This window comes from Trichosurus vulpecula, chromosome 5, assembly GCF_011100635.1.
Source record: "Trichosurus vulpecula isolate mTriVul1 chromosome 5, mTriVul1.pri, whole genome shotgun sequence".
NCBI lineage: Eukaryota > Metazoa > Chordata > Mammalia > Diprotodontia > Phalangeridae > Trichosurus > Trichosurus vulpecula.
Window position 1 is genome coordinate 194,777,738 of NC_050577.1, and position 101,021 is coordinate 194,878,758.

Here is a 101,021-nt window from a genome sequence, read left to right on the forward strand (position 1 = left end):
ATGCTTCTTTTCTGGAAGTTTTAAAAATAGGAGTTGGACAGATACTGATCCTAAACGATTTAGGAATAATCCTGTGGGGCAGCAAATCAGTGACTGTTCCGATTTCTCAATGTCCATTATCATATTTCCCTCTCCCTCCCACCCTTCTCCCTGCTTCTATAGGTCAGTGCAACAACCTAGGGTGTGTGTTTGTTGTTCACATTTATCAGTCCAGGCACCTAATAGATGCTTGTCAGTTGATTGAAAACTTGAGTTCCCTTTCTCTCTCCCCCTCCCCCCATGGTCCCTGGAACAAAAGCACCCGCAAAACAAGCGCGGTGAAATGGAGAACTTCCTTCTCAGCTCCCTGTTTACGTGGGGGTCAGGTCAGGGAGGTCAGAAATCAATATGCCCTTCTAAGACGCCGGCCAGGCCAGGGAGTGGTCTGTTTTAGGGGCCACGTCAGGACCCCTCCCCTTAGTAAGACAGGGTTAATTAACAGAGGAGAGCCAGGGAGGGGCTGAAAGGGAACTCCTCAAACTGTTGCCACAGAGGGAGGCTCCGGAGACATCAAAGCGGAGCAGAGAGGAGCCAGCCCCAACGCAGCAATGACCCGCTTCGGCTGCTTCGGGCTGCTCCAGCTGTGGCAGCTGCAGGCGCTGCTCCTGCTAACTTTCTCCGCTCCAGTGACCCGAGCAGGTGAGAGAGCGCCCGTGCCCCGGGGGAGCCTGGGGGGGCTGCGGGGAGGCGAGCAAAAGGTGGGAGAAAGGGCAAGCCCAGGCCTGGAAGAAAGAGAGCAGCAGATTTTCTGCTTCTGGCCCAGGGGGTAAGGGGGCTGACCCATGCCCCAGCAGCGGCTCTTGATTCTGTCTCCCAGGTGATGGAGGGTCTGGGCTCGGGGGAGGACAGCGGGCAGCTCGAACCCCTTCGCCCTCTGGGCTCCACGTTGCGCACTCTCGGCTCCGCGCCTTGCTGCCAGGCTGCAACCAGTGGCACAAAGTTTATTTCTAGCTCTTGTTGCTTTGGGTGAATGCCAAGAAACGGGCTTCTTTCTGCGGAGAAACTGAGCTCTCCTCAAGAGGCACCTTCAGCTGTCCCATTCTTCTAACCCAGCCTTTTTTTATAAGAAGCTCTGTGTATCTAGCACCCTGAAAAGTTTGGCCAGAAGTCGTGGTACTTAGTAAGTTGCCAAGTTTTCCTGATCGAAACATTACCTAGCCCGTGCAGCTTGGGTTAGCTGTACAACCTCCAAGGGCATCTGAAGAGCTTTGCCATGTTAGCCAATAGAGAAATCCAGTTTGTGCGGAACTGGAATGACCTTTCGATGACCACTCGGAATTCAGGCAGGCTCTGCTGCTAAAAGGGTTAGAACTTAAGACACCTCTCCCTCCTTCCCCCACCCCCACCCCCGCTCCCCAGTGTATTTGAGGGGTTTGTAGTTCCTGTTCCCAATGGAAACGATCAACAGGGATGAACCACTGTGGAGAGGTGGACGGCTTTGGGACGGATTCTTTTTGATTTATTTCATAATCTAATTTCGGTGCTAACCTTGCGCAAGAATGGGGTGGAGTGCTGGGAAGAAGATGTTTTCATTTTAATTTGGGGGTGGTGGGAGACCTTTGTGTCTTGGGCATTATTACACGGTGTCTCCTACACACTTGAGATGTTAGTTCCTCTTTTATCAACTTCAGGCTTACTGTTTTCAACTGGCCTCCTCTCACCAAGGAAGTCTCTGGTCCAGTCCCTGTCCTCCGCCTTTAGTGTACAGGAGTGGTACACCCACACCTTCGTCCAGCTAATAAACAAACAAACGAACGAATGAATGAATGAATAAATCAGCTTAGCGCACTTCTCCAAGCCATTCATTTGGGGGAGTGCAGATAAAGGGAAAGGATGACTTCTGAATTCACAGGTGCAGAGAACTTCCGGTTAGGAGAACTTCCCCACCCCACCCCCATGCTTATCGGCCACCACTCTGCGGTTTATAATCTTAAAAGGCTCTGAGAAGTTGTGTCTCGTCCAAGGTCATTCAACCAGTACTGTGTCAGAAGCAAGACTTGAACCCTGGTGTTCCTGACTCAGATCAGCTGTCTAGCTCTTCCACTGATATGTCTCTGTAACTCTTTATATACTATTTGGTTTTCCGTACTGCCAAGATGACTTTGGAAGTAGGTATGCCAAGGGAGGGTGGAGATTGTCCCAGAAATGGAAATAGCTTTTGTGGTGTTGGTATTACCAGTGGAGGATTATATGAAATATGAGGGGGAAGTGGGAGGGGAGAAAGGACTAACCATTATTTGGCCACTCACCTTACTTTCTTTGCTGCTGTTCCTTTGGGAGGTGGTGGTTGAATAGCATCCATGAATTATTCAGAACGATGTTTTCATTGTATGCAAAGTTTTGGGAGGCTGGGGGAGAGTTAAAGGGAGCATGGGTGTGCTTCTTGTTTTCTCTAGGATGAGTAGTGAGTAAGCAAAAAGTTGGCATGTTGGGAGATTGAGTTGGGACTTTAATGCCACCTAAGGATTAGTTAGAATAGTTGGAGAGAACTAGCCTAGCATTTTTGACAGGAAGAATGAGCCAGGTGTGTGGACATTCCAACTAAGCGTGAAGGTATGCCTGAGAGTACACGTGCTTCTTCAGTGGCAATATTGGCAACACAAAATCTAACTCCTAGGCATATGGGGGGGGGAGGAGGGCTGGGACTAAGAATTTTTGTACCAAGTCCATGTTTAAATGGGCAGTTGGTGGCACAGTGGATAGAACACCAGGCCTGAAGTCATGAAGACCTTGAGTTCTAATCCATCCTCAGACACTTGTTAGATATGTGACCCTGGGCAAATCACTTAACCCGTTTGCCTCAATTTCTCTTATGTAAAAATGTGCTGGAGAAGGAAATGCAAACCACTCCAGTGTCTTTGCCAAAGAAAAACTGAGATGGGCTCACAAAAAGTCTGAAATGACTGAACATGTTTAAATACAGTGTTTGTCTTATGAAATGGAAAAGCATTGTAAAGTTGCAAGATTCTCGAGGAGGCTCAAGATGACCTGGATGCCTTCAAGTTAACGATCCACTTCTGTGGTAGTAAACCTCTGGGAGCCCCTTTTCATACTGAAGGATGGCTAAAATGTGCCCTGGCTGGGATCTTTCCTGGAAGCAACCACTGGAGCTTTTGCACTCAAAGTACAAGTCACCTTGTATAATCTTGTAGGACAGTTGGGGGGCCCAATGGATAGAGACTCATCTTCCTGAATTCAAATCTGTCCTCAGACACTTCCTAGCTGGGTGACCCTGAGCAATTCACTTAACCCTGTTTGCCTCAGTTCCTTATCTGTAAAATGAGCTGGAGAAGGACGTGGCAAACCACTCCAGTGTCTTTGCCAAGAATACCCCAGAGAGTCAGGCTTGACTGAAACAACTGAACAACAATATATAGTCTTGTAGGATGGTTTTCCTCTCATTTTAACTCCTGCAATAAGATAGAGGCAGCTAAGTGGGTACTGGGCCTGGAATCAGGAAAACCTGAGTTCAGATACAAAGTCAGACATTCACTGGGGCTGTGACCCTGGACAAGTCGCTTAATCTCAATTTGCTTTAATCCATTAGAGAAGGAGGTGGCAAACCACTCCAAGAAGACCCCAAATGGAGTCACTAAGAGTTGGATGTGACTAAACAATAATAGCAAATAAGGTGGATATTCGCCAATCAGAGCCTGGGGTCACAGTGGTGAAACTTTCAGTTCCAGGTCTATAACTGAAAGAGACTGGAGAATTAGGCCACGTAGAAAGGAGATGGCAAAGAAGGAAAATACAATGAAACTCAATATTGATTATAATCACCAAATTTGACCCTGGAGAAAAGTACCTCTCTCCCTCTGTGGTTGGGGACTATGGGCGTGAAATATTTCACATACTCTCAGGTACTGTCAGCTGGCTTTGCTGAACTGGTTTTTTCCCCTCTTTTTTAGTCTTGGCAACAGTGGTTTGCTGGGTACAGGAGGGCGGAGGGACATATTCAGAAAAGAGTATGAGATAAAAACAGAAGGCATCAAATTGGCATGCTAAATAAAAAGAAAAGGAAAAAAAATAATATTTTTAATCGGCTTTTGCTTCACAGAGAAGGTTGGGGTTATGTTACAGTACAAAATCCCAAAGTTAAAACCAGCCTTCTTTCTTCCTCTTGTTCATTCTGGCCCCAGTTCATCATCCCTTTTCAACCCCTAAGGTCTCTGTATTGATAGACAAACTCTACGGCTTTTCCAGCCAAATAGATACCATAGTCTGGAGAAGAGGCATTCTTCAGCTTTTTCTTGCATGGGCGATTAGGCCAAATTCACTCAATGATTACTTGTATCCAAAGAACTGCTCCTCTGTCCCTGTCTCTTCTTGGACAACTCAAATCAGAATCAAAGATCAAAATATCCTTCATTAGGACTTGAGCTGATGCAGTAATGATTTTAAATTTCTTTCACAATGATTTAGTTTTATAGTTTCTAGTTTATGAAACCTATGAACTTCCTCTGAGATGATAAAGAGAAATATATTCCCCCATGGTCCTGCTTTAGGAATAGTTTCCCTATTTCAATTCTGTTTTTATCTCATTAAAGTCATTTTAACGTCAGTTATGAAATTTGTGATTCGTTTTTTTCCATGTTTTGGTTTCGGGGTGGGGCTGAGTTTTGGTTTTGGGTTTGTGTGTGTGTGTGTGTGTGTGTGTGTGGTTTGGGTTTTTTTGACATTTCGTTTGGTCTCCTTTGAATCAAGTACATTCAGGCCCCTCGTGGAAACACTATTTATATTTTGAAGTCTGTTGGAAATTTTATTTTTAAATATGCTCCTAGAAAAGCTGCCTTGACCATCTTAAGTAGCTTCTGTGTTATACTGTAAAACAAGAATTTACTTAGCCTATTAAAGTATGGAACAATTAGTAATAATAAATTATAAGGACATTTTAGTCTAAAGGATTAAAATCTATACAGACCATAGCATCACATACTTATCATCCCCAGGAAAACAGTGAAAGCCCCATTCATTAGGAGGTTTAGCTCAAGCAAACTAATCAAGAAACACATTCCTGTCCTGAGATGTGTAACTCAGCCTTGTTCTCTCGCGAATTCAATAATACTTTGGGTGTATGGTTATTAAAAAGGATCAACATGTTCCAGCCCAGGTATGCAAATGTTCCCAAATGTAATCTAACTTGTCTATAAATGATTCAATAAGATTGCTAAGGATGAAGGAAAAGCCAAAATTGTAAGTGTGGCAAGACATTTAATTCCATCCAACAAGCATTCATTGAGTGTCTACTATGTGCTGGGGATTATTTTAGGTGTTGGTGATAAAAAGATCAAAGTGAAACTGCCCCTTCCTTCAAGGAGTTTACATTCTACTGTGGGAAAACAGCATGCTTAGAGCAAAATATATACAGATAGAGCAAATACAAAATAATCTGGGAAGGGTAGAGGTGGAGGTGCACTCAGAACTGGGGAGACCAGGAAAGGCTTCTTGTAGGAGGTCATAGGATTCTAGATTTAAAGCTGAAAGTGTCCTTGGAGACCGTGGAGTTTAAAGTCTTCATTTTGCAAATTAGAAAACGGAGGCCCAGAGAAATGAAGTGACACACAGGTCATATAGGCAGGAAGTGGGAGAGGCAAGGTTCTTTCTTGAGTGTACTGGATCTCAGACCAGTGCTCCTTCATGGTATTGTTAATCTATACTTTGGAGAAAGCATGGGTGACTTCTGATTTCACAGGTGCAGGGAACTTCCGGTTAGGAGAACTTCAGGCCCCACCCCCCCATGCATATCAGCTACCACTCTGCGGTTTTTAATCTTAAAAGGCTCTGAGAAGTTGTGTCTTGTCCAAGGTCATTCAACCAATAATGTGTCAGAAGCAATACTTGAACCCTGATGTTCCTCAATCTGAGACTCTACAATGCAGAGGGCAGCAAGGCTACAAGTATTCTCTAAGTGCTTACTGGTTGCCAGGCTGTATGCTAAGAGGGGAGGAAGAGAACACTTCAGTGCTGGGGGTAGGGAGTTAAGTTAAGGAGGTAACAGCCTCAGGAAGCACCACACAGCTATTTATTGGCTGGAGGTCTTCTCAGGTGAGGGAGAGAGAGGTCAAGTCATAGAAGAACAAGGAGGAAAAATGTCTTGAACCCAGGAAAATGTAAGCTTCTTGAGACCAAGGATTATTGACTTTTTTGTAGTGCTTGCATAGTACTTTGCACGTCATAGGTGCTTGATAAATTATTTCGTGAATTAAATATAATTGAAGCAAATCACAGACAATTAGGCTACAAATAACATCATTGGGACCAAGAAAAAGTTCAGCACAGGCATGGTAAGATGTGCCATGGATGAAAAAAATTCAATTCAGCTCAGCAAGAATTTATTGAATGCCTGCTAAAAAGACTTAAGGGTCATCCAGTTCCAAAGGACTTACGATGAAAAGTGCTGTCCATCTCCAGAGAAAGAACTGATGGAGTTGGAATGCAGCCTGAAGTATACTTTTTTATTTTCTTTATTATTCTTGGCTGGTTTCTCTTTGTGTTTTCTTTTGCAACGTGGCTAATATGGAATGTTTCACATAACTGCACATGTATAGTCAACATCAAATTGCTTGCCTTCTCAAGAAGAGGAGAGGGTAGGGAGGGACTCAAAATTTAAAAAAAATGAATATTAAGAATTTGTGTTTACATGTAATTGAGAATATAAAATTTTAAAAACATTTTTAAATGGGTCCTCCAACTCTTTGGTGCCCTTGAAACTTTCTTTACATTTATATTTCTCTTGTTTTTCACAAATGATCCTTTTCTTCCTTTTTATATAACATTATACTGTTCCTATGCAAGCAAGGCATCAGTCTACATTGTTGGCAAAGAGATCCAGGTCCTCACATTTACGCCACAAGTAATTTTCCCTCAAAAACTGTTCAAATCCTATCTAAAAGTTGTGTTTCTTTATATCCATATATTAACAGTGCAGATTTAAATCAAGTTCTTTTTCACTACCGTTAAGTATCAAAAAGTTTATCTACAACAGTGGCAATATCTAATATCTGTTGACAAGCTAAATCTCTTCCTTTCTACAGGGTGTTCCTAAAGTCTGGACACATAAGCAAAAATGCATATTTTCAAAAAATGAAATGAATGAAATATTCAACCACATTTTATTTAATTGGAATATAAACAAATAACATCTTCAATATGATTTCTATCATCGTGATTCAAAGGTTGATGAGCTTTGCAAGATTCACGTCAACTCGATGCAATAACTCCACATTGCTGTCAAGTTTCCTATGTGTCCAGACTTTAGGGACACCCTGTATTGTGGCAGGTGAAAGATGAAATGATTGAGAAAACAAAGCTTACAGGCATATAAATTTATAAAGCAATGCAAGACCAGGACTTTCTCAGCTTTGCTACTAGAACCCGAAGAGAGAGAGAGAGAGAGAGAGAGAAAGACTTATATGCATTAAAAATAATCAAATAAGACTAATTAATTAAAAAGAAAACCATTAACTAGGATGCAGAATTAGGTAATCTGATTTCTAATTGGAGAAAAGATTAGGGACTTTCCAACGTGGGAGAAAGAGATAGAACAGGTACAATTTCCTGAAATCAGAAAAAGAGGTGTTTCACTCACCGCAAGTGACTATATTCAGTCAAAGGAACATGGAAACAATAACTCATTGACAAGTACAGGGCCAGTTTTCAGATAAGACATATGGGTTGCTTGAGATGTATAATTCTAAGAAAATTCCTTGTATTAGTCTTCAGATCTGACCGGCTTTCTGGTCAGAATAACCTAACTTCTTAGTTAAGGGTCTTTAAGCAGCACGTAGAGGTGATCAAACTTCTTAGCCATGAAGGGCTAGGTTCAACAATTTTTCTCCCAATTCCGACAATTGATTAAAGTTTTCTCATAAGACTTGGACTAGACCCATAATTGAATAGAAAGGGAGCCGAGCCAGCTCCAGAATTGAGTCACAAGATGGAGTCAGTGTGATTCACTCAATTCCTACAAATCTCCTATAGAACCAAATGTTAAATAAAGAGGAATGCATTTGAACACATTATTTTGAGAGGGGGTTCATAGGCTTCACTAGACTGTCAAAGGAGTCAGGAAGCGTGGAGGAGTGGTCCAGGCATAGACTTCTCCAACTCACCTTCTGTCCTTTGGACCTGCTTGCTCACCACACATCACACTATCTCATCATCTCCCTCTTGCCTCTCTTCTTTTGATTTTGTTCTATTATTTCTTGCTGTATTATGGAGTCATTAATTTTTCGTTAGTCTCAGCAGAAAATTGTTTTAGTCTTCAGAGTCCATTTCTTGGGTAAGGTTTGCACTTTTTCTTTTAAGCTATTCTTCCAATTTTTCGCTTCCTTTAAAGAAATCTCATTTGATTTCTTCTAGTTGTACATGTAGTTCTTTTGAAAGTCAATTTTTAAAAAAATTTCTATTTTCTATATAGTCACTTGCCTCTCCTTTTTGACAATCTCTTCAATTAAAATAAATTTTTACACTGGTTGATGATGTTTTTGATTTACTCATTTCTAGATTCAGTTCCTGAATTGGAATTTTGTTTCATGACCAAGATCTTCCCCCTGCTGTGCTTTTGGTTGGATGGTTTTCCCTTGGATCCCTTGGGTTCTTGTGCTGAACACCATCTCTGGAGGTTAAGCTCCCCTGGATCTTTGAGGTTTTCTCTAGAATCTTAAGACAAAGTTTTAGGGACCTCAGAGCTTATGGGCCTGAGGTTTCCTGGTCTGAAAATTGAGGGACCTCACTTGGTCACTGCTTGCTGCTCCTCCCCTCTGGCTTCAAAAGCCCTATCCAGGGGCTTTCTGATCACTCTTCAGCTTTCTTAGGTAATCTCTCTGCTCTCGCTTCCTCCAAACACAGAGCCCAGCAAGCTACACACGTCACGACTCTAGCCATACTAGAAAGATACCCACCGCCTGTGCTGGCCTTGTTGGAGGAGTCTCATTTCTATTGGCCATAGGCTTCTGGTTGATTTTCTGTCATTCTGGGGTGGAAGAAGTCACTTACTGTAGTTTCTCATTGAATTTATGGACCGTTATTCATTCCGATATGAACTTCAGATATGTGGGATTCAGATATTCTGATATGAACTTCATTTAGTCTGCTTCTTGTTCCCACAGTCTTCTTGACAAGAAATCTCCAGCGTGTACTAAAAGAACCAAAAGTTAGGAGATAATACCAGGATGATGGAAGGCAGTGGAAGGCGGGGAAAGAGTTGCCAAGGTGGAAATTTGATATCCTGTGAAGTAATTATAATGCCATGTGTGGATCATAACAGAGCTTGATATCAAGATCAAAGTCAGAAGTTCCAACCATCTTTTTTCATGGGATTTGAGCAGCAGTCTGTCTTCCAACCCTCCTTAATTATTCCTTGATCATACTTGATCTAGACTCTGGCCTCCCCTGAACAAGAAACAGATGGACATCCTGCCCAACCTTGACAGTCTGGACATCATTAAATGCAAGCTGGGTTAACTCTAGTCTGCTACAGTGAGTCTTCCAGAGTTAACGAATAGCTGGTATTTTCAGCAGCTTAAAGTATATAATACTCTATGGTTGGGTACATGTAACTTAGAGAAGATTAAAAAATGATTGCATATATCTTTCTTCTTTCTCCTTCAGAAATCTATTATGCAACCGTGTATTGGAACTCCTCCACATTGTCAGTAGAAATCAGAAATGATTTAGACCCAGCTGGAGATGCATATGGTTTCTACAATGACACTATCCAAAGTACAGGCTGGGGGACCTTGGAGATAAGAGCTGGTTATGGTGCTAATTCCTTGTCCAATGAGCTTGTCATGTTTGTAGCTGGCTATTTGGAGGGCTACCTTACTGCACAGTAAGTATTTTTTTCTTTGCATTTGTAACCCCAGCACCTAGAATAGTGCCTGCTCCATGGTGAGTGGTTAATAAGTTCTTGATTGGTTGATTGAAAAGCACTTCGTTGACTAATGTAACAAGCAACCATGATATTAATACAACCCTTTTACCCACCATCGGGGATTTTCATTTTGATTTCCAATTGCACCTTTTCTTTCCTCACATTGGTCATTAAGATTGTAAATGTGGCTATAGTTTTTAATATGTTTATATATGAAATGTTATTAGTATTTGCACCTAGATTGCTCTAGCCCTCCCCTTCTACTCCCTTTCTTAATTTTTAGTTTTCAACGTTTACTTGCATAAGATTTTGAATTCCAAATTTTCTCACCTTTCCTCCCCTCCCCCCACCCCAAGATGTGCAATCTGACATAGGCTCTACATATACATTCATAGTAAACATATTTTCACATTAGTCATGTTGTAAAGAAGAATTAGAACCCATGGGAGGAACCATGAGAAAAAAGAAACAAAAAAAAAGAGCAAATCATATGATTCGGTCTGCATTCAGGCTCTACCATTCTTTTTCTGGTTGTGGATAGCATTTTCCATCACGCGACTTTTGGGATTGGCTTAGATCCTTGCATTGCTGAGAAGGACTAAATCTATCAAAGTTAGTCATCACACAACGTTGCTGTTACTGTTCTACTGCCTTTCTGTGATCACACTGCTATAAAGATATAAGTCAGCAGTTTCCAATCTTTTTGTGTCTGAGGGTCTCTTACCTTCAGAAAATCCTTCAGGCTGTATTGCGAAGCAACCTTATTTGCTGCAGCTTAATTTAGTTTTGGTTTGGATTGGTTCAGATATGACACAGAGTCTCAAGTTTTATATATATATATATGTATGTATGTATGTATGTATATATATATTACTAATATTTAATAATAATAATAAAGGTCCCAATCAGTAAATGAACAATAATATAGGTCTCGATCCATAAGTCCCAATACTTATGTTACAATCAGTCCATATCAATAGTTTTGTCACAATCAGTAAATCTCAACAGGTGTGTCATAATCAGTAAATCTCAACAGGTGTGTCACAATCAGTAAGTCTCAGTAGTTATACAATATTACCGCAATTGATCAGCACCGATGGGAGAATTATCTATGTCTGGATCACATGACTAGGGAGTCCCAGGTCAGCCTCCAAAGTCCCCGATGGGAAGGTCCAATGCTAAGACTCTGTACCACAGGGTGAGGGGACTACCTGCCTTTAGTAGTTCCTTCGAACCAAGAAGGCAATTTTGCCAATTAAATTCATGATTTATGGGAAAGGAATGGTTCTCAAAACATCGTTGAGAGCATTTCTGCTTAGGAATGTCTGATTCTGGGAGGGGTGGCCAGTCCTCGCCAGTAGCAGACATCATAAACAGTCCTTAAGTGTCAGTCTAGGAATAGGATTAGTTAGAGTCAGATTGCAGGCATACTGATCGAGGTCAGAATGTCCTAAATGAATTTATGCATCACATGGGCTTTCACATGACAGTAGTTGTACTGTTGGTAGTTGAAAGATTGAGAAACACAATGAAAAAAAATGACTGTGCCTTCCATAATGTATATGTGGGAAAGCAAATTAGATAACTCATAAATTTCAAGGATGAGCAACTTCTAGGACAGGCATCTCAACAAAAGAAAAAAGTCACATATTCTTACAAGCCAGAAAAAGAGAGAAATGCCAATACTTTAAAAACCATCCACACAAAATCCATTTTATTACATCGTATAAATTGCTACAGCTAAAAAAATTGAAAATGGTGACACTTGGTGTACATATAGATACATGGATGCCTTACAATAATCCTGTGATTCTCTTGGGAATCTCAAACAAACAGTTTGGGAATCACAGTTCTAAATACTATTTTAATAAACAAAAGTTCCCTTAGGGATGATCAGTGCCCTAGTTTGTGGCTCTCTTTGTCTGTCTGACCCCTCTACCTCTAGGAAGATATTTGAAGAAATGTCCAAACCATATTCTCCTATGACTTTGTACATGGGAAAATGAAGTAAGAATACTTATATATACTTAATAAGTATCATATGGTACTTATTAAGAACCATATGGCAGGCCAAAGTTCATTAAGAATAAAATCTAAGGGCCATCTAGTTTTCTGACTTTGAATCTACATAGCCAAGAATGTTGAATTATTGTAAGCGTTTTACCAATGTTCTCTCCTAAATTTTATTAAAATAACAAGGATGGAAAATAAAGCTATAAGTCATTTTTATCCATTCTTATCCCTCCCTTGATTTAAGTGTCTTAGATTACTTTGTCTCCTTTCTTTTTACAGTATTGTTGTCCATAATCTACATTTTTGAACACATAGTAATTATTTTTTATATTGTTGCTGAAATAGAATAAGTAACAGATCTGATATTGATCTAATCCCAGGCACTAGAGATTTTATTATGTGACATGTTCAATTATCATGCCTCATGATCTAAGAACCCTTCCCAGGCTGACCTGCATCATACTCATTATACCCAAGAGAAAGAAACTTATTACTCCCAAGAGTTTGAACAACTTGAATATATAAATAATTTCAATAATAGTTCTGATAAATTCATAGACAGCAAAATCTATAATGTATGATTAAAAAAAAACTAGGATGTTTGCTAGCCATGACTTCGAGTAACACAACCCAGATGCCACTAAAGGACCCATTATGAACTGGAAAGTATTCAAACACTGGGATTGTCCCATTCAAAACTTAGAAAGGAAGTATTAAGAGTATTTACACTTTCTGGGTCCTTTAGAAGATTTGAAGAAGTTCACTATCAAATTCGATAGACTATAGAGTAGTTAGGAAAAGCCATGCTTCTGGTGGCCTTTAAAGAGCAGGCTGGGCTAAGACACCCTTAGCCTTGGCAGGAAGGTATTGGGCTGTGGAGAGGAGCAATCCCAGAGGAGGCCAGAGGAACATCCTATCCAGCTGGGACATTACATCTTTTTTGCCCTGACCTATCCCACTTTCAAACCAGGAAGTAAGGAAAGGGTTATTTTTAGGCCAGAAAAAAACTTTCACAATATTTTCAGTTTTACAAATTGTTGTTTAGTCACTCTTCATAACTCCCTTTGGGGTTTTCTTGGTTAAGATACTGGAGTGGTTTGCCATTTCCTTCTCCAGCTCATTTTACAGATGAGGAAACTGAGGCAAACTGAGGTAAGTGACTTGCCTAGAGTCACACAGCTAGTAAGTATCTGAGGCTGGATTTGAACTTAAGGAGCTTATGTCATGCTAAGGGTTATCACCAAGAGAGCAGTTTCTTTTCAGCCTGTAGCTAAAGAAGCTGGTTAAGGACTGAGGATTAGTGAGGGAGAAAAACCACATATTTTCAGTCCTTTGGTAGTTCGTTAAGAAATGAACTGGAAGAATTTCTGTCTGATCTATCCTGTGAAACTATGAAAAACACACTAAGATTAGAGTTAAACTGTACTGAGAATGTGTCAAAATCTGATTTTTTTATATAGAAGTTTATTTAGTCATTTTCAGTCTTCATGATCCCTTTTGGGGTTTTCTTGGCAGATACTAGAGTGGTTTGTCAATTTCTTTCTCCAGTTCATCTTACAGATGAGGAAACTGAGTCAAACAGGGTTAAGTGACTGGCCCAGGGTCACACTGCTAGTAAGTGCCTGAGGCCTGATTTGAACACTCAAAGATGAGTCTTCCTGACTCCAGACCCAGCTCTCTATCCACTGTACCAGCCAGCTGCCCCTACAGAAAAGTTAGGTGGACCTATATTGCCAGGTAATCCAACAGTCTAAGATTTAAGAAAAAAGGTTTCTTGCACATAGTAAACCAATGCATATAGTTGTGAAAAACAGTTTCTAATGGGTTCTGCTGTTGTTTCTGTTTGCTATGTCACTCAAGTTCCCAAGCCTCCCATGTGGTAGAGGTGTCTGGAATGCCGACAAGAGCAGACATGTGCCATGTAAATTAATTCAGCTTACAGCACCACTTCATCTTCGAAGATAGTTAGTCAGGCTCTTCTTTTATTCCTTCAATGGCACTCACTAAATGCTTGTTGATATTTATTGTTCATTGAGTATGTAACACTGCACCAGGTCTTGTAGGGGATATAGAGACATGTGTAAAAGTTCTTGTCTAGTTTAGGAGAAAAGATATAAAGTAAGGATACAAAGCCATGTATGCCAAATGGGTGGTTTGGCTAATAAAGGACACGGGAGATCAAAGGAGAGGAAAATTCACTGTGGGCTGGAGACTTTTGAAGTCAGTGTAACTCCAATTATGCCTTGAAGGCTAAGTAGGATTTGGCTGATCTGAAAGGATGGGTGAGGGTATTCCAGGTAGAGATGGTACCTTGAGAAAAGTCACACAGAGGCTAGAATGAGTCAGATGTATTGCCTGGCAGGGAGGGAAGACACCAGTCTGGCTGGATTAGAAGGTTGTGTTGGAGAGCAGTGGAAGAGAAAGGTGTCAGCTTCATAGTCTGAGGCCAGATTAAGGAGGCCCTTGCGTGCTTGAGACCTGTTCTTCAGCAGTGACCATCCACATTTCAAGGGGAGCTATGGAAGAAAGTCTGCAGAGCTATCTTAGGTTTCTTTAGTTTGAAAGCTAGGCATGGTATTCTGTAGTCTTGGCTGCACGGATGGATATAGGGGGATTGAGAGTCTAAAGACATCTTAGAGTTGGAAGGACATTAAAGGTCATTCTAAGGGACATTAGGGTTTCCCTCAATAGAATCTAAGCTCCTTGAGAACAGAGACCATTTCATTTTTGCCCTTGTATTCTCACATGCTATAGGATAAGGAACCTGGAAGGGGCAGGAGCAGGGACAGGGAATAAGCATTTATATAGTACCTACCATGTGCCAGGTACTATGCTAAGCACTTTACAAATGTTATCTTACTTGATCCTCACAACCACCCTTCGAGGTAGGTGCTGTCATTAGCCCCAATTTACAGTTGAGAAAACTGAGGCAAAGAGAAGTTAAGTGACTTGCTCAGGGTCACACAGCCAGTAAATGTCTGAGGCTAGATTTGAACTCAGGTCTTCTGACTCCAGGCCCAGCACTCTATCCACTGAACTACCTAGTTGCCTCCTAATTGGAAGATAGTAGATACTTAGTAAGTGCTTGATTGTGGATGGTAGAAAATCCTAAATGGAGTGATGTCCCCGTAGACGATTGCCTAGTCTCTACTTAAATATCTCTAATGAAGAGCTCACTCCTTCATCAAAGGGCCCCATCAGTTACTCAGTCAATAAGCATTTTTAAAATGCCTACTATGTGGCAGACAAAAGCAAAGATACAAAGAAAGGCAAGAAACAGTCCTTGCCATCCAGGAGCTCACAATCTATTGGCGGAAATGACAAACAAATATGTACAAACAAGGTATATGTAGGATAAATATTAAATAACAAACAGAGAAAAGGCACTGGGATTGAAAGGGAGTGAGAAAGGCTTCCCGTAGAAGGTGGGATTTTGGCTGGGACTTGAAGGAAGCTGGGAGGCAGAGATGGTAAGGAAGAGCATTGCTAGCATGGAGGTCAGCAAGAGAAAATGCCCGGAGCTAAGAGATGGATTGTCTTGTTCATGGAACAGCAAGGAGGCTAGCGTCGCTGGATTGAGGAGTATGTGTGTATATGGGAGTGAGGGGTGAGGTATGAGAAGACTGGAAAGGCAGGGGCAGGTAGGTTATAAAGGGCTTTGAATGCCAAAGAGAGGACTTTTATTTGATCTTGGAGGTGATAGGGAGCCACTGGAGTTTACTAAGTATTGGGGTCGACATGGTCAGACCAGTGCTTTAGGAAAATCACTTCAGCAGCTTAATGGAGGCTGAACTGGAGTAGGGAGAGCCTTGTGGCAGGCAAACTGACCACCAGGCTATTGCAGCAGCCCAGGAATGAGGCCATAAGAGCCTGTAGTGTAAAAGGAGAGAAGGACTAATGAAGAGGTGTTGCAAAAGTGAAATTGATAGGTCTTGACAACTGATTGAATATGGGGGGTGGGGGTGAGAGATAGTGAGAAATCAAGAATGATGCCTAGATTTGTGCCTGGAGGCAGTCCTAGAGGATGGTGATGTCCAAAACAGTAATAGGGAAGTCTAGGAGCCAGAAGGGTTTAGGGGAAAGATATCAAGTTCAGCTTTTGACATGTTGAGTTTAAGATGTTTAATAGGTAATTGGGGAGGAGAGACAGCAGAGAGGTTAGGACTGGAGTGCATTAGAATATAGAAATGATAATTAAATCCACGGGAGCTAATGAGACCATCAAGTGGAGAGAGAGAGAGAGAGAGAGAGAGAGAGAGAGAGAGAGAGAGAAGAGGACCCAGCCCTGGAGGATATTCAGGGTTAGAGGCCATGACCTCCATGTTGGTGTTTTTTTTTGTTGTTGAGTAGCATCTGACTCTTTTTGACCCCATTTAGAGTTTTCTTGGCAGAGATACTGAAGTGGGTCACCATTTCCTTTTCCAGATTATTTTACAGATGAGGAATTGAGGCAAACAGGATTAAGTGACTTGCCTAGGATGACACAGCTTGTAAGTGTCTGAAGCCAGGTTTGAACTTGGGACGATGAGTCTTCCTGATTCCAAGCCCATTGCCCTAACCACTGACCTGGATGAGGATACAACAAAGGAAACTGAAAAGGGATGGTCCCTTAGGTAGAAGGAGAACCAGGAGAGATTGGTGTCCCAAGAACCTAAAAAGAAGAGAGTACCAAGGAGAAGAGTCTGATTAACAACATCAAAAGCTACAGAGAGGTCAAGAGGAATGAGAATTGAGAAAAGACTATTGGATTTCTCAAGTAGGAGGGCACTGATGACTTTGGAGAGAGCAGCTTTGGTAGGATGAGTGCAAAGGGGTAAGAAGAGAGTGAGAGGAGAGAAAGTGGAAGCACCTATTGTAGATGACCTTTCTCAAAGAATTTAGCCACAAAGGACAGAAGAGGGACAGAACAACAGCAGGGATGGAAGGATCAAGTGAAGGGTTTTGAGGATGGGGGGACACATGGGGGGCATGTGTCCCCCAGTAGCCAGTAGACAGGGAGAGACTGACAGTAAGTGATAGAGTAAAGATGACAGAGGGAGCAATTTGTTGGAGGAGATGGGACCAAATAAAATCACTAATTCAGGCAGAAGAGTTTGCCTTGGCAAGAAGTAGATCCATGTCTTTGTGTCAGACAGAAATTAAAGAGGAGACAGTGGCAGAAGGAGTCAGAGTGATGAGATGATAAAGAGAACAGAGGGAGCTTTCAGCAAATAGCTTCAAATTTTTTCAGTAAAATATATGGCAAGGTTCTCAGGTAAGAGGGTTCAGGGACGGGGAGCCATGCGAGTTGAAAAGCATAGAAAGGTTGGACAGTGTCTCTGTGGGCTCAGTTAAAGTTGTATGACATAAATTTGTAGCAGACTCAATCAAAATGATTGCATGATTGCCTTCACCTTTGTTCAGCAACACATCCGTAGGAACAAAAACTGTGGATGGCAGGAGTGATCTAAGGCTAAGGATTGGCAGGGAAGGGTTCTAAGGTGGGGAACCTGTGGCCTCGAGGCCACATGTGGACTTGTAGGTCCTTGAGTGTGGCCTTTGGACTGAGTTCAAGTTTTATAGAACAGATCCTATTATCAAGGGGATGATGACCTATAGGGATTCTGATTCACTGGGATGTGAAGGGTATGACCAGGTGTGAGTATTTAATTTTTTAATTTAATTTAATCATTAAGAGGAAGGTGTCTCTCCTCTTCTCAGAAGACACCGGAGATCAGGCAGGAGACTGCGCAGCACAAAATGGAAGGTACACAGTCCAGTCAGAGGCCCCGTTTCACTTCTCTTCCTTCAGGAGGCTGGAGATGAGGCAGAAGATGGTGCAGCAGGGGATGGAAGTTAAACCTGCTGTTTCCCCCTTAAATATCAATGGAGCAAAATTACAGTCCCCAGAATAGGACACGAATATGAAATGATACTTACGAAAAATGAAGATGAGAGAGGAGTTGTATTAGGCCAAATATGCACAGCAAGGATCTGTGCTACAGGTCACAAATTTTGATGGCACTAAGGAACTGATTCTCCTAAGTATCTGAAGGAGAAACAATGTTAAACACTTGGAAAAAGTCATAGTCTTTGTCCTTACCAAAAAGACATGACAAATAAAATATCAGCAGCTATAAATCTATAGCCCTGTCTTTTTAATTTTTACAATTTCTATAAAATCTTTTTGAAAATGATCTATATGGGGCAGCTAGGTGGCACAGTAAATAGAGCACCGGCCCTGGAGTCAGGAGGACCTGAGTTCAAATCTGGCCTTAGACACTTGACATGTACTAGCTATGTGACCTTGGGCAAGTCACTTAACCTTAATTGCTTCGCCTACCCCCTCTTAAAAAAAAAGAAAAGAAAATGATGTACACATATATTAAGAACATCCTTGATGAAAGTATGAGAAGAGAATGAAGAGGCTTCTGCAAATGTTATGATAGGCAGCTAGGTGTGCCCCTTAGTACACAGAGCACGGGGCCTGAAATCAGGAAGTCCTGAATTCAAATCCAACCTTAGACAACCTTAGCTGTGTGGTACCAAGCAAGTCACTTAACCTCTGTTTGCCTCAATTTCCTCAGCTTTAAAATGGGGATAATGCTAGCACCTGCCTCCCAGAGTTGTTGCAAGGATCGAATGAGGTAGTCATTGCAAAGGGCTTAACACAATGCCTGGCACACAGTTAACGATATATACATTTTAACTATTATTACTATATAGATCACACCTGCATAGTCACTCGATTTACCGAAAGGTACAGAGAATATAAGATCAGAATGTTCATTTTGTTTGTTGATCATAAAAGAGCAAAACATGCCTCTCTGTCTGCTCTCCATCAAGGAACTGTGCAAAGTACTGTGAAAGGCACATGTCCATACTTTTCCATTAGCCATCTGCCATGCCTGGAACATGCTCCTCCCTTACCTCGGCCTCTTAGAATGACTTGTTTGCCATATGAACTTTTTCTCAATCTTCTCCCCTTCCTCCATTGTTAATACCCTCCCCTCCCCTTCAAATTGTGTCTCTCTTGGAGAGACAATATATGTCCTCTCGCCTGAGAGAATGTGAACTCCTCGAGTGCAGGGACTCTTTCATTTTTATCTTTGTAGAACCGTAGCCTAGCACAGTGGCTGACATAGATGGTAGGTGATTAATAAATTATTGCTGATCAAATATAACCACAGAGATAATTTTCACTTTTTGATTATTACTGAAAAACACAATAAAGGCACTTGTCCCACGTCACGCAGGTAGAGCAAGGATGTGAACCCAGGTCCTTCTTATCCCAAATCAGTGACCATTCCACTTCCTCATCCAGCTGGTGAGAGCCTTCAAATGCTTCAGTTTGTAGATGACATTATGAAGATTACACATTGCAGAGTCTTCTAAATGAGTTCTGTGACTTTCATTTAACTAGCCATATGTGAAAAAACCAAGTGGAAGAAATATGATACATAGTTGGATGGATAGTCCAAAGAGCTATTTGTACCAGTGTATGTGAATATGTATGTACATGAAAAAAATCATGATTTGTCAGCCTACGGAACCCCTTGTGTGGGAATTCCCTTCACTAGAACAGATGACTACCTACCAATGACTGAGTCATCTTTTAAAACTACTTCAGCAGTGTGCTTCCCCACACTAGGAAATGGCTGAAGAAATTGTGGTGTATGAATGTAATGCAATTTTATTGTTCCACAATATATCATTAGTGTGAAAGATTCAGAAAAATAAGGAAAGACTTGTATGAACTGATACAGTGTGAAATGAGTACATTCAGAAGAATAGTGTTTGCAGTGACTACCATATAGTCTTTTGGATTATCCCTCCACACTTGCACTCACAGGTTGATTCCCCAAGGAGATGACTGCCTCAGGTTCACAGTACAGAGGCAGAGCCAGGATGGTGGAGTAAAGGCAGAAATTCACCTGAACTCTCCCTAGTAGCCTTCCAAACAGCTTAAAAATAATGCCTCAAATTGAATTCTGGAGTGACAGAACCAACAAAAAGTTGGGGTAAAGCAGTTTTCCAGCCCAATACAACTTAGGAGCTTGGCAGGAAATGTACAGTAGAGGCCTTCCCCTGGCAAACCGGCAGCAGGCCTTAGAGGCAGCTACATCAATGGCAATAGCAACTTTGTTGTTCTCAGCCCACTGTAAGGGGGTTGGGCAATTGGTCAGAAGGAGATTACAGGGGACCCTTTGCTAGCACTGGGTGCAAGACCCTATTTCTATTGCTGAGATGCAATTCTGGGTCAAATTCCCAGGGCAAAGAGGGACACTAGTGCAGTTGTGTGTGTAGCCATAGGGGAACAGGGGCTCTGATCACAGTTTCGTGGTAGAAAAGAGCACTTGTGGCCATTCATGAACCAGGGCACAGGCCAGGAGAGCAGTGACCACACCTCTCTTTAGGTCATACCACTTTGGAAGAACTGAAAACTTACAGAGCCCCAGAACTAGCACTGAAAACAGCTGTACAAAAAACCGAAACTTGGGACAATACCCCCTTCACCCTGGAAGCAGAGCCCAACTTTGACATAAAGTTAAAAGTCAAGAAATAGGCTAGAATAATGAGCAAAAACAAACAAACAAAAAACTATAGAAATTTACTGTGGTGACAGGGAAGATCAAGACACAAACTTAGAAGAAGACAATGCAGTCAAAACAGCTACATGCAAAGCCGCAAAGAAAAATGTGAATTGGACACAAGCCCAAAAAAAGAATTCCTGGAAGAGCTCAAAAAGGATTTTTAAAATCAAATAAAAGAGATAGAGAAAAAATTGGGAAAAGAGAGTGATGCAAGAAAGTGATAAAAAGAGAGTCAATAGCTTGATAAAAGAGGAACAAAAAAAAAAACCTAAAGAAAATGACACCTTAAAAACCAGAATTGGCCAAATGGTAAAAGAGGCACAAAAATCCACTGAAGAAAAGCACTCCCTAAAAAGTAGAGCTGGCCAAATGGAAGAAGAAGTACAAAAGCTCAATGAAGAAAATAATTCCCTAACAATTAGAATTGGGTAGATGTAAGCTAATAATTCCATGAGGCATCAAGAAACAATGAAATAAAATGAAAAGAATGAAAGATTGAAAGAAAATGTGAAATATCTCATTGGAAAAATAACTGACCTGGAAAAGAGATGAAGGAGTGATCATTTAAGAATCATTGGACTACCTGAAGGAGGCAGCTATCAGTGGATAAAGCACTGGGCTTAGAGTCAAGAAGATCTGAGTTCAAATCCAGCCTCAGACACTAACTGTGTGACCCTGGGCAAATCACTTAACCTCTGTTTGCCTTAATCCACCAGACAAGAAAACAGCAAACCACTCCAGTGTCTTTGCAGTAACAAAAAAAAAAAAACAAAAAAACATAACCATGGACAAGTATGGTCCCACATGGTCATGAAGGGTCAGACGTGACTGAACATCTTAACAACACCAACAACAACTAATAAAACTACCTGAAAACCATGACCAAAAGAAAAAAAAAGAGCCTAGATATCATATTTCAAGAAATTATCAAGGAAAACTGCCATGACCCCTAGAGCCAGAGTAAAATAGAAATTGAAAGAATCCACTGATCACCTTTTAAAAAAGAGACTCCAAAATGAAAATATGTAGGAATAACATAACTAAATTCCAGAGCTCCCAGGTCAAAAAGAAAATATTGCAAGCAATCAGAAAGAAATGATTCTATTTCCCTACAAGAAAGTAAGGTGGAAGTGGATGGTGGGGGTGATAGAAGGGAGGGCAGACTAGGGAAAAGGGTAATCAGAATGCATGCTATCTTGGGGTGGGGGGGGAGGGAAGAGATGAGGAGAAAATTTGTAACTCAAAATTTTGTGGAAATGTTGAAACTAAAAATACATTAATCTAAAAATGGAACTAGGAAATATACAACAATATAAAAATATAATAGAATATGGAAAAAAACAGTTCAAATATCATGGAGCCACAGTCAGGATAACGCAAGATTTAGCAGCTTCTATGTTAAAGAATAGGAGGGCTTGGAATGTGATATTCTGGAAGGTAAAGGAGCTACAATTACAACCAAGAATAACCTACCCAGCAAAACTGAGTATAATCCTTTGAGGGAAAAAATGGATATTTAATGAAATAGGGGACTTTCAAGAATTCCTGATGAAAAGACTAGAGCTTAATAGAAATATTTTATTTTCAAATACAAGACTCAAGAGAAGCATAAGAAAGTAAACATGAAAGAGAAATAAAAGTGGATTCACAAAGGTTAAACTGTTTATATTCCTAAAGGGGAAGATATTTGTGCCTCAACTTTATTATTATTAGGGCAGTTAGAGGGAGTATATGTAGACAGAGGGGACAAATATGAGTTGACTAAGATGGGATTATATCCCCCCAGTGAAATTAAGGAGTAAGAGAGGAACGCACTGGGAGAAGGAGGAAGGTAGAGGTAAAATGGAGAAAATTATCTCACATAAAGGAGGTACAAAAGGAAAAGATTTTACAGTGGAAGGGAAGGTGGAGGAGTGGGGGAGAGTCCTTGAACCTTACTCTCATTGGAACTGGCTCAAAGAGAAAATAGACACATACACACACACACACACACACACACACACACACACACACACGCATGCATGCAAACACACACATACACACACAGAGAGAGTTGGGAATATCTATCTTACCCTACAGGGAAGTAGAAGGGGAAAATGATAAGAGAAGGAGGAGGGGCTGATAGAAGAGAGAGGTAATTAAGGGAGGCAGTAATCATAAGCAAAACAAAACTTTTGAGGAGGGACAGACTAGAAAAAGAGAGAAAAAAGGATTAACAAGGAAAATAGGATGGTGAGAAATACATAGTAATCATAATTGTGAATGCGAATGAGATAAACTCACCCATAAAATGGAAGCAGATAGCAAAATGGATTAGAGAAAACCAAATGTGACAATATGCTGTTTACAAGAAACACATTTGAAACAGAGAGATACATAGGATAAGAATAAAGGTGTGAGTCAAAATTTATTATGCTTCAGCTGAAAATAGGTAGGCAAGGATAGCAACTATGATCTCAGATAAAACAAAAGCATAAATAGATCTAATTAAAGAGAAAAGCAGGGAAACTATGTTATGTTAAGAGGTATCAAAAGATGGCGGCTGGAAAGCAGGGACTAGCGTGAGCTCCCCGCCGAGTCCCTCCAAAAACCTATAAAAAATGGCTCTGAACCAGTTCTAGAACTGCAGAACCCACAAAACAGCAGAGGGAAGCAGGGCTCCAGCCCAGGACAGCCTGGATGGTCTCTGGGTGAGGTCTATCGCACATGGAGCTGGGAGCGGAGCGGAGCAGAGCCCAGCGTGAACGGCATGGACCAACCAGACCAGGAGCCAGGCAAACGTGCCCTAGCACCCTGAATCAGTGAGCTGCAGCAGTTACCAGACTTCACAACCCACAAACACCAAAGACAACATAGAAGGTTAGTGGGAAAAGCTGCAGGAGTGGAAAGAGTTGGAGGTTTGGCTACGGCCCCGGGGGCAGTGGAGGTGGGGCAGCTACAGAACTATAGCTGCAGTTGCTTCCGGCCCCAGGCCCACCTGGTGGGAGGAAATAAGTAGCAGATCAGAGCAGGAGTGCAGAGCCTGCTGAAGATCTAAGTCCGGTCCAGGTTGGGGGTTCTTGGGGAAGGAGAAATGCTGGTGTGGCAGAGCTGGCACATCCCCCCAAGCTTGGAACATAGAACTCTCTAGTCTACAAGCAGTCATCCCAGCTGAAAAACTCAAGGGTCAAGTTAGTTGGTTGGGAATATGGCTGGGCAGTGAAAACGCACCCAGATTCAGTCTCAGACTCTGGAATCTTACTTTGGTGACAAAGAAGACCAAAACATACAGCCAGAAGAAGTCAACAAAGTCAAAGAGCCTACAACAAAAGCCTACAAGAAAAACATGAACTGGTCTCAGACCATGGAAGAGCTCAAAAAGGATTTGGAAAAGCAAGTTAGAGACGTAGAGGAAAAATTGGGAAGAGAAATGAGAAGGATGAGAGAAAACCATGAAAAACAAGTCAATGACTTGCTAAAGGAGACCCCCCAAAATGCTGAAAAATACGCTGAAGAAAACAACACCTTAAAAAATAGACTAACTCAAATAGCAAAAGAGCTCCAAAAAGCCAATGAGGAGAAGAATGCCTTGAAAGGCAGAATTAGCCAAATGGAAAAGGAGGTCCAAAAGACCACTGAAGAAAATACTACCTTAAAAATGAGAATGGAGCAAGTGGAAGCTAGTGACTTGATGAGAAATCAAGATATTATAAAACAGAACCAAAGGAATGAAAAAATGGAAAACAATGTAAAATATCTCATTGGAAAAACCACTGACCTGGAAAATAGATCCAGGAGAGATAATTTAAAAATTATTGGACTACCTGAAAGCCATGATCAAAAAAAAAGCCTAGATATCATCTTTCAAGAAATTATCAAGGAGAACTGCCCTGATGTTCTAGAGCCACAGGGCGAAATAGAAATTGAAAGAATCCATCGATCTCCTCCTCAAATAGATCCCAAAAAGAAATCTCCTAGGAATATTGTCGCCAAATTCCAGAGCTCCCAGATCAAGCAGAAAATACTTCAAGCAGCCAGAAAGAAACAATTTGAGTATTGTGGAAACACAATCAGAATAACCCAAGATCTGGCAGCTTCTACATTAAGAGATTGAAGGGCTTGGAATGTGATATTCCAGAGGTCAATGGAGCTAGGATTAAAACCTAGAATCACCTACCCAGCAAAACTGAGTATCATGCTCCAAGGTAAAATATGGCTTTTCAATAAAATAGAGGACTTTCAAGCTTTCTCAGTGAAAAGACCAGAGCTGAATAGAAAATTTGACTTTCAAACACAAGAATCAAGAGAAGCATGAAAAGGTAATCAAGAAAAAGAACAAGAAGAAGAAATTGCAAGGGACTTACTAAAGTTGAACTGTTTTGTTTACATTCTTACATGGAAAGATGATGTGTATGATTCATGAGACCTCAGTATTAGGGTAGCTGAAGGGAATATGCATATATATGTATATATGTTTATGTATATATATATGTATATGTGAGTTTGTATGTATGTATATATGTATGTGTGTGTGTGTGTATATATATAGATATAGATATAGATATATATATATATATAGAGAGAGAGAGAGAGAGAGAGAGAGAGAGAGAGCGGGCACATGGTGAGTTGAAGATGAAGGGAAGATATCTAAAAGAAATGAAATCAAATTAAGGGATGAGAGAGGAATATATTGAGAGAGGGAGACAGGGAGAGATAAAATGGGGTAAATTATCTCACATAAAAGTGGCAAGAAAAAGTAGTTCTGTAGGAAGGGACGAGAAGGCAGGTGAGGGGGGAATGAGTGAATCTTGCTCTCATCAGATTTGACCTGAGGAGGGAATACCATACATACTCAATTGGGTAACTTACCCCACAGGAAAAAAGGAGGAAGAAGAAGATTAAAAAAAAGGGGGGGATGATAGAAGGGAGGGCAGATGGGGGTGGAGGTAATCAAAAACAAACACCTTGGAAAGGGGACAGGGTCAAGGGAGAAAATTCAACAAAGGGGGAATAGGTTAGGAAGGAGCAAAATATAGTGAGTCTTTCACAACATGAGTATTGTGGAAGGGTTATACATAATGATATGCATGTGGCCTATCTTGAATTGCTTGCCTTTTTAGGGAGGGTGGGTGGGAAGGGAAGAGGGGAGAGAATTTGGAACTCAAAGTTTTAAAAACAGATGTTCAAAAACAAAAAAAAAAGTTTTTGCATGCAACTAGAAAATAAGATACACAGGCAATGGGGCATAGAAATTTATCTTGCCCTACAAGAAAGAAAGGGAAAAGGGGATGGGAGGGGAGTGGGGTGACAGAAGGGAGGGCTGACTGGGGAACAGGGCAACCAGAATATATGCCATCTTGGAGTGGGGGGGAGGGTAGAAATGGGGAGAAAATTTGTAATTCAAACTCTTGTGAAAATCAATGCTGAAAACTAAATATATAAATAAAAAAAGAAAGTTTTCAAAAAAAAAAAAGAAAAATGACTGGCCATATTGGCCAATATGACAAAACAGGAAAATCATAAATGCTGCAGAGGATGTGGGAAAATTGGAACACTGTTACATTGTTGGTGGAATTGTGAACTGATCCAGCCATTCTGGAGAGCAATTTGGAACTATGACCAAAGGGCTATAACTGTGACCCAGCAGTAGCACTTCTAGGGCTGTATCCCAAAAATATCACACAAGTAGGAAAGGGACCTGTATGTACAAAAATATATATAGCAGCTCTTTTTGTGGTGGCAAAGAATTGGAAATCAGGGGGATGCCCATCAATTGGGGAATGGCTAAACAAGTTGTGGTATATGAATGTAATGAAATACTACTGTGCTATAACAAATGGGGAACAGATGGACTTAATAATAACCTGGAAAGACTTATGGGATCTGATGCTGAGTGAGGGGAGCCGAACCAGGAGAACATCATACATGATTACAGACACATGCTATCTGTGATGACTGACTTTGATAGACTTGGCTCTTCTCAGCAATACAGGGTTCAAAGACAGCTCCAAAAGACTCATGATGGACAAAGCTATCCACATCCAGAGAAAGAATTACGAAGTCTGAATGCAGATTGAGACAAACTGTTTGCTCTCTCTTCTTTTTTTCCTTCTTTTTTGGTTTTGTTTCTTCCTTCTCATGATTCATTCCATTGGTTATAATTCTTCTTTACAACTTGACTATTGTGTAAATAAGTTTAATACAAAGGTATATATAGAACCTATATAGGATTACATGCTCCCTTGGGGGGAGAGAAGGGGAGAAAATTTGGAACTCAAAAACTTGTGAACTGAGTGTTGTAAACCAAAAATAAAAATAAATTTAAAAAAAGAAAAATGACTGGCAACTGTGTAAAGGATGGATTAGAGTAAGGGGAGACTTGAGAAAGGAGGACCAATTAAAAGACTGTTGCAGTAAAAGCTGAAGAGGGCCTGAATTTACATAGTGGCTATGTGAGTAGAGAGGAGGGGTCAAATACAAGAGATATTGTGGAAGCAGAATCAGCAAATGATTGGCAAATGATTGGATATGTTGGCAATTAAGACAATATTGGTAACCCTGGAGAGAGTAGTTTCAGTTGAGTGATAAATTTGGAAACCAGTTTGTCAAGGGTTAAGGAGTAAGTTCATAGTTTCTTTCCAGTTCTTAGTATCTTAAAATGTTTGTCCATGATTGTTAAATTCCCAGTTAAAAAAAAAAGCAGGAGTCTCTTTCCCCACCAGGGTTTCTGGGGCCTTTATTGAAGGTTAAGGGTACTTACTCATACAGATTTAATCACAGGTACATCAGTTATTGAGGCAGTAACACTCTTAATGAATCAATTTTAAACAGTAGACACAATGAGACCCTGTAGTTTCACCAGCTTTTGGTCAACTTTGTGACTGTAAAGATGAATCTGTTGTTGAGAACATCCTTTATGAAAGGCTGTCTGTTCCCTTCTCATACTTTCATAAAGATACTCTCTAGGGGTGTGTGTGTGTGTGTGTGTGTGTGTGTGTGTGTGTGTGTGTGTTACTCTTACAAAGACTTTATCTCAAAAAGAAAGTTAGAATTTGGTTCCGTAGTTGTTACTACTTTCTCTGGTGTTGCCTTTGCTTCAAAGTGCCTTTAATTGCCTTATAAAAAGTATTTATTAAGCACTTATTATGTACCAGGCACTGTGTTAATTGCTGAAATAGGAAAAAAAGCAAAAAAAAAAAGGTACAATTCCTACCCTCAAGGTGGTTATATTCTAAAGGAGAAGATAGAAAACACATGAAAGGAAGGAAAGAGAAAAGGCAAGGATAATCTACTAGGGAGGAAGTAGAAAAGTCTAGAAGTGAAGAGTAGAGCAAAGAGATCTTTCGTGTTAGGTCTTGGCGACAGGTTGGATGTGGGGGGTGAGGAATGCGGATGACTCCTAGGTTGAGAGCCTGGGGGACTGGGAGGATGGTATTTCCCTCTATGGTTAACATGGAAGACAGGAGGTAGGAGAAAATTTAGGGAGAAGGATAATGAGTTCTATTTTGGATACATTGAGTTTCAGATGTCTACTGAACATCCAGTTCAAGATGTGTAAGAGGAAGTTGGAGATGTGAGATTAGAGGTCAGGGGAGAGATTGGGGTAGGAAAGGTAGATTTGAGAATTATCAACAAAGAGGTGGTAATTATATCTATGGGAGCTGATGAGATCTCCAAATGAAGTAGTATAAAAGGAGAAGAGAGTTCTGATTCTTCTTTCACAACATGACTAATGTGGAAATATGTTTAATATGATTGTACATGCATAGCCAATATCAGATTGCATGCCATCTTGGGGAGAGGGGAGAAGAGGAGGTGGGGGGGAATTTAGAACTAAAAATCTTATAAAAGTGAATGTTGAAAACTAAAAATAAAGTGTTTTTTTTTAAAGGCCTCTGTATGGTTGGAATGAGGAATTTAATTTAAATAACTTGAAATAAATTTATTTTTTCCATGTGGGGACCAGAGTTTAGAATGGCACACCACATATCAGTGATCAATTACAACAGCATAGTACCCTACTAACTCCTTCAAAATCCTAGATTCTCATTTTAACCTGGATGCCATTGAAGATTGTAACTTCTATGAGGGGAAGGACTGTTTTAGTTTTACTTTTGAATGTCCAGTTCTTAGCACAATGCCTGACATGCTCAATTGTTGAAATGAATTAATTTTTTGTTTCTCACTTGTTGAATTAGCAAAATAAAGTTGTTGAATAAGATTGAACTTAATTCTCAAAAAAAAAGAAGAAGAAGAGGGCCCAGGGCAGAACCCTAAGGAACACCAGTGTTTCGAAGGCGTGATCTAGAGGAGGATCCAACAAAAGAGACAGAGGAGTGGTCAGATGGGTAAAAGGACAAATAGTGTCCCAAAATTCTAGAGAGAAGAGTGTATCAAGGAGAAGAATGAGTAGTCTCAAAGTAGAATGAAGATTGAGAAAAGCCATTGTATTCAGCAATTAGTGATCGTTAATAACTTTGGAGAGAGAGGTTTTGGTGGAATGGAAGGGTGGAAAGGCAGAACGATGAATAGCCTAGTGATAACAAAGAGATATAGAAGATTCCCAGGATGTTAGATGGACCTACTGTGGAAGCTTTACGCAAGGATGTAGATGAAAATGGGATGGATGAGTTGAGATCTGTACCTTTGTAGGGAATACTTGCATGAATGAGATAACGGATCCTTCCAACTAATGTCCCTGAGAAGCGTAACTGGAGTTGACTGGGAGAGCAGAGGAAAAGGATACACCTTTGGGCCTTTTGGAAGGAAAAGGGGGAAAGCCAGGACAAATGTTGATCATTGGATTTTGTGGGTCCTCAGTTAGCCATTCAAAATCTATAACCACATCAAAGCCCAAAGTGGATGGAGCTTCTTTAGATCTGACAGTAGTACTATATTGCTAAGGCAACAGCTTCTGCTGTTCTTTCTTAATGTCACAATTGGAAACTACCGTCTTCTTTCCCTCTGTCTGTTTTCCCCATGGTTCTGTCTTCAGTCCTGTTTCTTCAAATTAGGCAAAATTAATATCCTTTTATTTTTAACGAAAAGAATAATAAAGGTAGTGAAGGGGAAGAACTTGAAGTTTGCTTTTCCTCAAGGGTATTGGGAATGTGTGAGAAGACAAAATGAAAGGAATCAGGGAGTAGAAATTGACTGACTTTGTGGAGGACGTGAGAGAAGAATAGCAGCTCAACGAATATGAAATTGTAGGTGGACAGTAAAAACTTTAAGATAAACTCACAAAAATCAATATCGTTTCTATATAGCAATAACATAATCCAGCAGGAAATATTAGAAAAGATAGTCTTACTCAAAATAACTACAAAATGCATAAAATATCTAGGAATCGATCTACCAGGGCACACTTAAAACTTAGATAGCTATAACTACAAAACACTCTTTAGAGAAATAAAGAATGACTCAAATATCTAGAGAGATACTTAGTGCTCATGGATGAGTTGTGTCAATGTAATATAAAGAAGATGATGTTCCCTAAGGTAATTTACAAATTTAGTGCTATACCATTCAAACTACCAAAGGGATATTTTCCAGATCTAGGCAAAATAATAATAAAGTTTATGTGGAGGAGCAACCCAGCTAGAATATAAAGGGAAATAATAAGGAAGGGGTAAAAATGAAGGAGGAACAGCAGTTCTAGACCTAAAACTATTATAAAGCAGTAATAGTAAAAATATATAGAAAAATAGAACACTGCAGAAAAATCAGGAATCAGAAAAAAATTGAAAGCAAGAACCCAGTATTTGAAAAACATGAAAATATAAATTACTTAGGAAATAACTCCCTATTTCATAAGAACTACAGGAAAAACTGGCAAGCAGTCTGGCAGAATTTAGGTTTAGACTTATTAGGCATCATACCGTATTCTACAATAAATTCAAAATGGATACGCAATCTGAATATTAAAGACCATACCTTAAAAAATTAGAAGTGAAACAATCACATATCTTGTATAAATTATGTAGAACAATTCTTTACCAATAGGGATAGAGGCAATTTTGGTTGCATAAAATAAAAAGTTTTTGCTCAAAGTTAATTCTACAATAAGAAGGGAGGTAGTTGACTGGGGAAAATCTTGGTATCAAATTTCTCAGATAATGGTGTAGTATCTAACATATAGGGGCATATAGGTGGCGCAGTGGCTGGGCCTCGAATCAGGAGGACCTCAGATACTTACTGTGTGACCCCGGGTAAGTCACTTAACTTGCCTCACTTTCCTCATCTATAAAATGTGCTGGAGAAGGAAATAAAAAAACCACTCCAGCATCTTCACCAGGAAAACCGTAAATGGGGTCACGAAGAATCAGATACAACTGAAAAAAGACTAAACAAAAACATCCAAGATATAGACAACTAATAAAAATATATAAAACCAAAAGCCTGATCAAATTATATAAATGTACAGTTCACAAAAGAAGAACTGCAAACTATTAACAGCCATATAAAATAATGTTTCTAGTCACTAATAATAAAAGATATGCAAGTCAAAATAATCTTGAAGTTTTACCTCACACCCTGCAAATTGGTAAAGGTGGAAATAGTCACTGTTGGAAGGACTGTGGAAAGACATTAATGCATTATTGGTGGAGCTGTGTACACTTATTCTGGAAACCAGAAGTTGGAATTATGCAAATAAAGTGACTAGAATGTCCATACCCTTTGCCCCAGAGACTCCACTGCTAGGCGTATGGCCCAGGGAGGTCAGCAATTTAAAAAAAAAAAAAAGGCTCCAAAGACACGAAAATGTTTTTAGCAGCACATTGTGGTAGCAAGGAACTAGAAACAAAGCAGATGCTCATTAACTGGAATGGCTAAACAACTCGTATATGAATGTAATGTAATATTATGGTGCTGTAAGAAATGACAGTCAATGAATAGAAGAAGCAGGATAACACTCACATGAACTTCAGAACTTTGGACTTACTGGCAAAGTAAAGTAAGCTGGGCGGTCACTGGGAATCTAGGTGGTCAATGGACACGTGAAGTGCCTGGTGTCAGGAAGTTGGTTTTGCTGACTTTTTCTCCACTTCTTTTTCTTTTAAAAAACTTGCTTGTTATAAGGGCTGGTTCTCTGGGAGAGGAGGAAGAAAGATTTCAGGAGAAAATTAGATGATTTAAAAGATATCAACAACTTTCTGTTTCTTAAAAAATAAAGACTGGGGGGAGGGGGAAAAGAACAAAGTAAAAAGTGTCCAGCAGAGAACAAAAGAGAACTTACAAGGAAGCAAAAAAAAAAAAAAAAAGATGGATACTTTTTAACAAAATGTGTAGTATATATTATATAGGCTTTCTTGAAATGGAAATTTATTGCTATATATATTGAATCCTCTCATATTCTGCTATGTACATGACATGCTTTTTTTCCTTTTTTAATTTTGTATTTATTTCAATATTTAGGTTTATAATGTTTCTTTTTCTTTAATTTATTGTGTATTTAAGTTCTAGCATTTGAGTCTAAAATTTTAAAAATTGAAAAAAATAAAGACTTCACAACTCTGACCAAGCCTAGGATTGATATGCAGAATATAGATGATGATTTTTAGCTAGAGAAATGATGGACTCAGATGAAGAACTGGACATACATTTCCAGACATGGCCAATATATTAATTTGTTTTACTTGCATATATTTATTTGTTATAAATTTATATTAAATTTGTTATAAAAAAATTTATTTGTGTATCTTTGTCCATGTCTGTGTCTATGTCAGTGTCTGTGTGTGTTTGGATCATTGAGAAATGACAACGAAATAAAATAAGAAATATCAATAAAACTTTTTTAAAGAAAGAAACATAGCATTTGCCCTCAAGGTTATAATCTGAAAAATTATGATGATGCAAAACCTCATGAAAATAAAATTATGTCCTTATTTGTCCACTGTATGAAAGTGCCAACTCAGGGAAATTTGAATTTCTAAAAGGTAGGCCAAAAATATATCTGTCCTAGACCTGATCCTGAAATCACATTTACCACATCTGAACTTGACCTGAAATTCATAGTAGTCCTATCCACTGCATTACTAGAGGTAGCTGATATTCAGATGCTACTCTTGAATAAAGAGCAGAACTGATTTGCAAAGTAAATGCTGCTGGCTAGTTTGTGTTTTTTATAATCAAAAGAGACAGAGGTTTGTTTGTTTTTTTTTTAAGTAACATTTCCACTTTTTCTTTCAGACACATGTATTACCACTATGAAAACCTGTATCCACAGTTGATTAAGAAACCTGGTGCCTTAGCAAAATTGAAGGACTTTTTACAGTATGTATAAGAGTTTATTTTTCTGATTGAAATTTTGATAGTTCAGGAGCTGAACCTTTAATTTAACAAAAAATGTTATTCCTTGTATCCACACCTTTTCACTTCTCTCTAATTTTATTTTATTTTATTTTCAGTTCCAAATTCCCTCTCCCCTCCTCCCACCCATTGAGAAGACAAGAGAAAGAAAGAACATTATAAATCTTTCCCCTCTCTCTAGCCGACCTCTGTATTGTTTTTATGTCTTGAGGCTTCAGAGAAGGGATAAGCTAAAATCCCATGAGCTAAAAGTCTGTGGAGAAATTTGGTATGGTCAGGCAGCTGTCTATCATAAAATTCTGAAGATAGGAACAAAAATAAGAAGGAGGAGAGAAGAGAGAATAGAAGAAGGAGAGAGAGAGACAGAGAGAGACAGAGACAGAGAGACAAAGAGACAGAGAGAGAGACAGAGAGCTGGCAGATAAGGAGAGATGTATATTAGAAGAGAAGGACAACTGAAGGAAATAGTGTGTCAGGAGAATTAAAACTCACACTGAGCTGAGCCTAAAGACGACAAAATGCAATTGCTGGAAGTAAGAGGAAGATCAAAGAAAGGAGGGATGGGACCATTGCTCAGAGTAAATGAGAGGTTAATGACAGATAATGACAGAAGGAAGGCTAATAAATTCTTAGAGCTTTTTGCTTCAAGGTAATAGAGAAGATAGTAACAGTGGACGCCCTCAGTGAATTCCAAGTTACCAGCTGAAAGAGCTAGTAAGATGTGATTAGTGAGCCAATGTCAGTGATCTTTGGAAATTCATGAAGAATAGGTCAGGGGTCAAAGGACTTGGGATGGGTAAATGTAATCTCCATTTTCAAAAAGAGGAGGATAATAAAATCTTCCGTCTATGGGCAGGTGACCATGAATCACAGGACCATAGGTTTACAACTTGAAGGGACCTCAGAGGATATCTGTTTTAGCCCCCTCATTTTACAGATGAGGAAACTGAGGTCCAGATAAATTAAGTTGAATGGTGCAACCAAGATTTGAACCCAGATCCTCTGACAACAAAGTGCTCATTCCTCTGGACTATGCTGCATGATATAAGGACAAAAATCTAAGATTTGAGGCAGCTAGGTGGCACAATGGATTGAGTGCTCGGCCTGAAGTCAGTCCAGCCTCAGATACTTGCTAGCTGTGTGACCCTGGACAAATCACCCTCTGCCTTCCCCCAGTTTCCTCATCTGTTAAATGGAGATGATAATAGCACCTACCACCTAGGTTGCTGTGAGGATAAAATGAGATACTTTTAAAGCACTCAGCGCAGTGTTTGACATATAGTGGGTGCTAGCTATTGTTATTATTATTATTATTATGTAATTCATGACTTTAAAGGAATTATTTATCAGCACTGAGAATGAGAGAACTTATGAATTATTTATTCCAGAGAAAGTATCCAGTTATTCAGAGTTTAATTTCTCTAATAATTTATATATAAAAAGTGAAGTTAATTTATCCATTATAGTATGTTTATATTTATTTATTAGTTTATTTATTACTGTATTTTACAGATTTATTTATTACAGTATGTTTTTCCTGCCTCAGACATTTGAGCAAGTCACTTAACCTCTACATTCCTCATGCAGTAACTGATCCATTAGTAGAGGGAATCTCTATACTAGGAGTTTCTTACACTTCCTACATTTACACATTCACATATGTTTGCATATGTGTTTTTATTAGAAAAGCACTTATCTATTTTGTATAGTTTGTCCTAACTTTCTCAGTTCTCCATGCATAATCAATGAATAAACTTTTATTTACCACCTACTATGTTCTGGGTGTTAGAAATATAAATACAAAAGTGAGAATGTCCCTGCCTTCAAGAAGCTTACATGTATAGGCCCATGTTGTCTAACAATCATGCCTTCATGCACACGTGCCTAGGCACACATCCCATGCCACTTACTACCTGCATGACTCTTAGCCAGTCATTAAACTCCTCTGGGCCTCAATTAGCTTCTCCATAAATGAAAGAGTTGGTAGTGTGAACCCCTCCCCAGAACATTTTTGGGCCTCCTATCATCTGACAAAGGCCTAAAGCCTGGATCGGCCAATCAGGAGAAAGACATTTTTGGCCTACTCTGAGCTTAACTTACCATAATGCCTTGCGTGCTCTGGCATAACAGACATGCTTTGCTTTGCTCTCTGAGTGAACCCAGGTGCCCCTTCCTGTGTCAGCAACTACAAGGCCAGAAGAAGCTGACCAGGAGCATTCTTCTGTTTATGACTGTCCATGGCAAGATGCCTTGAACCAGACACTGTCTTGAATAATGGGACTTTTCTTAAGTTATATTATGTCATGTTAATGACAAAAGAAACACAGACCTCCTGGATCTACAATTTCAATTGACACCTTAATATTCTCTTATCTTACTGTATTTACAACCTATCCCAATAAGAAATTCCTTTCTCATATTATGATTAAACACATACGGAGACTATAATTTTGTTTGACACAGGCATCCTGAGTTGGGATTGCTCTAAGTGTATAAAGGGTCTCCTTCAGCTTGTTCACCTCTGAGTTCAGAATTATTTTCTGACTCCATCATGCATGATTCTCTGGCTTAACGAGAATAAATAAGCACATCATAGCACATGCACAGCCTGACTCTGTTCCTTGTTCAAAGCTTTGGTAAGGTGAGCCCCATTCTGTTTGTTCTTCAACAAACCTTTGGTTAAGGGGGACCCCATTCTATTTGTTCTTAGGACAAACCTTCGGTTAAGGAGGAAACTGATTCTGTTTCTTTCTTTGGAACAAATCTTTGACAACAGGTAATCCATGAATTCCTTTGAGCTCCAATTCTATGATCCTATGATATTACGATCATTAACCACACTAACTGGGAAGAACATTATATTATGTTGCCTCTGGAAAAAGCCTGTTGATCAACTGCCCTGTGGTTCCATCTCAGAACAAAACACCCTTCCCTGGCTGGAGACAGTCTCACTTTTATATCTGTGTCCTCAGTACCTAGCACCCCAACCAGTCATTTATTCATTTGCAATGGCAGGAACTCAAACTGAAACAACACAGCTGGGAAGGAATTTAAAAGCCTTTCTAGGATTTGTCCTGAATCACAGCCGCTTTTTTTTTTAAGCTCCATCTTTTTTCAAGGAATGTAACAGTAATGTTAGCATTATAGCATCTCAGTGGGTGATTCTTGATTCCCTTTCTGGATTTTGCTTTGTATATCTAAAGCCAGTTTGGTTTTCATCTAGGAAGCAAGATGATTGGGCCCGACAACAGATCAGTAAGAACAGGAGGAATCCATTTTGGAGACACGCGGGCTATGTTTTCTCACAGTTTGATGGGTTGTATTTTGGAGCTGCAGAGAAGGCAAAATTAGCTCAGAAAAAGGTAAGAGCTCTAAGGAACTGTACTTAAAATATATTTTGCATGAGGCAGAGACCTACTATGGCTTACCACCTGAGAGTTCTGGTAAGAGCATATTATTATTCTTTAAGCCTTGTAGTACTAGAGTTTTGAGGCTATTGATGCAGATTCTCCTACAATATGTAAATCTCCCTCTACCTACCCTGTAATCCACCTTAGCTTTTTGCAGAACCTTAACTAGCTATGGGTGACTAGGGCTTCAGCCCAGGGCATTAAATTTAAATGGTTTTGATAACACCAAAAAAAAAAACCCAAACCCCAAACTACAGAGTTTAGCCCCTAGTTAGCATGAATAATTAGGCAAAATAGGAAGCTTGGTGGAGTATGTGCTTTTAACACCCTCCTGCCCCTCCCCAGTCCACTATTTCTCTCTACCTTCACCCCATTCCCAGGAATTCCCTAGTGTCTCGTCGGTGTCTCAAAGCCTTCATCTTCCTCTTCCCTCACACCTTTACCCCTCATTCAACTGAGTACATATTTTGTCCCAAGCTACTATGGAAGCTACATCAACTTTCTTAGGTTACTAGGTGACCATTTAGTACTTACAAAATAATTTATGGTACTTTTACCATATGAAAGAATTACTGTAGCTTCCTAAAAGTGAAAGCCCAAATTTCAGTGTGGTATATGGCACCAACTCCATCTGCCCACCCCACCCCACCCCCAACTTTTTCCAGGCTCTCTCTTCCTAAACTGTAACTGATTTGCATATTCTACTTGCACCCACTGGGCAGCTTGGGTGGTTCCCCAAGTGGAGTGGGAAGTGTGATCAAGGGAATATAACTCATTTTCAAACAGGGTTATCTGAGGGCAACTCTTGTGATGGGAGGATAATCTATTTCTCACAACTGTAGCTCCTATAATTCCCTTTTCCCCACCCTATGTACTTCACATTTAAATAAAACAACCAAGATGATCCCATGTACTTTTTTCCTGGGTTAACTCTTAGAATACAACACTCAGTACTAGAAAGCAAAGCAGTAATAGTCATGAACCTCCTTGCTCCCCCATAAACATAGGTCATGTTCTTCAACCAGTGCACATAATGTTGGTGGAAGGGAGTAAGGCATATAAGTGGGGAATCCCATGTGTGTGCCTGGGGCAACTCATAACTGGTGTCTTTGGTCTTTTTTGTGTTAATAGTCTGTATAGTCTCCCTCTTCTGTGCCTCTCAGCTCCCCTGTTTCTCTGCTATTGCAAAACAGTACCTTTAAGCCTTGTCTGGGTTCTGAGGTCATGTTATATGCTTTCAGTGAAAAACATTTTCCTTGAGTCCGGGATTGTGAAGCTGTTCAGGGCTACTACTAGGCTTTGAGAGGCTTCTATCACCCAAGCCAGGTGTGGGGAACCTGTGGCCTTCAGGCCACATGTGGCCCTCTAGGTCCTTGGGTTTGGCCTTTTGACTGAGTCCAAGTTTTACAGAACAAATCCTTTTATTAAGGGGATTTGTTCTGTGAAGTTTGGATTCAGTCAAAGGGCTGCACTTGAGGACCTAGAGGGCTACATGTGGCCTCGAGACTGCAGGTTCCCTACCCCCTCCTTCCCTCTCTCCCTCCCTCTCTTTCTCTCTCTCTCCTTCTTATTCTCTCTTTCTCTCTCTCTCCCTCTCTCCCTCCCTCCCTTTCTCTCTCTCTCTCTTTCTCTCTCCCTCTCCTTCCTCCTCTCTCTCTCTGTCTCTTTCTCTCTCCCTCCCTCCCTCTCTCTTTCTCTCTTCCCTTACGCCAGTCAACTCTTCAAGCAACAGAGGATTCTGCCTCTCCCAGTCATCTTCCAGCATCAGAATCTCATTCAGTTAGATCAGCTCTCAGCTCAGCTGCAGAGCCTGTCCATTTCTAATTAGCTGCTCTCCTGGCTAAATTCAAGGCCTCCTCCTATGTCATCTATCTCTAACTTAGGTTGAGAAACCCCAAAATCCACCTTTCTGTAAGATAGAACAAAAATAGCCAATATACAACTTTCCTATGATCTTACAATAAATTTTTAAGTCTTAAAAAATGAACCGTGAAAATTAGCTGCTGAGAAATAATGTGCTGCTGTCATCAAGCAGTACCTTTGTCTCAGTGAGGGTCTGCTTTTAGGTCCTCATAGAACTGTCTGTGCCTCCTAAAGTGCTTTTCTCTGTTTCTCACACACACTTCCTTTTTTTGCTTCCTTCAGGAAAGGAACTCCTGTAAGAAAGGGGTAGAATCTTATATAAACATAAGAAAATGGACATTTTTGATATATTGACATTTTGAAACAGTTTTTAAAATTTGTTTTCTTAAGTAATAAGGCCTGGACCCAATAAGCTGGATCTTCAGGGCTTTCTCCGGCTTTTCATGAAAGAAGGTTTAGGAGCCTCCAAAATCTGGGATTGGGCTGTTCTGGTCTGGGCACTACAGTACTGTGCTTGTGCAGGCTTCCTCTTGGTTTCTGGTCCAGTAGTTGGCTATGGCCTGCCACAGCTCCCTGGGGCTTCGAAGGTCCCCATTTGGGGGCTTACTCAGGGAAGCACTCCACTCTCATTGCCTGTAGACTCAGAGCCTTGCCAGCTCCTCTGTCTTTGGTCCCACTCCATGCTGTAGCTGGCCTTGTGCTGAAGGAGCCACCATTCCTGTTGTCCAGGGGCTTCTGGTTGACTTTTGGAAGAAGTCATTTACTTCTCACTGGATTTCTTAACTTTTTTTTTATTTTAGAGGGGGGTGCAATTGGAGTTAAGTGACTTGCCCAAGGTCACACAGCCAGTGAGTCAAGTGTCTGAGGCCGGATTTGAATTCAGGTCCGCCTGACTCCAGGGCTGGTGCTCTACTCACTGCACCACTTAGCTGCCCCCTCATTGGATTTCTTGATCATGATTTGGGCTGGTTTAAAATTCTGGTTTTTGCTGTAATAGCTGTGTGGAGTTAGGCAGGTTTCCTCCTGTTCAGTTGGCCATCTTGGCAGGAATTCCTAACATATGTACATATCAATCTACAGAATACATTCGAAGTAATGAGTTGGACAGTGGCATCTAGGGGAATGAATGGGGAAGGGGTGCAATTGGGTTTCATGGTAGGAACTGAGCCTTTGAAGGGAGCTAAGGATTCTAAGAGGGGGAGGTGAGGAGGGATTTCATTCCAGGCATGGGAGAAAGCCTTTACACACACAGAAAGATGGGAGATGTACTATTGTGTATAAGGAATGGCGAGTAGGCCTGTTTGATTAAATGTAGGGTACGTGAAATGGAGTAATGTATAAAAAGCTCTGTAACAACAACTAACATTTATATAATTCTTCCTGTGTGCCATGCACTGTGCTAAGCGCTTTACAATTCCTTATCTCATTGGAGCATCACAAAAGTCCTGGGAGACGTTATTATCCCCACTTCATAGATGAGGAAGTGGAGGCAGAAGTTAAGTGACTCGTCCAGAATCATTCAGCCAGTAAATATCTGAGGCCAGATTTCCTGGCACCAGGTCCAGCCCTGTAGCCACTGTACTACCCAACAAGCCTAGAAAAGTAGGTTGGAAGCAGATTGTAGAGGGCTTTAAACTACAAAGCAGAGGAGTTCACACTTTATACTGAGGCAGTAAAGAAGCCTCTGGAGCTTTCTGAGAAGGGGATTGACATGGTTAGACCTGAGCTTTAGGACTAGCGTTTTGGCAGATGTGTGGAGGATGGGTTGGAGCGGGGAAAGACAAGGCAGGACGATCATCCAGAGGGCTGTTGGTAGAGTGCAGGTGGGAGCTGATGAAAGCCTGAACTGGGGTGGTGGCCAGATGATCAGGGAGTGGATGTAGAGTTCTGGTGGGGTTGGAACCAAGAAGACTTGCCAACCAATTGGATATTGGAGGTGAGTAAGAGTGAAGCGTCAAAGAAAACTCTGAGGTTGTGAACCTGGGATACTGGAAGGATGGTGGTACTCTCAGCAGAAATAGGGAAATTAGGAAGCAGGGTGGGTTTGAGAGGAAAGACAAGGAGTTTTGTTTTGAGTTTGAGGTACCTTCAGGACATCCAATTCAAAATATCTGATAGGCAGTTGGTGATGTAGGATGGGGATTTGGGAGAGAGTAGTGTTAGAATATAGTTCTAGAATCTTTGGGGCAGATATGATGATTAAATCCATGGAAGCCAAGGAGACCACCAAGTGAGAGAATGTAGAAGAAAAGACAAGAAGGCCTAGGACAGTGCCTGCAGGTGCACGTAGAGTTAGTGGGCAGACTGTGGATGACGATATAATAAAGGAGACTGAACAGTCAGACCTTAGCAGTCTTTGAGGTCTTCATTTTATAAATGAGGATACTGAGACTCAGAGAGGTCAAAAAGCTGACACAAGCCATGAAAGGTCATTGAGGCAGTAAGTGGCAGAGCTGGCATTCAAATTTGGGTACTTCGCTTCAAATTGAGCCCTCTGTTCACACTGCTTTGAATTGCCTCCCAAAAGAACCAAGAGAGAACAATGTTTGGAAAACCCAGAGAGGAAATTAAGAATCTAGGAAGAGAGGGTGGTCAGAATGTCGTTTGCTCCAAAGAGGTCCAGAGGAATAAAGATTGAGAAAAGGTCACTGGATTTGGTGAGTAAGAAATCACTGACAACTTTACAGGGAGCAGTTAAAGTCGAGTAAGTGATAAGGCTGGAAGGCTGTTTACCAGGAGTTACAAAGTGAGGGAAGAAGTGGAAGCAATACCTATAAATAGGCTTGTTTGTTTTTTCTAGGACTGTGCTTATGAATGGAAAGAGAGATATAGGTTGATATCTTGAGGGGATGGTGGGATCAAGTAAAAGTTGTTTTAAGGAAGAGGAGCCCTGGTCATGTTTGCAGGTAAACTTACACTGTTAATTCATAAATGAGCCTTTACACATAATAATACAGTAGATAGAATGCTGAGCCTGGAGTCAAGAGGATCTGAGTTCAAATCCAGCCTCTGATGCTTACGAGCTGTGTGACCCTAGGCAATCTTAAGTCTTAACCTGTTTGTCTCAGTTTCCTCAGCTGTAAAATGGGGGTGATAAGAGCAAATATCTTGCATAGTGGCTGTGAAGTTCAGATGAGATATTTGTAAAGTCCTTATCATAATGCCTGCTGCCATCAAAATGAGTATTCTCTTTCCCTTTCTAAAACCCCTGGTCTTTTTCAAATTAAATCCTTTCTTTCCATGTCTTTTCATCTTGTGGAGTTGATTTTTTTTAACCCAGGCATGTGACTTTGTATAAAATGGCATCTTATTTAGTTTTGCCCAGTTTTTTAGCCTGTCAAGATCCCTTTGAATTCTGTTATCCGGTTTGGTGTTAGGTGCCAATCTAGTTAACATTCTATGAATGCCTTTAACCAAGTAACTGATAAAAATGTTAAATAGAACAGGGCCAACCACAGATGCCTGAGCTGCCCCACAGGAGGCCTCCTACAAAATGTACGTTAAACCATTAATGACTTGGGGAGTCCAACCTTTCAATGCATCCTGAAACCACCTAGCTATATGGTCATATAAGTCTCTTAATCCATCTTGTCTATAAGAAGAACATGCGATTTCATCAGATGCTTTGCTAAAATCTCCCAAGGCTCCTGGAGAGGCTGAAGCTGGTGGATTATTTGAACACAAGAGTTCTGAAATACAGCATGCCAAGCATTGAGTCTACCCCCAATATGGCGAGCCTCTAAGAGGTGGGCCATTTGGACTGCCTGAGGAGGGCTGACCTGGCTCAGATCAGGAATGGAGCACATCAGCTCCCATGCCAGTCAGTAGTGGGAATGGCCACACCCATGAATGGCCATTGCTCTTAAAGCCTTGGTAAGCTGGGGAGGCCTAGTTTTTAAAAAAAAAGTAAAATGAAGTAAAATAAATCTAGGTAAACTATATCTACAACATTCCCCTAAGCCACTGGTTTTCAAACTTAAATAGAAACAATACCTCCAGGTCACATGTTGATTTAGAAAACCACAAATTAACATTATCTGTGTTGTAATATATTTTTATTTATTTTGTTAAACATTTCCTAATTACACTTTAATCTGGTTCTGGTGGTATGTGGGAGTTTCAGACACCTCTGCCCTAGGCTACCTAACCAAAAAATGAAATAGGGTTAGTTAGCCTGGCTTGACTAATAAACAATAGGACTAATGAGAGGCAGAATTGGACTGAGGAAGATCTAGGTTCAAGTCCTACATCAGATGGCAAATTAGTTGTTTGTCAGTGGATAAGTTACTTAACCTCTGAATGCCTCAGGCCACCCTCTAAGACTTTGAGTGTTAGAGATGAGTTGCTGAAGTGTGTCAGAGATGAAATCCAGTTCTAAACAAACAAACAAAAAAGCTCCCATAATGAATAAATACTTACTGAACTAAATTGAGCAGTTTGTTCATGGTGAAGCCATGTTGGCTCTTCGTACTCACCTTTTCTTTCCTCTTTTCCTTTTCTGAGATATTCGCTGACCACCATGTTATTAACATTCTTGAACTTTGCTAGGAATTGAAGTCAATCTTGCTGACCAGCAGTCAGTAGACTACTTGGAGAAAGCAGTTGCCCTTCTCTCATCCTATGATCTATCTCCCCATTTCCACTGTCTTCTGAAGATCACTGACAATAGCTCAGCAGCCCCATTAACCAGGGCTTTTAGTACCAGGACATATGGTTCATCTAGGCCAAATAGCTAGAACTCATCCAGGCAGCTTGTCATTCTTTCCTGCCCTTTATGAGTCAACAAACCTCATTAGCCTCTCCTCTGTTGCTTTACTGTCAGCCAGGTACCTTCATTACTTAAATATAACATCACAAAACATGATGGTAAGTCCCTTCTGGGTGGGGTATGTAAGGATATAAAGTTCTAGGACTGATTCCACAAGATGTGCATACCAGTTTCTGTTATCATTACTCTTAGCAAAGATAACTTAGTAAATCTGTGGCTAAAGGAAAAATAGTGGAATAGAAATTAAATTTCATTGACTAACTGGCTTCTAAAAATCAAAGCTAGTTATAATCTTTATTCTTCTTTCCCAGCCCTTGACTGTTTTCCAGATCCAGTTCCTGAATGCAGTTGGAGATATACTGGACCTAATACCCTCACTAATCCCTCCAGCCAATGCCTCACGGAATCATTCTGTCATAGATGATATGGGTCATTGTTCTGTTCTTATTAAGGTAAGATTCTCCAGTAGTCCCACTCTGTGTGTACATGTATACATGTATATAAAGATGGAGGGAGAGTAGAGAGCTTTTCTCATTAATTAATATAATTACATAAATATATGTTATACATCAGTCTTCTCTAAAGCATAATTCTGATGCCTAATGACGTGGAGGTGACCCTGGCTTTCACAATGGAGTGTCAGGTCCTACTGATGTGTTTTAGGGGTGCAGAGACCCCCAAACTATTGAGGTACAGGACAGAATCATCTGGAAAGAATTTGTGGATTCAAGCAGTCTTCCAGTCAAGTGGTGAAAGTTTATTATAAACACTAATGAAGCAGGCAGAACTCCTTAGGGAACTTGGAACTTAACGGGTGGAGGGATGCTAAAGCTTACATAGAAAAAGTACAGTGAATGAATGGTGTGCCAAGTATGCTAATTAGGTGGTACAGGGCAAACTATAGAGCGGTCATACAGTTTCTGTACCTAGGGCACAGGCATCATTCACTACTGGAAACAGGGAGTGGGGGTAGACTGGGGAGGGGGAACTTTCTAAGGGGTATGTTTTTTGTGTGTTATGTCTGTAACAAGATAGCCTTGGGAGTTGACCTCTGTAGCTTGACCTCTGGACTGTATACAGTAACTAGGAATCAGTACATGATACTTCTTCTGGTACAAAATAGTCCTGTTCACACAAGGGAAATTCTGGAGGTCAGCTTGTTCTTGTAACAGGGAGAGACAGTTTGCCTCCTTGGGGCCACTCATGAGTTATTGCCAGAGATAGGATCTTTGGGCTGGGGAGAGATAGGGCTGGAACGCCCTAACACTACCAAGCTGGAAAGACTTTGTATACCCAGTCTGGAGATTAATCCTGTCTATAATCCAAGGACAAGCCTGCCTAAGGCTAGAAAGGCTTATCACCAGAAGGTTAGTCACCTGATGATTTATTTTTCAACCGCAGCGAATCTCAAAGGTGTGGAGAGGTTGTAGTCAGTATTCCTGTTTTCAGACCAATGAAATAACTACTCCTGGAAGAAGTGATATATACATTGTATTGCATTATAAATGTTTCCTGTAGACCAGACAGCACTAAGTAACCCCTCACATACTTGAGATACATATTTGTGGTATTTTCTGCAAAATGGACCTCAGGTGATTCAAGTTTCATAGCTTCTGTATAGAATAGATGCTTCCACTGCTGTGCTGAAAAGATCCATATTATGTTTGACTAACCCCTTGCTAGGCGCAATATCTCAGAGAAGCTAGTCAATCTGCTTTGTTAAACTTCTCTGGTTTTCTGTTCCCAAGCTTCTGCTCTGCTTACTTAGAATTATTCCTCACCAATAACTTAGAGCTTGAAACTTAGCTGATAAAGCTGTGAAATCTGTCCTTTCATGTCTTCCCTCCCCCTCTTCCTTCATTCCCCCTCTCTTCCTTTCCTCCCTTTCTCTATCTCTCTCACTCTGTCTTTTCCCCCTCTCCTCTCCCTCTCTCCCTTCTCCCTCCTCTCTTTTTCTTCCTGGATTCTTCTCTTCTCTTCCTGAATTCAGACTTTGGGTCTGCTCTGTAATTCGTAGTTAGTATCGAAAGTCTCATCGTCTATTTATGATCAGATAAATTAAATATGTCCTTTAATCATAAAATCAATTTTGATATCCACATCTCCAGTATATTATAGCTTGGAACAACTGTCTCAGAACTCTGAGTCAGAGTAACTCTAACAGAACTCTGAGTAGGTTTAACTCGGCAAAAACCTCCCCTATATGAAAAAGCAATAGCTTAGGGTCAGTACCTTACAAATATAAGATATTAAAAACATTTTGGGTACACACTCAAATCAGCACAGTACAGTGAAAATGGCACTGGATCTGTGTTTAGAACAAACCCCAAATTTACTAATTACTATCTCCATTACCTTTCACAAGTGACTTAACTTTCTTGGTCTTTAGCTTTCCTCCTCTCTATAATGTAAAGGTGAGAAAAAATGGCCTTGGAATTCTCTCCGAGCTCTAGCTCTATGACCCTGCCATTCTATAGACTCCACCCACCGGGAGGGAAGGTTTTGGATTTCAGTTCAGTCTACCCCCTTTTTCTTTAAACCCAAATCACTCTGGCTCTCACTGATTGTCCAACAATAGGTCCCAGGCCAGGCCCTATTTGGTCATTGTTTGGATCTTGATTGGCTCAGAATGAGCATAAATACCAATTATTTCTGTTTTGGGCAGAAACCCTGAGTGTCCCCTCCCAGATTAATTTTTTTTAATTAGGTAAAGAGGCCATTATCTGCATCATTTCTTATTAAGTCTTAATCACTGAATGAGTGTTGCCTCAGTCAAACCAAGACCTGTTAAAGACCTTAGTTGGAAAAGGTCAAGGTCTCCCACTACATCCTGGGCTATCTCTAATTGTCCTGTTCTATATCTGGCCACTGGACAAAGATGACCAGAAGAGAAAGTCAGACTGGTGACTTTGCACAGCCCGCCCTCACTTATATCCAATTCACTTGCATGTCATGGTATCACCTTTCTGATGTCCTGGTCATCTTTGAGATTGAAGAACAAACAACAATAACCTTGTGTCCCAGCTTGAAAACTCAAAACTGGTCTTAATCCTCATGGCTCCAAAATAATATATATGCCAGTCAGGTAGCAAGAGCAAGGAAACAGATATGTAACCTGAATACTGCATTTCTGTTCTTATAATATTAAAAGACCTAGGGAAAAGTCTCAAAAAAGTTGGATGGTTTTTTGGAAGGACATGGACAAGAGTCATAAATGATGAGAAGGCATGAAGGAGTTGTGATGAGGTTACAGCTCCATCGAAGTCAGAATTTAGGAGAGGCTTATCACCGGGTTGGTTGCAGGGTTTTGAACACAGTGACTCTTATGAGACAGTCTGCTAAATCAGATTACAATCTGTATTAGAGAAGGGATTATCCACACTGACAGATCATTAAAGTTTTGAAGAATGCGTATGTGTGCATAATTCAGTTCAATAAACATTTATTAAGCTCTTCCAGAAGTGAGTCATAGTGGATCCTGGACACTAGCTGTGAGACCTTTGGCAAATTATATAACCTCTCTGAGCCTCATTTTCCTCATCTGTAAGCTAATAATAACAACCACCACCTTAATACAGCGCTTTAAAATTTGCAAAGAACATTTTATGCATTATCTCATTTGAGCTTCATAGTAACCCTGTGTAATTAAGTACTATGAGTATTCTTCATCTCACAGTCAAGGAGGCTGAGGTTCAGACTAAGGGTTACAGCAAATGAGGATCAGACACCCAACTCAACCTCCTCTCTTCCTAATTCTAGGTCGAATGTCCTACCAGCTCCTCCACGCCACCTCTCAGTGGATATGTGTTAGTCAGTTACTGAGCTGATAATAATTCTGTCTCTCCCTCACGAGGTGGTTGTGAAGAAAGTACTTTGCAAACTCTCAAGCGTGACAGGTGCTGGCAGTCGTTACTGTTGTTATTTAAAATACATTTTATCAAGCTGTTCTGTATGGTGATCACTGTCCTTGGTACTAGAATAGAGCCAGGACATAGGACATAGTTGTCTTTCGTGGAGGAGGGAGTTCTCTCTTTTCATCTTTTCTGTACCATTTGATGTAGATCCCTTCCTTTGACTTTATCATTCTACCTTGCATCCTACTTATTTCATAAGATCATGGATTTCGAATTGAAAGTGAGCTTTGAGGCCAACCCCTTTATTTTATAAATGTGGAATTGAAAACCTAAAGAGGGTAAGTGACTTGCTCTATATCCATTTTAACTCCTTCCCCATCCCCTTAGATCAGGGCTGTCCAACCTTAGGTTTTTATTGAAACAATAGACAGTATATTTTGATTTGCCATCCTAGTGAGAGCTCTGCGGTAGCTCTGCTTCGTTTGCTAAAGCATTTATGCAAATTTCTATGCTTGCAGGCAGGCTGCATAAATCGGTTATGGTCCGCATTTTGGACAGCCCTGCCCTTAGATTATAAACTCCACCTGTCTGTTCCTAGCCCCCAGCTCAGTGGCTTAGTAAATGCTTATTGAATTGACTCGGCACTCTGATCTACAATCATGTGATTGACAAAACCAAACTTAGCGTCCACCATAACTATGGTTGCCCAGATTCATCTTGCTACTGCTGCTCTGCAGCCATGTTTATGCCATCTGTTAGCATGTTTCCCCTTCCCATCTTACTCCTCACCTTTAGCCCTGGGAGTAGTAATGAAATCTATATAGCATCCCTGGAAAAACACATGTCAATCAACTGCTCTTTGATACCATCCCCAAGACGTTCCTGACCATAACACTCCTCGACTACCACTCCTTGATTTATGTTGTTGTCTCCATTAGAGTTTAAGCTTCTTGAGGACAGAGACCATCTAGCTTTTTATATTTGTATCCCCACCACATAGTAAGTGCTTCAAAATGTTTATTTGTTCATTCATTTGAATAAATGAATCTGTTGATTTATTGAATTCATTTATTAACAATAAACATAATAAAATAATTATTGATAAAGATATTGTAAAGGTTCACCTATAAGTAGTATATCTAAGTGTAGCTCAACAAGGGAAAGATTATTACTAACAGAGTTTAGAGACAATTTCTTGGAAGAAGAATATTTGAATTGAAGCTTTAAAGTATGGATAGGAATTCAGCAGATGAAAGGAAGGGAATGAGGCATGAGCCAGGCATTCTAGGTACAGGCCCAGCACTGGGAGCAAAAACATTAGAGATAGAAAAGCTGGGGGGTGGGGAGAGGATGTATGGACCATGATGAATAAATAACCCAGTTTGACCGGAGTATGGGAGACCTGGAGAAGACTAGTATGACATAGGAAAGGTGATGCCACAATATATAGGACATTGAATGTCAGGCAAAGGTGTAGAAACTTTATTCACTAGCCAATAAGAAGCAGAGGAATGACATGACATTTTCTCCATCCACTCCCCATAGACCATTAGTGCCCTTTCTGGACCCTTAATCTCATTGGATGCCATTTTGTTGTTGTCGATGTCTTTGTCCTTTGGCCTCAAAGAGGACTGTGACATCAGGGAAATGATGACATGACTTATAGTTGACTTGGATTTGAGTGAGGGAGGGCTGTACAAGGTCACCAGCCTCACTTTCTCCTCCAGAGCCATCTGGGTCCAGTGGCCTGATATTCACCAGGATGACTGGACATGGCCCAGGATGCAATGGGAGAGCCATGCCATTTTGTAGATACTAGGCTGCAGGCCTTGGGCAAATTACTTTACCCTTCTGCCCTTATTTTTCCTCATCTGAAAATGGGGATTTAGTAACACTTGAGTTACCTAATCTACCAGATTAAGATTTTTTTTTTAGAATTAGATGAGATAATATATGTATCTTGTAACCATAGAGCTTCCTAGTAGTGAACTGCTATTGACCTACATCTTTCCTTTACTTTTTTCTTTAAAGGAAAAAAGGGAAAAGATGGATATCTACTCATGCCTTAATTTTTAATTTCCCACCATGCTTTTTTTGATCAAAATGAATTATTAATTTTGGGCCTCTTAAGCAAACCATACAGGGTGTCCCAAAAGTCTTAGCGCAAAAAAATAAGAGCTCAAAACTGCATAAATTGTGACTGTGACCTGGTCTGTCAGCGAAAATAAGAAATAATGTCAAGAGAATAACACATTGATATGCGTGTCCTTTTCCTGTATCCCTATAGTCTCTGTAGCCATCCTTTGTTGAAAAAAAAATCTGATTCATTCTCTATAGGCTTCTCTTTGATTTGCTGTGACTTTGACCACAGGTTCTTCCCGGGTTCGAGAACATTTTTTTTTCTCACTCAAGCTGGTTCGTGTATGCATCTACACTGAGGATATACAAACACTGGGACTTCTCCATCAAAGATCCAATGACTAAAAGTTCTCGTCACTCATTCAGCAGTTATCCAGGTAACAAGATTTAATAACCTTTACTGATCCAAAATTATTGGAGAGGAGAAAAGAGAGCAAGATCTGTCTAAAATTAGCAAAAAATTAGAATTACAGAATTTTTTTAAAAAAGAAATACTATTTTAGTCCTTTCAAGTAATATAGAAATTCTAACTATATTAACAGTGCTCCTAAGAAGTCATCCGTATATTTAAATTAATGCTTTTAAATGCATGAAAGCGATTGTTCTCCTGGTTACAAATGTCAGTTATGTTCATTTGGCTCTGTGATCACTTGTTGCAGTGAAAGCAAAAAGGTACTGAAAAGCTTTTAAAAATATTATGAATCTAGTTTCCTGGCTTAGTAAATATGAAATAGGGAACCTCTTTCATGGTTCAGAATCATACAGTACCTCAGTCTAAATAGTCATAATTATTGTACGGGATTGTAGGCACAGAAAAAAAGAAACCACTAATCAAAGGGTTCCACTCAATTCTATTTGATGAAATTGAAATAAGCCTGTATGAGTAATCCTAATTAGTAATGAGTAATCCAATTAATGTCCTCTGAGGCAGTACGACGGGATGGGAACAGCAACGCAATGAAGTTAGGAGAGAGAGGCCCCAAGTCCAACTCTGCCACTTAGGAAGCATGTGATGTAACTTTTCGGAATTCTCTTGTTGGTAAGGGCTGAATGGGAACAATCTCACTTGTGACAGAATTGTTCAGTGAAGTATAAACACCACCCCCATTCCCCTCCATGAACTAACTGGGCTTACCTTTGCCTTGAGAGTTTGTCTGTATTAGGTCTCAGACTAGGTGTAAATTATGACTTGAGCTTATATGCTCTCCTTCTTATGATGAACTTGTATTTGTCTAGAGTATAACTATGCTTTGTCTCTCTAACTTGTGGAAAATCCAGCGTCCACTCCTTCCCACCATCCCTCGGCCTGGGTTCAGGCTGAAGCAGGGATAATGGGGAGATGGGAATAAGCATTTATACAGTGCCTACTATGTGCTAAGTGCTTTTTACAAATATTATCTCATTTGATCCTCACCATACCCCTGTGAAATAGGTGCTATTATTATAATTATCACACCCATTTTACAGATAGGAAAACTAAGGCACACAGAGTTTAATGGCTTGCCCAAGGTTACAGAGCTAGTAAGCGTCTGAGGCCAGATTCAAACTGAGGTCTTCCTGAGTCCAGGCCCAGCATTTTATCCACTGTGCTTCAACTGCTTCAACCCTTTCTTCAGAGGCATCAAATCCCCTTTCCATGTCTCTACCCAACACGGCCATTAAGGACACCAGACAAGGATCTGTCAGCCACCTGATATTCTTTAGCTAAAGTGTGGAAACAGATTCATCGGTTGTGGCAATAATGTGAGCAAATGAGGATCAAATTGACCCCAAGGAAACTGCTACCTGAGCTATCTGCTATGGGAACCATTATCTACTTTCTATTTTTTTTTGGAGGGGCGAAGACAGGGCAATTGGGGTTAAGTGACTTGCCCAAGGTCACACAGCTAGTAATTGTGTCAAGTGTCTGAGGTAGGATTTGAACTCGGGTCCTCCTGACTCCAGGGCCAGTGCTGTATTCACTGTGCCACCTAGCTGCCCAAATTGTTTTTCTTTTCTTTTTTTTTTCCATAAACTACTTTTATCCCCTAACCTTTGGACTGCTCTCAGAGGACTGAGGGCCCAGGAGGAAATTGTCTACCACTTAACTGAGAGGCAGGCTTGTGCTCTCTTTACCAGACAGTGGGGGAAGTAAGAGGAAACAAAGCTCTGTCTAGTGGCTCCTCAATATCACCTATTTACCCCATCAGTTCTCCCCGTAGGGGTAAAGGGTCACTTTTCAGCTACCAGTCCTCATCATAAACAGCACAGCCTCAGAGTCAAGGAGGAAGGGAACAGAGGATCAGGCATCTGGAAATCAGCTTCACCACTCACTCTTCCTCCCGCATGACACAAACAAGACGGACAGTCTTTTGGTTTCCTTTTCATAGAAGCCTCCAGAGCCCAGTTCAAAAAGACTTTGCCAAACCTGTGAATTCTGGAAAAATCATTTCCCAAGTCTGATGCCTCTGGGGTATTGCTCACAATAGAGGCATAGCATCTTTAAATGGAGGGGATTGGACTAGATGACTGGCTGATTCTCTGAATTAATATTTTTACTATACAGAAGAGTTTCCAAAGTTTTCTAACTTTTAAAAACCACGATACTCATTTTGCATTTGTAGCAATCACATTTGTCCAGAAGACATGTTCCAAAGATGATATAATTTGAAATTGTTAATATTTGAAAGGGAAAAGTGTTGTATATTGAATTCAGATGAGGACTGGCAGTAATAGTTCCAAAATGAAAACTCAAAGAACCCATCAATCAACCAGTGAACATTTATTAAGCATCTGCTATATATCAGACAATGCAGTAGGCTCTAGAGATTCATTGTTGTTGAGTTCTTTCAATTGTGTCCAACTCTCCATGACCCCATTGGGGTTTTCTTGGCAAAGATACCAAAGTGGTTTGCTGTTTCCTTCTCCAGCTCATTTTACAGATGAGAAACTGAGGCAAACAGAGTTAAGTGACTTGCCCAAGGTCACATAGCTAGGGTCTTCCTCACTCCAAGCCTGGTACTCTATCCACTAAACCACCTAGCTGCCCCTTAGGCTTTAAGGATACAAAAAGGAAACAATCTCTGACCCCAAGGAACTTACATTCTATAAGATTTTTAGTTCCGAATTTTCACCCTTCCTTCACTCCCCTCTCCCCAAAATGGCATGCAATCTGATATAGGCTATACACATACAGTCATATTAAACATATTTCCACATTAGTCATGTTGTGAAAGAAGAATCAGAACAAAGGGGGAACCAAGAGAAAGAAATAAAAAGGAGAAAATAGTATGCTTCAATTTACATTCACTTCGTTATTCTTTCTCTCGATGTGGATAGCATTTTCCATTATGAGTCTTTTAGAATTGTCTTAGATCATCATTGTATTGCTGAGAACTAAGTCTATCAAAGTTGGTCATCACACAGTGTTACCGTTACTGTGAACAATGTTCTCCTGGTTCTGCTCATTTCACTCAGCATCAGTTCATGTAAGTTTTTCCACGTTTTTCTGAAATCTGCTTGAACATCATTTCTTATGGAACAATAGTGTTCCATTACATTTATATACCACAACTTGTTCAGCCATTCCCCAATTAATGGGTGTCCCTTCAATTTCCAATTCTTTGTCACCACAAAAAGAGCGGTTTGCATTTCTTTTCTCGAGAACTGCCCATTTGTATTCTTTGACCAATTGTCCATTGGGGAAATGGCTCTTTTTCTTATGTATTTTCTATTTATTAATAATAATACTTAACATTTATATAGCAATTTAAGGCTTATAAAGTACTTTACAAATGTTATTTCATTTGATTTTCACAACAACCCCATGAGGTAAGTACTATTATTATAGTCATTTTACAGATAAGTTAGCTGAGACACTCAGAGATAAAGAACTGTTCTGTGGATTTTGGATTCAATCAAAGGGCTGCACTTGAGGACCTAGAGGGCCACATGTGGCCTCGAGGCTGCAGGTTCTCCACCCCTGCCTTAGATCATCTCTACTGCAAAGAGAGAGTAGGAAGTTGGTGAGATCAGTGTACAGGCACACAAGTTTGGGGGTCCATTTTCTTTCATTTACCTTTGAGTCTTATTGAGATGGCAGTGGAAAGCTACTGTGACATGTCTGAGCCCTTGCGATTAAGGACTTTTTATTCAGTATATAGGTAACTAGGTCATGTGGCAGTTGCCTTTGGAGCTAGGATGGCTGCTTGTCTTGTGGAGGAATGGCAGCTGGCTTTGGAATTGGAGATGACCAGACTGTGGTCACCCTCTCTGCCATAGTTTGGGACTCCATCAGTGAGTCAAAAGAGGCTGAAAGGAGACCACAGTCAATGTTCCCCAAATCCATTCAGAGACTTGGATGGTAGACATGAGCGTGGCAGAGGCAAGTCCAGAGAGGCAGGGACTGATGACTATTGAAAATAGGTGAGGTGGAAAGGAAGTCAGTTCTTTATCATTGTACTCCTCTTGCCTCCCATTTGTTATCCCTTATCCCAAGAGGGATCCAAAACATACAACCTCTTCCTTTATCTTTTCATAGCCAGTGGGAGCAGGTGGTTATGGATGGATCTCCCAGCATCCCAAAGTTTCCAGAGATGGTTAGGGAAAGAGGGCTCCATGTACAAATGCTTAGCAGTTTTTTTTTTACTTTTTGCTGTTCATCCCTCCTCCACTTTTTTTTTGCCACAATATGTTGAATACTGGTGCTCTATGGAAATGTCGGAAGAGGAAAAGAGGAGGGGATATAGTTCAACTAAGAAAAAGATTCCAGATATTGGGTAGTAGCTAAAGCCATAGACTTAATATTTTTGCTATTCATTATTTTAAGCAATATTTCATACCAAACCCTAGTTTAAAATCCAAACTTGGCCAGTGCACCAAAAAAAAAAGATGTATATGTGTAGTGGGGTGGGGTGGAGTGCGCTAGTTATAGTCAAAAGTAATCTAAGCATTTTCTTTTTAATCCTCTTAACAATAGGCTTTATTTTTACCTTTCCAGGAGAGTACTGTCCCATATTAGAAGTTCCTATTTTAGTGATTTATTTTTTAAAATAAGTTATTTATAATATACTTAACTTTAACCCTCAATCAAACCCATCAAATGTGCTTTGCATATATTTACATTTGAAAAATGTAAATGAATAATAGGAATTTAAAATACAAGATAAGAGAGGAGATCTTGGAGATTGAGAGGTGCCATGTTTCTGGGAATAGGGCAGATGTCATTGCTTTCAGAAAAGGAAAAGAGCTAGGCATTTGCAAACCAGTAGGTTTGGATTCTATTCCTAGCCAAACTCTAGAACATATTTAGAACTTATCATCAAAGGGCTAGGTTAGGAACATCTAGGCAAAGAAGCAGTGATCACAAAGAATTGACTTCCATCAAAAACAGGTTTGCCACACCAACTTTATTTCCTGCTTTTGATAGGATCACTAAAGTGGCTAGTTGAGGAAGGGAATGCGGTGTATATAGTTTACCTAGATTATAGCAAAACATTTGACAAAGTGTGTAAAGATGTCCTTCTGTACGAGGTAATAAAATGAGGGCAAGACCATAGTACATAGTACAAGTAAGTGAGCTTAGAGATGACTGAATGACTAGACCCAAAGAGTAGTTTTTCATGGGTTGGTGTCAATGTGGAAGGCCATCCCCCCGAAATCTGTGCTTATCTCTACACTGCTTAATGTCTTCATCAATGACTTGGATGAAGGTATAGGTTGCATAAATACTATGTTCACAAATGAAACAAAGGCAGAAAGGTAACTAACATGTTGGACGACAGTCCAGGTCAAAAAAAATCTTGAGCAAGCTAGAGCATTGGGCTACATCTAATAAGATGAAATTTAATTGGAATAAAGGTAAGGCCATATACTTGGGTTCAAAATGCCGACTTCACAAGTACAAGCCAGAGATAATAGATTGCACACACACACACACACACACACACACACATACAAAGAGAGAGAGAGAGAGAGAGAGAGAGAGAGAGAGAGAGAGATCCGTGGGCTATAGAGGACTGTAAATTTAATAACTAAATGATATAACATGGTAGTCATGAAAGCTGTGATCTTAGACATAATGTTCAGGAATGGGTTGGGCTCAGTGTCCTCTCTTGGAGTCCCTTACAACACTAATTTTTTAAAATGGAATTTCAGCATACAAATTGTCCAAAGGACCTGGTCAATCTCAATACTCATGAACTTAAATCCTACATGTTTTCCCATATACATGATAATAGTCAATATTTACTCTGTTGTTCTGGTTGTGTCCATTTTACTTTGAATTATTTCATAAAGTCCATTTCTCACACTTATTAACCTAAATTACATCACAGTATCCATTATTTTAACATGCCACAGTTTATTCAGCCATTTCTCTATTCACATTTTGTTTACAGTATTATACAATTATAAATAATGACAATAAAAATCTTTGAATAGATAGCTCTTCATTTTTTCTTTTTGATAATGCTTTTAGGATACATCTTTAGAAATATAATGATGTGGTCAAAGGATATGATTATTTTTATAACTCCTGCAGTATACTGTCAGATTGCTTTCTAAAAAGATTCTAAGAGTTTGCAATTCTGCCAACAAGGTATGAACTTATCTATTCCTCCACCATTGTACCAGCATTAGATTGCCACTTTAATCATTTTTGCTAATTGGGTGGGCATTATTATATCTCAAAACTGTTTTAATTTGTATTTCTTTGATTATTAGTGAGCATAAGCATTTTAGATTTTTCTACAATATATTTTATTGAGATCTTTTTTTTTAATCAGTCAATTTTCACTCCCTTCCAGACTGAACTCTGCCTTGTGACAAAGGAAAACAATTCACAATTAAGATAGTCAGGGAGTCTAATTAGAATTATAGTTGAATACTTTTAACAGTTTCTTATAAATTTTAGTTTTTATCTGTCATATTTATCACAATTTTTCAATCTGTTATTATCTTTATCTTGATTTCATCTATGTAGATATAGCTATAAATATACCTACATCTATATCTATATTTGTTCATATTATCTATATCTGTCTGTCTATCTATCTAACACTTCTTAGCTACCATTGGCTCAGTTTGCTGCTTGTAATAGGGTAGGGAAAACCCAAGGAGAGAGAAGTACTTTTCAGCAGAGAGAGAAAAGAAGAGAATGACCTGAAGGTGTCTTTCCTTTTTAAATTCTCTCTCTCTTTCCCTGTCAGCAGTCTGTCTGTCTGTCTCTCTGTCTCTCTCTCTGACACACACACACACACACACACACACACACACACTCACACACACTTACACTTTCCCTGCCATGGGACTAAGGGATCAATAAAAGGCTTCCTTCATTCTTCCAAAGTGCCCATGTTTTTCACTGCTGAGCCAGCACATTAGCCTTAAGCAGGCAAGGCAGCTCTGAGCATGTTCCACAGGGTTTGAGTCTGTATAGATGGGTATATATGTATGTCTATATGTATGTGTATGTTTGTGTAGCTATATTTCCTATAGATAGAGATTCTATGGTCAGACATTTTTCATTGCTGTATGCTGGTGAGACAGCTAAGATAGACAAGCTGCTCATTTATATGAGTAGAGGATATTTCTATGATGGACAGCCCTTAAAAATCCAACTCATAAGACCCGCTGGAAGTTCTTGGAAGTTCTTCTTGTTCAGGGAAGTGGGCAGAGCCATAGATGTTGACACATTAGTTGAAGACTGTTCAGAGTATTGTTCACTGAATTAAAGCATTTCAGGAACCATGATTCCCATGAAGCTCAGATTTCACTCAGCTTACATCCAGCTTTTTCTTGGATGTGTCCACATGTTTCAGGGAATATGAATGCAAACAGCTGGTATTTGACAGGAGTCCTAGCACCCCTGGGCACTGCTCTGGTCATCTTATTGCGAATGGGCAAAACCCTTATTGCAAAATCTTTCCTGCCTTAGAATGATAAGAATGAATGAGCGGCAATTTCAGCTGTGATAATTATTTTTGCTGCTTGGATCCTCTTCTTTTGAAAGGAGGGCAGATAATCTAAGGTCATCCAAAAAGCCTCCAAAACATCGGCCACAACTCCTTTGCATGTGTTTGTGTCTGTTGGTGTTTTCTGATCTAAGTATGATTAAATTGATGGGTTGAAATGTATGTGTAGGCATGCATGTGTGCACATAAATATATATATATGTGTGTATATATGTCAAATCAGTGTGTTAGAATAAACTTATACATAAATTTGTGTATACAAGTGTGTATAATACACATGTGCAAATGTAGCTACATGGACACACATTTCTACACCAATGGCTTTATGTACACGTGTGTATTTTAACAAACTGATTTCATCTTATAGGTATATACATAGATGAATTTATATGCATGTAAGTATGTATATTTTAACTTAATTTAAGTCTGACTATAAATAGAAGAACTATCCAAATAGATATAAATATTCATAACTCTCCTACTATGAATTCTGAGCTCCACCTTGCCCTCCTTCCGGAGTCCATCCCACACCTTGTTTCCTCTCCTCCTCTCTTCCCTTCTCCAACTATTTGTGGACTTGACCCACTTCTCCTCCCAGATTTAAGCCCCTTAAAGGACAGGACCATGTCTTATTCACTTTTGCATCCCCTACAGTGCATGTCCTGAAATGAGTAGGTGCTCAATAAAAATTTTTTTAACTTATAGAATTGAATATGATTCAATTAACGTGTTTCACTGACTTTACTCATGCATTTGAAGTTAAGACTTTGGGACTATAATATGTATATCTACGTGTCATAAGGGAACAGTTCCATATCAAACCACATCTACTAGCCCACTCAGTCTGTTTGTTGCTGGCAAATTTAATCACAATCCTCTTGCTAGAAAAGGCCACCACTGCTTCCCAGCCTTCTGTCAAGCCCACACCCTATTTAGAACACTATACCCTCTCATCTTCTAATGATCTCTCCTCCCTTCTTTCAAATAGCTCCAAAAATCCCATCTCCCCTTCCAAACTATTGATGACTAACTGGGTGTAAGATGATTTCCCTGAGCCCCACCCTGTCAGAATTTGTACCTCCTAATGACTCACTTTCTTCAATGAACATCAAATTCACTTACCCCATTACTCATATATAGTTCACATATGGTATATGCTAGTTAAGTGCTTTTGTAGTTTGATGAGACCAAGTTGCCTTTAATATATATGAATATGTAATATTAAAGAAATATTGCTTGTCCTAAGGGGCTAGGCCCCTCCACCTCCCTCGCTATGCCCACTCCCTCTCTTTAAGCGGTCCATCTTTTCTAGATGCAGGCATGAGGTCCAGACTAGGTTCTTTCTTGGGGGTAGGGGGAGATAAGAGGAGGGTTAGGCTCTCTTTCTTCACATTCATCTGCTCTTTAACCTCCTACCCCTTTGCCTTGAGAACAAATTATTTAAAGCTGAGGTTATTGGCTTATGTCTGCCTCTTCCCCAAGTCAAAGAGAAAAAAGGTATTCAGTGTATAATGGGAATCAGGTTGGGACAAGTATTTATTTCTTACCACAAAAGAAATGCTAAATCACGAAAGACTTGTAAGCACAAAATGATACAATTTAAAACAGCATTCATTTATTTAACTCACAACTACTGTTAAAATATCTTGACAAGCTGCTATTTAAATGTCATCCAAAGTTTCATAAACAGCTTCTAGGATTAGGCATTTTGCATTTCACCTTGGCTCCCAATGTTCCTCTGCTAGTAATACTGGCCGGGCTTGGGCAAAGCTCTTTGTCGGTGCTCGGCTTCTCTGATCCTGAAGTTTCCCTTGCTGACAGTCAGCACCATGTATTTGACCCAGCATCTTCAGACCACAAGGTCACATCTAAATCTAGTCACATCCATCTTGAAGCTGATATTTGATCATTTACTCAAGAAAGGAAACACAGTGCAGGAAATGCTGCCAGAGGCCCAAGCCTGAGCTCACCTAATGGAGTCCGTGGTCTACATGGGAATGGGAATGAGGGAGAACACAGCCTATATCCACCAACTCCCTCACAGAGAGGCCAGAGACAGTCTCTGTCAGTTCAGCTATAACACTTCCTTTGAAAATGTGAAAATGTGTGTTCCAATGCAATTGATATGTTAGGGAGCAATTTGAGCATAACACAACTTTTGAGTTTGTTTATGTACAATTTTGTCTGTGAGAAACCTCAAGAATACAGAAAACTATGCCACTTCATAATAACTCACAATCTACAAACCTTTCATTTCCACAAACTTCAGGCCTTCTTCCAGGTAAAGTGTTATATTTGTTTTATACCTTCTGTACAGTAGGAGTTGTGGGTGGACCACAACGGATGCCTCCACTATTTATTATAGTATTTGTATATTTGTAATCATTTAACATGCATAAAACTGTACTAATGCTTTATTAGGTTCATATCTTTTTTTCACATGTCCCTGACAAAGTTTTTGAATGATGTGCCCCAACCCCATTTTCCCCATAAGCCCTGTGGCTTTTATTGCTTGATTTTGCATCATATGGTGATTTTTAGGTGATATAAATTACATTATAGCAGAACTAAATGTCCCCAGCACTGGGAAGTACAAGCACAGAGACCAAGTCAAAATTTTTCTCTTCTTTAAAAAGGTGCACAGTATCATTGCCTTCTCTGGTTCAGCAACCAGTGAGGGCACCACTTTGTCATTTCACAGTGATGGAATCCTACTAAAGCTGCCTCCAGCCCCAGTATTCTAACTTCCTTATAGACCCCATTGAACAGCAGACCCACTGCCCCTACCTAGCCACCACCCCACCCCAGACTCAATATCCTAACTTCTTTATACGTGTCTCATGGCCCACTAGAACAACAGGTGTGTCCATGAACTCATATTTCTCACAGAACAGAAGGTGTGTCCATGTGATGGGATCCCAGCCACTGCCTCTAGCTAGCCACTGCCCCCAGACCCATTCCTTATATTTCCCACAGAAATAGCAGGTATGTCCATGCACTCAACCACAACCACATCCATCCAGTCTCAGACAGGACCACAATACTCAGCCAATCAGAAAGCAGCACCATCAGGATGCCCAAGCAGGATGTGGACCCCAAAACAACAGAAGGGACTTTCCCTAAGTAGGCACCCGCGCAGTAATAGTAAAGAACTGACCTAGAGTGAACTTATGACATAGAGAGGCTTATTATAATATCATTATCATACATATATACCCCCCAAATGGGGTTTTACTGTATGTATTGTGGGTCATCACATGTGCAGTTCCACTGTGGCTGGGACCCCTCCCTATGACCTAATCCCTTAACAGACCCCTACTGCCTTTTTAATATTCATGATTTCTGTTATGCAATTGCATCTTGACCCTATAAAAACCCATCTTGCCCCTATAAAAATCCATCTTGCTTTCTCTGAAGTTGCTGGTTCCTCTTAGAACTTAGCCCACTTCACGAGAGGCATCAGTCGCAATAAATGCCTGTACTTGGATGAGAGGTGGTCTGACTCTGAATACTTTGAGAGGGTTCCACCACAACACCTCGTAAAACCACAACAGTTTTTGGCGTCCCTGGGTGGGCAGAGACTAAACCGCAGCACTAGCAAGGAAGCATTTATTATTAAATGCCCACTATGTGCCGGGTGCTGTGCTAAGGGCTTTACAAATATCCTATCGTTTGCTTCTCACAACAACCCTGAGAGGTAGGTGCTATCATTCTGCCCATCTTATAGATGGGGAAACTAAGGCAAACTTTGTTTTAAATGACTTGCCCAAGGTCACACGGCTTGTGTCTGAGGCTAGATCTGAACTTAAGTTATCTCAACTTCCAGCCCAGCATTAAATCCACTGTGCCACTTAACTACCTTGCCCACATCTTTCCACTCTGAGCCACCACATGGCCAGAAGCAGCCAGGGTGTTTTTTTATCTCCAGTGTGAATGAATGCTGAGTTACCGTGTCCCTGTGGTCCCCAGAGATTTTCAGGAGAGTTCTAGGCATACACTTCCTGGGGTGGCCCCCATAGGCCAATTCAGTTATATAGGCATGAATTTAGGAGGAATGAAGTAGAAGGAAAAGAAGGGTATGTGCTAGTGTACAGGCAGAGTGGAAAGTGTAATGACCTTGGAGTTAGAAGAGACCTGAGTTCAAATCCTGGCTCTGGTACTAGCCCTTTGTGCCCTTCTATTTCATCTCTCTGAGCCTCAGTACTCTCATCTGTAAAATGGGGGTGAAACAGGTAAGCTACATAACTATATTGTGCTAATACTGTTATTATCTCTCTCTCTCTAATGTCTTCCTATGCAGAGACCACATTTGCTTAGCTGACTTTGTTAAAAATTTCTTTTAATTACATCTTTTCATCTCCAGGGAGGAGCATCCTCTCATTCTGCCCACCCCACCCCCCACCCTTACTCCCAGGCATCTCTCTCTCCTACACCTTAAGTTATAGAGTGAGCACAGATCTTCATTGAGAGATTTTCTTCCTCAGTAGCTCCTGGTGCCAGTGAAATCACAGGTCTGCTAAAACAAATTCTATCCTAAGAGTCAGCTCCCATAACTCTGTCTCTTCAACAGTGCTCAATGTAACTGTAATGCTTTATGTTGACATGGTTCCCAGAAGGGATGTGTCAATCAGCTCCCTCACTATCCCTGTGACTTCTCAGACCAAAACACATTCCCCTCTAGGTGTCATCTGTTAGAATGTAAGGTCCCTGAGGGCAGAAGAGACTGTTTTGCATTTGTATTTATAACGCCCATGCTTGGCATATTCATAATAATGATAGCAAAGACCACAACAACATTTATATAGTGCTTGCTATATATATATACACACACACACACCAGGCACTGTACTAAGTATTTTGCAAAAATTAACTCATTTGAGCCTTACAACTCTGCAAGGTAGGTGCTATTATTAATCCCCATTTTACAGATAAGGAAACTGAGGCAAATGGAGGTTAAGTGACTTGCCCAGGGTCACACAGCTAGTAAGTGTCTGAGACAGGATTTTGAACTCATGTCTTCCTGACTCTAGCTTAACAATTTTTTTCAACTGCCATTCGTTCATACTGCAGAAGAAAAACAAGACATAGTCCTTGTCTTCAAAGAACCTTAGTTAGAGAACCTTCAAGGCTCAACTTAGGTGGTAACTCCTCATTTTTCCCAGCTGGTAAGAGTCTTCCTCAAATTTTCCCATAGCCCTCTGTTTTCTCCCTAGCTTCCTTCACTCCTTTCCTTATATTTTGCTTATAGTGTTGCATTTTCCTCATAGAATATAAGCTTCTGGAGGATAAGATTTTGTTTTTGTCTTTGAATCACTCACCAGTGCCTAGAACCAAAGCTCATAACTAGGGTAGGGCTGTCAGGGCTTTGCCCCAGAGCACTGAAAACACCAGTACTCCTTCCACAGAAAAAAGAACCGAGGTTAGCACCTAGTTAGTAAGAAGTTAAAAGAGGAAGTTAACAAATGGTCCACTTCTTAACCTCAAACGAATCCTTCTGTGGTCCAGTCCCATCCTCTAATGACCTCCCAGCAGCCCAGGGCCCAGTGTCCCAGATCGAGTGCTAATATTCTATGCCATTTGACCTGGATGCAGCTTGTGTTGCCCCAAGGACAAATATTGCTACTTAGCATAGTACCTTTCATACTTGCGGGGGTGGGACGAAAGGGTGTAATAGATCTGTGATTTCATCAATGTGGGCAACTCCCTAAGTGAAAAATTCTCTTAACCGATGCAAATCAGTAACTCCTGTGACTTCCAGTCTTGGAGAGCTTCCTCAGCCACTGAGAAGATAAATGTCTTATCCAGAGTCATAGAACTAGTACGTGTCATAGGCAGGCCTGAAACCTAAATCTTCATGACCCTAGATCTGTCCCCTACTCCATGCTGCTTCTCATTGGTTCGTGTCTTTTCATTTTGGCCTCCCAACTGACTTGCCAATTCCTTGAGGCTAGGGACCATGTCGAAATACTTTGCATGTCTTAGTACAATTAATACAGTGTTGAATACATTCTAGACTGTTCTCCAGGGAAGAGCCAGCTTCATCATTATAATTACATGGTGTTCAGTTTTATTTTATTGTTGGGTGTTTTTTTTCCATTAACATCTTTGTCTTAATTGTGACTATTGTTTTCCTAGTTCTGCTTACTTCACACTGTATCAGTTCTTCATCGTTGTCCTTTCTCAATAATATTCTATAACATTCATATACCACATTTTTCCCAACTGATGAATACCTATTTTGTTTCCAGTTCTTTGATACCACCGAAAAATGTAAATGAATGAGTATTTTAGTATATATGGGACCTTTTCTTTCTGTCTCTGAACTCCTTGGGGTATATGCCTGGATCAACAGACATCCACATTCCACCCTTAGCTGGGGGTGGTACCCCATGGCTCTATACTCTGTATTCCATATGTAGAGCTCTCTTATCTCTACACTCTCATTTAGTGAGACTATCTCCCATAGGGTTAATTATCATCTCATTAGAGATGATTTTCTCCTGAGCCCTAGTCTCACATCTGTCGGTTAGACATTTTGACCTGATGTGCCATAGGCATCTCAGCTTGTCCCAGAGAGAAGCCAAACCAACCCTTCTCTGGAAGTTCCATATTTCTTTCAAGGGCATCTTCATCTTGGAGTCACCCTCCACTCTTCACTTTCACTCATCATACATTTGAGTCAGTTGCCAAGTCTTGTCAACTCGACCTCCACCACACATCTTTTTCCCTCCACTCATATCACCATTACCTTTGTTGAGGCCCTCATTACCTTTTGTCCTGATGCTTGCACTAGCCTCCTAATTGAGCTCATTGCCTCAAGCCATTCTGCTCTTCACCTGTCCAGAACAGAGCTTTTTCCAATACACATCTGATCATATCATTGTCCTACTCAGTAAACTCCAGTGGCTTCCTGTTACCATTAGGAACAAATACCAGTTCCTCAGTATGGCATTTAAAGCCCTAAACAATCTGGTCTCAACCTACCTTTGCAGGTTTATTTTATATTACTCTTCTTCGCAGACTCTATAGTGCAGCCTACCAGGTGGTCTTACCGTTCCTCATAAACAACACTATCTCCTGCCTCCATGACTTTGCACCACCCTTCTCCCTTGCCAGGAATGCACTCCTTTTTCACTCTCTACCTCTTAGAGTCCCTGGTTTCTTTCAAAACTCAGGTCAAGCATCACCTTCTGTGTGACCCCACAGCTGCTAAAGTCTTCCCTCTCAAAATTATCTTGACTTTATTATGTATATAACTTATTTATTTTGTACATAACTATATGCGTACATTATCTCCTGCAATCGAATATAAACTCCTTGAAGGCAGGGATCATTTTTCTTTGCCAGCACCCAACATGATACCTGGCATGTAGGACCATAGACTTAGAACTGGAAGGTAATTTACTACATCCATGTAGTCCACCCTTTCCCCTTCCTGCCTCATTTTATAGATGAGAAAACTGAGTCCCATAGAAGTTAAGTGACTTGGCAAGATCCCACGGGTGATGAGGGGTAGATCTAGGATTTAAGCTTCTTTGATTCCAAAGTCTTTCCAATGTGCTACATTTGCCTCTACGTACTTAATAAGTCCTTGTTGATTTATCAATACGGACATTTTAATAACATTTTAAACATAATTCCAAATTGAATTCTGTGGTGGCTAGATCATGTGGCTACAACTCTACCAACAGAATCAAACAGAGGATTTTGTATTTTATTCTGTAGTTTATATTTTATCCTAGAAGTAGTTGGAAACCACCATAATTTATTAAATAGATGGGTGACGTGGTCAGACCTGCCCTTTAAGAAGCCCTCCCTTTGTCAGCTGAATAGAGGATGGATAGAGACCTTATTTAGGCAGGGAGACCAATTAGGAAGCAGCAGCAAAAATCTATGCATAAGATAAAGAGGCCTGAACCAGGAAATCGGCAGTGTTGGAGGAGAGAAGCGAGTATATACAGGGAAAAGAAGGGGACGTGTCTAAGAGTTGTTAAGAAGATTATAGTTAATAGGACTTGGCAACAGATTGAGTAGGGGAGTGAGGAGTTGAAGATAATGCCCACATTGTGAGTCCGGATGACTGGGAAGATGCTGGTGTCCTCTTTAGTAATTAGGAAAAGGGAAGGGCTTGTGGTGAAAGATGATGAGTTCAGGTTTGGATATATTGAGATTAAGATTTCTAGAGGACAGCTAATTCTAGAGCATTAAATGTTCAATAGGTAGTTGGAGATCTGAGACTGGCAGCCAGGTGAGAGGTGAGGGCTGGATAAACACATCTGAGAATCATCTACTCCAGGGTGATAATCGAGTCCTTTCCACACTTGAGGCACCATAGTAATGCCAGCAGCTCATGTGCCACCCTTAAGTCTGCATAGAAAGGATTTCATTTAATCAACAAAGGCGATGCTGTAATATGTAATTCATCCACCAGATGGTGATATACTACAGCCACCAGCCCAGTGGTTCCACCAGTATTTCTGCGAAAGAACATTGCCAAAATAAGAGGCTGTAATATTTGCACTAGCCACTAGAGGGCATTTCCACATTCTTGTTCCTACTGCTGTGAATGCAACAAAGAACTAAGCAAGCAGTTTTAAATTTTAGTCTAGGAATTGATATAAAATATTGCTCAAGATTATTAAAATATGTATCCCAAAGAGATCATAAAAACGGGAGAAGGACCCGCATGTACAAAAATATTTATAGCAGTTCTTTTTGTTGTGGTCAAGAATTGGAAGTTGAGGGGATGCCCATCAATTGGGGAGTGGCTAAACAAGTTATGGTATATGAATGTAATGGAATACTATTGCGCTATAAGAAATGATGAGCAGACAGATTTGGGGAAAACCTGGAAAGACTAATATAAACTAATGCTGAGTGAAGTGAGCAGAACCAGGAGAACATTATATACGGTAACAGCCACATTGTGTGATGACTGGCTTTGACAGACTTAGCTCTTCTCAGCAATGCAAGGATCTAAGACAACTCCAGAAGACTTATGATGCAAAATGCTATCCACATGCAGAGAAAGCACTTTGGACTCTGAATGTAGATGGAAGCACACTACTTGTTCTCCTTTTCTTTTGTTGTTTTGTTTTGTTTCTTCTTTCTTGTGGTTCCTCCCATTAGTTCTATTCACATTCTAAGTCAAATCATGACTAAAGTGAAACTATGTTTAATATGAATGTATATGTAGAGCTTGTATCAGATTGCATACCATCTTGGGGAAGGGGAAGGAAAGGGAGGGGGAGAAAATTTAAAACTCAAAATCTTACGGAAGTGAATGTTAAAAACTAAAAGTAAATAAATTAATTTTAAAAAATAAAAATAAAAGTGCAGTTCTAAGAAAAAAAACCTTATTAAAATATGAAAGACCTATGACTTGCTACCTCATCACTCCATGCCTGGAATCTTCTTTTTCTTAGTCATAACCAGCCATGTTCATTAGATTCAGATCAAATGTTCTATGGCCACTAAGTTTATTACATAGAGAAAAATGGAAAAGAAATAAATCAGGCATTCTTGCCTAGGACTTTCATCCCCACAATCTTCTGGTCTCCTCTTACAACTGTGTATGATTACCTTCAGGTCATGGAAGTAGTTTCAGAAAGGGGAGGGGAGAGCTGAGGGGAGAGGTATATCCTGGACCCTTATCCTAGATAGACCTTAGAGTTCATACAGGAAAGCAGAGTCAGTGAGAGAACAAAGGTCTGTTTCCCTGTCCCTGCTCACCTTTCCTCCGCACTCCATGACAGCTAATAGGCCCTGGCATTCTGGAATTCTCAGCAGTAATGATCCCCACAAAGTGCATTGGCAGCTTACACATCTTAGCTCTTGGTTCTTATCTTGTCTTTGTACCACTCCCCATCATTATTGGCAGAGAAGCTCAGGCTGTGCTGCTGAAAACCTAAGAAATCTGATTCCCCAAACTTTATATGACTTGCCCACATGCCAGCCTCCTGCTGACTGTAATGTGTCTCTCCTCCCTGTGCCAAATAGCTGACAAGAGGTCTGTCAAGGGCAAAAGGGAAAGGGGAGACCTACACATCTGCCCACTAAACGCACCAGATCCCTTCATCCAGGGTTATGTTCATAAATGTTTAACAATCAGCTTTGGAGGGGGGCAGGGATGTATAAATGACACACTTTTAAGTTCAGTTTGCATTACTCACATTTTCTCCATCATTTTCTCAAGTTTGGACAACAACAGAATGATAAATCAAGCCCTGATTTGTAGCATTTGCCAATTTCTGCGGTGTAAATGTTCAAACTGAAAATTCAGTAATCTCACTTAAGCTTGTTCAAGCTGGTTACAGCACACCCCTGAATACAGTTAATGTTAAGTAACTGGCATTTAACTTATGTATAGTGTTCTATGGCTGTACAACCTGGCAAAATAAAGATGATTCTATACTGTTTATTTTTCTGTAGGTTTCTTGGAATCTCTGGACGATTTTTATATTCTCAGCAGTGGTTTGGTCATGCTGCAGACCACCAACACCGTATTTAACTATACCCTGCTAAAACAGGTGGTGCCGGAGTCTCTTTTGGCCTGGCAAAGGGTCCGGATTGCCAATATGATGGCAGATGGTGGCAAGAGGTGGGCAAATATCTTTTCAAGATACAACTCTGGTAAGTGACCTTATAAATGACCTTCCAGTCAAGTAAGACCATTTTGCTTTAGTATCACAATGTATGCATATCTTTTGTTTCGGGATAATGGCAGGCCTAAGTTACTCCTCCATGTTTTCCCCCATCTCAGGCACTTATAACAACCAGTACATGATCCTTGATCTGAAAAAAGTGAAGTTAAATGACAGTCTTGCCAATGAGACACTCTTCATTGTGGAGCAAATCCCCACGCTCGTGGAATTCTCAGACCAAACTGACGTTCTCAGGAAAGGTATGTACTCGGCTTTTACTAGTCAGACTGGAAAAAATTAGACTAGGTTACCATAAACTGATTGTACAGTGCTGAGATCCACTCTGCATTCCTACAGTTTGAGATTGTGACCTTGTAATTAGTCACTTGTAATTTCTTATACCCCTCTAAGATTAGCATGTCCTCCAATATTTCTGGTTAAGTCACTTAAAACCTCACTGGTTCTTAGTTTCCCCAGATGTCAAATGGAACAAGTAATACTCAGGGGAACTATGGAAATTAGTATCTAAATTGGAGAAGTGAGAGTTTTATAAAACAGATGGATTGAAAAATTATTCCTTAGTCATCTGTTGCTGAAAGCCCACCTTTCCCAGTGTTTACTGTACTCCCAGCCCTTTCTTTTGCTCTTTTCATTAGTGATACTGAACCTCCCTGCCTAATGCTTGCTGCTCCTTCCCTTGTTCCCATCCGAAGCCTGTTCCCACAGTGTCACATTCAACATCTGCCCATCCCTTCCACTATGTTTTCTGGATCTCTATTTAGTCTATAATTATCAAATAACTATATTTAGTCTATAATTAGATTATATTACACTATATTTTTTTTCTGGATTTCTATTTAGTCTATAATTAGCAAATATCTATATTTAGCCTATCATTAGATTATTTTGTCTACATTTATTCTGGATCTCTATTTAGTCTGTAATTAGTAAATATCTGTATTTAGCCTTTAATTAGGTTATATTAGACTATATTTATTCTGGATCTCTATTTAGTCTATAATTAGCAAACTTCCTTTCATTTTAGACCTCTTCCTTTCATGCACCTTCTATCTTTTGGCATTTACTGGGACCTGACTCCCCTTGGAAGACACTGCATCCCTGGCCATCCTTTCTAATACTGGTTGTACTTTTTTTTTTCTCATACCCTTTTCCCCTTCTCTTATATGTGAGTTAGAGTATTCCTTGCTCCCCGTTGCCACTTCCAGACTCTTCCTCTACTGCCATCATGTAGTAACCTTTCTTCCTTGAATCTTCACTCCAAATTTATCACCCAATCTAGATCCCAATGGTTATTACCTACCAGACTACAAGATATTCTTTCCTTTCACAATAAGTTAAGTGCCTGTTCATGATGTCACTTCCTATCCCAACTCAACCAGCATGTTGGTTCTGCTTAGGGCCAGGGCCCTAAGGAACAGGGCCTGTTCCTTTTCTATCAGTTTTGGTAACATAACTGGGTTTGAATCCCATTACCAGATACAACTTGAGGTTAGGAAAACTTTAAGATTCTAAGGAATTAGAGCTATGCTATTTTTTTGTGGCCATGCCATTGAATAACCTTTTTTTTTGGACACATTGGCACCTAAATTCTGCCAGAGGGGCATTCAAAGCCATCTGTCTTTTGGGAGAATTCCACCCAATTGTGAATATTATTGTAGTATTATCAGCCCCAGAATATTTATTTCCTAGTCTATAAGTTGCTTTAAGATCTTTGGTTGAACTAAAAGACATCAGGATTTAGATTAATGTAATTATCTTAATTCCTGAGGACTGCAGATTAAATGGACTCTTTCTAGAAAAGAAGAAAGATGGCATATTATGGATGCATAATAGTGCATATACTGTCAGACATGGTCAATGTGTAGATTTGTTCTTTTAACTGTTTTTCTTTGTCACAAAGATATTTTCTATGGGGTAGTAACAATTAAGAAATGACAGTGATATTTTAAAAATGAAAAGCATTAAAAATCTTTTAAAAAGATAATTGGTTAAAAACTAGTCTTAAAATAAAACATGGGTTCTAATGCTTCACCTTTTAAGTAAATCTAGAGATCCATTTACTTGGAGACCTTCCTCAAAGAAGAGAGGCCAATTTGTGTCCCAGCATAATGTCATTGTAACTTTTCCCATTATCAAAATGAATTACAACAAATAACTTCTCTTCTTCCTCTCTCTCCTTTTTTCTTTCTCTTCTTCCCTCCAACTCTTCTCCCCATTGTCAATCTCAACTCTGCCTCTACTCAGGATATTGGCCATCCTACAACATTCCTTTCCATAAGAGGACTTACAATTTGAGTGGCTACCCAACGATGGTTCAGAAATTCGGCTTGGGTTACTCTTACGACCTAGCTCCAAGAGCCAAAATCTTCCGCCGGGACCAGGGAAAAGTGACGGACATAGAATCCATGAAGAAGATCATGCGGTATAACAGTATGTAATGCCCTTCTCTTCAGAACCTTATTTTTAAACACTTTCATCCTCCTGTGTGTGAGTCATGAGAACCATCCTTAAATTACGTGTTCATTGTGGAAGACTCTGTGACACAACACTTCATCCAGGGTACAGGTAGCATAGTACCTAATACATCTGAGACAAGTGAAATTTCACTCTCTTTTATAAGAGAACAGAAGTTTCAGAGGTTGTGAGATTTTAAAAAATAATTTTAAAAGGTATTTAACAACAAAAAAAGTATACTTACAGCCGGAAAAAAACCCTATTAGACATGTTTAGTTGTCTTTTCAGTGATAAATTCACTTTTCCGAGAAAACAAATTTACAAAAATTAATATTTTTCTATTTTTATCATTCTTCATCTCTCTGTAGCATTTGGTCTTACTGACCACCCTCTACTCCTAGATACTTTCTCCTCTCTGTTAGTTTTCCTGTTAGTCTTGGTCAATCTTCATTCACATGTCTCTTAACTGTGGGTGTCCCCTACGAATCTGTCCTGAGCCCTCCTCTCTCTCTATACTCATATGACCATAAGATGATAGAGTTAGAGGGGATGTTAGAGGTCACTGAGTCCAACAAATGAGGGAACTGAGATTTGCCCAGGGTTACTTTCATCGCTTAGTGTCTGAGATGAGATTTGAACACAAGTCTTCCTGACTGCAAGTCCACAGCTCTATCCATTAAATCCCTCTGCACTCATTCTTGGTGACCTCAACAACTCACCTATCTGTCTAATTATCACATCAATTATGCAGATCAATTATACTGATCCAGACCTAATCTCTCATGATCTGTAGTCCCATGTCACCAACTGCCTCTTGGCTATCTCAAACTAGATATACTATGGGCCTCTCAAACTTAACAAACCTCAAACAGAAGTCATTATTTTTTTCTCCTCCAAACCTGACCCTTTTCTGAACTCCTTTATTTCTGTTGATGGCTTTACTATCTTTTCAAATCACCAAAGTTCACATGCTTGTTATAATCATTGGTTCCTCCATCATATTTACTCCTACAACTTAATGTGTGTTCCCTCTCCCCCTATCATTGGTGCACTTCAATGCACATGTTGATGTTCCTCAAATATCCATATTTCCCAGTTCCTCAATCCACTTGCCTCCCATAAGTTTCTCCTCCGCTCTACCTTAGCTATATACAGAGAATCACCATCTTATGGGCAGGGACTGACCTGGGCTGGTCCAGTAGTTCATTTTGGGGATTGTAAAGAAACAAGACACTTGCAGACTATTCAACATTTGCCAGAAAGAAGTTTATTTAACAATAGCTTGGAAAGGATACTCAACAAAGGTACAGCACTGGTTCCTTCTTGCCTTCATATGGAAATGCATATGGTCAACCAGGCATGTTGGATCAGATGGCTGGTATAAGTGATTAAGTAGCTATTTACAGAGGCAAAGGTTTGCCCATTCTCCATTTCGTGGAATAGAATGACCAAGATGCCATATTGGTTTTCCAAACAAGAATATATTTTAAGAGAAGAATATGTTCTTCTCAGGTGCTTTTCTAATTTCTCTGGTCTCTTTCCCTTGAAATGAGCCCAGAAACCCCACTGTGGATAATGGTTCCTCTTAGTTTTCTTACTTGCTCAATCCCCTTTTTCTGTTTTCTTAGATTATAAGAAGTATCCCTAAAGCAAAGGAGGTGCTTATAATACCATCTGCTTCCAGGGGAACTAGAGCTCAGCCACTTATGCCTTATCTACAGTACCCTTAATCTTACCATCACCTGCAAGTGTTTCATTTCCGTGTTCACAACTCCAAAATTCTTTAATCCTAACATAATTTTCTATTATTCCATCTCCTTATCCTTGCTTATCCCAAACCTATTCTCTTTTTCCCCCAATGACAATCTAATCCATCCCCTCCTAAATAGTTACCCAGGTTCCTTTGCCAATCTCAACTCCCTTGTAAACTAATTCAACTCTATAGTACCCTCAACTCTCAAATCCCTTGCTCCCTTGTCCTACTGTTGAGGACACCTAGGACCAAAAACTGTTGGGGTTTCATGACGTGTTGTGGTGGAACCATCTCAAAGAATTCAGAGTCAGACCCCCTCTATAGGTATTTATTGAGATTGACGCCTCTCATGAAGCCAGCTAAGTTCCAAGAGGAACCAGCAGCTTCAGAGAAAGCAAGATGGATTTTTATAGGGTAAAGATGCTGATTACACAATCAAAATTTACATAAAATATAGGAATATGATTAATATTAAAAAGGAGGAAGAAGTTTGTTAAGGGATTAGGTAATGGAGGAGGGGTCCTAGCCTCACTGGAACTGTGCAGGTGCTATCATAGGGTGGGCCCCTTCTACAGTTTGGTGGTCAAGCATTCTGGTCATGCTGCCCTCCAATTGGCCAGCTATTGTGGTCCTGTCTGGTCAAGATGGATGGTTAGGTATTGTGGTCCTGTCTTGGGCTAAATGGATGATATGATTGTGATTGCAGTGAGAAAGGGTCTGGGGACACTGCTGGGTTTCTGTCACATGCACACACCTGCTGTTTCTGTGGGAACTAAGAGTTCAGGGACAGGCCTGTTGTTCTAGTGAGCAGTGAGGCATAAGTTAAAGCATTGATGGGGGGGAGGGGGCCAGATGGCTCGGTAGGTACAGTGGGCCCATAATGAAGTTAGAATATTGGGGCTGGGGGAAGCTCTATTAGGTCTCCATCACTATTACTGCTCATACCTTCTCAACATTTCACATGTACATCCCTTTCTCTTCACTCACAACCAACATCCTAATTCAGGCTCTCATCATCTCTTACCTGGACTATTGTAATAACCCCCAATTGGACTCCCTGCCATTGCTACTGGTACTGGTAATGGTGGTTCTGGCCTCCTTGCTGTTCCATGAATAAGACACTCCATGTCTTGGTTCTGGGAATTTTCATACCTGGAATGCTCCCCCTCCTCATTTCTGCTTACTGCCTTTTCTGGTTTCCTTTAACAGGCACTAGAATGAAGAGGAGTTGGGAGAAGCTACCTGTAAAAGCTAGGATGGTAGTTTTAGATTGTAATCCTTTTTCAGTTTATTACTCCATTGCTGATAGCTTGGTGGAGTACCACATGGATAGGAGTGTGCAGCAACAGATTTACGGACCAATGTTGAAGGATTGTTTTTCAAAACCAATTCTGAGATTCTGATTCAACAACACAGAGTAAAAGCCTTTGTCTCTGAAATTCTTTGCCTCTCTAAGTAGCTACTTAATCACTTATACCAGTAAGCAGACATTTCTTGACCTGGCTATTATTTGGTGAATCACATAAGATACATTCCCCAATGATTAGCAGACATCCAACCTTCCCTGAATGATCATGCACTTCTATTGGCTGTGTTGTCCATTCCATGGCCATGAATTCTCCCCCAACCTCCACAATTAAAAAACTCATGCTCTAAAATGATAAATGTCCCTATGGATGTCACAGTTGTCTTTCTTTTTCTCTAAGGAATAATTTAAGATGGTAGCTTTTAATCTTTTCAAAACTTTTCAAAACCTTCTTAAGATGTCTCCAGAGTACCTGAAATTCTGGGTACTCTAGAGACATCTTAAAACGGCTTCACATGACCAGCTCCAGGACTGTGAGTTGGTTGAATATATCATCTGTTGTCCATTCTCTATTTCTTGGGAACAAAATGGCCAAGACCCCACATTATTTGTTTTCAAAACAAGAAAATATTTTGAGAGAAGATGTGTTCTTCTCAGCTGCTTTTCTAATTTCTCTGGTCTCTTTCCGTTGGAATGAGCCCAGAAATGATGTGTCTTATTCCTTTTACCTTCTCAATCTCTTCTCTCTGTTTTCTCAGATTATAAGAAGGATCCGTACAGCAAAGGAGATCCTTGTAATACCATCTGCTGCCGGGGGGACCTGAGCTCAAAAAGACCTCAGCCAGCAGGTTGTTATGACACAAAGGTAAAGTGCCTCCTGAGAAATGCTCACGTTTCTGTTTCTGGCAGCACCATGGACTTTAGCACAGTGTCTGGCACATAGCAGATAATTCATAAATGTTCATTCCTTTGCTTTTTCTGTCCCTTGAGTGGGAGTAAGTAGTCAGTGGCATGTGCCTGGGAAGGCAGACCCTCTAAAACCGCCTTGTTTTGTAGCTGCTCTTTACCTGAAAACACTTTACTCCTTGGATCCTCACCTGGGAGGTAGGTGCTATTACCACACCCATTTTATAGATGAGGAAACTAAGGCAAAGGTTATGGAATTTGCCCCAGCATCACACATCTAGTAAATGTCTGCGGCTGGATTTGAACAGAGGTCTCCCTGATTCCGGGTCCAGTGTTCTATTCATTGAACCACTTAGATGTTTTCTGAAAAATTAAAAACATTTTTAGAATCAAGCTCCAGTTTAAACCACTTTAAATTTCTTCTGATTCCCCCCCCGCCCCGCTCCATACACAAACACACCTTCTTTTCTAACTCTGATTTTTGTTGTTGTTCAGTTGTTCAATTGTGTCCAACTCTCCATGATCCCATTGACCAATAACACGCCCTCCACCATCTCCCAAAGTCTGTCCAGGCTCACGTCCATTGCTTCAGTGACACTATCTATCCATTCCATCCTTCACAGTTCCCTTCTCCTTTGGCCTTCAATCTTTCCTAACATCAAGGTCTTTGCCAATGAGTCCCATCTTCTCATTGTGTGGCCAAAATATTTAAGCTTCACTTTTATTTGTTACAATTTATTTATTAGTTATTTAAGCTTCAGCTTCACTATTTGTCTGAATTGATTTCTTTAAATATTGGCTGTCCAAGGGACTTCTTTGACCCAGAGTGATTCTGTTGTGAGTCACAATATGTCAGTCTTTATGTGGATTCCCAATTTCATTTTCTTTCTGGTACACTTTAGTTAAATTGCTAACTTTCTTTTCGGTTTCACATGGTCTATACTTTTAGCAAAATTTCTCAAATTCATTCCAGAGTCTTTATACTACTGGCTGATCAGAAGTGAAACTTTCAGGTTTGCAAGTACAGTCTTTCTTTCTGCCACAAAAACCACTTGTTCCAAGTTGGTTTGTTACTTAAGAACCTGAAACTGCATGGTTTGACCTAATCTTCTATTTCTTTCTAATGCCTTTTAGCTGAATTTGCTTTTAACTCAATTTAATTCTGCCAAATCATTCAGCTTAGCACGCTATGGTCAGGCGAGTCAAGCTCTTCCTGCCAAAAAAAGAAGAAATATTACTTTTTTCTCAAAAGAATTATATTTGCTTTAGCCTTGAGGTACCTTCTTTGCCTGGGGTAGCTAGGTGGCACAGTGGATACAGCACTGACCCTGGAGTCAGGAGGACCTGAGTTCAAATGTGACCTCAGTCACTCACTAGCTGTGTGTCCCTGCACAAGTCACTAAACTGTGTTTGCCTCAGTTTCCTCATCTGTAAAATGAGTTGGAGAAGGAAATGGCAAGCCACTGCAGTGTCTTTGCCAAGAAAATCCCAAATGGAGGGTCACAGAGAGTTCAACATGACTGAAATGATCCAACACAAACCTCCTTTTCTCACAACTGTTTTCTAAGAGTTCTTCTCCAAGCTGGAGAGAAAAAAAAAGTGAAAAGGACAGCATTTTTAGGGAGCAATTCTTAAGGCCAAACTAAAAGCTGCAAAACTACCCCAGAGGTTCCCCACCCCCTTCCTATTTTTGTAAGAGGGGAAAAAAAAACTTTAAAACTGTCTTTCATTTCTCTTAGGCTTGATCCCTGTTTTACTGAAAAAACAGATAGACACACATACATAATAATGAAAATACATTTTGTTGCTGGCAACCCTGAACTCAAACAACCAAAAGCCTATTGATTATACTAGGTCTGAATGTATGTACCTATGTACATGTGTGCATACGTGTGAAGCCTGGTATACTATCCACTGTACCACCAGCTGCCTTTAGAACATACACAGCAGCTACAGATATGGATTTAAATAGAAACACGCATAAATACTGACAGCATTGACATTTCTCCTCAATTGTCAGATTTCATGAGCCAAATTGAGTAGTCAGGAACACAAACACACATACACACGTGTATGTGTATGTATGTATGTATGGAGAGAGAGTGTTTTCAGTAGTTTTCGGTTATGTCCAACTTTTCATGACCCCAGTTTGGGGCTTTTTTGGCAAAGATACTGCAATGGTTGGCTATTTCCTTCTCCAGGTCATTTGACAGATGAGGAAACTGAGGCAAATAGGGTTAAGTGACATGTGCAGGGCCACACACCTATAAGTGTCTGAGGCCAGATTTGAACTCATGAAGACGACTTCTAGATTCCTAGCCTGGCACTTTATCCGTAGCAACACCTAGTTGTCCCATATGTACACATACCCATGTATGTATGTAAACATATGTATGTATTTGCATTTGAATATATGCATATAAACACATATGTAATATATACATGTACATATACACAGTTTGTTTTTATATGTGTGTATATGTATACATTTATGTATACACACATACACACACATGGATCTTCATTTGACAATTTTAGCCTGATATGCCATTTCCCCTTGTATAAGATATGTAGTAGATATGTATGAAATGCTATCCTTTTCTGCTGTACACTGTGTTCTGCTCTAAAAGCTCCTCTGATTCCTCTCCATTGGATGTTTCATCAGAACCTACCCTGAATAGTGGTGAATCTGTCCTCAAAGCTTGCTGATCCACAGGAGCCTGTTTCAATCTTCACTTATCTAGGGAATCTGGCCTTCGATCTCAATGCCCCTCAAAGTGGGAGGACATGGCTGAAAGTAAATTTGTAGCCGTAGAATGTAAAAAGCATTGAGCTTCTTAAAATCAAAAGACCTGGGCTAGGACCCAGGGCTCCATACTCACAGGCCAATATAATCTATTATATCTCATCATACAGAAGTAAATGAGCAAAAGAAACTCTAGGTCCTGTGGGGAAAGGGGAGAATTTTATCCTATGTTCCAAATCACCAAATAATGGAGTTCTATATTATACATTTTATTAAACTTGTAGCTTATTTTAAAAGAAAACAAAATGACCAAGGGAACTTGGTTCTAGACATTGATGTTTGGCTAGCCTGAATGACAGGATACCTGGAGGACTAATTGCCGCCTTCCTGAATTTTTTGAAGTCCTAGCCAGCTGTTTGTCTAGACTGTCTCACTTTCATGACCATTCTAATGACCATGCCCATGACCTCAGCACAGGACAAGTTGACTTCTAGATAAGCCTGTGATAACCAGGATGGGAAGAACACCAGACTTGGCATTTGGGTGCCAGCTGGATACCCTGGCTAGAGAGCCACAAGGTTCATTCGTGGAACTCCCAGAGATGCTGAGAACACTTGAGCTTCTGCTCACTAGCTGGTGCCAGTGGTCTCAGGCTTGGTCTGCTTTTCAATGCTTAAGACAAGAGTGAAGAATATGACCCTCTCACCAGGACAATGGGTCAGCCTGTGTGCTTTCAGAACACTTCTGGTTGTTTCCCAAATAGGACTGCAAATAGGCCAGTGTGACTAAAATTTACTTATTCCCAGACAGGGTAGATGAAATGACATTATAGAAATAACTCATAGATTTAACCTTATACCATAAACAGGGAGGGAAGGGGGGAAATAAGCATTTATATAGTGCCTGCCATCTACCGTGCACACACTCTACTAAGCACTTTTACAAATATTGTCTTATTTGATCTTCACAACAACCCTGAGAGGTAGTTTTTATTATTATCCCCATTTCACAGTTGAAGAAACTGAGGCAGATAGCGATTAAGGGACTTGCCCAGGGTCACACGGCTTGTTCTTGTTATTCATCCTTCGTTTTTTGAAGAGGACCAGTGACATCGCAGGATGACATCTTGACCTGTGCGTGAATTAGATTTAAGTGAAGCAGAGTTGCACAGTCATCAGCCTCACTCTCTCTTCTTGAGTCATTGTAGTCCAGTGGCAGGACGAAAATCTCCGTAAGTATCTAAGGTCAGATTTAAACTCAGGTCTTCCTGACTCCTGGCCCAGCACGCTGTGCACGATGGTGCCTTCTAGCTGTTGCTTGGTATAATACATATGGCAGCTACAGATAGGGACATAAATAGAAACACATGTAAATATATTTTAGTCTGTCTGATCAACTTGATCTTTCTCTCAAATTGTCAGATTCTGTGAGACAAAACGAGTAGTCAGGATTAATGGGCAGCAGTACTTGGACAAACAAAACACTCCTTAAGGTTTTCAGAAGGACCCTTCTAATTTAGTTGGTCATTAAGTATTTCCCCCTCAAGGGGGGCAGTCCTGGGTCACGCTAGATTCTATCAGGTGTTGGAATCTGAGCTTTGTTGTTGTTCCCTTATTCATTCATTTCTGATTCTTCATGACCTCATTTGGGGTTTTCTTGGCAAAGCTACTGGAGTAGTTTGCCATTTCCTACTCTAGCTCCTTTTACAGATGAGGAAACTAAGGCAAAACAGGGTTAAGTGACTGGCCCAGTGTCACACAGCTAGTGAGAGAGAGAGAGAGAGAATTCTAACAAGTAGAGGAAACTTAATTTTCGGGTGTGTTCTCTCTCTCCTCCTTCTGTCTCTGTCAGTCTCTCTCTCTCTGTCCCCCCACCTATCCCTTTCTCCCTCCCTCTCTCTCTGTCTCCATCTCTCTCTCTCTCTTTCTCTCTCTCTGTCCCTCTCTTTCTCTGTCTTTCTGTCTCTGTCTCTGTCTCTCTCTGTCTCTGTCTCTCTCGCTCCCTCTCTCTCATAAATACTTATTAAATGCTTTGGAGGTGCTCAGTCGATGCTCACTTTACTCCTGGCTTCACCCCTCACCCTTTGCACTTTTCCTCCTCCCCAGCAGCTTTGCTCCATGCACGCATCTTCCTTGCCATACGTCTATTCCTCACTCCTCCTTCTAGTTTCCTTTATGGGTTGTCTTTACCCATTAGAAAGTATGCTCCTTAGGGCAGCTAGGTGGCACAGTGAGTAGATGAGTAGAGCACCGGCCCTGGAGTCAGGAAGACCTGAGTTCAAATCTGACCTCAGACACTGGACACGTACTAGCTGTGTGACCTTGGACAAGTCACTTAACCCCAATTATCCTGCCCCCCAAAAAAAGTATGCTCCTTGAGGGTAGGGACTCTTGTTTGCTTCGTTTGTTTCCATGATGCTTAGTATAGTGCCTGGGACATGTAGTAAGAGCTTAATAAAAACAAAACAAACGCAAAACCCCAAAACTCTTTCTTTTTGTCTATCATCTTGGAGGTAGCTCTTATGTCAGCAGCCTTTCAGTTCAGGTTCGCTGCTGAGACAAAATGAGGTGCTCTCAAGTCATTGAACAATTATTAAAGAGGCTTACTTTGTCCTAACATAATGCAACAAAGATACAATGGCTTCTCCGAGCTCCCCCTTGTCTCCTCATTGGAATGCATCAGGTCATTAGGGCAGGACACGGTAAAGAACATGGCAATGTACACGGTCATCAGAAATCCACCAAGTCTGAGAAGCCTAGATGCTAAGTGGACTTCTTATGCTCTTTGGTGACCAGGTGCCTTAGGAAAGTCAGACTAATCAAGTCCCAGAGACATCTTTGTCTCCTTTTCTGGAGGGAAAGTGGGGGAGTCTAGACTTGTCCCACATTACAGGTGAGGGAAAAGAATCAGTATCAGGCAAACACTGGTAAGTATTATACATGGTTTTCCAAAATCTAAGATAAATGTCAATTTATGCTTCATTCTCCCCTTCTCTAGTACGGATTCTAAGACAGAATGGTGGTTTGCTCCAAGATTCCCATAATTTCAACACTATTGGCGATAATCAAATCCAGAAAAATCAGTATTCCTTATTAATTCCTTCACCCTTTTAAGGATAAAATTATCTTTAAGGAGAGTCAAGAAGTTGCTAGCTGATTTGCTTTGGACAAAGAGAGAACTCCAGCGGAGATCTACATAATTGAAGCCCCCATCATTGTTATGTCTCTTTGCCCAGCTTGAGATCTATTTCCCAAAAACCTCACCCATTTTGATTCCAGTGGTCTGTGTTACACTCTGTTGACACTTATTTCTGCCTCAAGATGCTTTTCACTACCAGCCCTCTTCCTCGATTGTTTGCAAGAGTCTATCTTAACATACTGTGTTTCTGCATCTTGTTCCTTCCAGAACCGTAGTCCAATCATGAGTCCCATCCCAGGAAGTCTCAGTGACACACACACACACACACACACATGAAGTCAGATTTCCTCATCGCATTAAAATCTATAGTTATCCTTGCTCGCTACCCATTCTTCATGTGTATTTTATACTTTCTGTACAAATATCTGAATCATGGGTTTTATTGCTGCCTCTTTTCTTAGGCTGGGTCTCCTGTGAATTTTTGGACATCTCTACTACTCTTATCCTTCCTATGTTGTATCTACAGTGTATTTTGTTTTGTTTAGCTCAGTGGATATACATAGGCAATTTCCTTTTCCCTCCCCTTCCTTTTCAATTTAGAAATGAAGACGGATATACATGTTCAGCATTTTTCCAAATGATTTTTCCAAATGTTCCTACTTTGTTCCTTGTAGGTGGCAGATGTGTTTTTGGCATCCCAGTTCACAGCCTATGCCATCAGTGGTCCCACAGTGGATGATGGCCTTCCTGTCTTCCAGTGGAAACTATTCAACCAGACTGTCCACCAAGGCCTGCCAGAAGCCTACAACTTTGATTTTGTCACCATGAAACCTGTTCTTAAATTCTGTAAATTTCACAAAGAAGAAAAGAAAAGGCAAGGAAAGCATATCAGAAGGAGGAAAAACTAAAGAGTTTTTAAATACATATAAATTTATTTTTTCATATCCTCACAAATAAAACAAGTTCATTTTCACGTTCATTGCTCATTGCTTTCATAATTAGCAACAACAGCAATATGAATTGGGGGTCTCATCTAGACAGCACCAAATGCTAGACATAAAAAGAGAAGAGTCCTGACCCCTTCAGGGATTTAAAATCCAGATGGGGAGATAGGACTCATAAAAGGATCATCAATAATACAAGATAGTCTATAGTAAGCAAAATTAAGTCGTACACTTAATAAGCACTCTAAGAGTTCAGAGTAGGAAATGTCATTTCTGAGGTCATTCATTAAAAAAGGTTTTATGCAGCAAGTGGGCTGGGGCTTGCAGAAAAAGTTGACTAGCAGAGAAGAAAGAGGAAAAGAAGAGCATAGAGGCAGCTAGATGGCTAGGCGGATAGAGTGCCGGGCCTCAGATACTTACTAGCTAAGTGACCTCACTCAACTCCTGTTTGCCTCTGGAGAAGGAAATGTATCCTTGCTATGGGACAGTGGTGGTGTGCTATGGTCACGGAGTCCTCAGATACAACTGAACAACCACAAATGAAAAAGCAAGAAGGTATAGTGAGTAGCCTGGTTTGGCTGGAGTGGAACATCTGCCCACCAGAAACAGAACAGGTAAAGATAAGATTGAGAAGCATTGAGAGTGTCTAAGTGTTACCAAGAAGACTGGCCCATTAATGAAAGCCCCGTCTTTGGAACATGTGAAATATACTCTGCCAACTCACGTGCCAACTCATGAGGAATTTGGAGAAACCTGTTTCTGGAAGTGAATGATGGAAGGCCCTTTCAGAGCAGGTGACTGTTTCTTGTCAAGAACTCAGGGTGGACCTAAGAGGCCTGAACAGAGGAGCCGTCTCTCCCCCGGTGTCCAGAGAGGCAAAAACTGTTGTAGAACCTCGAGTAAGAGAGAGAGGAAGCCTTCCGTTGGACCCTCCCATCCACCTGGCAGCTGCCTGATGATGAGAGGATGTTGCCACTGTCTCTGTTGTGTATCGTTCTTGCCTGATCTCCAGCAAAGGAACATCAGAGGTAGAATGAATCAGGTTATGACCCTTTGAGCTTCAAAAGATCAAAGAAACCTTCCAAAGTCACCTGAGCAAGAATCAGAGCCAGTAGCAGCAGCGGCCAAGCACAGTAAGGGGAAGGTTCTGTGGAAGAGCTGCCCGAGTGACCCAGCCCAGTCATGAATCAACCTAATGGGATGGTGGGTGAGGCAGAAGGATGATATTTGCAGAGTTGTTTTAGAAAGTCATTCTGGCAGTTATAGAGGATAAATGGAAGCAGGAGGAGACTATGCCTGCAGGGAGATCATTTAGGAGACTTGTAATATTCTGGGCAAAAAGTAATAAGATCTTAAAATAAAGGTCTGGAGACAGGAATAAAGATAAGAATCAGGATGGGGTGGGGGTGGGGTAGGTAAGCAGTTTTTGAGTATTCAAAGAGCTGTCATGTGAAAGGGTGACTGAATTTGTTTTTTTGGCCCTAGAGGGCATAACTGGAACCAAGAGGTTTGAAGTTATGGAGGGACAAATTTATGCTCAATGCAAACACAAACTTCAGCTATAGAATAGAATATATTTCTATTCAGCTATAGAATATAGAATAGCTATAGAAAAAAAATAGAGCTATGGAAAATTGGAATGGGATGCCTTAGGAGGTAATTTCTGGTAGAAATAACATATACTAAAGAACTGGATACTCTACCCTATTGTTGTTCAGTAGTTTTAGTCATGTCTGACTTTTTGTGATCATAATTGGGGTTTTCTTGGAAAAGACACTGGAGTGGTTTGCCATTTCCTTCTCCAGGTCATTTTACAAGTGGAGGCAAACAGGGTTAAGTGACTTGCCCAGGGTCACACAGTTGGTAAGTGTCTGAGGCTGGATTTGAACTCAGGTCTTCCTGATTCCAGGGCCAGAGCTCTATCCACTGCACCACCTATCTGCCTTAGGTATGGCCTAGTTTTCCCCTAAAATGGCAAATTGGTTTAGGGGACTAAGATTCTTACAATTGACATCCTGATGGCTTCATGACAAAAGTCAGTGAATGAGGAGACAAAGATCCCTCCCTTATGCTTGACACAAACTTATGACTAGTGCATATGCCCAGGACAGGACAGAGACAGAGACACTGCCCCAAAAGGAGTCAATGCATTGTGCTGACTATCTTTTCCATGCTACAGCCAAGTAAAACTCCCTTTTGTTTATGGTTATGTGATCGACCAATGTCTCATTTTCTTCCAATTCCAAACCCAAACCACCAGACAAGCCAGAAGAAGGCGTGCCCCACAACAATCTTCTATAAAGGGCTTTAAGCTAAGGTCAATGACCACTAGTCTAATATATTGCAAGAGAAAATCTTTTTTCAGAAATGGATTGGACACTAAAGTCTTTTTTAACTCCGAAATTTGTGAGTAAACATTTGACTGTAATAGGATATGTTATATAAGTAATCAAGATAGGCTAGAAAAGTAGATGGCAAACAGAGTGAGTACCTTGAATGCCAGGACAAGCAGTTTATTTGATAGGCAATGGGGAGCCTTTGAGGGCTTTTGAGAATAGGAATGGTATGATCTGAATGATACCTTAGGAGAATAACTATGGCAAGAACAAGAAGGATGCATTGAAGAAAAGACTAGACTGAGGAAGCCCAATTAATAGGCTATTATAATGAGCTAGGGTAGAGGTATTGAGCCTCCAAATTAGGATGTTTGCAGTGAGAATGTTGAGGAGTATCCAGAAAAGAAGCATTCATAGAGGTAAGGGGGAGAAAAACAGACTTCCAGGGACTGAAGGTGCTTCTCCACTGGAGGCGCTTCAGAGTTACCATCCAAAGTGATGGAAAAAATGTTAATGTAGATTAACTTGTATTGTGTGTTGGAGCTGTGATAGCAGACTAGAGAAATCCAAGTTCTCCTAACATTCCCCTCGAAACAACTTTAAAATCATGTCTCTAATCAAATTCTAGAGCAGTAGAGCCAACAAAAGGTCAGGATGAGATATTTTTTCCAGCCCAAGACAACTTAGGAAGTCAGTAGGAGAGGTCAGTGATACCGAGGTAAAGGCCGGCCCAGAGCACACAAGGCAGCAACATCAGCTGTGGGCCTTGGAGGTGGCTGCAACAGTAGGGACCCTGCCTGGGTAAGGACCAGAGCACAGACCAAGAAAGTAGCACCACACTTCAAGCCAGACCACACCACTTTGGAAGTATCTCAAACTTTCAAACCCTTAGAACTAACTCTTAAAACAACAGTACCAAAAACACCCTGGGAACAGAGCCCAACTTTAACATAAAGTTCAAAGTCAAGAAATGAGCTGGGAAAATGAGCAAACAACAACAAAAACCTGACTATAAAAACCTACTATAGTGAAAAAGAAGAGCAAGACAAAAATTCAGAAGACAATAATGTAAAAACAGCTATAAGCAAAAAACAAACAAACAGAAAAACCTTTTAATTATACACAAGTCCAAAAAGAATTCCTGGAAAGGCTAAATTTTTTTTAATCAAATAAGAGTGGTAGAGGAAAAACTGGGGGAGTAGAGGGAATGAGAATGATGAAAGAAAATTAGGAAAAGACAATTAACAGCTTAGTAAAAGAGGCAGAAAAATACTAAAGAACATAGCACCTTAAAAAGCAGAATTGGCCAAATAGAAAAAGAGGTACAAAAGCTTAATGAAGAAAATAATTCCTTAAAAATTAGAATTGCCCAAATAGAAAAAGAGGTACAAAAGCTTAATGAAGAAAATAATTCCTTAAAAATTAGAATTGCCAAGTAGAAGTTAATGACTCCATGGGACATCAAGAAAATAAAACAAAGTCAAAAGAATGAAATGATATAAGAAAAAGTGAAATATCTCAGTGGAAAAACAACTGACCTGGAAAATATAATCAGGAGAGACAATTTAAGAATTATTGGACTACCTGAAATCAATGATCAAAGAAAAGAGCCCTAGAAATCATATTTCGAGAAATTATAAAGCAAAACTGCTCTGATATTTTAGAACCAGAGGCTAAAATAGAAATTGAAAAAAATATGCCAACAATCCTCTTAAAAGGATCCTAAAATCAAAACTCCAAGGAATATTATAATAAAATTCCAGAGTTTCCAGGTCAATGAGAAAATACTTCAAACGACCAGAAAGAAATCATTTAAATACCATGGAGCCACAGTCAGGATTACAGAATTTAGCAGCTACCATATTAAAAAAGCAAAGGGCTTGGAATTTGATATTACAGAGGGCAAAAGACTTAGGATTACAACCAAGAATAACTTACGCAGCAAAATTGAATATAATCCTTGGGAGGGAAAATAGATATTTAATGAAATAGATGGGTTTTCAAGCATTCCTGATCAAAAGACCAGACATGAATAGAAAATTTGACTTTCAATATAAGATTCAGGAAAAACAAAGAAGTAAACATGAAAGAGAAATCATAAGGGAATAAATAAGGTTAAACTGTCTATATTCCTCTATGGGAAGATAATACATGTAACTCTTAATCATTTTATAATTATTAGGGCAATTAGAAGGCCTCTAGATAGACAGATGGCACAGAAGTGAACTGATTATGTTGGGATGATCTAAAAATACAAATGAAGGGATGAGAAAAAGGGATGCACTGGGGAAAGGGAGAGGGAGAACAGGCAAATTTTCGCACATAAAAGAGGAGCACAAAGGAGCTTTTACAGTGGAGGGGAAATGGGGGGGGTAGGCAATGCTTGAATCTCTCATTGGAAGTGGTTCAAAGAAGGAAGAATACACACACACACACACAGGCACGCACGCATGCATGCACGCACACACACACACACACACACACACACACATTCAGTTGGGTATAGAAATCTATCTTACCCAACAGGGAAGTAGGAGGAGAAAAGGATAAGAAAAGGAAGAGGAAAAGTAAAAGGGAAGGCAGATTAATGGAGGCAATGGTCAGGAGCAAAACAGACTTTTTAGAAGACAGAAGGATAAACAGAGGAAAATAGATTGGAGGAAGATGTACAGTTAGTAATTATAATTGTGAGTGTGAACGGGATGAACTCATAAAACAGAAGTGGATAGCAAAATGTATTAGAAACCAGAATGCAACAATATGTTGTTTACAAGAAATACACTTAAAACAGAAAGACACACACAGTTAAAATAAAGGTCTAGAGTAGAATCTTTTATACTTTAGCCAAAGTAAAAAACAAGCAGGGGTAGCAGTCATGATCTCAGACAAAGCAAAAGTCTAAATAAGATTAGACCTAATTAAAAGGGGTAAACAGGGAAATTGCATCTTGCTAAAAGGTACCATAGACAATGAAGTAATATCAATATTAAATGTATGCACCAAATGGCATAGCATTCATATTCTTAAAGGAAAAGTTAAGTGAGTTACAGGAGGAAATAGGCAGTAAAGCTATTCTAGTGACTCAACTTTCCCCTCTGAGAGACAGATAAATTTAACCTTCAAACTAAATAAGACAGCAGGAAATGAATAGAATTTTAGGAAAGTTAGACATAATAGACCTCTGGAAAAAACTGAATGGGAATGAAAAGAGTATGCCTTTTTCTCAGTGGTACGTGGCACTTTAAAAATTCACCATGTTTTAGGGCATAAAAACCTCACAAATAGATGCAGAAAAGCAAAAATGCTAAATACACCCCTTTCATACCATAATGCAACAAAAATTACATTCAATAAAGGGCTGTGGAGGCATAGATTAAAAATTAATGGGAAACTAAATAGTCTAATCCTAAAGAATGAGTGGGTCAAAAAACAAACCATAGAAGTTATTATCAGTAATTTAATTCAAGAGAATGACAACAATGAGACCACACACCAAAATCTGTAGGATGCAACCAAAGCAGTACTTAGGGGAAATTTTATATCTGTAAATGCATGAATCAATAGAAGCAAGAAAGAGATTAATAAATTGGGTGTGCAAATGCTTTAAAAAAATAGAAAAAGAACAAATTAAAAATTCCCAATTAAACATCGAAATGGAAATCCTGAGAATCAAAGGAAATATTAATAAAATTGAAAGTAAAAGAAAAACATTAAACTAATAAAAACTAGGAGTTGGTTTTATGGGGTAGGGGGAAAGGTTAATTTGGTTAAAAAAGAAAGAATAAAACCATATTTCCAGGATAAAAAATGAAAAGGTTAATTGCACCACAAATAAAGATGAAATTAAAACAATTATTAGAAGTTATTTTTTCCAATTTCATGCCTGTAAAATGGACAATCTTCAGTGAAATAGATGAATATTTGCAAAAATATAAATTCCACTGATTAGAAGAAGAGGAAACTGAATACTTAACTAACCCTCTCTTAGAAAAAGAAATTGAGCAAGTCATAAATGAGCTATCTAAGAAAAATCTGCAGGACCAAATGGATTTATAAGCAAATTCTACCAAACATTTAAGGAATAATTAATCTCAATACTATATAAACTATTTGGGGGGGAAAAAAGGTAAAGAAGGAATACTACCAAATTCCTTTCATGATGTAAATATGGTTTTCATACCTAATACAGGGAGAACAAAAGCAGAGAACTATAGGCCAATTTCCCTTATGAATATTGATGGGAAATTTTTAAAATAAAATACAAGCAAGGAGATTACAGCAACATATCACAAAGATCATAAATTACAAGTAGGTGGGATTTATACAAGAAATATGGAGCTAGTTCAATATTAGGAAAACTATAAGCATAATTGACTATATCAATAACAAAACCAATAAGATCATAAAATACAACACCCAATACTATTAAAAACATTAAAAACCATTGTAATAAATGGAATCTTTTAAAAATGATAAATAGTATATATCTAAAACCAAGAGCAAGCACAATCTGTAATGGCAATTAAACTGGAAGCTTTCCCAATAAGATTAGAGGTGAAGCGGAGGCGGAGCCAATGTATGCTGGAAAGCAGGGACTAGCATGAGCTCCCTGCCGAGTCCCTCCAAAAACCTAAAAAAACTGGCTCTGAACCAATTCTAGAACTGCAGAACCCACAAAACAGCAGAGGGAAGCAGGGCTCCAGCCCAGGACAGCCTGGATGGTCTCTGGGTGAGGTCTATCCCACACGGAGCTGGGAGCTGGGAACGGAGCAGAGCAGAGCCCAGCATGAGTGGTGTGGACCAACCAGACCAGGAGCCCAGCAGAGCGGGCCCTAGCACCCTGAATCAGTGAGCTGCGGCAGTTACCAGACTTCTCAACCCACAAACACCAAAGACAACAGAGAAGGTTAGTGGGAAAAGCTTCAGGAGTAGAAGGAGTTCACGGTTTGGCCACCACCCCCAGGGCAGCAGAGGTGGGGCAGCTACAGCTGCAGTTGCTTCCCGCCCCAGGCCCACCTGGTGGGAGGAATTAAGTGGCGGATCAGAGCAGGAGTACACAGCCTGCTGAAGATCTAAGCCCAGTCCGGGTTGGGGGTTCTTGGGGAAGGGGGAGTGCTGGTGCGGCAGAGCTGGCACATCCCCCCCAAACGTGGAACATAGAACTCTTTAGTCTACAAGCAGTCATAGCCTGCTGAAAAACTCAAGGGTCAAGTTAGTTGGTTGGGAATATGGCCAGGCAGTAAAAACACATCCAGATTCAGTCTCAGACTTTGGATTCTTTCTTTGGTGACAAAGAAGACCAAAACATACAGCCTAAAGGAGTCAACAAAGTGCAAGAGCCTACACCAAAAGCCTCCAAGAAAAACATGAACTGGTCCCAGGCCATGGAAGAGCTCAAAAAGGATTTGGAAAAGCAAGTTAGAGAAGTAGAGAAAAAATTGGGAAGAGAAATGAGGATGCGAGAAAACCATGAAAAACAAGTCAATGACTGGCTAAAGGAGACCCAAAAAAATACTGAAAAATACACTGAAGAAAACAACACCTTAAAAAATAGACTAACTCAAATGGCAAAAGAGCTCCAAAAAGCCAATAAGGAGAAGAATGCCTTGAAAGGCAGAATTAGCCAAATCGAAAAGGAGGTCCAACGGACCACTGAAGAAAATACTACCTTAAAAATTAGATTGGAGCAAGTGGAAGCTAGTGACTTGATGAGAAATCAAGGTATTATAAAACAGAAACAAAAGAATGAAAAAATGGAAGACAATGTGAAATATCTCATTGGAAAAACCACTGACTTGGAAAATAGATCCAGGAGAGATAATTTAAAAATTATTGGACTACCTGAAACCATGATCAAAAAAAGAGCCTAGATATCATCTTTCAAGAAATTCTCAAGGAGAACTGCCCTGATATTCTAGAGCCACAGGGCAAAATAGAAATTGAAAGAATCCACCGATCTCCTCCTCAAATAGATCCCAAAAAGAAATCTCCTAGGAATATTGTCACCAAATTTCAGAGCTCCCAGATCAAGGAGAAAATACTGCAAGCAGCCAGAAAGAAACAATTTGAGTATTGTGGAAACCCAATCAGAATAACCCAAGATCTGGCAGCTTCTACATTAAGAGATCGAAGGGCTTGGAATACAATATTCCGGAGGTCAATGGAGCTAGGATTAAAACCTAGAATCACCTACCCAGCAAAACTGAGTATCATGCTCCAAGGCAAAATATAGATTTTCAATAAAATAGAGGACTTTCAAGCTTTCTCAGTGAAAAGACCAGAGCTGAATAGAAAATTTGACTTTCAAACACAAGAATCAAGAGAAGCATGAAAAGGTAATCAAGAAAAAGAACAAGAAAAAGAAATTTCAAGGAACTTCCTAAAGTTGAACTGTTTTGTTTACATTCCTACATGGAAAGATGACATGTATGATTCATGAGACCTCAGTATTAGGGTAGCTGAAGGGAATATGCATATATATATATATATATATGTATATATATATGTGTGTATATATATATGTAAGTGAATGTGTATGTATGTATATATGTGTGTGTGTGTGTGTGTGTGTGTGTATAGTATATATATATATATATAGAGAGAGAGAGAGAGAGAGAGAGAAGAGAGAGAGCAGACACAGGGTGAGTTGAAGATGAAGGGAAGATATCTAAAAGAAATAAAATCAAATTAAGGGATGAGAGAGGAATATATTGAGAGAGGGAGATAGGGAGAGATAGAAGGGGGTGAGTTATCTTGCATAAAAGTGGCAAGAAAAAGCAGTTCTGTAAGAAGAGAAGAGAAGGCAGGTGAGGGGGAATGAGTGAATCTTGCTCTCATCAGATTTGACCTGAGGAGGGAATACCATACATACTCAATTGGGTATCTTGCCCCACAGGAAAGAAGAGGGAAGAAGATAAAAAAAAAAGGGCAGATGGGGGTGGAGGTAATCAAAAACAAACACTTTTGAAAGGGGACAGCGTCAAGGGAGAAAATTCAATAAAGGGGGATGGGTTGGGAAGGAGCAAAATATAGTTAGTCTTTCACAACATGAGTATTGTGGAAGGGTTATACATACTGATACACATGTGGCCTATGTTGAATTACTTGACTTCTTAGGGAGGGTGGGTGGGAAGGGAAGAGGGGAGAGAATTTGGAACTCAAAGTTTCAAAAACAGATGTTCAAAAACAAAAAAAAAAAGTTTTTGCATGCAACTAGAAAATAAGATACACAGACAATGGTGAGTAGAAATTTATCTTGCCCTACAAGAAAGGAAGGGAAAAGGGGATGGGAGGGGAGTGGGGTGACAGAAGGGAGGGCTGACTGGGGAACAGGGCAATCAGAATATACGCCATCTTGGAGTGGGGGGCAGGATAGAAACGGGGAGAAAATTTGCAATTCAAACTCTTGTGAAAATCAATGCTGAAAACTAAGTATGTTAAATAAATAAATTTAAAATTAAAAAAAAAAGATTAGAGGTGAATCAAGAATTTCCACTATCACCACTATTATTCAATATTTTATTAGTTATGTGAGCTATAGCAATAAGACAAGAAAAAGAAATTAAAGGAATAAAAGAGGCATGAGGAAACAAAACTATCACTCTTTGTAGATGATAGACAACCCTAGAAAATCAACTAAAAAACTAGTTGAAATAATGAACAACTTTAGCAAAGTTGCAGGATAGAAAATAAACCCACATAAATCAATGGCATTTTTATATGTTAGCAACAAAATCTAGCTGGAAGAGATAGAAAGAAATAGAAATTCCATCTAAAATAACTGCAGACAATATAAAATGCTTGGGAATCTACCTGCCAAGATGGACCCAGAAAGTATATGAATACGATTACAAAAAACTTGTCACACAAATAAAGACCAATCTAAACAACTGCAGAAATACTCATTGCTCATGTGTAGGTCAAGCCAATATAATAAAAATGACCATTCTACCTAAATTAACTTACTTATGCAATGCGATATCAATCAAACCACCAAAAATTGTTTTATAGAACTAGAAAATAAATTACTTGTAAGACCAAAAGATCAAGTTAATCAATGAAAAAAATGTGAAGGAAGGTGGCCTAAGAATACCGGATTTCAAACTATATTACAAAGTGATAATCATGAAAACGATCTGATACTAGCTAAGAAATAGGATTGATTAAGTACACAATAGTCAGTAGTAAATGTGTGGCATGGATTTACAAATCCAAGACTTAAAAACAGAGGCATCTCAAGGTGAAAGTAGAAAGGAAAATTTATTATGATCCCGCGGGAAAGGGCAACTCCAGACACCTTTCAGTGTCAGAGCACACTGGACACAGATAATTGGGGTGTTTATATAGGTCCCTAACCACAATTCCCCTCCCAACCTCCTTCCTCTCGGCTTGAAGACGTAAGCTTTGAGGGTACAATCTGGACATGATAAATCTACCCAGTGACAATGGCAAAAAACAAAGTTTTAATTATTTTTGACAAGCAGGTGACAGACATAACCTTCCCACCATTCTTATCCCATTCTCCCATCAATCTGAAGTGATAAATCTATCTTAATGACAATGACAATGAACAAATGGTTTGGTTATCTGTGACAGGCAGAAGCCAGTTGTTGGTTACCTCATCTTCACATCTGTGGCAGACTAGCCTTTCCCACCACCCTTGCTTCTGCAACGGATGCCTCCCATCACCCTTACATCTGTGACGGATATCCCCAGCACCCTTACACCTTGTCTCCCATCATTCATACCTAACTGGTCTTGCATGTCTACATTGCACCTGGTTTTCCAGCTTTTCATCCATTCTTCTCCCAAGCCAGGGGTCCCTTATCCTGGGGTCAGTACACAGGAGGTGAGCATCCTGTGTCCTATCCTTACTCTCAGAGGATTTTATGGTTGCTGACTTATTCACCTCAACCCTTCTTTCTTTCAGGCCTCTTGCCATTAGGTAAATACACAGAATGTGAGCATCTTGTGTCCTATTCTTATCCTCGGGGGCCTTATGGTCATTAGCTTGGCTTATAGAAAGGAAAATATCTAAGTAGAGAAATGGGACTCACTATCCTACTTATTTCTTTTTATTTAATTTGTCTCCTTTTATGAGAGGTCTTCACTCATTCCACACATAAATAACCACAGTAATATAATGTTTGGTAAATCTAAAGATCCAAGCTTTTAGCATAAAAACTCACCACTCGATAAAAATTGCTGGGAAAATCGGAAAGCAGTTTGGAAAAAACTAGACATAGACCAACATCTTATACCATATGCCAAGATAAAGTCAAAATGGATAAATAATTTAGACATATAGGGTGATATAAGTAAATAAGGGGAACATGGAAAATTTTACGTGTCAGATCAATGAATAAGGAAGAGTTTATGATCAAACAAGTGAGAGAGGATCACAGAAGTAAAATGAATTGTTCTGATTACATGAAATTAAAAAAGATTTTGCACAAACAAAACCAATGCAGTCAAAATTAGAAGCAAAGCAGGAAACTGGAGGAAAAAAATTTACAGAAAGTTTCTCTGATAAAGGCCCTCAGTTCCCAAATATATAGAGAGAACTGAGTCAAATTTATAAAAATTAAGAGCAATTCCCCAGTTGATAAATGGTCAAAGGTATGAACTATGCCCAAAGGGCTATCCAACTGTGCATACCTTTTAATCTAGCAATACCACTATTAGGTCTGTATCCCAAAGACATTTTTTTTTAAAAAAGGGAAAAGGACCTACATATACAAAAATATTTATAGCAGCTCTTTTTGTGGTGGCCAAGAATTGGAAATTGAAAGGATGCCCATTAATTGGGGAATGGTTGAACAAGTTGTGATATATGATTGTAACAGAATACTATTGTGCTATAAAAAATGATGAGCAAGATTGTTTCAGAAAAACCTGGGAAGACTTAAATGAACTGACACAAAGTGAAGTGAACAAACTAGGAGAACAATGTACACAGTAACCGCAGTTTTGTAATAATGATCAACTGGGAAAGACTTAGCTACTTGGATCAATACAATGATCCAAGACAATTTCAAAGGACTCATGAAGAAAAATGCTATCTACCTCCAGAGAGAGAACTGATGAGCTCTGAGCGCAGATTGGACATACTTTTTCACTATCTTTATTTTCTTTGCTTTTTCTTGTTTTGTTTTGCAACATGATTAACGTGGAAATGTTTTGCTGACTTCACATGTATAATTAAAAGCATGCTGCTTGTCTTCTTAATGGGTAGGGGAAGGGTGGAAGGGAGAGAATTTGGAACTCAAAAATTTTTTAAAATGAACATTAGAAAGAAATTATTTTTAAAAATTTTGTGTATGCATTTCCCCCCAGAGAACCAGTTGTTAAATATTAACCAGCACACTCCTGTGGTGTGAATGTGGCGGTAAGGTGGCAATTTACTTTTTCCTGAAGTTTGGCTGAGAAAGTAAGGGAGAAGACAATCACTTCAGGGAATAGAAAATTTTTTTTCTTTTTCTTTCTCTTAAAGAAAACTTTTTGTTTAGAAAAGGAAATGGAAAAGCAGGAAAAAAAGAGGTAGGATTTGAAAATTTAAGAAATTCCAACCTTTAAAAAGTTAAGAAAGAAAGGAAGAAAGGAAAAGAGGGAAAGGAGGGCAGCTTAGGGAAGAGAACTCTAACCTCAAGCTTGTCAGGGCAAGTACAAGCTAGGGTTGTCATGTGCTTCTGCTATGAGTCACCTCAGCTGATGGGGCTGTGGGGAGCCTGGGGGCAGGGTCGGGGAAGGGAAGGAGTATGTACTGTCTAGTTGAATGGAAAGTCCATGCCTGTAATCTCATAAATTGGGTGAAGAGGGTTCCCCCCATCACCTCTGCAACATTCACCAGCAATCACTGCCATCCCAGTGGGGTGTTTTAGGCAAGTTGGTGCATTTCTCCAGGTCTCTGGGGACCTGGAAACACTTATGCATTGTCCCCTTCAGTGTCCCCCATGACCTTTGCACTAGAGTTTCAACCAAGTTCAAATAGCATAGTTCTTAATGACCTTGAGTGCCCTGCAATGAAATCCAGCAATATCCACGTGGTTCTTCAATAATCTCGAAACTGATAAGTTTACTTGTGAGGGACCACACCTACCAAAACTGGTGGGCTGGAGATTAAAGTCACTGGCAATAAATAGATAGAAAGAAAACAACATTTTACAAGGTTCTAATAAGGTTATTACCTGTCCTGGTGCTTATAAGGACCTGTAATGATCTGAAATAATGAACAAATAAGCAAAATTCAAACAAACCACCACTAATGGCAATTTTTAAAAAATAAAGGTAGGGAAATAAAATAACAGGCTTCTCCCCCAAAGTGAAAGTCTAGTCCCAAATGAGATCCACAGACATGTAGGCAATCCAAACAAGGTTTGGGAACCTGGATTTGACTGAAAGTCACTCTGTCACCATTATATGAGAAACCATACTGTCTCAGTTGAAAATTCCACTGATGGGATCCCTGCAGAATATGTTCTTTGTTTTTGATTTCAAAGAGGACTGATGACATCTCAGATGACGTCTTGATTTGTGCGTGATTTGGATTTAAGTGAGAAAGAGTTGTACAAAGTTGTTAGCCTCACTCTCTCTTTTTGAGTCACTGAAGTCTAGTGGCAGAACAAAAATAAGGATGACTGGTGAAGCCTGGGAGGCAGTGGATGACCTTGGTGTCTTCGATACCTGACCATACTCTAACCGCTCCACGTCGCCTGCTTCAGTCACCTTCATGGCCGTTGGAACCAGGTGTTCTCATCCACCCATTCCACCTGGGAAAGTCTTCACATGCTTGGAATAGACATCCCCCTAATTTACCAACAAGTTTGAGGCCTATCAGTTACCCCCAACCTGGGTTAGCCTGTCTGCCAAGATGGTTTAGCGGGGTGTGGCCACTGAGCATGCCACAGCTTCTTGGAGCCACAGATGAGAATTTGGTGGATCAGGTGGATTCCAAAGGTAGACGAGCAGCCCTGAGCTGTCACACCAGAGACGCTAGTCCTCCCTGAACACCCCATACACTCCGCATTACTGTAATACATTTCTCCAGGGAATCCCTGAAATACGAACAGTAACCCACATTAATGTCCAAACAGACATTTCTTTACCAGGTCCTTGCAACACATAAAACGCCCTCATATTTCTCCAGCAGATCCGTTTAAAAAAAAGGCTGGGGCAATGAAATGGAGGGCGGGACTCCATGATAGTACAAACAAAAACAAAAAACCTCTAAAATTTTTAGTACTAAAAAAAATCAAAGTTAGATGAGCCCAAAACATATATGTGGGGCTCCCCAAAAAAGGGAGGTTGAGCCTTTTCATCTTTGGATAAGCCTCCCTTAAGAAACTCTAAGCTCACACAGATCAAAGTTCGCATATCAAGACAAGGTACTGAGTGTGAAAGGCTGGCAGCCTCTGCTTTTCAGGAACCACAAAGGAAGCATTAAGACTGACCCTGACCTTAGCCCCCAGGTGCTTGGTTCTCTGTGGTCGCCTCTTAAGAACTGCTGAAAAACTTCTTATGGGTTCTCCCTTCCCCTCCATATTCTTACTCCTCTCCACCCACACTTCCCACTTAACTGGATGCCACCTGGTATGTGAGTTGAAGGGCTTCCTGAATATATTTCATTTTGGTTCGAACTCTCCCATTTCACTTGTGTGTTTAACTTGAAATGGTGTAGATGGCTTGAGTACAATCTATACAGTACACAAGGGGTGGCAGAGGGTGGTGAGGGGATTTTTTCAGAGGTTATTATAGAGTAGACAGGCAGCGAGGTGGCACAGTGAATAGAGAACTCTGGCTCTGGAGTCAGGAGAATATGAGTTCATATCTAGCTTCAGACACTTACTAGCTATGTGTCCTGGGCAGGTCGCTTTAATCCTGTTTGCCTCGGTTTCCTCATCTGTAAAATAAGCTGGAGAAGGAAATGACAAACTACTCCAGTAACTCTGCCAAGAAAACCCCAAGATGGGGTCATGGAGAGCTGGCCACAGCTGAAGAACAACAAGCCATCACTCTATTTTGTAAAAACAGAAACAAAAAACTAGAGAAAACTCTTCCCATTAGCTTTCTATTTTTGTTTCAAGCCCTTATCTCATAGACTTACATAAACATCAGTGTTACTAAATGTATAATTTATTAGCAGTAATCAAAATAATGCAAGGACCCGATAATTGACTCGAGCATTTAGCACAGTGAGTGCCTCAAAGCTTAGCACGGTGCCTGGCACATAGTAGGCCACAGTCGACAGCTCAATTGATTAACTCTCCTGAAGTCACTTCAGGAAGCAATAGAGAAAATATGTCTGGGCTAGAGTAGCAAACAGAAGAGAACATGAAAAAGTCAAGGTCAGGGTGAGGCTAATAGATTAATGAAGGACTTTAAAAAGAGCAGTGAAGATCGGCACTTATGATGTCTCTGGACAACAAACAGCCCTACACAGTCCTATGATGCTCTGTAGATGACTCCTGGAGCCACAGCCCTAGCCCAGAAATCTTTTCTGGGTTTCAGTCCCATACCTCCCGTTGCTTCTTGAACATCACTACCAAGATAATCTTTTGCCTCAAATTCAACTCTCTAAAATCAATTTCCTCAGTTTTTCCCCTAAACCAAATCCTTCTCCCAGTTTCCCAATTCCTGTAAACAGCGCTATAATTCCTGTACCTACCCAGGATAGAGAACCTTGCAGCTATCTTCCTGTCTTCCTTCTACCTGAAATCTACCCAGTCACCAGGTGCTGCTGCTGATTTGTTTAGAATGTGTCTCATCTCTTTGCCTTATTCAAACATACCTCTCCTGGAAAACCTTTTTTCCTTCTGCCAAAAATGATTCCTCCTTCCTCATTTGTCTCATGGCCCTTTGCTCAGACCTCTACTTTACTCTCATCACATTCTGCCCCCAGTTATTTTTATTTATGTATGTATTTATCTCATCTTTACTAGAATATAAATTCACTAAGGTCAGAGGTTATGTCTCATTACACATTAGAATGGGAGCTCAGCAGGGACAGAGATTGTCTTGATTTTTCTCTTTCTTTGTGCATCCTCAGCACTGGCACCATGCCTCCTGACGTGTAGTAGGTTCTTAATAACTATTTATTGACATTGAATCATTTCATCTTTGTGGGCTCAGTGCATACTATTCGTCAAACTGAATATCTCGTCCTCGACATACCATCATACCTCATGAACTCATCAGCAGAACAAGGAAGGCTTCAGAGATAGAGTGGCCCTTGGGCCATGAGGGAAGAGCAAGATTCTGAAAAGCCGGCTCTCAAGCCAGAGGGAGTGCTTTCCAGGTGTAGATGGAAGAGTTTGTATGAATGTAGGAAGGCAGGAGACGGCATGGTGAATTGGGAACAACCAGTAGTCCACAGGCAAATGGAGGTTTGGGAGTCATCTACAGAGCATTACAGGACTGAGGAAGAAGGCTATTTTCTGTCCAGAGACATCCAAAGTGCTGATCTTCCCTGCTCTCTTTAAAGTCCTTCATTAATCTGTTAATCTCACTCTGACTTTGACTTTTTTTTCCTGTTCTCTTCTGTTTGTTAAAGAGAGGGCCTTTTGTTGTGACAACAAGCAGCATGGGATTATTACATGCACCAAATGATTTCCTAAATATGATCCAGCTTGACTCCTCTGTACCCTATTAACTACTTCATATGCCCTCTGTCCTTTGGTGGTTTGATCATTTCAGTCATGTCTGACTCTTCATGACCTCAGTTGGGGTTTTCATGGCAAAGATACTGGAGTGGTTTGCCATTTCCTTCTCCAGCTCATTTTACAGATGAGGAAACTGAGGCAAACAGGGTTAAATGATTTGTCCAGGCTCACACAGTTAGTAAGTATCTGAAGCCAGATTTGAACTCAGGAAGATGAGTCTACCAAACTCCAGAACCAGCGTTCTACCCACTGTGCCACCTAGCTGCCCCAAGGCCAGGATACTATGAACCAATAAGCCACAGCAAGCTTGAAATGGGATCAGAGAAGACAGCTCAATGCAAAAGAGATTTTGAACAAATTTCTACTGTAGTCCATGAAAAAGTGATATGATTGGAGAAAGAGAAATCGTGACTTCAGTAGCCATGGTAATTAAGTATTTTGAAACTTTCCTGAATTCACAGCAGCAGCCGATAAGGTACTAGGAAAGAAGCCTTCCTTCCATCCAGAGGTGAGTCCCAATGAATCAACAAAGCCAGAGCCCACTTGAAGTCCCCCTCTTTTTTTTTTCAAACAGGCACTGTGCCTCTGTGTCTTTGATGGATCCCAGTAATGCATCCTGCAAGACTTGACTTCTTTTCTTAGAGCTAAGATGAATCAGGAATTCTTTTAACAATATTTTTAAGATTTTAAAATAAAACTTTATCAATATTTTTAGCTTTTATATGGCTAGGTGGCACAGTGGATAGAGCACTGGCCCTGGAGTCAGGAGGACCTGAGTTCAAATCCAGCTTCAGACACTTAAGAGCTGTGTGACCCTGGGGCAAGTCATTTAACCCTGTTTGCCTCAGTTTCCTCCTCTGTAAAATGAACTGGAGAAGGAAATGGCAAACCACTCCAGTATGTTTGCCATGAAAACTCCAAATGGGGTCACAAAGAGTGGGATGTGACTTAAATGATTCATCAACAACAGCATCATGGCTTTTCTTAGTAAAGACGATTGTTGACCTGTTTTGAGTGTCTCTATAAGTGGAGAGTTTATCAGGTGGGGGTGGGGTTCTATTAAATTTTTTTAATGTTTTGTTCAGGATATAGTTTAGGAACTTAGAATTGTTTTTCATTTACACCTCGATGGTTTGTGATTTCATGTTTCTTCCACCAAGACAGCTTGCCAGCCCTCTGGGGATGGTCTTTGAAGTCACTCAATCAATCAACAGACATTTATGCAACGCCTACAGTGTCTCTCCACTATGCTGAGAGTGTTCCCCCTCAAAAAAAAAATAACAATCCTACAGCCAAGCTGGTTGGTAACAAGCTCCTCTGAACTTAGTGAGGCTGATAACTGGACAAAAATCCTGTGGTCTTTTCTCAATCCTCATTCTCCTTGATCTCCCTGACACTGTTGATCACTCTCTCCTCCTTGATACTCTCTTCTCTTTAGGTTTTTGGAAAACTACTCTCTCTCAGGTTTCCTCTTATTTATGCAATGGCTCCTTCTCCGTCTCCTTTCCCAGATACTCCTCCAGATCATGCCCCTCAAGGTTCTGTCCTGGGCTCTCTCCTCTCCTCCCTCTATACTCCTTCACGGTGATTTTACCAGCTGCTCCCATAGATTTAATTACCATCTCTATGCTGATGATTCTCATATCTACCTTTTTCTGCCCCATCTCTCTGCTGACCTCCAATCTCACATCTCCAACTTCCTTTTAGACATCTTGAAGTAGACGTTCAGTAAACGCCTTAAACTCAGTATGTCCAAAACAGAGCTTATTATATTTCCCCTAAACCTTCCCCTCTTCTCTATTACTCTGGAGGGCAACACTGCCCTCCTAATTCCTCAGGCTTACAACCTAGGAGTCATCATGGATTCTTCATGAGCTCTCCCCGCCCCCCCCCCAATATCCAATGTTTTGCCAAGGCCACTGATTTCACCTTTGCAGTATCTCTTGAATATGCCCCCTTCTCTCCTCTGATGTTGCCACCCCTCTAGTGCAGTCCCCCCTCACTTCACACCTGGACATCTGCAATAGCCTGCAGGTGGGTCTGCCTGCCTCGTCTCTCCCCACTCCAATACATCCTCCATTTAATCACTACAGTGATTTTCCTAAAGTACAGATCCGATCATGTCACCCCCACCCCCTACTCAATAAACTCCAGTGGCTCCCGTAGTGGATCAAATCCAAAATGCTGTTTGGCATTCAAAACCCTTCATAACCTAGCTTCCTCCTACCTTGACAATCTTTTTACACCTTACCGCTTGTGTGTACTCTATAGTCCATTGACACTGGTCTCATGACTTTTCCACAAACAAGACACTCCACCTCTCAACTCTAGGCATTTTCTCTGGCTGTCTTCCATGAATCCTCTTCCATCTATGCTCTACTGACTTGCCTGGTTTCCTTTAAGTCCCAACTAAAATCCCACCTTATACAAAAAGCTTTCCCCAGCTCCTCTTAATTCTTGTGCCTTCCCTCTGCTAATTATCTTATTTATCCTGTATATATAGTTTGTTTCGTATATACTTGTCTGCATGTCGTCTCCCACGTTAGACCATAAGCTCCTTGAGGGCAGGACTGTCTTTTGCCTCTTTTATACAAAAACTCTGCAAGTATCTCCAGCGGCATTTAGCACGGTGTCTGGCACATGGTGAAAGCTTAATAAATGTTTACTGATTATCTGGAACTTTTTCTGCTTGTGGGGACCTGCTAGAATCTTCACTCCTACTATTTGATGAAAATGCCTCACTTTTATGGCACTTTATATATGTTACCTTGTCAGATCCTCACATTAACCCAGTGAGGTCAGTGCCCATTATCATGCCCATTTACAGACGAGAAAACAGAATGATCTTTTGAACCCTGGTCTTGACTAAGTCCAGTATTCTACTCACCCCATCTAGTTGTAAGGAATCAAAGTAGGCTGTTGTATTAGGAGTGCCGAGTTTATAATCTCAAAGAGGATCATAAACATGTCTGAAAGGTTCGGAACCGCCGGATATAAGAAACTCTCAAAGTAGAAGGCAGAAGAATCAAAACATTTATTTAGGCTCCACAGTAACCAACCCATGAACCAGAAGCCCCATTTTGATATGTTGATCAAAATCTTCCAGGCCCAATAAGTACGCCTTGCAAGAGTAACCAGGAGGCTACAGAGAAGCATGATTGCGTAAAGCAAAATCATGTTTCCCCCTCGATGGTAATAAGATTACCCACTGGCCTGAAGTCTTTGTTCAGCTTCCTCCCGTAGATCAGCTCTGCTACTGGCAGCTCCTGCCTCAGCTGTGTCTGTGTCTGTAACTGAAGCTGCAACTGTAACTGACGATGTAACTGTCGCTGGCTCCAACCGGA

At 40.2% G+C, this 101,021-nt stretch overlaps 1 protein-coding gene across 2 annotated transcripts; it reads left to right on the forward strand.

Annotated features, from left to right (window-relative positions):
- The first annotated feature begins 258 nt into the window (after positions 1 to 258).
- On the forward strand, positions 259 to 80,719 carry PLBD1 (phospholipase B domain containing 1). 2 transcript variants are annotated; one of them, XM_036762099.1, is made up of 11 exons: positions 259 to 678; positions 9,652 to 9,871; positions 32,668 to 32,751; positions 36,011 to 36,149; positions 43,140 to 43,280; positions 49,054 to 49,198; positions 67,205 to 67,405; positions 67,536 to 67,676; positions 69,682 to 69,867; positions 73,709 to 73,815; positions 80,415 to 80,719. In XM_036762099.1, exons 1-11 carry the CDS (start codon positions 588 to 590, stop codon positions 80,646 to 80,648), a joined length of 1,689 nt encoding a protein of 562 aa, XP_036617994.1. In that variant the 5' UTR covers positions 259 to 587; the 3' UTR covers positions 80,649 to 80,719. The 2 variants fall into 2 exon arrangements, with proteins under 2 accessions (XP_036617994.1, XP_036617995.1); XM_036762100.1 differs by lacking the exon at positions 259 to 678 and adding an exon at positions 9,448 to 9,519.
- The last annotated feature ends 20,302 nt before the right edge of the window (positions 80,720 to 101,021 follow it).

What these genes read in the sequence shown, in the direction of transcription:
- PLBD1 (XM_036762099.1), top strand. Translation starts at nt 588, where the DNA reads ATGACCCGCTTCGGCTGCTTCGGGCTGCTCCAGCTGTGGCAGCTGCAG. An exon ending in CAAAATTAGCTCAGAAAAAG is followed by an intron (nt 36,150 to 43,139) that starts GTAAGAGCTCTA and finishes CTTCTTTCCCAG; the next exon opens with CCCTTGACTGTTTTCCAGAT. An exon ending in CAGGTTGTTATGACACAAAG is followed by an intron (nt 73,816 to 80,414) that starts GTAAAGTGCCTC and finishes TGTTCCTTGTAG; the next exon opens with GTGGCAGATGTGTTTTTGGC.